The sequence below is a fragment of the Rattus rattus genome, chromosome 2 (assembly GCF_011064425.1).
Source record: "Rattus rattus isolate New Zealand chromosome 2, Rrattus_CSIRO_v1, whole genome shotgun sequence".
NCBI lineage: Eukaryota > Metazoa > Chordata > Mammalia > Rodentia > Muridae > Rattus > Rattus rattus.
This window is the reverse complement of record NC_046155.1, coordinates 133,637,645-133,781,823: the sequence shown is the minus strand read 5'-3', so window position 1 is coordinate 133,781,823 and position 144,179 is coordinate 133,637,645. Positions and strand designations below refer to the sequence as shown.

At 43.9% G+C, this 144,179-nt stretch overlaps 2 protein-coding genes across 5 annotated transcripts; one reads left to right on the top strand and one right to left on the bottom strand.

The window, feature by feature from the left end:
• Positions 1 to 58,712: 58,712 nt before the first annotated feature.
• Asb7 (ankyrin repeat and SOCS box containing 7) lies at positions 58,713 to 103,185 on the bottom strand. 3 transcript variants are annotated; one of them, XM_032893443.1, is made up of 7 exons: positions 102,566 to 103,185; positions 102,285 to 102,382; positions 95,631 to 95,748; positions 94,561 to 94,684; positions 92,972 to 93,233; positions 73,457 to 74,062; positions 58,713 to 62,123 (listed from the first exon to the last, which is right to left on the bottom strand). In XM_032893443.1, exons 5-7 carry the CDS (start codon positions 93,180 to 93,182, stop codon positions 61,984 to 61,986), a joined length of 957 nt encoding a protein of 318 aa, XP_032749334.1. In that variant the 5' UTR covers positions 93,183 to 93,233; positions 94,561 to 94,684; positions 95,631 to 95,748; positions 102,285 to 102,382; positions 102,566 to 103,185; the 3' UTR covers positions 58,713 to 61,983. The 3 variants fall into 3 exon arrangements, with proteins under 3 accessions (XP_032749334.1, XP_032749333.1, XP_032749335.1); XM_032893442.1 differs by lacking the exon at positions 94,561 to 94,684; XM_032893444.1 differs by lacking the exons at positions 94,561 to 94,684; positions 102,285 to 102,382; positions 102,566 to 103,185 and adding an exon at positions 101,346 to 101,776.
• Positions 103,186 to 103,357: 172 nt separating this feature from the next.
• Positions 103,358 to 129,336, top strand: Lins1 (lines homolog 1). Of its 2 annotated transcripts, XM_032893441.1 has the most exons (8): positions 103,358 to 103,484; positions 117,585 to 117,790; positions 123,538 to 124,037; positions 124,125 to 124,214; positions 124,793 to 124,934; positions 125,636 to 126,223; positions 127,294 to 127,465; positions 128,398 to 129,336. In XM_032893441.1, exons 3-8 carry the CDS (start codon positions 123,618 to 123,620, stop codon positions 129,239 to 129,241), a joined length of 2,256 nt encoding a protein of 751 aa, XP_032749332.1. In that variant the 5' UTR covers positions 103,358 to 103,484; positions 117,585 to 117,790; positions 123,538 to 123,617; the 3' UTR covers positions 129,242 to 129,336. The 2 variants fall into 2 exon arrangements, with proteins under 2 accessions (XP_032749332.1, XP_032749331.1); XM_032893440.1 differs by lacking the exons at positions 103,358 to 103,484; positions 117,585 to 117,790; positions 123,538 to 124,037; positions 124,125 to 124,214 and having other exon boundaries at positions 124,799 to 124,934; positions 125,707 to 126,223.
• Positions 129,337 to 144,179: the final 14,843 nt, after the last annotated feature.

Below are 144,179 nucleotides of genomic sequence, written 5' to 3'. Positions count from 1 at the left end.
TGGAGTATATAAAGCGGAAAACGTGAGCTGAGCACTACCATGCACCCAATGTTTTCAGCTCTCTGGTTGGGGCCACACTGTAACGCTGCTTCGAGCTCTCATTGCCTTGACTTCCCCGCCATGATGGACTACAGCTTTGAACTGGCTAGGTTTGAGAGACCATATCAGGACCAACACTCAGCTGTGTGAATCTCATAAAAGACCACAGAGTTCACAGAGTTGTGGAGGGGATTGGAGAAACAAACCCATAGCCACAGTACAGGGAGCCAATACATATCTGATGATGTGTCTAGTAAATACTTTTTGTCAAAGTATTGTATCATGGGACCAAACCCTCATGGCACCAAACCCTGAGGATACATGTTGACAAGACATATATTCCCCCATGAGGCAAGGCAGAGATTTCTGGGATAAAATTAATAGAAACTTGAAAAGTGGATCATTAACTTGGATCCCCATCTTTGTGCAGAAGTAGGATCTGAAGAACTAATGGGATAGAGACCTTTATTTCATATTTCAGGCCTGTGTCTATATTCAGGAACATTCCACAATATCTATAGCCTTTTTCATCAGCCCTGAATCTGCCAGTCTCTGGGGCTGGGTTAGCTACAGGGACAGAAAGGATCTAAAGGAACAGATACACCAAGAGAAGTTGAAATGAAGACTTTGCTACCTAAGACATAAGGGGACAGTGACACCATGATGACAGTTTCCTGGACTAGTTCTTGTGGCTGCAAGATGTTTTAATGTGATGTGACTTTTTTGGATGTCTGTAAGTCCTCAGCCATCTTATAAAGCGCTCTAGTTGACCTTTGCTTTTAAAGGGACATATTGCAGTCTAGGTAGTGGGCATTGTTCTTGATTTTTTAAAAATTATATCCAAGAACAAAATGAGCAGGCACCCTATTTTCTCAGAATACATATGCTAACAAGGGAACAGAGACACAGAACAGTATTAAAGAGGCAATTGCCATAGTCTATAGAAAGTCTATGTGCCGTGAAGAAGAACTAGAGTAAGATGGAGAATTGGAGATGCAAGGAAGCAGAAGGGAGAGAGCAGAAGGCTGCTCAGGCAATATGTGTGGGCAGGCGAATGGAGAACCAGCCTTGCAAGAGGGAAGACACAGGGGACTGCTTACTAGCGTCTCTGTTAACTTGAGATAAGCTGGGGTAATCAAAGAGGAAGGAATCTTAATTGGAAAATGCCTCTACAAAACGGACTGGTGAGAAAGCCTGAGGGGCTCTTTCCTGATTAATGAATCATCGTGACCCAGTAGTGAACAGTGTGGAGGGAATGAAGTTGAATTCAAGATTTGATGGAACCAGGAGACCCCAGGTGATATTGCTGTGTCTTTCTGAAGCTTTTATTCCATGATAGCTCATGGTTCAAGCAGGGATAGACAATGACAAACATACAGAGTAGTTCTCAACACCTCCACCAGATGTGCTCAGGGCACAGAAAGTCTCAGGGTGGGATGAGTCAATGCCTTGACTGGGTTAAGCTAAGGAAAGAAAACATTTTGCCCCCAACATTCCTTGAGTATGCAGAGGGAGCATTCCTCCCAGGAGAGTAAACAAGTAAAGTCTATATCATATAAAGGCTGCAATGGTTGATTCAGGAAGGTTCAGTCCACTGTGGGTGATGCTATTCCTGGTTAGGCTGTCCTGGGTTGTATAAGAAAGCAGACTGAGCAAGCCTTGAAGAACAAACCAGTAAAGAAGCATTCCTCCTGCCTTCAGGTTCCTATTCTGCTTGAGTTCCTGTTCTATCCTGTCCTGTCCTGTCACTGAAGAGTGATGACTGTTTCCTGGAAGTGGAATATAAAATAAACTCCTTCCTTCCCAAGGTGTTTTTTTGTCATAGGGTGTGGTGGTTTGAATGAGAATGGCCCCTATAGGCTTAGATGGTTCAATACTTGGTTCCTAGTTGGTGGAAATGTTTAGAAAGATCTGGAGGTATGGCTTTATGGAAGGATGTGTGTGTTACTGGAGGCAGGCTCTGAGATCTCAAAAATCTACACAATTCACAGCCTGCTTCTTTCTGCCTCCTAGTTGAGTCTTTAAGTTGTAAGGTCTCAGAGACTGTTCCAGTACAGTGCCTGCCTGTCTGCTGCCAGGCTCCCCGTCATGATGGTCATGGACTCTTAGCCTCTGAAACTATAAGCCCCAGTAAAATCTTCCTTCTATAAGTTTCCTTGGTCATGGTGTCTTATCACAGCAGTAGAAGGAAAAAAAACTAAGACCAAAGTAATATCAGAAGTGTGGTATTGCTGTGACAGATCTGAACATGCTGTTTTATGGAAGAATGTGGAAGACTTTGGGACTTCTGACTAGAAAAGTAAGTTGTTGTAAGTGTGGCTTGATGGATGTGGTGATTTTAGTATGCTTGGCCCAGCGGGTGAGTGGCAATTTTAGGAGGTGTGGCCTTGTTGGAGTAGATGCAGCCTTGTTGAAGGAAGTGTGTCACACTGAGGGTTAGTTTTGAGACCCTACTAATTGCCTGGGAGAGTCAGTCTTTACCTAGTGGCCTTCAGATCAAGATATAGAACTCTCAGCTCCTCCCTTGCCGTTCCTGCCTAGATGCTGCCATCCTCCTGCCTTAATAATAATGGACTGAGTCTCTGAATCTGTAAGCCAGTCCAAATCAATTGTTGTCCTTTACAAGAGTTGCCTTGGTCATGGTGTCTGTTCACAAAGTAAAACCCTAACAAGACAATGGACCATCCTAATAGGAGCTTAAAAGACAAATTAATAGTTATATGGATTGTGAAGGACAATGTGGATTATGGAGATCCAACTTATGAGGTTGTAGAGGGGGACAATATTATTAACTGAGCTAGAAGCCATTCTTGTAATATTTTGGCAAAGAATGTAGCTACTTTCTGCCAATATCCCAAGGAACATCTTGAGGATAAACTAAAAAAATAATGGATTAATTTCCCTGATAGAGGAGATTTCAAGGCGGCCTAATCTTGGCTCTGTCATATGATTATTAGCAATCACTCTTATACAGGTCTAGAATGAAAAAGAAAAATGGGGCAAAAAGAAATTTTAAAAATGTACAATGCAAAGAGAAAAATAGCACCAGGAAATTTAATGTTAAAGCTCAGGCTTGTGCTCAAGGAGATGGAATGATTAAAAGAAGGCTTGGTCTGACATTGAAGAGAGGAAGGGGTGCCATGAGGGCAAGACCTCACCAGCCAAACTTCCAACTTGTAAAAGAAATGGGCCAAGGAAATTTCTGTTTCTAAAAAGCAATAGCAAATCAAAACTGCTGGGCTTCAAGGCTGCCAGGGCTCACCCCGAGATGGGAGTCAGACTTATCAATGCCATCCACACGATTCTGGATTTAGAGCCATGATGCATACACAAGTAAAGGGGCTGTGGAATCTTCTTAGTGTGTGTCTAAGAAGAGCAGCAGAAGCCATATGCGAGGCAGGGGAATCCCTACACTGAGCCCTAAGAGGCTATTTGGTGAAGCTGTGAGAGTGAAGCCTGGATTGTGTTGAGACACCAAGATATTTCCATGCTAACCATAAGACTGCTGTCAAGGAAAGTGTGTGTGTGTGTGTGTGTGTGTGTGTGTGTGTGTGTGTGAGAGAGAGAGAGAGAGAGAGAGAGAGAGAGAGAGAGAGAGAGAGAGAGAGAGGCAGAGACAGAGACAGAGACAGAGACAGACAGACACCACAGAGACAGAGATCCTCTGGCATCAGACAAGATAAAGAGTTTTCCCTGATGATTCACTGGGTTTTATTTTGGCTCAGTAATTCTTCACTATGCTGTTTTCCTTCTTTTTGAAATGGCAGTATATATCCTGTGCCATTGTATGTGGAAAATGTGTAATCTCCTTTTTTGATAGTATCTTAGTTAGGTTTTCTATTACTGAGATGAAACACCATGACTAAAAAGCAAATTGGGGAGCAAAGGGTTTATTTGGCTTACATTTCCACATTGTAGCCCACTGAAGGAAGCTAGGACAGCAACTCAAAAGAGGCAGAGAAACCCAGAGTCAGGAGCCAATGCAGAGGCATGGAGGGGTGCTGCTTACTGACCTGTTCAACCTCCTTTCTTATAGATTCCAGGACCACTAGCCCAAAGATGGCATCACCCACAGTAGGATAGGCCCTCCCTAACCCTAATTAATCACTAATTAAGAGAATACCTTGCAGCTAGATCTTATGGAGGCATTTTTCAATTGGGGTTGCCTCCATTCAGGTAACGCTAACTCATGACAAGTTGACAGAAAACTAGCATTCACAGAGAGATTACAGTTGAGAGAGTTCCTTGAGTCTCAGAAGAAGCATTTCTTTACGGGAACATAGACCTGAGACATCTGGCTTTCTGTGTCTACCTTATTTCACTGTCTACAGGCTCACCCATGGTCCCTTCCGGTTATGGTTAAGATGGATTGGGAACCAGAGATAAAGAACTGAGCTCCGATACTCTTACGTAGTCCTGATAGGCAACTCCAGATCCACTTCAAAAACCAACACGCAGAATCAACAAACCTCAAGAGAGAAGTTAAATCAAGTCAGTTTCCACCCCCTACAGCTGACAGCATCCTGACCATGGTCTTTGCTCTCCCCAGCTCAAAGTGGCCTCTCCTGGCCTGACTTTCCACTACACCCAGGGCCTGGTAAGACTCTTCCTCAGAAACCACTGCCCCATGAGGATTCAGCAGTGATGACTAAGTCAAAGGTTCCAATGAGTTGACTGTTTACACACGGAAGCCAGAGTCAGAAAGAACAATGGGTATGAAGGAGAAACCCAGGAAACCCATCATGGACCCAGGTTCAGTGCCTTTTCCCACACATCCTTAGCAGCTGCAAGCCTGGTCCTCTGTGGCTGAAACTTCACAGGGAAAGCATCAGACCACACGCATCAGTCAGAAAGACTGCACAGGTGTGTTGGCAACAGTGCTCACCTACCTACACACTCCTTAAGGTTGGAATACAAATGTCTCTCCAAAAGAGCCCAGGTGTTGAAGACTCAGCCTCCAGCTAGTGGCAATTTTTTGAGAATTGTTGACCATTGGTTAATTCATTGTTCAAGGAGTTCTTAGCACTATGGGCTACTGAGAGAAAGAACTTGATTGGAGAAGTAGAGAGGTAGCATATGGACACTGAAAACACTCCTCTGAAATATACATCTTTCCCCTGGAGCCCTCCTAGCCACTATGAGGGGGAAGCAGCTCTTCTTGGTTAAACCTTTCCACCATAATATTTCTGTCTTGCCACAGACCTAAAAGTAATAGAGCCAGCAAACCTTGGAGCACATCCTCTGAAACCTAAGTCTATCTTTCTTTCTTTAAGAAGACTTCAACTGGGTATTTTGTCACAGAAATGAAAAAATGAGTGACACACCTCTTGAAACTGCTGAGGTTTTCTGGCCCACTTTGCTTTTATGCCAGGTCATATGACCAATTTTGACCAATGGATTCTGTCAGGGATCCATTTCCACAACATGCAATAAAAGGAAGTGAACCTCCTTCATCTCTCTTTCCCCACTGTAGTGAAATGGTTTGAACTTGGATCCATGAAGTCCCAGGAAGAGGAGGACTATGGCCACCTCTCATTAGACCTGTGCGAGCAAAACTAAGCATGTTCATAACCACTACATCCAGTCATAAACATCAGTGACAGTTACAAATAGTCCATGGTTTTGGAATCAGTTTAAATCATGAAGAAGAATGAGTAACATTTCTATGATAGTTTGCAGTTTGAAAGATCTTTTGCCTTATTTCCATTTGACCCTCCCTGACTCCATTAACCACACAGTCTATCTGAACATTTTCAGACAGGGATCTTCAGAAAAGCTTTCAAAACCAATTTGAGAGACACTGGCACTTCCATGTTTGCTATTGTTTTATTATTCACAATGGCTAACACATGGGAGCAGATTAGGTACCAAGCTGTAGATGTATGGATAAAGAAAATGGTCTTCTACACACACACACACACACACACACACACACACACACACACACACACACACACACACTTCACAGACCCTAGTTCTTTGCAATATCAGAATCATTTCAAAAGTATTAGACATAAGGGCCAGTGATTTTCAAGCCCGTAAACTCTAGGGCAACTCCACATTTTCCCAGAGTAGCAGTGGTTCCTGACGGTAAATATTCTCATTGAGAAGGCTTGAGATGGAAATGGAGATTCAAGGAGTGTGTGAGTGTGTGCTCCTATAAGTAGATTGTCAACTTGTTATAAAAAGGATGATAAGCAGGTCTACGTGTAACTTAGTTCTGCAAGAGAAAGAAGAAAACAAGGTGAAAAAGAGACCTCTGAACGTCTCAAAGATTTAATAATGTTCAATTTATTAAGCTGAGTTGTGGGTAGATAAGAATCTCCTGTATTCTTGCTTATTCTACATAAACAATGCACTAGACAGTGTACATATTTTTGTATGCATGAAATACCTCTCGTTACATTAAAGTTTAAAGTTTCTAAAGTATGTTGATATCCTTCCCAGGAAGGCATATTCATCCAATCCCCAGTTATGAGTCACCGAATTAATCTATGAACAATGAAACAATAAGGAAAGCCCGAGGCTTTTAAAATGACTCACCCTGTTTTGTAAAAGCATGGTGATGTAGATGAGGTCTAAGACTTACATAAAACAGTGATGAAATAATTCTTACTGTATCATTTCCTCAATCTTTACCCAACCAAACATAGAGACACAGGCGTCCTTTAAATTGTCAATTCCCGCTTAGAGCTTCAATGGGAGCTGGAGAGACGGCTCAGTAGTTAAGAGCACTAACTGCTCTTGCAGAAGACCGGGGTTCAGTTTACACCCCAGGTCCAAGGGTCTGACGTTCTCTGGCCTCTCCGTGACCTGAGCATGGTGCACATAGCTCATGCAGGCATTCATGCACACACACAATAAACAAAATATGTCCTTAGAGCCGTAATAATAAGGGAGAAATGCTGTCCAAAGAAACAATAAAGTAGTAAACACAACAGTTCACATGGGAGTAAAAATTTCAATTCTTGATAAAAAAACAAAATGTATTGGAGTCTTTTTTTTTTTTAATTTAATCTGGGCAGTGGTGGTGCGTGTTTTTAATCTCAGCACTCAGGAGGCAGAGGCAGGTGGATCTCAGAGGCAGAGTTCAAGGCCAGCCTGGTTTACAGCGTGAGTTCTGGGGCAGCTAGGGCTACACAGAGAAACCTTGTCTTGAAAAAACAAAACCAAAAAATGTTTATTTTTACTTGCTGTGTACGTCTATTTTTATTTCTCTGAATTTGTGTTTATACGCCATGTGGACATGCTGGCCAAGGAGGCCAGCAGAGGCTGTGGAAACCTCTTGGACTGGAGTCACTGACAGTGGTGAGCCGCTAGGGACATACCCTGGGTCTTGTATGAGAGCAGCAAGTGTTCTTAACCACTGAGCCACCTCTCCAGCCCCGGGTGGAGGCTGTTCTGTAAAGCCCCAATACCTCCGTGCTTCCAAAGCGAAACGTCCATTACTATAATGAGGCTTCCTCCTCCCCAAACGATGCACAATTTCATGGAAAGCCAGGCTAAGCTCTTAAGGTTTCCTACAGGACTTGACATGGACTCTCTGTAAAATGTATCTGGCATATATGAGAAATGTTTGAAAATGCAAGATCGTTGACTTAGTATCGAATATTTTATAAAGATATGATAATCAAAGCAGGGTGTTACTGACACCAAAACAGACGAATGGGAAGAAAAGCAGAGCAAATGCTTTAAATGGAGTCATGATTACTCATGACTCTAGCGCATGGCAGACAATTAGTTCAGAGATAGACTCAGGTGTTCAATAAACATAGGTTGGACTATTAACAAGTATTTTAAAAACAGACTTAGATCTCTAAGGCATCCCTATATGCAAGAAATAAAATGCAAATGAAACAATGACATTTAGACAAATAAAATTATGAAATAAACTATGTAGAATATACCTTCACACTTTACATGCAGAGTCCTTCTATGGAAGAAGCCAAATGAATTAGGCATGAAACAACACAGATTTGATATCATATTTGATGATTTGACACATTTGGTATCATTTGTAAAACTTTATAATGAGCAATACTTAGGGAGAAAATATTAGTAATGAGTAGAAAGGGAAATTCCAAGTTACAAATTATAATTTTATTATAAAAAAATAGTAAAAGACAACTTAGAATTACTAAGCAAGGGTATTTTAAAACCATTCACAGAATACTGAGTGTCACACATAGGCACTCACATTCCAGGAATAAAATGACGTTTTAAAAGCTGTTAGATTGGGAAAAGTTAAAAAACAGTTGAGAAGATCCCGTGTGGACTAGAATGTCACGGACCCTTCCTAAGGTAATGCCGGGAGCACTGGACACAGGCCTGTTCTGGGTCCACCTTCAGATTCGGTAATCTCACGGTTCACAATGTGGCCGGTCCAAATCCCCTCACACGCTCCTGGGTTCTGCGTTCCGGCACCTTCACTTGTCATTGCTAGTCAGAGATCAGCCGGGCTAATGTGTTTGTTAGGAAGAAATCGGCAACATAAATGACGATGAAGTGCGCCTACTGTGAAGTGTGTGGCTCTCTGCTGGAAACAGACTTGGGGTTGGGGTTAGGGAGCAGGGAAACAGCCTCAGAGCAACGCACCCATTACAAGTCAGTCCTGCAGGTGCCGGAAACGAAACCGCGCGTCACGAAACAAAAATCAGCATGATCTTCAGCAAACTAGTGTTCTCGTAAGAGAAATGAGATCACAGGTGCAGCAGGGAGATAAGATCTTCAAGGAAGAACTTTCAACTCCTTGCTGTTTGTGTTGTCTTTGTTTTTAAGAAACTCATATTAAAAATGTTCAAGCTGGAGAGCGATAGGTAGAGACGACTCCACTTAAAACCTTTTTGAAGGCAAATTCTTAAATGCATGAACTCTTTCCTTTGCCCTGAAGTGCGAGATCATTAAAAGGATCCCGTAATCTGAGGCCACCGGCTGAAAGTTGAACAATCAGTGGGAGGATCTGTTCTGAATGTTCTCTGGGGAGGGAGCGAGCACTGAACCCTGGAGGCAGACGTGGCTATGGATGCTTCACAGCACACCTTTTTAATTAAAATGGAACGCTTGCTCTCTGGCTCCTGTCTTGCTCTTGCCTTCCCCTCCCTCTCCCCATTCTCCCCTACCCACCACATGCTCATGGCCCGCCATTACTTCTCTCTTTCTGCTTTCTCTGCCTCTACTACCCTCTTGACTCCCCTGCCATGCTCTGAATAAACTCTATTCTATACGAAGGAGGAGGAGGGGGAGGAGGAGGAGGGAGGAGGAGGAGGAGGAGGAGGAGGAGGAAGGGGAGAGAGGGGAGGAGGAGGAGGAGGAGGAGGAGGAGGGGAGGGGGAGGGGGGAAAGAGGGGGAGGGAGGAGGAGCAGGAGGAGGGAGAAGGAGAAGGAGAAGGAGAAGAAGAAAAAGATCATGTACAAGAAGGGGAACATTATTGAACAACAATAAAAGTGTTTTTCTAAGAATATGTTTAAATACATACAAATTAGAATATTTCACTAGACTGTCAATTATTTTTATTGGTTTTTTAAATTATGAAGTAATACATGCCCACGACAAGTGAGACAAGCCAGAGATGATGAAGGAAACATTAGCACTTTTGGCCTCACTGCTGCTCTGACCTGGGAAGGTTTCTATGCCAACACCCTTTTTCTGTGTAGATGTCTTATTAAAACAACCTTAAAGAAGTTTGTAATATTGGCTGGGGCAAACCACTCCCCTAACATCATTATTTCCCCACTTGGAATTACATTTAGAATTTCACTTTTGTCTTTATACAATATATATTTACATATACCTATATATGTAAAGTTTTATGTGTATGGGTGTTTTGTCTGTCTATATGCCTATGTACCATGTATGTACCAGGTGCCCTTAGAGACCAGAAGAGAGTGTCAGATCCCCCAGAACTAGAAACACAGCTGGTTGAGCTGCCATATGGGTGCTGGAACTCTTACTGGGATCCTCTGCAAGGACAGCCCATGCTCTTAAGCCGTCTCTCAAGTCCTCAGATTTGCTTTTGTATGTTCCTTCAGGATGATGTTTTTTAATGTGCTTATTTAATTTTCTTTAATGGGTACTATATAATTTTTGGTGGGTTTACACACATAAATATTGTGGAATTATCTTCATTGACACGAGTAGGACATTTCTGTTTTCACTTCTAAGTTATTATAAAGAAAAGCATTTTAGTTCCATTAGTATAAAGAAAAGCATTTCATTTTTTGGCGTATTTACCTTGTGTCTAAAAAGCTTGCTAAAATTTCTTGATCAATACCAACTAGTATTTAGTTCTGGGAGCTTTTAAAATATGCAATCAACCATGACAACTGAATAACAAGATAATTTTGTGTTTGTTTCAGGTGTTTTCTATTTTTAGGTTTAATTTTTATCTTAATAATAAAAACAAAGCTTTAAAATCAAGCAATACAAAAGACATAATTGATAACAGCAGATCTTTGCTATGGTCACTTGTGTTTCTTTAAGATTTGTTTCTTTTTATACATTTGAATACATTGTGGTTGTCTTCAGACACTCCAGAAGAGGGCATTGGATCCAATTACAGATGGTTGTAAGCCACCATGTAGTTGCTGGGAATTGAACTCAGGACCCTTGTTTTTAATTAAGGATTGAGCCCAGAGCCTGCACCTGCAAGGCAAGCACTCTGCCACTGAGCTCTGAGCTACACTCCAGCCAGACACTCCTGAATTTTGCCACATTCACCTTTGATGAAGCATCCTTAGCTGCAGCCACTTTGACCTCTGCTGACTATTTCTTCTGATCAATTATTTCATAGTGTTATACTTATTACATGTGAGAGAGTGTGCGGTGTATGTGTGTGGCGTATGCACATGTGTATAAGTATGCATGTGTATGTTCCTATGTCTACATGCCGAGGCCAGAGGAGGATGACAGGTCTTCTTCTCTATGACTCTCCAACATATTCCTTTGAAGTACACTGTCCCTGATCTTAGAGCTCATGTTTTTCAGTGCTAGCAAGTCCTCGCCATCCTCCTGTCCCCACTCCCAGCAGCACCAGGCTTACAGGTGTGCAGAACACACCCACATTGTTGTATCTCAGATCCTCAGGGTTGGGCAGCAAGTACTCTAAGCACTGAGCTATACCTCAGCCCTCAAACACTCGGTGCCTGTGTTATATGCTTAGACTGACTCTTTCTAATTTTAAGTGTAAACACTGTGCACTGACCTCCCACAATAAGAATGCAGCTCTCTTAGACTGCCCCTCCCCCTTGTGCACATTCTATTTCCCTTAACATGGTTTTATCATGTTAAAACAATTTTTATAATCACTTAGTCATGCCTGTGTTGTAACCAGTATCTGTAGCCAAATCATCTACATGATGACTAAATGTCTTTCATTTGCTATGTAGATTTTCTTTTTGCTGGAATTGAGAATGGTGTGTAATCTTTTTGTTTGCCTCGTTCTGTCTGTGCGTAAATATATGTCAATGTTATTTGTTGTCTTGTTTGCTTATTCAACAGTATCTCTGAGAATAGTTCATGCTTAAAGAGTTTAAGCCCAGGTTATCAACTATTAGTCTACTCTGTTTTTGTTTTTGGTTTTGGTTGTTGTAGTTGTTGTTGTCATTTTGTTTTGTTTTGGTTTTGGAAGTCCCTTTCCTATGGCCATATATCTTCTCACTCCAAATGGGACCAAGTATTCTGGGAGGCAACAGGGCTGTTATCCTGTGCTTCTGTTCATGGGAATCATTAGAAACATCCCTGGGCCCCTGGGTTGTGTCTTCTTGTTTACTTAGTTCCTATTCCTCCATACCTTTTCTCTTTCCTGGTTTATTCCTTTTGCAGTAAAAGAAAACAGTGAGAAGTTATTCTCCACACTTGTTAGAAAGGTATTCCATTGGGAAAAAAGAAACACGAATGATTATCCCCAGAGAGAAAGGAGAGAGACTGGTCACCCAAGATGATGTGGGGAGGGTCGGGTCGTGAGCAGCAGGGAGAGCTAAGGACAGGCTCCGCCTCTGGAAGTTAACAGTTACATCATTTGGGGCAACTCTTGGTTTACAGAGAGTTGACAATGACAGATAAGACAGAAAACACCCCAAGGCTGTCCGAAGGTTGGATTGATTAGATTTGTCTTTAGATAGAAAACAAAAACAAAAACAGAAAACAGAAAACAGAAAACCAGCCCATCGATAACAATTTAACAACACAAGGATCCAGTAGGCCAAAAATGTAGGAGAAAGAGGGAACCCACTCACCTCAGCCGAGAGGCCAGATCACTGCTCAAGTTGCTTTTGAGGGCACTTAATCATCCAACAGATTTGCATCTTGGTCTCTAATAGGAAGAGAGTGGGCAAAAAGTGAGATGAACACTGAGTGACTGACCCACCTCACATCACGAGCCTTGTTAAAAGTCTCCCCAAGAAGGTTTATGCTGTGAAGACTTGGTCCTTGGCTTCCAACACTTGAGAGGTAAATGGAACATAAGAACTCTGATCTAATATGCGGATTAATTCACGATGGGTTGTTGGATAATATTGGGCGTGTCATTCATTTTCTCTCTGCCTCTACTCTCTGTTGGCAGCCATGAAGTGGCCAAGTCCCAGAAAAATAAATGGAGCCAACCAACTAGACTGTAATCTCTGAAACTATGAGCACAAATAAAGCCTTCCTCTCTTCAGCTGTTCATTCCCATACGTTCTCACCCCATACAGTGATGATCGAGTGACTAACACAGGCCTAGGGAGCTATGCCCTCAGAGTCTGAGTGAGTGAGTAGTCAGTCACCTCCCACCCAAACCAGGAACTTAACTGAAACTGCTGCTGGACAGAGCTCTCAGAGCAAGAGCCAGACCACTGGGCCGTGCTCTCACCCAAAATAGGAATGGTGTGTGAAGCTGAGAGAGAGAGAGAGAGAGAGAGAGAGAGAGAGAGAGAGAGAGAGAGAGAGAGAGCACTTTCAAGAATAGTAAACTATTAAAGCAACATGGAAAACTTGATAGAATCAAATGGAATTGTCAGGAAATAAAAATCAGGATCAAGGGGTTGGGGGTTTAGCTCAGTGGTAGAGCACTTGCCTAGCAAGCGCAAGGCCCTGGGTTCAGTCCCCAGCTCCGAAAAAAAAAAAAATCAGGATCAAACTTTGTAACTCAGTCAACAAGTTGTACAAAAGGCAAGACGAAGTTGAAGAAGTTGGGGAATGGAAAGGTGGGTCCGTAAAAGTCATATAGAATGGAGCAGAGAAAAACAAAACAAAACAAAATAGGACTGGAGAGATGGCTCAGTGGTTAAGAGCACTGGCTGCTCTTCCAGAGGTCCTGAGTTCAATTCCCAGCAACCACATGGTGGCTCACAACCATCTGTAATGGAATCCTGTGCTCTCTTCTGGTGTGTCTGAAGACAGCAACAGTGTACTCATAAAATAAATAAATCTTTTAACGGGCAGGGGGGGGGTTTGGCTGAGAATGAAAACCTTGAAGTCTCCTTATCTGTCGTCAAAGCAAATAAATGTCCTTAAAACATAATCCAGTGTTAAAGAACTGAAGAGCTATGGACGGCAGAGTTTAGATTAGAAGTCCAGCATGCATTAATGAGGGTCAGAGGAGGGGAACGGACTTCGACAATGTCAATATTTGAAGGAACCAAATAATTTTGGTCAAACCTTTTCAGAACTGGCGAAAGTTTGGGATATATCCAGGAATAGCGCTCCTCAATAAATCCTTAACAAGATTTCTTCTGCTGTCATATCATTATGGGTGTTAGAAAGACATGACGAATTTAAAAATTGTATTAAACGAGATCTACCCCACCCCTCCCTGGAGTGTAAATCCAATGCCAATGTGATAAGGCACTTCAGGATTGGCTCCCACTCCGGACCGGGGGTGCGGGGCAGGGGGGAGGCAATAACCTGAAGCCCAGCCGACAGGGTGTGGAGGGCGTTCTTGAATTAGAATTCTTTCCAATCTTCCCCAAAGAGCCATGAACTAACTTACTTTCTTTCTTTCTTTCTTTCTTTCTTTCTTTCTTTCTTTCTTTCTTTCTTTCTTTCTTTCTGTCTGTCTGTCTGTCTGTCTGTCTTCCTTCCTTCCTTTCTTTGTTTCTTTCTTTGTTTCTCTCCCTTTCTTCCTTTCAAGTCAGTATTTTGGTAAAAATGTGTAATTTCCTCAGAGCATGAGAAAGAAAATCCCACACGGTCCTATATCAACAACACGAGCTAAGGCGCCAGAAAAAACTCACATACTCTGTCTTGTCATGAATTACAATCATTGTTCTGGGAATTTTCTCAAGGGTTGGCTTTTCTTCCTTATAAACAAAGCTACATATCATTCTGGAGGCTGTCTGATCACTGGGTGCAAGCAGTCGCAGCATTTTCTTTATTCAGACCAAGGAGCGATGCCCAAGTTGTCCCCAATAGAGCTACCCTCATCTGAGACCCATACGGACAGAGCCTTCTCTCGTCTGTCCCGGACATTTCACAGGGGACAAATGGAGGGTCGCTTTCTCTATCCTCACAGGACTATACTTTTCTCTGTCTAAACATATCACAACAACATAGCTAAGGCTTCACAGAGCTATGAGTGGGGACAAAGCTCCTTGAGATGTCTGGCTCAAGGACCAATAGCTGGTACGGTCTGTTCCCTGTTTGCAAGTGAGTCTTGCAATGAAGTTTACAAGACACAGTTTAATGACCTCTTGGATAAAGAGACGGAGACTCAGAGACAGCTTAAACACACTGGACTGACAAACAAAAGAAATAATTGTTGGCAAGGCTCTGAGTCATCTTTACCCCTGCTTCCCCACCTCCTTCCTTCCTGTTAGTGATAGCCAGGGGACTCGACCTTTTCCATAGGTGGTCTCAATGTCCCACTGCTAAGGTGGGCATATGGTTTAGGTGTGTTCCCCAGGGGCACATATGCTGAGAGCTTCCCTCTCCTCAACATGAGGATGTTAACAGATCAGTAGACAATTCAGACTTGGGGCCTAGTGGGAAGGTCTTAGATCTTCGAAAGCATGCTTTGGGGAAGAGTTAGTGTAGTTACTGTGTGTTCTCAATTCCTTCTGTAGTCTCTGGAACTGACTTCCTTTTTATCTATCTATCCATCTATCTATCTATCTATCTATCTATCTATCTATCTATCTATCTATCTATCCATTCATTTATTTTGCCATGTTTTCTCTTCCTCTCTTATGAGCTCCCACCATGATGCCATCTGTCCTGTTGTAATATAGCCAGAGAGGCCCTGGGCAGAGCTGACCCTATGCTGTTAGGACATTCATCATTCAAAACAAACCAAATAAACTTATTTTCTTTATATACTATCCAGACTCAAGTGTCTTTACTACAGCAACAGAAAACAGACTAATTCTATGACCTGAGTAGAGCCCCTGGTCCCTTTAGGGTGTGGTAAGGGAGTTCTATCCCCTTCTGTGTTATTACCAGTTTTGCTGCTGGTGACACTGGGTTATTTCTCCCATGAACACAAGACTGACCACAGCAGATAAACAGTAGATGACTCACAGGAATTTTCAGCCACCTTGAGAGTCTGCTGTCTACAGTGTCTGGGCTCTCCCCTCTTCTTCCACCCCCAACCCCCCACTCTTCCTTGCTCATCAACCTTCAGTGGCTTCTCATTATTTCCGGTCTCAATGCCAGACTTGTTGGTCTAGTTTTCAAGGCCTTCCTTCATCTAATCCCAGTAACAGTCCAACTGGACTTTCAACACTCATTTTCTCTTCTGGTTCTGAGCCTGGGGTGCCCGAGAGGGTGTTTGGAAGTGCGTGTGAGCATTGAGTTGACACAAGGGTGGAGGTGGCAACTGGTATTGGGTGACAGGGTCCAGGTGTGAGAGTTGCCCTCTGGGGCCCAAGACAATCCCACACACTGATTGCCATCCCAGTGCCAGCCCGAGTCCTGCTGAGGAATGCTGCTTGATACTGGCCAGTCTTGGTCACTTCCCACCCATCAAATCTATTATATCCACTTCTTGTTGCCAACCTACCCCATCTGCGGGCTCCTTCTTCCCATCCCCATTTCTCTTTGTTCTACCAGTTGTAAAGACCTGCTTGCTGGATGTCCATCTGAAACCACTATTTCCTTCAAGCCACAAGCTACTGTTGATATGAGAGGCTAGTGGGCAGACATGAAGGGATGAATGCTGGAATCATACAAACCCGTGTTTTGAGTCTCACGCTACCATCTTACCTAGAGATCGAGCCACTCCCTCTAGCCAATCCTCATGTCTAAAATAGCCATGTGACAATATCTACCCCAGTTGAATGTTATGAGGTCAGGTAAAGTACTCAGCATTACTTAGCATGAGGTCAGAACTCCAGTGAAGCCAATATTAAAAAAGACTCCTTTCAGGCTTGTATTCTATAAGCCCCCATGGAGTTGCTGTTGACACTACTAAGACTTCAAAGTCTCTTTATTCTAGACAGGGAATGTACAAAGGGTTATTTCTGTTGTTATTGTTGCTGTTGTTTTTCTTGTTCTTGTTCTTGTTGTTCTTGTTATTTTGTTTTTTTTTTTTTTGTTTTTAATTCAGCCACAAAAACTGTCGTCAGATATAAGCTACAGAGAAACTACAAAAGAAAAGTGGTCTTCTTTCACATGGGCCCCTGGAATCCTTCTTTTCAAAGTACCTGGGGCTCATGCTTGATTATGCTCTACAGGTGCACAGCTCCAAGGACCAAAGAGGAGAAAGTTGGTTCTCTACGTCTTCTTGAGGGCAGTGACTCCCCCTGAGAAAGGGTCACTGAAGAACAACGTGAGATGCCACCACTGACATGGAACACTCCTGCCGAGTTGCTTCCAGCCTCTCTCTCAACTGTTCTCTTCCTGCTCTGCTTCAGCACGAATGAAGTTCCGTTTCCCTGGAATGATGCATGGCTTCTGTCCATGGTCTTCAGAAAGGCTGTTGTCTCCTTATCTGAGGAATGGTTTCACTGTATGTCTCCAAGGCCGTGCAGGGTCATAGATATGGAGGGCTATATGTGAGTGTGTAGGATAGACTGGCCTGGACTCACTGGCCTGAGCCTAGGCCTCTATTTTCTTTGAGCTGGCTCTTCACCCATATTGAAGGGCTGACTGATGAAAGCTAAGGGTGTGACTTTCTCAGGGATCTTTAATAATGAAAGTTGAGGAAATCCCCTATAAGAGATGAACAAGAATGGTACAGTAAGGCAGAAGGCCCAGTAAACAACACATCCTGAGATCTCCAGGACCTCCTCCTCCAAAACTCAGGTTCAAACGGACAAGCCCCCATGACCACCTCTGGAAGTGTTCAAGTCCCGAGGCTCTTCTGGTAGAGTAGAGCTCTTGTCATAACAGAGCTGGTTCTTAGGGAGTGAGCTGTTATTTTTGTTTTCCATCATATTGTACCTTCTGCCATGAGATGAGGTAGCAAGAAATCCTTCACCAGATGCTGGTGCCTTGATCTTGGACTTCCAAATTTCTAGGAATGCAGAAATAAATTTATTTTCTTTATAAATCACCCACTCTGTAGTATTCTGTTATAGCAACAGAAAACAAAGACAAGGGTATTCTAAATGCCCTAGAGAAACATTCAAGATATTGAATTGTCTGTGTTTCGAGAAAACCTGCAGAATCAATTAATCTGGGCACATAGGGCCTCAGAGAGAGTGGAACCTCTAACAGCAGGAGCAAGGAACTGTCTCTGAGTCAGTTGTTTGCCCTTGGATCTCTTTTCCCTAACTGGATGGCCTTGTCTAGCCTCAATAGAAGAATATGTGTCCATTCCAACTACAGCTTGATATGTGTGTGTGTGGGGGGGTGTGCTATCTATCAGAGGTCTTCCCTTCTCTGAGGAGAAAGGGAGGGGCATAGAGAGAGGGGAGGTGAAAGGAAGGGGTTGGAAGGAGAGGAGGGGGGAGAAGCCCTGATCAGGATGTAAGAGTAATTAGTTAATTAATGGAAGCAAAAGAGAATTTTGGTGTTTGAAGATAAAGAAGTGGTACAACCAGACCCAGGACAATGAACTGGCAGAGTAGCTGGGACCATCGTTGTTGAAGGAACAAAAGATAAACATGAGAAGTCACCTTGAGTCCAGCTTTTGTTCTGCCCCTGAGAGGCCAGGAGATTCTGAGTCTCTCACCCAGTTGCTATGGTCATTCATCTTCTTGCTTATCCATTGACTATTGGTCTGTAAGAGCTAATTCAATGGGTTAGAAACTCAATAGTTTTACTCCACGAACTGATAGGTATTTAAGACGTTCATGCTGTTGTTTTTTTCTGCAAGCCCTTTCTATGGAAGATTTTTCATCCACCATCCACATCCTCTTGAGGATAGCCAGCACTCCAGGCTTCCCCTGATCCACTGAGGGCTTCTATTGGCTCAAATGTTGCTTATGCCCCTGGCCCTAGGCTCTAGGCCCTCCTCCTGACTCCTTGGCATCTCCTCTGGCTTGGCTCCCAAACCCAGGGCAGCTCCATCAGAACTGTGGGTCAGAGGTGCTTGTGTCCAGAAGTCAGCATCAAGCAGCCACGATGCTGTTTGCTTCTCTCGTTCCTCTAGGTTAATGGTCCTCAACCTTTCTAATGCTGCACCCCTTTAATACAATTCCTCATGTTGAAGTAACCCCCAACCATAAAATTATTTTCGTTGCTACCTCCTAACTGGTTTTGCTAGTTATGAGTCATAATGTAAATATCTGTGTTTTCTGATGGTCTGAGGCGCAGCTGAAGGTTGAGAACTGCTGGTCGAAGCAATGCCTGCTGTTCAGATGGAGAAGGAGGGTGAGATTGACCAGGACCACCTGGAGTTTCTCTTCTGTGAGGTGGGTGTAGCTGTGATGGCCTTGAGCCTAAGAGTCACAGAAGAAGATAGCAGTTTCAAGCAGACGGACATGTGAGCCTGAGGTGGGTGGCCCGCCCTGAACGATGCTCATGAACATTTTTGCATCTAGAGAAAAGGGATGACAGGGACTTCCCTCCCAACACCAACCTCGACTCAGGTTCCTAGAAGCTAGAGAAGGCAGGCATGGCCTTCTCTAGCTGCATCCAGCCCAAGTAGACAAGCATCACTGCCAGGGATCAGCTGGGCACTCTTTGCAAGCATCTCTGGTATCTTCCCTCAGAGGTTTTACTCAGGCACGAAAATCTTAACAAACCAGAAAACAGTCAAAAATTGAAATGCATTACCCAGTCATTCTGTAAGACTGTAACCATTAGGAACTTAATGAACCACAGTAATACAACAGCCCCAACCACCACTAATCAATATGGCCTAGATCTCACCATCAACAAAAAAGCAACCTTAGCATGGGAGCCCTAAGGTCACTAATTCACAAAGGAATCGTCCAACCAAAGTGTCAGTTGTGGAGAGGAGCCTACCTTGCCTGCCGAGGGCTGCTGTGGATGAAGTTTCTGGGAACACGTCTCGTGTTGGTCTCTGGATTCACTCAAGTAGATAAGATGACTTAATGCTAACCAGTTCTTGAGCATCTTGGACCTTGCTTAAGTATTTTAGTGAAGTGACATTTGTCCCTTACACAAAGTATTCATGACCCTGCTTCCTGGCCAAAGAAAAGAAAAGAAAGAAAGAAAAACAGATATTTCAAATCCTCTTTAGAACTGTGGTACCAGACAAAATAAAAGGGCACAGGGAGGGGGGAGTACAGAGACTCACTGGCTACCTTTCCAGGAAGACCCTTTGGAGGCTTGGAGCTGGCATGTATAGTCCCGAATCCTGGCCCTGGCAACCTTCCCAAATCTGAGTGGCACCTGAAGACATTTGGAAGAAAACACCAGTTGGCCAAGGGAAAGCGGTAACAAGGATTTGCGGCCAGGCACTCCAAGGAAAGTAACGGTAATGTTAATTGAGTGACTAGAATTGGTTTCCCACAGGCTGTCACAGAGACAATTGGCAAAAATTATCTTTCTGTTTTTAAGCACTGTTAACCAAACTCCATCTTCCCCAGAATTCATTAACTCCTCATCTACTTGCTCTTAAAATCTGGAGGCTTTGGAGCTAAGAAGGCATTATACCCCGTCCCACTAAAAACTCCTGCGGGCACACAGTTTACAATGAATTTGAAAGGAACTGAAGCCAAGCCACAGACCCTGGCTTGGGATGGTCTGTGATGACGCAGGCTTGCTCCATTTGGTTCATAAACTGAGTGGGTTTAAGTCCACATCTTAATACGAGGGGCCCATCCACTGAGGGACTGATCGGAATAGTCTAATCACAGGGAAAGGACACCTTCATGGCTCCTAGGTTTTCCTAGGTGAAACATCTGTTTTGTGGAGACAGCCAATCAGTCTTCTCAAGACCAAGGCTCTCAGGGGCTTTTCAGGCACTGGTGGAACATACCTATACTTCCAGGGTTTGGGAGGTTGAGGCAGGAAAATTTCAGGTTTAAGGTACTATGTTGAAACGTCGTGTCCTGCACTCACTCTCATTCTATCATATCCACTGACATGACCAGTTAGGAGAACCCAGCAGTGTAGAGCTTAGGTACTGTCCCACAGAGGTCCCATCCTACACCCGCTGCTTATGTCTGCAAGCATGCGCTGTGGGACAGGGAATCTCTAGGTTCGCCTGAACCGAATCTCAGATTCCACTGTTTGTTCAAATGAATTGGAGGGGAGATGGGCAAAATCCTAACTAACAAACAGTACAATGACTTCACACAGCAGTGATTCATGTGCTGTGCCTCTTAATAGTTCTAGGGCCTTAACGAAGAAGGCTGGAAAATGCAACCTGGCCTTTGAGCAAAAGAGCAAAGAATTAACGTAGAGGGAACTCTCCTCCACATGCCACTGACATAGGTCTGAGATTGTGACCCTTTAATGCTAGGCTGAAGGCCACAGAACTAGGAAGGGCTATGTAGAGACTCCAGTCTGGGTCTGTGGTACTCGGTATCTTTCTATAGGCCACAGTCAGAATAGAAGAGGGGGAAATAGTCCGTTCCTCCCCCTTGTCATACATTTGGAGATCCAACGGTGCTACCTGCATCCTGAGGACCACCTCCACCAGGGAGTTGTGTCCCATCTCACTCCTGGGGGCTGTACATTCACTACAAAGCCTCATCTGATGTTAACAGTGACAGGTGGATTTCCATTTAATCTCTGACTAGGTAATTAGTCTCAGCCTCCTGATCTACTCAGGTTTCCAGGGCCCCAGTATCACTGGGGCACACAAAATAAGGCATTTCAGCTGCTCTCAAACAGCTCCGGCTGCAGTCTCCTCCCAGCAGGGCCCTCTCCCCACAGGAGTCAGGGAGTCCAAGGAGCTTCCATTCACCTTTCTGTAGCCCAAAGGGGGAAAGCAGTGGGTCATCCTGAGATACCCTGCATATCAGATATTGACATTACAATTCCTAACAGTAGACAAAATTACATTTATGAGATAGCAACCAAAATAACTTTAGGGTTGGGAGTCCCCGCAACACGAGGCCTATGTTAAAGGGTCACAGCATTGACAAGGTTGAGAAGCAAGGCCACAGAGGCTGGCCAGGAGCTGTGGAGAAGACTTGCTGAGGTCTCCTGGTTTCAGACAGGGAACTTACATCCTGACACAGCTCCTTGGCTGGATAATGCTAGGGGCTGTTGGGCTCAGGCCTGTTCAGGCCTCAGACTCTGAGCCAAAGAGCCAAGTGGGAACTGTTCAGGGGGCCTAGGAAGGTCTGTCCTTTCTTTATCTGAGCTACAGTTTGTGTCCACAGCAACAACTGAGTCAGGGCCTGAATACCTGAGGGGACCCCAGAGTACTAGGGGGTCACTAGGAAGGGCTTGGGTCAGGGCTATCCTGAGGGTCATATTCTTTGCCTCTGTTCTGTACATGATCTGCTCCATTTTTTCTCGGGTTACAATAACTTAAAAAGTCCCCAGCCCCTTAGACCCTAGGGGTATCCCTAGCTTCTCTGATAACCCCCATCTCTCCTATATATTCTTCCTCACTGCTAGTGTGAAGTCAGCTGGACAGAGCCAACACTGGTAGGCGGGCATCCTCGCTTGTGGGGAGAGCTGGAAATCTCTGTTGGGAATTGGGCTACTTTCTTTACTGGGAACAGTGAGGTAGCATGTTGGGTAAACACCTTTCCTAGAATTCCCTCTTCCTGCTCTCGAAACCCAGACCTCATGGTATGAGCCTCCCTGCCCATTGTGCCCACTCATGATTTCTTTAGCTGTCTCCATGGAAGTAGTTTCTCATCTGTCACTTCCGGTTCTCCCTTCCCATCGTCCTGTCACTCTATCCCAAGGTGTCTGGGTCCCTGGCTCCAGCAAAATGTCCTCTCTATTTCTTGTGAACTATGGAACTGGAACTCTGCACTGGGTCTGCCTGAGAAACTCCCCTGGATGATTAGAGCGTTGCTAAACTTTTGGCAGAGCACATGTTTGCCCACTTAACTATCATTATTAAGTTTTCCTCCCACTCTGATTTTCAGCCTTACATACTACATTCTCTCTCTCTCTCTCTCTCTCTCTCTCTCTCTCTCTCTCTCTCTTTCTCTCTCTCTCTCTGTGTGTGTGTGTGTGTGTGTGTGTGTGTGTGTAAAGGTATAAAGAAGGACAAAAATGCCATTTTTTCTGTTTAAAAAGTCATACTGTGTACTTAAATGTGAAGTTTTCTTGCTGGAATAAATATCTAAGGGCTATCCATAATATTAAGTAAATATTCCTGTTTTAAAACAAGTTTTCTTGAGGAATTTTTTCCCCTGTTTCTGCCATATCATCTTTCCCACGCCGCCATCACTTCTTCCTTGGGCTTAGATAGTTCTTCGTTAATGAAGAATCCAACATGTCTTTTTGCATCCAAGGAGCTGAATGGACCTCAGAAAGATTAACCCCCTGTTCTTCAAAGTGTCAGTCATTGGCTTTACTCCTAAAATAATGTGAATGGATTGAAATCTAGGTCACAGATTTGGGTTCCCAAACTCTCATCGCTCCACTTGGTTGTGTAGTCTAAGTGTAGAACCATCTTCCCCCACCCCATCTTTCTCAGAGGATCTGTTCGGGCTACTAATGAGGGCAGACAATGCAGCAACAGTGACAGCCACACTGGAAGACTCTAAGATGGATCCGCCCCACCAGAGCCAGGCCCCACTGGATCAGAGGCCCAGCTGTCTCCAGGAGAGAACTGGTCCTCTCTTGAGGACCCTGTGACTTCTGGGGTACCCTGGTCTGAAAAAAATATGTTCCAAGCCCTAGTCTTCCTAAGTAAAATTATACTTAGGTCTTTTGTGACAGCCTGTGTCTCCTTAGGCCAACATTTCTACTCAGGGATCTACAGAATAAATCTGTTCCTGGGACAGAGGTGCCATCCCAGAGGACTGGAGTCAGGAGACAGTGCTAAAGAAGCCATGGTTTTGTCCACCCTAGACTGCTGCTGCAGCTGACACACCTCCCAGTCTAGAGTGTGGCGGTCTCTTTATCCCCCAGAGAATGACCTTGGGTAGCAGCTTTTCTCACAGTCACGTGCTTCCCTCTTTATCCCTTCTCCCCATCTAAAGTGGAGTGCTCCCTGGAAAGAAGTCCACAGGACACCCCCTCCATGGACTACATCTGCCATTTCCCTCACGTCTGGCTAAGTAAGACTATCTCTTGTCAGTAAGCAGACACTCTGTCACTTGGGCTCAGGATCTTAAGAAGCTGATGTGACTGATGTGCCCGTAGTCCGTATCCCGCTCACCAGCTGGAGAAGGAATGTGACAAAGGACCCATGGGATAGCAAAGACGCAATGTGGAAGAGCCAGGTTCCTCAGGGGACACAAGAAAAGCAGCTGCCTGTCGAGCCAGTCCACGGCTTTACGCTTTGCTGCATACCATTGGCATTGTAGAAGCAGAGAACTAGAGTGGGGCCAAGTTACAAACCCCCAAGACACACCTCCAGTGACGTATTTTCTCTAGCAAGATTCTATCTTCTCAAGGTCTAATTACCTCCCCTAAACAAGCCAATGGAGGACATTTTACATTCAAACCACAGTGTAGATCAAATATGAACCAACCTAGCTTCTTTCTAAGGTTGCTTTTTCTCAGGTATTTTGTCACAGGTATGGGGAGAGTAGCCAATGCACAGACAGAACTGGTGTATCCCACTGCTGGGAATCTCCCAAGGCTGCTGGTCTACCTCCCACCATGAGGAAGCACTCTTGAAGGCAAATCAGGTGTTTGAATGCCCTTGAGTCAAACACAAGATTTGCACCTTAGAAACACTCCCAGTGTCTCTTCCATATACAAGCTTTGTACATGTGCGTCCAATTTCTCAATTTGAAAATAACATGTGGGGGGCATTCTGACTGGATACAACATGCAGCTCGTGAAAGAAACTGGCACTGGGGGTAGGGGCATGTGTGTTACATAAGGAATGGTAGCTAGAAAAGTAGGAAACGATTCTTTGTGCCTGGCATTTTCCCCCAGTCCTACTTCCAGGTTACCCTTCTCTTCCCCACTACCCAGTCTGTAATGTGAGGGATTCTAGGCAATTGAACATCTTCTCCAAGTGTCTTAGCACCAGAATTATAATGTTCACCCATCTGTCTATGATGTCTGCATTAAGAACCAGGTGAGGACATGGGGAGAAGCCCTCATTCTGCAAGCATGAAGACCCAAGTTTGAATCCTTAGCACTCATATAAAAAGTCAGACACAGCCACATGTATCCACACCCCAGCACACACACACACACACACACACACACACACACACACACACACACACACACACACTGTGATTAATGAGTTAAGGTCCCTACACTAAGAAACTTGTAGTCCTATAGGAGTAGGTTCACCACAAAAGATCACACAGGGCATGAAGACTTTACCGGCTTTGTCTAGGTAGGGTGGCCAGAGAAAGTTTCTCTGATGACAGATGAGTTTCTCAGCTAAGACCTACGAGATGCCGAGGAATCAACCACTAGGAGAGTGGTGACTCAGGCCACACCCACAGATGACTGGGGCTGGTGGGCCAACAAAGGTGAACTTCAGAGCAGGAGCAATGTCAGGATACAAACTTGGCATGGAAAAACAGGGTAGATCAGTCACCATACATCAGAGACTCAAAGACACTATCAGTTGTAAGCTACTCTACCCACTTCAGAAATGTTAAAATGTGAAAAATCAAATATCAGAATATGAAAGATGAAGCTTCAGCCTGCTGAATTCAAAGTGGGGATCAATTGAAAGCATCATACACACCAGAGAAATGAAGCAGTCCAGTGTGAGGTATGGAGGACGTGTTCATGAAAAATACATCTCAAAAATCTCTAGTTTGATTGTAAAGAAAAATAGCAAAACTTTTAAAGGCAGGACAGAAAACCACATAGTTAGTCTTCAAAGGAATTGGTGTAATCTTGAGTTTCTCCTCTCAAGGAGAGTGAACAACTAAGGCCACACTCAAGACAGAGACCCCGAGAAAGCCCATGTTGCCCTCTAGTAGCAGACATTTTAAGAAGGGAAGTGGTGGGACAGACACAAAGGTTAGATGAAATAGCATCAGGGCAGGAATGACACTAGGAAACCCTCACCTTTGGGAAGATGCCTGGAGCAGCAGTGTCATGTCATCTTAAAGAGACCTCTGATGAGCCATCAGAGAGATGGCCCCAAACCCTTGGTGAACCCAAAACAAGTGTCACAGCACCATACTCTAAAACCTAACCATTGGGGTTCCTCTAGTCTATAGAGAAGACACTTTGCATCAGAGCCCCATAGCATTCAGCCAAGTGGAAACCTGGTCAGACAGCATTAATGGTAGAATACAGACACACGTTCCAAGGGGCATGCCTATCATCTGAAAGGATCATCCATGGGTAGGAGCATCATTTGAAACAGGATTCTGGAGGATCCTCCAGAGGTGTGACTGAATCTCAGAAGGACTACTCAATGTTCAAACCAGCTGATTTCAGCCTTGCAAAGGATAGCCCAGAGATATGAAGGGCATTCACAGGCCAACCTCTACATAACCATCAAGAGGACTCACCAGAATCAGTGAACCAATCCATGAAGAACTACCCATTGACAGGAGCAGTGTCTGTGATCTGACCTCGTAAAAGGATTCCAGAGTGGGATAGGCATTTGTGGGCATGGACAGCAATGCAGGGAGTTGAGACTGGAGCCAGTGACCAGGCAAGACCACTCAAGACCTCTACCCAGCTCTCTCCTTTCCTAGTCATTCCTCTTTTATGTAAGACTCAATGTCAATTGAGTGAACAGTCGGGGTCTTGTTATGTTCTCATTCTTTCTTTCTCTTTTATTTTTCTCTATTCCTTCCCTTTTCATTTTATTTTAGAAGGCTCTCTCAAAGAAAATAGGTTTGTATAGTGTATAGGGTCTCTGTGGCTCGCTTCCTGCAAGCTGTGCCTGTATCTGATTGCATTTCTTTACCTCCCTCCTTTCATTCAACTTCCATCCAAAATGCCTCATTCCCATCTTTGTCCATATTACCCCCCTTCTATTTGCTTCCCTCCCCCTATATTCTCTGTTAACCCAATACAAATTACCCATCTTACTCCATTTTTCCCTTTTTATTCATATTCACAGTAACTAATAGTTTAGCATACATTTACAATCATGTATTTCACCCACTAAAATGGTTGAGTTTAAGGTTGGCTGTGTGTCATCTCTACTTTCAGGGACATAATGAGTCTGATACCCTGAACACAGTCCAGCAGGTAAAACTACTGCTTAACCTTATTGCAAACTCATCCTTCTTAAACACTGAATATGGTTGCACTTTAAGAATAAAGGGGATTTAAAAACCCAACTAACAACTGACCACAGATGTACAAATCCCAGTGCAAAAACAAGTGACACAAAACATAGGAGCAAGACAACTCCTCCCAAATTACTAACTCCACAGCAATGTCTCCCAGATAGCGAGCTGGATGAAATCCCAGACAAAGAATTCAAAAGAGCAATTATTAAGTATGTACAAAGAAATCAAAGGGCACACAAATATTGTTGTGAATGAATTACAAAAGAATACAAAAAGCTAAATGAAACAGGGATACCAATGTGGGATATGGAAGCAGGCTTCAGTAAAGAGAGAGAGAGAGAAACTAAAACAAATGAACTGAAATACTGGAAATGAAAAATTCAACAAGTCAAATACGAACTTTTGTGGAAGGACTTGTCAAAGAATGAACTGTGGAAAGGATACAATATCAAGAACAAAAGATAAAAGATTGGAACATACAATGGCAAAGGTAAATTCTTTTTTTTTTTTTTTTTTCTTCTTTTTTTTTTTTTTTTTCGAGCTGGGGACCAAACCTAGGGCCTTGCGCCATAGGCAAGCACTCTACCACTGAGCTAAATCCCCAACCCCGCAAAGGTAAATTCTTAAGAGGATATCGACAGAACATTTGAGATATGTGGGGATACACACACGCTCACGTGCGTGTGCATGCACACACACACACACACACACACACACACACACACACAACCAAGGATCATGAGCATACACAGTCATAGAAAACATTTTCAATAAAATCATAGTAGAAATATTCTGAATTCAGATTGAGGTACCCATCTAGGTATCAGAGTCATTGAGAACACAAAAATAAGAAGAAAAAAGGAAGGGAGGGAGGAATGGAAGAAAGAAGAAAGGAAGGAAGAAATGATGAAAGGAGAAAAGAAAAATCTATGTATGAAATGTAAAAACACCACCAGAAAACTCTTAGATCTGATACTTTCAGAAAAGTGTCAAGATACAATTTTAACATAAAAATCAGCAGTTTCCTTATATGCGTATAATAATCTTCATGATGAACATAGATGTGAAAATTCTCAGTAAAATACTTGCAAACTGAATTTAAGAGCACATCAAAAAGATTGTCCATTATTTAATTGCAGAGATGCTGGGATGGTTTAACAAATTTAAGTCAACACGTACACGCATAGCATAGAGGACAGAATTTAAGTGATCACTTAAACAGATGCAGAAAAGGGTTTTGACAAAATCCAGCATCTCCTTATTATAAAAGTTCTGAAAAAGCATAGAAAGAACATGTCTCGACATTCTAAACCTATAGCCAGCATTTTACAAAATGGAGGAGACTCAAAACACTAAAACCATGAACATAATAAGGATGTCTACTTTCCAGTCTTATTCAAATAGTGTTAAAGTTTTAGCTAAAACAATAAGAAAAGAAAATGAAAGAGATACAGACAGGAGAAGTCAAAGTGCCCCATGTACAAGTGAAATGGTTCTAAACACAGGAAAACCTAAAGACTTCACCACAAAAACTTTCAAATCTGGTGAACACCTTTGGCAAAAAGGCCAAGTGAAAATTTAACCAATAGTCTTCTTATGTGCCAAAAACAAAAACATTGAGGGAGAAGTGGGAAAACAAGCCCATTTGTAATTGCCTGAAAAATACCTGAGAATAAACTAAGCAAAGAAGTGAGCAGACCTCGTGATGAAAACAAATAAATACCGAATAAAGAAATCCCCCAATTTCCTATGACTCACTCACTCCCTGACTTCTGTGAGTGGTTCTACTCAAGCATACACATTTAAAGATCCAAAGCTGGCATCCACACGAAAACATGCAGTGTTTGTCTTTCTAGGTCTGGGCTACTTCACTGAGAATTACTGTTTCTAGCTCAATCTTTTCCTGCTTTCTTTAGAGCAAAATAATATTCTACTGTGTATATGCACCACATTTTCATTATCCATCATCAGTTGATGAACATCTAAGCTATTTCCTTTTCCTGTTTATTGTTGATAGAGTAGCAATGAGCATGGAGGAGCAGGTCTCTCCATAGTAGAATATAGAATCATTTGGGTATATGTCCAAGAGTGGGACAGAAAGATCCACTTTTAGCTTTTAAAGGAACCTTCGTAGGGAGGTGCATAGTAGCCACACCAGTTTGCTGCTCTACCATCGGTTATAAATGTTTCCCTTTCTTCACATGCACAGCATCATTTGGCCTTTGTTGTTTTGGGCTTTGTCATTCTGACTAGGGTAAGATGAAGTTTCAAAGTCACATTTTCTTGATGAGTAGAAGTTATGAACATCTTACTAAAGATTGTTTATGTGTACAGGTGTCTTTCTTGCATGTATCTGAGTGAATTGTGTGCATGCCTGGTGTCCATGAAGGCCAGAAAAGGGTGTTGGGTTACCTGGAACTGGAGTTATAGGTGACTGAAAGCTGCCATGTGGATGCTGGGAACCAAACCTGGGTCCCCTGTAAAGCAGCAATCATTCTTTTTTTTTTTTTTTTTATTAACTTGAATATTTCTTATATACATTTCGAGTGTTATTCCCTTTCCCGGTTTCCGGCAAACATCCCTCCCCTCCCCTTCCTTATGGGTGTTCCTCCCCACCTCCCCCTATTGCCGCCCTCCCCCAACTGTCTAGTTCACTGGGGTTCAGTCTTAGCAGGACCCAGGGCTTCCTCTTCCACTGGTGCTCTTACTAGGATATTCATTGCTACCTATGAGGTCAGAGTCCAGAGTCAGTCCATGTATAGTCTTTAGGTAGTGGCTTAGTCCCTGGAAGCTCTGGTTGCTTGGCATTGTTGTACATATGGGGTCTCGAGCCCCTTCAAGCTCTTCCAGTTCTTTCTCTGATTCCTTCAACGGGGGTCCTAAGCAGCAATCATTCTTAATCATCGAGACAACTCTCTGGTCCAGATGTTGAACACCTTAAAAAATATTTCTCAGCCATGCACATTTCTTCTTTCAAGAATTCTGTTTAGTTCTCTTCACCGGTTGTTAATTGGTCTATTTGTTTTCTTGGTATTTAATTTTCTAGTTCTTTATATATTCTAAACGCTAATGAGACATCTATATTATATTCCCTCCTCCAACTTAGAAACATCAAGAAGGGGGCGGTGTAAGAGTCAGAGGTAGAGGGCATCTGCAGCAAAATTGCTTTCCAGACATGACAGAGACATTACACACATGATCCCATGGCACTAGGACTGTGTGCACCAGACCTGCAAAATATCAAGCCAGCCAAAATTCCAGTGCGGGCAGGGGAGGGCTCATGAAGTCCCATCCTTAGCTAAGGAGTTACTACTGATGGTTGACGGTGGTTGGGAGATGGAGGTTGATGGTCACTGTGGAGTGGAGAGGCAGTTCTCTACAGGAATGTGGTCCCTGAGAGGCTACCCAGACTCCAGTAGATGATTGTATACCAATGCACAGATGTGCAGCATTAAGTGGACTGGTGGACTCAAAAACAGAACTCATGAAGTTGGAAGGGTAATATGGTGCTGGGGGAAGCATTGTAGAGAAGGGAATAGAAGGATGGATTTGATCAAAATACATTTCATGTGTGATGGCTAATCTTGAAATCTTAAGCTAAACCCCAAGCATATGGGAACTCCTATGAGTGGGCTGTTTGAGGAGGAAAGACCCTTCCTAAATCTAGATCATTTGAAGGGAGAACACCCAACCCAAATATGAGCCACATCTTCTGGTGGCAGCCCACATAAAAGGACATGGAAGAAGGAAACTTTCGCTTTTTGCCTGAATGCCCTCACTCTCACTGGCAAGTTCATCCACACTGTTGCTGAGGTATTCTATTGCTGGTATTATAACCTATTTCTTAGGTATTTGAACCTAGACTGAAGACACCAGCAGCCCTGTAGAACTTCCCTGGGACTGCTGAGATATTCAATCTTGCGAACTGAACAACTGGATCTTTGGCCTTTCTACCAGGAAACGTCCAGCAGGTAGCATCCATTGTTGAACTACTTATAGCCTGTAAGACACTCGAATAAATCCCCCTTTACTATGTCAGTTTTGTTCCTCTAGAGAAACTTGACCATTAAAATCAATGTGTCAATTTCTTAAACAAACAAACAAACAAAACCACTGGTAAAGAAATTGAAGACATGAGAAGATGGAAAGACTTTCCATGTTCACAGATTTAAAGACTTAATGTTACAATATGCCACACTACCAAATGCAATCTATAGATTCAATGCAATATCCACTAAAAGTCAATGCCAACTCTTCACATCAAGGGAAAAGACAATCTTAAAATTAATATAGAAGCACAAAAGACCCAGAGTAGGCAAATTAGAACAACCAAAAAGAAAACTGCTAATGGTATTACCATATATGATGGTTTAGTAACCATAGTAACAAAACCAGAACTTATCAGCACAAGAGCAGTCATTATCTCATTAGAATAGAATAGAGGGCTCAGATATAAACCCACACAACCACAGACACTTGATTCTTTTTTCAAAGATAACACACACACACACACACACACACACACACACACACACACACACGCTGGAGAAAAGATAGACTCTTAAAACATGGCACTGGGAATGCAAATATTCCTATGTAGAAGAATGAACCAAATCCCTGTCTCTTGCCCTGCACAATGCTCAACTCTAAATGGATCAAGATCTTAGTGTAAGGTCTGCAATTCTGAAGCTGACAACGAAGAAAGTAAGACAAACACTTCAAGGTACAGACATAGACAGAGACTGAATAGGACTATGAGTGGCTCAGGAAATAAGCCCACAGGTGGCAAATGGGACACCATAAACTTCAAAAGCTTCTGTACAGAAGAAAAAAGTAGCAACAGAATGAAGAGACAGCCTATAGAATAGAAGAAAATCCTTGTTAGCTGCATATCTGACAGGGGATTAATATCTAGCTGTTGTGAAATTTTTTGTCTTGGAAGGAGGATAACTAAACAACATCCCCACCCCTCCCTGAAGTGGAAGTTTCTGGTTATGTCATGTGACACAGACTCACGTGGTGTTTGCTAAGGCTGACTCGTGTTGTTTTGCTGAGGCCAAGACCCGTGGGAGGATATGTTATGTTTGGAGAGTGTATAAATGGGACTCAATGGACAGTGACAGTATGCTTACATAGCTAGCTTTGCAATGCTTTGTTGATCTTGTGTCTTTGCTTCATTGAGAGAGGCAGGGCAGAGAACTTCTGGCATCCCAGCTGATGGGTGCCAATTTGGTGGAAGCCTGGTGGTTTCTGCTGGATCATGCAGCCACTGCTGTTTTTGTTGTTGCTGTTTTTTTGTTGTTTTTTTGTTTCTGCTGACTGCCAGGAGCACGGGTGGATGTAAAGCAAGCCACCCTGGTAAGACCGTATCCAGCAAGGACGATAACTCCCCTGTAACTTTAATTTTTTCACTGTTTATTTTTAAAGATGGCTCTCAAATGCTTTAATCTCCCTTTTAGCCCACCACCCACCAGAGCTAATGGAAGAGAAAGGATAAAGGGGAAGTGAATCTGTTTAGAAAGGGTTCTTTGGAGCAGCTTCCGTCTGCATTGTCTGGAAATCGGTAGCTCAGTTCATAGGTCAATAGCAGCAGCTCAGTCGACTCGCAAGCACTTCATGGTTACACCAACAGTCCAGTGCCATAGAGTCAGGATAGCAAACGTGAATCAGCAGTGGTAGCATGACCTAGCAGAGTCTGCCAGGCCTCCGCCTCAGCATGAATCAGCAGGAGGGACAAAGGAGGACTGCCAGGAAATGTTCCTGGCTGCACCTTTCTCAGTGAAGTGAAGATGAGTGAAAACTGGAGATAAACAAGTGTTATTCAGCTAGCTCTATAAGCAAGCTAAGCTCAGCCCCCATCACTGTCTGTCGAGTTCTTTTTATACTCCCTCCAAACATCACATGTCCGCCATGGGTCTTGCCTTAGCACATGAGGCTGTCTCAGTTTTTATCACTCTCCCAGTCAGCCCCAGTCCTCAGAAGCGGCAAGAAACTGCAGCACACCACCAGAAGTTTTTCAGTGCATTTCTCTCTAAGGAGTCCTGACTAATGGAGAACAACTACGCAATGTAAGGCGGACCAATACATGAGCGTCATTAGGGCAGAATTCTTCATCCTGTGTTCTTTCACATGCTTGCTTTGGCCGAACCTCCTTTCACCTGCGTTGGCTTCAGTGAAACGTTCCTTCATGTGTTTGCCCTAGTAAAACATCATCCAAGTGACTTTCAAAAAAAAAAAAAAAAAAAAAACCCTTAAGTTTCCTTTTCACTTCCCCATGGCTTTGGGGATGGAACTCTAGTCTTACCCAGCCTATATAGCCTCTTCAGGTGACACTTAGGCCTGTGAAAATGGGAAAGAATCGTATACAGCTGGCTGGGAGCAGCATCTGGACACTCAGGGAAGAGTCTAGTGGGCCTCCCACTCTCCTCTGGGGGGATAGCAACAAGCTCAGCTATAATGACCTCTTGGGAAGCATCTGAGCTGATGTGATGAAGAGGGGAGCAGTTTGGCTTAGAGGATAATCCTGTACAGCACTACATCAGACAAAGACATTTAGAAACTAAATAAAGCAACCCAGGCAACAGCTGGGTTCATGAAATAAACAGACAGTTCTCAAACGTGAAACACAAAGAGTCAACAAACATATGAAAGAATTCCCCACCTCCTGTGCCCCTGGAGAATTAATTACATTTCAAAGATGCATTGAGGGCCCACCTCATTCCAGTCAGGATGGAACTGATAAAGACAATAAATAGGTGGTCAGAACTCGGATCAGAATGAGCTCCTATTCACTGCTGATGTAAAGTAGTCCAGACACGATGGACATCAGTGTGAATGAATCTTAAAAACAAACAAAAACTAGATGTACCAGATGAGGCAACTATACTACTCTGTGACACTCACTCAGTGGACTCCAATGGACACACCGCAGAGATATCTACCCATCAGTGTTTCCTGCAATGCTGTTCACAAAGCTAAACTACAGAGCTAGCCTAGGTGTCCATCAACGGGGGAATGGATAAAAGAGGTGTATACACAATGGCATAGTACTCATCCTTGTTAAAGAGAAATTTTGCCATTCACAAAAATAAGTGTCGAACTAAAGACTATTATGGATGAAGGAAGCCAGGCAGAGAAAGGTGATGCCACACATTCTCACCTTGATAGTATTTGGAAACATACACGTAACAATTAGAACAATTTGAAAGAGAACAGGAGGTACATGGGAGGGTTTGGTGGGAGGAAAGGGAAGAGGAAAGTGATGTAATTATAATCTCAACCAGTGAAAAATACTTTTAAAAACGGAATGTTAATTTGTTTGATTTAATTATTCTACATTGTGTTTGTGTGTTATATTTTGTACCGATAATGATACACAGCTATAATTTAATTTACAATTAAAATGCAGACTTTAAAAATTCAGATATGCATTCTCTAAATAGAGCATGAGATTGAAAGGGGCAGTTGTGTTTTCTCTGGGACAAGGGATACTTGAGCTGATGCTAACTTAATGAATATGAGTCCCCTGCCCCAACCCAGCTGACTTTATAACCTTCAACTCAGCAACAATCCCCAAACTATCGGAGATATGCTAATATGTCTCTGACAGTGGATGTACAAATGAAGTTCTGTAAAGGAACAGAAAGTATTGTTAGAATGAATACATTTCTATATCTATCTGTATGTATGTACATGGGATTTCCATCTATCTATCTATCTATCTATCTATCTATCTATCTATCTATCTATCTATATCTTTCTATCTATCTACCTATCCATAGATAGATAGATGATATATATATATACACATATATATGTATATTGATATGTGAGGTTTATTAGACTGACTTCTAGGGTGTAGTCCAGATAGTCCAAAAATGGCTGTCTCGCAGTGTAAAGGTTGGGAATCTGGTAGTTTTTAGGCAATGAGGCTGGTGTGTTTAGCAGTCCAAATCTGCCATGGAGTCCTGGAGGACTCCAGGAGGTCTGCTTGTCTTCAGTCTACAATGGAATCCTGAAGAAGGTGGATTTAATACCATACACAGAAACAGGATAGATGGACTTGCCAGCTAGCATGAGGACAAAGCTTTCTTTGTCCATGTCCTTTTGTGTGGGCTGCCACCAGAAGGTGTGGCCCCAGTTTTGCTTGGGTCTTCTTGATTTAAAGAATCTGATCGAGAAAATTTCTCACAGGATTACCTGGCGGCTTGGGTTTTAGTTAATTCCAGATGTAGTCAAGCTGACAACCAAGTTTAGCCATCACAGTGTATGTATTTGACATAGTGGCAAATTTTCCTCTTGAAAAGCTAGGAATTGGATCATGGTATCCTGATACCATGTTGCCATTTTGCCATAGACTCTTGGATGGTCAGTAATCCAGCAATCCACATACTCTTGTGACTGTGACTCATTTTAAACACACACACACACACACACACACACACACACACACACACACACACACTGATCTCTTAAATATCCCTCCCTTTTTACAGATGTGTCCAAATAACCACTATGAGCTTCCCCTGGGTAATTTCTGTTAAAAGGGAAACCACTAAGGAGTGTGTGAGTGAGGAAGACTTTCTGTCATGTGATGGAATAGAGTACAGATGCTGAGGGGAAGACAAGGAAGGCCTCAAAGCTGTCACTCACTGGGCTCACCAGCTGTCATTTGATGATGCCTGTGGACATGTCTCATTTCTGTCATCATCACAGGAGACCTGTGACCATAGTCTAATTGTGGAAACTGAGAATTGGGAGGTTAGAGGCCACATATGTAGCCACATGGCATGGCCATCAGAACTGAATGCAGTTGCATTTAAAAGCACAGATCCCCAGAGACTCCCAGAGAAGAGCATGGACAGCACCCACAGATCACAGGCCAACAAACACATCAGCTTTCCTGGAAGTTCTTCCCAGTAGAAGCCATTGTGTGGGATTCACTCTGCTTTAAAAAAAATATTATTGGAAATGAGGGGGAGGAACCATGAAACTGGCTTTCCATTTGGGAGCCAACTCTTCTAGGAAATATCCCCTTTAAGAGTACTGGCTGGTAGGCTCAGTTTCTGATAGAGCTCCCAAAATTATCACTGGAACAATATTAAAATAGTGCAGTCCATATGGACATGACATTTTCCTGCCCTGCTCACCTGGGGGCTCTCAAGACGTCTTGCAAACAGAGATCCCTTTCTAATACAAAAAAAAAAAAAAAAAAAACAAAAACCACCCCTTCTTTCAATGTGGGCCCCATGTGCCAAACCCCAGATGAGCCACTATACAGAATGCAGTCAGATTTAGTCCATTTTCCCACTCTAACAAAATTCCAGAGTAGGTAATTTGTTTTAAAAGGTGATTTCTTGCTCACAGTTACGAAGGCTGAGAGGCCCAGTAACTGGGCACTGATTGCTGGTAAGGACCCCCAGGCAGGGAACCCCATGGGAGAGAACGCTCAAGTAGACGCATTGTGGCGACTTCCATGCTACAGGAAATGCACTGACCCACATATGAGCGTGAAGCCCTCAGCACTGAGCATTTCTCAAGGGTCCCGGGCCCTTGGATTAACATAATAGTAACCTTTAGGCATTCTGGAAGGAATACTCAAACTATAACATGCCCTGAATATCCTACTACCCAGGCCGGGGACGTATGGCTGCTTGGGCATGTCTCCACCCTGTTGGATGCTGTTGGATGCCACTGGATCAAAGGACTAGGTTTTCCTGAGGTGACAAAAGTAGGTGGATGGGTCCCCTGCAGGACGCTTTGACATGGCCTCCTCGCTTCAGTCAGGTCTATCAAGAAGAGCTTGGTTTGTTTCCTTGGCTCGAGTTTCTGGGAGTTAGCTTTCACATTAGTCTTGCCAGCCATTATCTGGCTCTTCCTTGGCACCTCTGGCTGTAACCCAAACACCTCACACAAAACCGGGAATGATGCCAGAGTTGATCAGAAGCCACGCAGTCTGGTCTGAGGCAGATACGGCTTACTTCCCTCAAAGCCAAACCAGGATGGCCGGCACCTTGGAGCCCCACACCTAGATCACAGATGAACGGTTTAGGGATGCTGAGAGACCTTAAACAGTGCTCCTTCTGCAGAAGAGTCCCTGAGAGTAGCCAGGACAGATGGACATGGGCCACCGTCTCACCTCTAATGCTCTACTGCCTCTGTGTGACTCAGAGCCTCTGTGTGCCTAAGTCCAGCGGTGTGAATATTGTTGGCTTCCATAGACGCGTGTGTTTGAATGTTTGGCCCATAGGGAGTGGCACTATTAGGAGGTGTGGCCTTATTGGAGTGGGTGTGGCCTCGTTAGAGGAAGTGTGTCACTGTGGGAGTGGACTTTGAAGTCTCCTAGTGCTAAAACTGGGTGGAATTCCAGCCTCCTCCTGGCTGCCTGTAGAAGATAGCCCCCTTCTGCTGCCTGAGGATCAAGATGAAGAACCCTCGGCTTCTCCAGCACCATGTCTGCCTGCAGGCTGCTAAGAAGATAATGGACTAAACCTCTGAAACTGTAAGGCAGCCCAATGAAAGGTTTGTCCTTTTTAAGAATTGCCTTGGTTATGTTGTCCCTTCACATGAAACCTAACTAAGACACCCAGTTTCCTTTTTAGGATTAGATGAAACAAAATAACAGTAAGCCTGTAATGAGCAAGCACAGCACTGCATTATCCCATAATCAGTTGTGAGAATCAGACAAGGAAACAATGGCCTCCCTGCTAAGAGAAAGGCAGGGTCAAAAGTCATCCTTAGGCCTCACCACTCCCAAATGTGCTCTTGGCTGCCCCATCCCCAAAGTTTTCTTTCAGAGCCCAACAACTCCAAGCTTTGGGGAAAAAAAAAGATTTCCTTCAGTCTTGGAGCCTCTACAACAGTGGTTCTCAGCCTTCCTAATGATGCGACCCTTTAATACAGTTCCTCATGTTGTGTTGACCCCCAACCATAAAATTATTTAGTTGCTACTTCATAACTTTAATTTTGCAATTGGATTACCGTTATGAATTACAATGTAAATATCTGATATGAAACCCCCAAAGGGATGGTAACCCACACAGGTTGAGAACCACAGCTCTACAGGAAGGAAACAGCATTAAAATGGCATCTGGAAATGACCATGTAGGTTAAGGGGAAAACACAGTGCCAAACTGATCATCAGTCCTCCATGTGTCTCGTCCACTTCTTTGTGAGGTGCTCATGTGTGTGTGTGTGTGCGCGCGCGTGTGCGTGCACATGTGCGTGCACATGTGCATCCGCTTAGCATAAACAAAGCTGTGTCACAGTCAAATGAGAGTGAACTGAGGGGAGTTTCAATTTGTGTTGTGAGCTTCCATTTGGTCAACCAGCCAACTTGAGCCATCTCTTTACTTTGTTATTGACTTGTTGGACTGAGGGGAGGGGGGAGGGAGAAGAGAGAGAGAGAAGGAGGAAGGGAGAGGGAGAGGGAGAAAGAAAAAAAGAAATGAACAAAATATTTCATTCTTTGGCCTCTCCTGGAGAGGCCAAAGGTTTCCCCTCCCTTCAAGTGAAGTCCACATCAAAGTAGAAAAAGCCGAGCCAGATAAAGTGCCCCTGTGCTTTGTCCCACCCTGAGTTCCTGGAAAGGACAGAGCGTTTCCCAGCTGCTGCAAACGGGCCAGATGTTTTCCCCATTAGGGCCTTCCTGGGGCAGAACCGATTGTCGCTGTGTAGTGCTCAACTACACTAGGAATCATTTGGGAAGCATGGAGCTGTTTGATTTCGATTGTCTTTGGAGACAGAACTTTTAGTATGTGGTCTTTGACCATGCATCAGCTAGGAAGCACACTTGCCAAGAATTTCACCCAACCAGCCTTGCTGCCACTAACCTCTGGTTCACAGGAAATACCAAAGGAGGATAAGCAAGCGCAGTACCCCAAGAGTAAACACAGACCCAGCATGGGGGACATTCTCCAAGACAACTCTTCTGGACTCTTCAATAGATCCCCTCATCCTAAGTCTTTTTTCTATCTTTCTTTCCTTTTCTCTTTCTTTTTCTTCCTTCCTTCCTTTCTTTCTTCCTTCCTTCCTTCCTTCCTTCCTTTTTTTTGGTGGTGGGGGAGGGATAAGGAGATCTTGTTTTAGGACACAAACTATGCACAATGTATACATCAAAACTAGAACCTAGTTTGATTAATAACATCCAAACCAAAAAGAAATAGTTTTAAGCCAGCTGGAGAAATTTGAATATGGAGAAATTTGATTATGAAATTATCATTATTTTCTCAGTACTAATAGGGGTGCGTTTGCTAGGTCAAAGGATGTCTTCGTTCTTTGAAGTGTCATAGTTTCTATGACTTTTTAAAGTAACACAGAAGAGCTGGGGATGCCGTTTGGTGGTGGAGTGCTTGCCTAGAAAACGCAAGACCTGAGTTTAGTCCCCACATCCCCAGGACTGGAAACAACAGATACAGTTGCTCAGGAAAGGTACACTTGTGTACATGTGGAGATGGAGCAATGATGTGAAAATCTTACGTTATTGGAACTGCATGAAGATATTCACCGTGCGTGGATCTCATATTTAAAAGCAGGGGAAAGAAAAACAAAGAGATAAAATAAAGTGAAAGGTTTGTTTGTTTTTTTTGTTTTTTTTTAAACTAGAAGTAACATCTGAATCTGGGGAAAGTTTGTTTTAAGCAGAGGCCACTTGCTTCATCACACAATGGAGAAAAGGCCACCACCATGTACCTGGGAAGGAAAAAGAGAGCAAGAGTGCAGTAAAGGTAGAGATACTCGGTGTGGCTGGCACCTCGGAGAAGGAGAGGAGTGCGAGGGTCACTGGGAGGCTCTCTCTGTGTTCCAACTTGGGAGTTGGTGGAAGCTTCGTGCGTGTAAAGTATGATTAATGAATGAAAAGGCAGAGTGGAAGAGAGGCACATATGGACCAGTGAGGGGGGACTCACAAGTGAGGTAAAAGAAGGCACAGCCTATTCCCTGTTGTTTGCGTGTCCACATCTATTCACTGAGGGCCTGCTGTGGTTTAGCACGGGAAGGAGAGAGATGAACAGATGCACACAGAGAAGTAGGTGGTAGACTCACACAGGAAAAGAATAGACAATTAATTGTTTGTGCTTAGCTTTATGTCAACTTGACATGAGCTAGAGCCATTTAGGAAGGGGACATTTCAATGAGAAAACGCCTCCCCAAGCTTTGCCTATAGGCAATTCCATGGTACATTTTCTCCATTAATAATTAATGCGGGAGGGTCCAGCTCACCGAGAGCATTGCCACCCCTGGCAAGATGGCCTGGATGGTATAAGAAAGCAAGCCAAGAAAGCTATGAGGAGCAAGCCACTAAGCAGCTCTCCTCCAAGGCTTCTGCTTCAGTTCTTGGTTGGCGTTTATGCCCAGACTTCCCTCAGTAATAGAACGTGGCCTGAGAGAAAGATGAAGTAAACACTTTCCTACCCAAATTTGTTTTGGTTATGGTATTTTTTTCACAGCAATAGAAACTCAACTAAAACAACAACATAGATTAAACAGGTAGCCAGTAAATTCAGACAGAGAAAAATAGATTGTAGATACTGATGGGTGACCGAGAGTAGATACAGATGAAAGGTATAAGTTATTATAGATAGGTAGAAGAGAGATGACAAAGAGACATATTTATCTTCATATAAATATATACAGTGGACACAGAAGGGCACTTATAGCTATCTGGCTATGAGTTGCTCTTTAGATGCATATGTAACATACATGCATGCCATTGTTTTACTTAGGGTTTCTATTTCTGTGATGAAACCAAAAGTAACTTGGGGAGGAAATTTTTATTTCAAGCTTATAGTTCCACACCACAGTCCATCATCAAAGGAAGTCAGGGCAGTAGCTCAAGGCAGGAACCTGGAGGCAAGAAGTGGAGCAGGAGTCATGGAGGAGCGCTGAGATGTTTACTGGCTTGGGTCTTTACAGCTAGCCCGTCCTCCTTTCTTACTATACCCAGAACCACCAGCTCAGAGATGGTACCATAGTGAGCTGAGCCCTCCCACAGCAATCATCAATAAAGAAAACACCCACACATGTTTGCTACAGGCATTCTGATGGAAGCATTTCCTCACTTAAGATGCCCTTTCCCCAGCTTGTGTCAAGTTGACATAAAGGCAGCCAGCACAATTGACTCCTAGCCCAGGGATATGCAAGCCCATCACAGTTAAACTATAACCTCTCTTACCTTCTTATCCCTAAGATGTCCTACTAAAATCAATACCAAATATAAAACATATTCTGAACTTTAAAATTTCCAGTCTTTAAAAATTCAGATTCCTTTAGAAGTTCAGCCTCTTTAAAACATCCCAAAATAGCTCAAATATGCCAATTTTTTTTAATACTCCAAAGTCCCTTTAAAATACACAAGGTTTCTCTAAGATTACGAAGTCTCTTAATTGTGGGTTTCTGTAAAATTAAAAACAAGTTAGATGCGTTCTTACTCGATAGAAAAGAACTAAGGCACAGTCACGTCGGAGCAAAACACCACACGGCTTACTGTCAGACTGCTGGGACTGTCATTTTCCAAGCTTCACAGGGCTTACCTGGGTGACATCATGGGTTCAGACCAGCATCATTCCACAGCTGCTGCTGTTCACGGTGACTGTACATGGTACTGGCGTCTCTGCTGCCACTGGCTTTCCCCCTTCACTATAACCCTTCTCAGGCTCTCTTCAGAGACTTTAGCCCTGTCCCATGGTGTCAAGCCTCAACTTCTCCCCATGAGCCATCAATTGCGAGGCTTCAGCTTTAACGGAGACTGCACATTTGCCAGTGTGCTCCGGTGGCCTCTCACAGGGCCAAGCATCCGTTGCTCTCTGTGACCCCTTCGTGCCTTCGAAACCGGGACCACTGCAATGACTCTTGGGTATTATCAAGCTCTCCTGCCAGCATGAGATGCAGCCTCGGGCCTGTCTGGACCACAGACAGCTCTGTGTGCTGACTCTGAGGAAACACTTGTCAGAAGGACTTCCACTCAGCCCTTCTAGGTGATCAGCATTGGTTTTCCCAGGAAAACAAATGTTTTGCTCTAGTGGTTCTGGTCTCCTCTTCATCACAGATGACTTTTTAGCCCCAGCTGACCAGAACCACAGATTCAAAATTCAGAGTATAGGATGGCCCACATGGAGTCTTTAAGGGACTCTCGAATTTTCCTCAGAAACGTCACAAGCCAGGCCCCCATCGCCTGCGTTGCTCTCAGAGTTATCTTTTTAGTTTCTACAGCAGCTCACTAAGCTCTAGGCACTTCCAGTCCAGAACTCAAATGCCTTCACAGTCCTCCCCAAAATGTATGGTTATATCCTTCACATCTATCTATACTCCCACAAACCTGGTACTGACTTCTGTCTTGGGATTTCTATTTCTGCAATACAACATCATGACTGAAAGCAACTCAGGGAGGAAAAGGTTTACTTCAAGCTTATAGCTTCCTATCACAGTCCTCACGACAGGAAGTCATGGCAGGAACTCAAGGCAGGAACCTGGAGGCAAGAACTGAAGCAGAGACCAAGAAGAGGTGCTGCTGACTGGATTGCTCCCCATGGTTTGCTCAGCCAGCTTTCATATAGCACACAGGAGCACCTACAGAGAGCTGGGCCCTCCCACATCAATCATGAATCAAAACCATGCCATAGGAACTTGCCCACAGGCAATCTGATAAAAGTGTTCTCAAGATTAAGGTTCCTTCTTCCCAGATGACCCTTGTGTCAATTTGACACAGAACTAGCCAGCACAGTATACTCAAGGTAACACACACACACACACACACACACACACACACACACACACACACACACACACACCCTAAATCAAATACTGTGGGGAAATATGTAAAGAATAAGAGAGTTGGAAGCACAGAGTCTGGCTGACAGTGGGCCAGGGGACAAGCTCTCTGGGAAGGTGGCCTTAGGGCTGAGACTCAACAACCAGGCAAGGGTGAATTATTATGCATGGGATATGTGCTCTAGCAGAGAATCAGAATGTGCAGAGGCTTCAAGGAAGGGGTGCACTGTGTCTGTAGGAATTTAAGAGCTCAGAGCACTCTAGTAACCTGCTATGGGTCAGAGTTTTTACACCAATGTCAACACACTGGGTGGGTCAGAAACACTCGATGTGTTTTGAGTGGAGTTGTGTTTTTAATGTCAAAGCTGAATGGTTCTTTAGAAAAGTGGACCAGAACATGATCATGCCCAGGAAGGACAGGCTCAATTCTAAACACTGAGCAATTTGTGGGACAAGGGTTGGACCAGACAGCCTAGGGTGAAAGAGGAGCCCAATCCCAGTTTAAGTAAGGTCTCTAAAGGCCAGGAGGCTGGGGCAGAGGAGACAAGGGGTGCCGGAAGGCTCAGGACATGACACACTTCCTCATGGAAGGCGTCAATCCTGTAACAGAATAGAAGGGTACATACACCTGTGTCAATACACAATGGCCACAGGAGTAAGTCATGTTTCCAGTGAATTGTCCAAAGCAGTTCAGGCTGAGCTAGAAGTTTAAAGAAACACAGCCAAGGATATCAGTGAGGAATTCTACATCTTCCACGGCTGTTTTCATCCACAGAAGGTATCTATTCATTCACCTCTCCACTCACCCATTCCACCTGTCGATTCATCTGTGCATAAAAAAATAAACAGAATTATTGTGTGACTTAAAGTTTTAAAAAATGTTATGTGTGTGAGGGTTTTGCCCACGTGGATGCGTGGTGCCTGTCAAGGTCAAAAGAGGATATGGGATCACTTGGAGCTGGAGTTCCAGAGGGCTGTGAGCTGCCATATAGGTGCTGGGAATTGAACCTCTCTTCAAGAATGGCATATGCACTTCAAGGCTGAGCCATCTGCAGCCCATTACAAAACATTTTTGTTCGCTTTCTAAAAATCCTTTTAGTGTCTTGCTTTTGTTTATTCTCTTTAAAAAGACACAGTCTTGCTCTGTTGTTTAACTGCTTGCAACTTGCAATTTTCCTGCTTTAGCCCCAGTGTCCTGGGATTCTAGGTGGGCGCACCCATAGCTGGCTGGAGAAATGACCCTTGTTTTTTTAAGATCCTTGAGGTTTCCATTTTAGTGCAGATGGATGGTGAGCAAGTGCACAGCAGGCAGATTTCATCCAGACAGAAGAAAAGCCTTCCATCCTTAGGAGTGAAACAGGAGCACTGGGCACGAAAGCTGCCCAAGACAAAGTCCCTTTGCAGATGAGACCTCAAGTGTCCAGGGAGGGACAACTCATTACACACAAGGCTATCACCCAGGCTCCCAGACGTTCCTGAAGCCTCCTGCCTCCAAGGGAACAGCCTTGCCAACCACAGCAGATTCGAATGCATCCATATTTATTTAAGAAACACGAGGCAGAAGGCAGAAGAGAAAATAAAGATCTGCAAGTTTCTAACCTCAGCATCCTGTCAGCATCACGGCAAGAATCTGATAGCATTGTGCAGCCATTTAATAAGCCAGGTCAGTACCTCAGGGGCGTGACTGATGCTGACTTGCGAATACTACCCTAGTGGATTCCATGACCTCTGTACAACAAAAATAATGGGATGGGATGTGACTGGCCTTTGGGCTTCTCACTAGGGACACACTTGCTGCATGCGGAGGCTACTAAAAACCCCGGAAAAGGGCACTTGGCTGTATCCAGAAAGGAAGAAGAAGGCATGTAGGGGAGTGGAGATAACAAGCACATCCTGTATATTTCAAAACGGCTAGAAGAACTTTGAAAGATTTCATCATAAAGACAAACTAAGTGTCTGAGGAGATAAATACGCTAATCCGGTTTAGACTGGTAATATATGTATCATACATGCATGCATGTATGTATCAAAACATGGAACTTCCAAAATATATTTCATGTCAACTTTTAAAAGTTAAGTCCATGGGCATCAAAAATTTGTAAGCTTTTTGAAGCTGGAAACAAAGACATACTAAATAGACTTTTATGTCGGTAGAAAACTAACAAGGCGTGGCATCCCTAAGTGTTCCTGGGCAGCGTTCGTCTAAGGAGCCCCTCTAAGGAAGGTGACACACACGTGCTGGTGGATGGGATGCTGGCCAGTGTCCTGGATGAAGGCTCTGACCCCAGAGGCCAAGCGGGGCAAGTCAGGTGACTTGAACTCCTAAAAGGCCCTGTAATTTTCAGGTGGCTAAAAGGGGGGCAGGGGAGAATCAGTGTGTGAATCACCTCTTAAGTATTTAATTTAATTAGACAAGGAAAATGAGGCTCCTTGGAAATCCATACTCGGCATTAACTCCTGTCACAAAGTGGCCCCAGGTAATTGGTGAAAGTGAAGAGGTGATTTCCAAGGCTGAAGCTCATTTATCACGGCTGCTGCACTTCAACAAAGTGAGGCTTCTGCTGCTAAACCCTGTCCGAGCCACAGGGGCCCGGGAGCATGCATTCCCGGCTTTGCACAAACCACCTCTAATAAGCCATTGTAATAGGGTGAGCACGTGGGGGTTGGGGTGGGGGTGTGTTAACAGATGTGGCTGACCAGATGCTTGCCCCTTGTGCTCTTGTCCTGGGGGCCTGTCCGCTTCCCTTCTGACTTCTTGAAATGTTAGAATCCTACAGTACAAGGTCAATCGCAGAGTCCCTCGCATCTCCTTCTGAACACCAGCCGTCAGCAAAGCTGGATTTTAGCCCCAAGACTTCGATACCTATGTTGTGGACCCTTTCTGTCCTCAGCAAAGGAACCAGAGAATGGGGTGGTTCTGTGAGTGTGGTTGCAGCCTCCCTGGAACTGGTCCTTTCGATTTCTCTTCTTTGCTCTCAGGGTCTGACACTCGGAAGGCTGGCTCCTTCCTGATCACAGTCCTCTTCCAGGACCAGCTGTAGCACATGGGCTGCCACTGTGTGGAGAGTGAGGATCTCTCAGGTAGTTAAGCAGCCTAACAAACAAACCACAGCCAAGGAGACACTTAATAAGGCCTAGATGTTTGCAACACACTGGGCTCTGTGTCGGGACTGAAAACTGAAGGGAAAATAGACCCTGTCCACACAAGTACGATCAAGTAGGTAGGATGACTATGCTGGTGAGTGTAGAGTGTGTCCCCAGGGCTAATGTGTTCAGTGCCCAGTTTCCAAATGACAGAGCCTCTGGAAGGAATAGGAGGCGGGACCTAACTGGAGGAAGTAGGCTGCTCAGGGTGTGTTCTGGGGTCTGCACCTTGTCCGATATTCCAGTCTCTGCTTCCTGTCTGTCATGAAATCAACAGCTGTCTCTGCCACACCCACTCCACCACAAAGGACGAAACGTTAGAAACCGTGAGCAAAATACACAATTCCTCCTTTTTACTGTTGATTTTGGGTATTTTATCACAGCCACATAAGTTTTCATTTCAGGATATTCTGATTCTTTTTCTTTCCCCAGCTTGACACAAACTAAAGTTACTTGGGAAGAGGGACCCCAATTAAAGAATTTGTTTTCTATCAGATTGGCCAGTGGGTATGTTTGTGGGCCATTTTCTTGATTAATGATTGATGTGGGAGGGGATGGCACCACCCCTGGGCAAAAGTGGTCATGAATGGGCAAAAGGGGTCAAGAAAGCAGGCTGAGCAAGCCATGGAGAGCAAGCCAGGAAGCAGCACGCCTCTACGGTTTCTGCTTCAAGCTCCCACCAGCACATCCTTCAGAGATGGACATTCAGTGTAATTTGTAATACTCTGTAAATTGAAACAAGCCCTCTCCTTCCTGAGCTGCTTTGGCTTGAAGTTTTGTTGTGGTTTGTCCTGGAGTTATCTGTATTTTGATGCTAATTCCACTGCCCCAAGGACAGCTGCCTAGTCAGTACTCAGGAATCAGGTGATTTCACCAGAACCACCTCCCCATTGACTTTGTAAAATACAGGTGAGCGGCAGGTACAGGATAGAAGGAGGCCTGTCATTGGAGGAGAGGGAAGGATGGGTGGGAGAGAAGTTTGAAGGAGGAGGAGGAGACTAGGACAGAGAGGAAGGGAGACAGGAGGGCGGTTGAGAAGCCATGGCAGGACAATGGAGGCGGACTTAAAGATCTGCTCTGTGTATTTACAGGTTGTTATCAGTGTTCCTAAGGGATGGATGGTACCGGGCTTTGTATGTTTAAGTGGGCAATTATATCTTATCAATTGGATCTAAGATTATTGTGTTGTGTGTTCTTTCATGTGACAATTTTGAGTGTAGAAAAGTGTGCAGCGGCAGGAGACACTGGGCCGCCGAGGAGTTGGGATGTGTTTCTGCCAAGATATCTAGCAGATATCTTGGGGCACGGCGGTGCGGACCCAGCGAGGTAAAAGACAACCATACCTTTTATATTTTTTATATTTTTACAACCACAATGTTTATCCTAGCATCAGAAGGTGAACTAGGGGACCAGTGGGTAATGTAAAGATGGAAACTTACAGCACAGCACACACAGCTATGACCTTGATTCCCACATACAGTCAACAGTGCAACGGGCCAGGAACTGTCTGTGATCTTCAACTAGCAGGGCAGGGATCTGCCTATATTTCTCTTTAGGAAATTGTCTCATTGTGCATGTTAGTGGATACATATGGACAAGATAAACACACACACACACTATATATATATATATATATATGTATATATATATATTGTGAAAAAAATATATATAGGAAAAATATATATTTTTTGCCAACTGCATCTACTGTATGGGAGGAGCTGGATCTGGTGGGCCAGAAGCCACCCACCCTAACAACAAGGGTTTAGCTGTGTCTAGGCCCTAAGTAGTCTACAATGGATTTTGAAGAAAGACTTTGGGTATCTTTCATTCTAAGTTCTGGTTTTTAAATTTTAAGTAAGAATGATCAACTCATCAACTCGCACACATTAAACACACGATTTTCTCATTTATTTATTCACTGTACACCCTAATCACAGCTCCCCTCCTCATAGCCCCCCAGCCCTTCCCCCTCCTCCCCTTCTCCTCTGAGAAGGGGAGCCCCTCTCACTCCGAGTATCAACCCACCCTGGCACATCACGTCGCTGCAGGACTAGGCTCATCCTCTCCCACTGGGCCAGACGGCCAGACAAGGTAGTCCAGTTCTAGGAATCCACAGGCAGGCAACCGAGTCAGGGACAGCCCTTGCTCCAGTTGTTGGGGGACCTGCATGAGGACCAAGATGAACAGCCACTACATATGTGCAGGGGTTGGCGGTCAGGTCCAGCCTCTGCTGCTCTCAGGTTGGTGGTTCAGTCTCTGGGAGCTCCCAAGGGTCCAGGTTAGTTGACTCTATTAGTCTTCTTGAGGGGTCCCTTCGGGTTCTTCAATCCTTCCCCCAACTCTTCCACATGACTCCCCAAGTTCTATCTAATGTTTGGCTGTGGGTCTCTGCATCCATTTCCGTCGGCTGCTGGGTGGAACCTCTCAGAGGATGTAACCTCTGGAATTGCAGGTAGAGGTGTGGACCAGAGGATGGAGCACAGAGAGGATAAGACAGATGGCCCAGGAAAGAGAATGGAGTGGGATTTTTTTTTTTTTTTCAAAGCATGGCAATTACAGCTGAATAAGGAAATAAGGAAAGGTTCTTCATTTTAACAGGGAGATTTCATGCGAAGGTTTTCCTGAGTTGGTGGTTGTCAGGAAGAGCTTCCTCAAGAATCAGCGGCTGCACACCAGGCTATCCACATGTAGCTGATTTGTGTTTTGAAGCAGGAAACACCAATCTAGTCCCCAAGAAGCCCAGGCTGTATCTATGGGCTGGGCCAGGATGTCAGATGCTACAGTTCCCTCTGACAGCACTGGCTTTAGTCAGGTGACTGCAGCACGGTGCTCTCCATCTGCTGCCAACACTGGGAACAATGTTTGGCTCTTAGGAACACGCCATTGGCAGTCTGCTTCCTGGGAGGAGCCAGGGCCTGTACTGGGTGAAGCAGCAAGAGTTTCCTCCCCTAACTAGACTAGGGCTGTCATTATTGTTTGGCACACATATTTATTTACAAATGACTAAACCAGGCTGAAGAACAATAATATTAGGATAACAGAACTGCATGATACTGGTTTTGTCTGTGTCTGACTTATTAAGTAGTTACAAAAAATAATTGGAGACATAAAGGTGTAGACGTGGGGTCAGCTTGCAATGTGGCAGCAGAGATCTTTGTTAACACAGAGAACTATTCCAGCCTGGCCCACCACGTGCGGGCTCTGGGAATCCCTGAAGTCCCATTGTCCACAGCTCACCCGCAAGTATGTAGATAGTTTCTCTAAGTCTCTTAGAGATGGCTGGACCTGACTCTTCTCCCCTCTTTACTATGCAAGAGTACAGGTATTCTAATGCATGGATTCAAAGTGTGGTGTCTGGTCACTGATACCTACATCACCCTGAGAGCCCAACTGAAACATGTCCTGGGCCATACCCCAGTGTTGGAACACTGGCCTAGCAAGCACAAGGCACCAGGTTTGATCCCCAGCACCGACAAAACAAAACACAACCCAAATCAACAAAGACCTCTATTGGACTTTGCCCTGGGTCTGCTGAAAGTCTAGCAGTTGCTACCAGCAATATTTTAATATTTTGCCAAGGGCTCCGCGGTCTGCGGCTGGCTCACCTGCACTCCCGTGTACAATCTGCACTCCGCTAGGAACTTGGAAGACAGACACTCCTCGGCTGCTTCCCATTCAGGGAACCCAGTTCTTCCCCTGCTCATTAGTTAGGTCCCTCTAAATGCCACCCATCCCTGTTTTGTCCTTTCAAGGCAGTTGCTCAGAAACAAGGTGAAGCTCCCTCTAAGTGTGCCAGGGACTCCTCTGAGGGCCCCGGTTCTATCATTTCCAGGGATATATTCTGATTTGAGTAAAGTGTGAACCTATGAATCCCACAAAGACAGGATTCTGCTCGGCAGGCATTTTTATTACTTCCCGTTAAAACAGAAGGCGATTAAAGCCCTTTTTAATTTAAAACAATTATTAAATGGAGCAGGAAGGAATGGTATCAGCTAATCTCAGGGTAGAGCGCTCTCTCTTTAAGCACCCTAATAGCTTCCTAAACATCAAGAGTTTCATGAAGCTAGCCAAAGTTACTTAATTATAGGCTCTCTGCGTGTTTCTATGAATTCTCAAAGGAATCACGAGGACCCTCGTATAATATAGGGTTTAGAAGTCCCATACCGGAGCCTATATACTAGCCCTTTTATCTTACTGCATAAAGGTATCCAGGAGAGGATGCAATGGGGAATTAATCACCCAGGGGAGCCAGCCTGGCTCAGGGATGAGGCAACCAGCTGACCGTGTGAACTCAGTGTTAACATTCCCACCTTGCCTATCCATGGGCCACAGAAGCTCAAGCCGGCTAGCTATGCGCCTCCCCCCCTCCCCCACCCAGGGGACCTGGTGAGCCCCTCAAATAGCAGCATCAGCTATTGATGATGATCCAGGATACTCTGCCATGCTATTGCATCTCCTCAGAGCTTGAAAGCCCTCTGGAGAGGACAACTGTTATCACACAGGAGTGCAAGAAAACAGACTGAGAAAGGATGGGGTACCGGAGGCAGGTGGTACTGTTGGACAGCAGAATCTGGACAGGTGTCCTCACCAAACCCTGGCAGGGTGTGTATGTGGACAAAGCCCTCCAGCCTCTTCCAATCTCAAGGTCGTCTCCTCCCTACTAGACTGCACTGCAAGATTCTTTGAGGTCTCTTTGAATTTATATACTCTTTCCGTTCCCTAAGACCTCTGTGTCTAAGATGGGACTCGAGGGGAAAATTAACTCGGGAGATGAGAAGAAAGTTGGCCAAGTGTTACAGTTCAAGTCTGAAGCAGTTCCCATCCGCCCCCAGCATGGCGAGCTCTAGGGAGGTAGGGTGGGTGCCTGTAGGAGGTGGAGCCTAGTGGGAGGTCCTCTAGACAAGGGGAATGCACCTTCAAAGGGAATCAAAAGCCCTTGGTTTCTAGTTCTCTATTCTGATTCCCACGCATGGGTGAGTTTTGCTCCCACTGTGATGTACTTTGCCACAGACTCATAACAACAGGATCAACCAATCAGAGACTGGAACCTCTACAATCTGAGCCCAATGAATATAAGTGTGTTTTCAAATTTATGAGTCCATTGTCACAGGGAAAGCTAACACAGGGGGAAATGGGAAGCAAGCATGCTCTGTGTAACACCAAGCCCGAGTGTCAGGGAGATAGGGACATAGAGGCCCCTGTGGCAGGAGGTGATGGTGTGCAGCCCACTTTCATCAGAGTCCTTGAGGAGCACAAGCACACACAAGCACTAGGGAGCAGGGCCATGTGGTGTGGAGCATATCTGTGGGAGCAAGAACCGCTCAGAAGCTTACTGAAGCCTTTCTGGTAAGATGGCAGTTGTCGAGAGGGGACAGGAGTCTTGCCTCACTTCTTCTGTGGAGATGATAAAACTATCTCACAGGGGAGGAGGTGAGAAGCCCAGAGAATGTAAAGCCTCCTTTACAGGGAGGGGGGAAGGAGTCCAGAGAACAAGAGAGAATGAATGCAAAATGGTTTTACATTCATGGGCCCAGTCAAGCTCTGGTTCCCTTTGGCTCCTGACTGGTGTCAGGACTGGTATCAGTAAGTAGAGCCATGCTTACTGATATAATACTAAAAGATATTCACCAAATACCTTTCGCCAGCGACAATAATTAGGGTTGTTTAGTTGTTGGGCAGCAAGGCCCACAGCTGGATAGATCTTGCCTTCCAGAAGCATCTGGATGAGCGATAGAGACAAAACAAATCAGTTTGCTATTTGGAAAGAACTTCAGAGCAATCCTTCCAGCCAGAACTTTCCCAAAGCCACAGCTTGGGCCAAGGCATGGGGCGCTGAAGGCCAAGTGTGGTCTGATTAAAGCAGGAAGGCCTTGGAGAAATGGCCCAGGGTAGCCCTGGCTCCCATCTTGGGTAGAGGCCTGGTGTCTAGCAGGACAGGGAATAAGAACTAGCAGGTTCCTCATGAACGAGGTGTCAGTTCCCTCCACCATCTATCTCCTCTGTCTCCCTTTTCTAAAATGTCGGAGCCCAAATGGCTGCAGACCTGCCTGCCTTCAGATGGCAGCAAATGACGAAGGCTGGGGGTTCATCAGCTTCTTAGCTGCCATGAAGGCCAACAGAAACCAAACCAAGCCAAGCCAAATCAAACCAAACAAACCAAAACAAAAAAACAAGCGCAGACTGCACCACATCAGCCTTTTTGTGCAAGCTCCACCTTGAAAACCAGGTACATGAGGCTATCCGATGACAGTCGGTGATCCCCGCGCAAAGGGCATGCGCAGTTGGTTCCTCCCAGCAACTGGGATGTTTCTCCTTTTGGCACTTTTAGTGCAGCACTGGGGATATATACAACTCCAGCTCAAAATTTTAAATTAAAAGAAAAAAATTTGAGATAGAATCTTACTATGTAACTATAGCTGGCCTACAACTTGCAATGTAAACACACTGGCCTTGACATCACAGCGATCTGTCTGCCTCTATCTCTCAGTTACTAGGGTTAAAGGTGTGTACCAAAATACCTGGCTAAAATAAATCTAAAAAAATTAAAGAGAGCCACGACAAAGGACAAGACTGTCAGAATAGGCATTTTTTATGGGTCTCAATCAAGGAAGTGCACTGATGAGACCTTATACTCTATAAACACTTCCCAATACATATGCCATCCTATCATTCCTCTCTGGACAGTGGCTTGGTCTCTATTCCATGGCAAATTCCTGGCACAGGCAAAATCAGAGCTCAATAATTTGTAGAAAACCGATTAATAAAAGATTGGGAGGCCTGGCTTCCAGATGCTCCATTCTACTGGTGAGTACAGCAGGTGAAGAGCCAGAGGTACAGGACCTTAACTGACAGCTATTCATCTCGCCACCACTGCATGCAGGGTTTAACACACACACACACGCACACATGCACACACGCGTCCATGCACAGCCCACAGCCCACCTATGCAATAACAAGCCAATAGAACTATGGAAAGGACTCAAGAGGTGGTGACGGAGAAGGCTCCACTAAGTTCTCCCTCCAGTGCCTTGACAACTGAGAACACTGGAACCTGTAAGGACATCTCCACCAACCTGAGAGCCCAGAGGGACCTGTGAACTGGCAGTCATAGCGTGTACCCTGCACGCTTCAGAGACCAAAGTGCTAGGAAAGCCCAGAGAGGGAGACGGCCGGGGCCAGTGGGCTCTATGGAGGTTCACAGTCACTAGGAGGCCTATTGCCTGGAACCGTGACGGAGAGAAAGCCAAATAGAAGGGTAGGAGCCAGGAGGACCAAGGCTAACGTTCACAGGAGCCAGGGCTAAATCCACCTGAGGTTTGGAGGAGTGTGGATGCTGTCACCCACCTGGTCCTGTTTTCCTTGTTGAAGAAGTCTAAGAAGCAGTGCATGACCACCACAGCTGAACACAATACAGGAAAATAGTAAAACAGGTAAAGACCCGCCCAGGACACTAAGTGACAAGAAGCTCTTTGATCAGTGACTCAAAGAAATGGTTTCTTATAAGCATCAGTAGTCAACCAGGAAAACATGGTGTCTGTTCTTTTCCGGTCCTATCTAAGATGGAAGCTGGCTGTAGATCCTTTAATAGTTCATTAGGTTGTGGTGACCCCCAGCCATAAAATTACTTTTGTTGCTACTTCATAGCTGTAATTCTGCAACTGTTATGAACCTTCATGTAATTATTTTGGTTGATAAGAGTTTGCCAAAGGGGTCAAGACCCCAGTATGAGAAGCACTGCTCTAGAGGAAGCTGCAAGAGTCCTGCACAGTAAGTCCACAGTCTCCAAGCCCGCTTTAGTCTGAGAAAGAAAAAGGAAACCAAGAAAACTTTGACCCATAACTACCAGCGGAAAGAAGGCAACACCAGGTCAAAGATGAGCATCGGGGCAAAGAGCATTCGGTTTGCCAGATAAAATAGGAAATCTCCAGTCGTATCAAGACTGTGTCAGTTGGAGGTTTGTCTACTCATGACATAACCTAGTTTCTCTATCTAAACGCAATGTACAGCCACACACAGCCACTCCACCTGACCTATAAGGAGCTGACCACCAAGAAGTAATCACTTCACTGTTCTCCACATGACTTAAACTACATTTTTTGCCAATTGAAAAGTTCCCTAAGGAAAAAAAGAACCCACATAAATCCCCAGAGGTGATGGTTTGCATCTAAACCCCAGCCCTGCAGAGGCAGAGACCAGTGGACCCCAGGGGCTTGCTGTCCAGCCAGTCTAGCCAAAACTTCCAAGTCAAGGTTTAATGAGAGAGCCTGTCTCAATAAGTAAGGTGGACAGTGATAGAGGCCATCCCAGCGCCAATTCTGGCCTGCATGGGTGAGCGTGTCTGCACAGACACTTGTACACACACACACACACACACACACACACACACACACACACACACACACACACACCCCTCCCAATGAGATTTTAAAGATCCTAGAACAAGCCAAGATTATACATCTTCTTTTCTTCCTCCTCCTCCTCCTCCTCCTCTTTTCAAATTGAATGGAAGTATTTGGTTTTACCAGCGTCCCTGTGCTGTCTAGTCGCAGGTTCTCGGTCACCCACGCACTGCTGGGGATGGGCTCCATCTTATGGAGAGGGCCTTAAGACAGATCAGATGTTGGTTCATTACTTCCACACTTTGTGCCACCATCGCACTGGCAGATCTTGCAGGCAGAGCACCATTCCTGATCCAGGGATTATGCCTAGCTTGGTGTTTATGTTAACCTTTCGGTAGAACGCAGAGTGCTTTCCTGAGACAGAGATGCCAGAATGTAGCAGTGAGGGTCTAGGTAGGCTCCAGCTCAACTTCGTCACATCCAATCAGCTGTGGAGGTACTGTCTTCACTAACAGGGCCTTGCTGTCAACGTTTGTGGAGAGCAGCGTACAGTCTTGGCAGCAGCCTGGGTTGTTTTAGGATTCCTATGGGACCCTGTCAGCCAGCGACTCAATTAGATGCAATCCAGCCCAGCGACTGGAAGCTTCATTTGGTGACAAGATGGCCCAGTTGAAGCTCTGTCTCCAGAATTATTTGGTGGTTTCAGTTAAATAGCTTTCAATATATGTATATATTTTAGGAAGGTTCTACTGTATTATACTACCCCTAAAATGCCCCTTGATTTTAGCTGTCTCTCCCTATATTCCTTCCTTCATCCTTCCTTCCCTTCCCCTCCCCACTTGATCCCATTCCAGCCCCCATCTCCCCTCTCCTTCTCCCCAAATCCTATTTCCCTTTCCCAGGGAGAGCTGACCGCACCTCCTAGTCCCTTATTCTATCACTAACTTAAGAGCTAACTTCCTCATATAAGCAAATGCATACTACAGCTCTCTTTCTAATATACCTCAGTCAGGATGTTTTTTTTTTCTAGTTCCATGTATTCACCTGTAAATTTCATCATTTCACTTTAAAAAAAAATGGTTTAGCAATAGTCCATTGTGTAGATGCACCACATACTCTCTATCCATTCTTTTGTTGAGGGACATCTAGGTGGTTTCCAGTTTCTGGCTATTATGAATACAGCAACAATGATCGTGGTTGAGCAAGTGCCTCCTTGGTAGCACAAAGCACCCTTTGGGTTTATGCCCGGCAGCGGTATAACAGGATCTTGAGGGAGATCCGATTCCCACCGTCCTGAGGAGCTGCCACACTGATGTCTACAATAGATGTACAAGTCTACACTTCCACCAGAAATGGATGAGTGTTTACTTCACATCCTTGTCAGCATGAGATGAGCTGACACTTGTTTTATTGATTGGTGGGTGTAAGAAAAAAATCTCAGCATATCTTTGATTTGCATTTCCCTGATGGATTAAAAAAACCCACATAGCAATAAAATGACCCTGAATAGCATTCTTCTATACTCACTGATCAGTGCCTTGCTCAGCCATCATCAAAGAGGCTTCCTCCTACAGCAGAAGGAAAAGAGACAGAGACACACAGAGACAGAGAGACAGAGAGAGACCCACAGCCAGACATCACTCAGAGAATGAGACCTGTGAACAGTCAGCCCTAAGAGATGTCTCCATTAAGTCCTTCCCCTCAGGGAACTCTGCAGAAAGAAGGGAAAGCCAGGAGGGATCAAGGGCATGAAGAAAGCAAGGCTTTCTAAATCAACAAAGCGCAAGTGAAGTCACTGAGACCAAGGCAGCAGGTGCGGGGGCTGCACCAGGCTTCCAGTGCTGTGTTGTATGGGATTCTAGGAGAGAACGCGTGGATTTCTGCTTCATATGACTGCTCTAGGGCTCTTTTCCTTCCGTTCTGTCTACTACCAATGTATTAGTCTGCTTAGTGTTATTATATTTCACAATCCCTTACGAGTCAGTTTGTTTTCTGAGAGACAGAAAGGGGGTAGATTCAGATGGGAGGGGAGGTGGGGAGGAATTGAAGTATTAGAGGGAGAGGACACCATTATCAGGAGGTAATATGAGAAAAAAATCTTAGCTTTATGATTGTGGCATACATCTTTAATACCAGCACCCTGGAGGTAGACGCAGCCTGAGTTTGAGGCCAGCCAGATCTACAGAGTAAGTTCCCAGGACAGCCAGGGCTAAACAGAGAAACCTTGTCCCAAACAAACAACCAAACAAAAACAAAAACAAAACAAAAAATAACAACAAACACAAAACAACAACAAAAGCAACCAAACCAAAAAAACAAAACAAAACAAAACCCTTTTAAAATAACTTTCCACAAAAGGAAAACAACCACAGATGCTTACTAGTTGTTTTTAAAGGTCACAACTTACAATAGAAAAATAACTTTTAAAGCTTTAAGGATTAAAAGAAATATTTCATGAGTGCATGCCCGTATGTATGTATGTGCCTGGTATGTGAGGTCAAAAGAGGGCTTCCTATCTTTTTAGAACTGGAGCGACAGATGACTGAGGCACCATGTGGGTGCTGGAAACTGGATCCAGGGTCTCTACACCAAGAAGTACTCTTAACTGCTGAGCCCTTTCTCCGGCCCCCGATTTTAATCACACTTCCTACTTCTAATGTATTAAATGTCTTCAGGGTTCAAAACTGGTTTTGCTTAAAGATGCATAGAGAAAAAAACTCCTCCCCCAAACAAACACGTAGGGACACTTGAATAAACGATGTGCAGGCACTTAGGGAAAGAACTTATTAGAGAGCAAACATGCCTCCGATGTATTGGGGTTCAGGGGTTTACCATCCCACTGACACTTTCTTGTAAGGCACTCATGACCAGCCTCAGTTTTTCCAAATGTGCTGTGGTCTATGAAGACCACAAGGTGTCCCTAGAGAATGAGGACTCTGACAGAAGCACCTACACTATGGCCTTCAACATGGAACCAGGGATATACAGAAAATGGTTTGCTCCGGTTGGCACCCTCTGTTGCCCTTGGATTACCTAACACTTAAATACTGACTACTACCTACCAGGCAGACGGGGAGTGGCAGCAGAGAATAAAGAAGCGTCAGGGTATACCGCAGGAGTTCTCCATCAGTTGCCGTGTTAGCCCAGGGTCTGGCAGAGGATGCTTAACATCTCCATGGGTTTTTAAGGACGATTAGCAATGCTGAAGCCAGGCATGGAAGCTCACTTCTTTAATCAGACACTCAGCAGGCTAAGACGCAAAAACACAAACATGTATAGTGTCATTCCTTCTCGAGTTAAGCTACAGAAAGAGGGGGGTGTGACACAGAGCCTTTCTTTCGTCTTGGACACCCAACTACATGGTGTGTGGAAATACTTCTTTAATCGAGCAGATGCTATGGTCTATCGATAGCCAGTAACCCACTTTTGTACTCTGTCTTTCAGCTGGGAAAACAATACATACATCATATGGGAGAAGGAATGACCCCAAGATTTCCAGGCAATGGAGCTAGTTTACGAACCTAAGTTCCTTTCTTATAAAGGATTCCAACAGTCCCACTCTTGGCCTTGATTTGCAGCAAAGCAAAGCCTGGACAAGCATGCAGCAAAGCAGTTAATTCTGGCATATCACTGTCCCATATGAGGTACTTCAACACTATCCTTCTTTCCTTCCCTTTAGGACACCATCATCCATAGGAACCGGAGGTCTCTCTTAGATCAACCTGCACTTACGCTACTGAGGGAGTGTGGACTCTAGGCAGTGCCGTTATCTCCTGCAGGCTGACACACTACTTCAGCTCTGCTGTGCCTACATTTGCTATTCTGCTTAGTGTGCTGTGGTCTATGCCCATGCCAGGGGTTCAAATGAAGACTTCCTCCATAGTTTATCAATACTTACTTCCCAGATAGTGGTGCTATTTGGGGAAGCCTGGGAGGTGATGTGTGACCTTGTTGGAGGAAGTGTCACTGGAGGTGAGCTCCAAGAGCTTGAAGGACTTGACCTACTCCCAGTTTTCTTCAGCTTCTTGCTTGTAGGTGAAGATGTGAGTTGTCAACTTGTTCTAGCCTCCATACCTGCTGTTCGTCCCCATGGTGGACTTTTATCCCTGTGGAACTGTAAGCCTAAATAAACCGTTCCTTCTGTAAGTCATCCTGGCTACAGAGTTTCATCACAGCTAAGGACCTGTCTTCTTCACTAAGATGTGGCAGACAATGAATCCAACTCATGAAGCCTTTGTGCTGGAGCGATGCACTGAAGACCAAGTCCTCTGCTGGCTGTGTTTACAACGTGTACTCTAAAGGGGGGTAGGTGCAGTGGAAGGCAGGGCAGATTAAAGGCTCTGCCTCATTGCCTAGGCTTGAGCCCTGTGTGGGATGTATAGCAGGAGAGAACAGACTCCTGCAGGTTCCTCTGATCAAAAGTAGGTAGGAAAATAAACAAATGTAATACTAAAAAAGAAAATAAATAAAAAGGAGTTAAAGAAATGGCTTGAGGGGTTGGGGATTTAGCTCAGTGGTAGAGTGCTTGCCTAGCAAGCGCAAGGCCCTGGGTTCTGTCCCCAGCTCTGAAAAAAGAAAAAAAAAAAAAAAAAAAAAAAAAAAAAAAAAGAAAGGAAGAAAGAAATGACTTGAAATGTGCAATTGTTTTTTAAATCATTTTCTCGCCAAGTTACCAGTGACCTAATGTGCTGATGAAAAATACAACTTTATTCCATTTTACCAAACACCTGGAGTTGTTAAGAAGTTAAGGCAGAGGAGAAAGAAAACACAAATTCACTATTTTTTTTAAACCAGATTTAAGATTTTTTTTTTAATTCAAATCGACCCAAAGCAAAACTTACATTACAAAGAAAGAACAGAATATATTATGATACAACACACTGGGAGTTACATGGAAGCTAAATTTGTGGGCAAATGGTCTTGTCCCAACCCCATCCTGGGCTAATGGGTGATTCAGGGGGAAGTTAGAAACTCTTTCGCATGGTCCACTCTGGTGATTAAGCTACGCTTTTCTGGTGTCTTACGAGGGGGGAGTCTGACAGGTCATGCTAGCCTCCCCCATGCTCCAGAAGTGACTCCTGCCACTGCCGGAATGCTGACTTCTCCAGCAGAAACGTCGGTCCAAGCATGACTGATAATGAATTAAAAACAAAACAAAACCAAACAATCAAGTCATCCAAACTAATGAGCAGGGTTATTCTGTAGTAAATAGTTTAGAAATATGGGAATTAAATAATCTAAAAAAACACTCTTAACTCTGCTGTACATTTATAAACACAAATATTTACAAAGAAACACCCTTGTTTTCAAAAGATGAGGTTTGCAGTTCATTAATGATCATATTTTATGAGCTGGTTTCTTTGGTGTATTTGCCAAATGCATTTTATAAAGTTTTAGTAATAGGCTAAATAATAAATTTCAAAACAAGCGCAAAAGAACCAGTGGTGAATTTTGAGTCAAGATTCTGGAAAGGCCAACAGGCTGAGCTTTTGAAAGAGCTGTTTTCTCTCCTCGCGGCCACAGACTGCTCCTCGGATAACCAAATCCAAGTGCAGACCCGCATGCTCATCACAACCACAATAGCAACTGCACGCACTTCAGTTACCGTCAGATACAGTACATGACTGGGGTTCTAGTGACAAACAAAGGACATTCTCTTAAGCTTCCAGATAAATCAAACCACAAACAATAAATAATGGAATTATACACTTCTTCATTAAATAGAATTTTCAATTCCAGGAAGAGCACTCAGGATTTTTTTTTTTTTTTTTTTGAAGTCACAGCAGCAAACAGCACAAAGAATTTGCCTTAATATGATCTTTTTACTTGGGATTCCCTGATTCAATTTCAGTGGCTTAGTTCAGAACCCTCTGACTAGCTGGAAAGTGAATGTCATTTTTAACTTACTAAATACATTAATTTACATGTCCGGGTCCTGTGCAATTGGACACTAACATGGCAGCTCAGAGTCCAGACTCCAGGCTCCCTCCCACCACTTCCCATGCTGGGCTGGGGTTCTAACAGAAGTTACACTCAAGTAATTTCTGGTCATTCTGTGTCCCTAAGGCTGTTAGTGAGTCTCCAGCCTTGACCTGAGCCCTGAATAAAGAATGAGAACACAGCTCTGTAGCTGTCTTAGAAGGGAAATCTCCATGGAGATAACCTTTCAGACAGGGTCACAACACCCGTCCCTATCCTCTGGGTCCCACACACTCCCTGCTGAAGGAGGCTATGGGCCACATCAGCGAGTCCCTGAATCATCCTGCCGACTTTCAGGAATCCTTGTGCCACTGAGGCACATGCAGATCCTATGCTCTGATGTCACAGTTACTCTGTGGCTAAGAGGAAAACTCTGGGCATGAGTGCAGAGCATTGCTGGCCTGAACTTGGAGAAACCTAATTCTGCTTAATTACACTAAGACTTTACACTCTATGCCCTCAAACTAGCAATTCCGACAAGAAAGGAGAAGCCCTTATCTTGCAACCTTTTGATAGCAAATTTATTAACAGTTTATAAATATTTAAAAAATTTGTCACAGCACTAAGAATGGCGTGGGGGACTTAAAAAGGCTCTCCTCAAACTAACATAATGTCAAATGAAGCAGTGAGCATGGGTCCACAGGAACATCCCTGGTGCCTACTGCCTACGGGACCTTCCCCCTTGCTACTAACATTTTACTGCATCTGGGTCTTTCTTGCACATACTTGGCCAATCAACCCAGAAAGTAAAATATTTGTCTTGAAGAGCTTTACTGTACTCACCTTCAAAATAGACAGGAAATATCTCATTAGCATATCAGCAATTTGCCAGTCTTATAAAAGGGTGCCCATTAGAGACTTTCCCCTTAAAATATATACGTATACATATTACTAGAAAGGCGAAAAAATCCACCATGAAACCACCCCAAATTATTTAATCATTAAAATAGAATGGCTTAGCAAGAATGTGGGCTATTTCTAGAGAACACTTATTACCAAGATATGAAATTTGTTCCTTAGGGTGAAATAAAACACCAAGCTTAAAATGGAAACTGAGGTGACACTGGTGGCCTGCTGTGGGATGGAGGTGGTGACACTGGTGGCCCGCTGTGGGATGGAGATGGTGGTTACGGCTCTGAGGGGCATGAGAAGACAGCTGAGGAATGGGAAGAGCAAAACCATCCAGAGACTACACCGAGAGAGTTGCACAAGAGGCACCATTTTTTTTTTAAAAAACAAAATAAAAAACAAAACCAAAAAACAATACACTGGCTTTAAAAAGTTAATTTCTTTTCCCATTGATTTTTTTTAAAAGCACAATTCAATAAGGGAAAGGGGGGGGAGGAAGGAGAGGGGGAGAGAGGTTGAAACACAATGTCTCAGGGTAGTGTCTTACAGTTGTTAAAAAAATAATTTACAAATAAGCGCACAGCAAAGGAAGCAGAGGTACTGGGTTTGCTTTTTCATCAGAAAGCTACATTAATTAGAAGGGAAAAGGATTTTTAAACAGCTCATCTGTACTCATTAAAAATGAATGAGGCGACAGCATCACTGCTAGTTTCTTCACAGAGAATTTTCCAGGTCACCCAGGATCACCAGAGGTGAGCCTGAGACCTCCAAACTTTAAGAGGTGTTCTGTCTACTGGTTCCTAGTACCTTGTTTGCAGTGAAACCAGAGCATCGAAAGGGAAAATTCTCTGCTTCAAGCCTGTCTATGTTGTGCATTTAGGAGAAAAGTTTTCTAAATGCAGCATTGTATAGAAAGGCTTAGACCTCATCGACTTGGACCAAGAAACCAAATTAAGACCTTCAAGCATGAGGTGTGTGTGCGTGTGTATGTGCACACACACATACACACACACACATGCACACACACACACATGTGCACACACACATATATATATAAAGATCCCTCCCCAAAATGAAATCCAAACAAACAAAAACCTAAAAGTGTATACCTGCTTTCTGACTTGAGCACAAATCAGAAATTGCATAGGATATACTCTGTGCGAGGCCCGAGGCCTTTTAAGTGTCTGGAATAACTCTTACTCTCGCTCACAGTCCGGATATATCAGATATCATCAAATTTGTGTTTTAAGTAGTCTTTCATGACCTTGGCAATTGGTAGTTCATCAAGCAGCTTCAGGTTTTGAAGGCCTATACACTGTCGAATTTTAATTCGGCACAGGTCCTGCAGGGTTCTGGGCTGTCCTAAAATGACAGAGAAAAGAAAATGTTACAATGGTACAAAGCATTGGAGAGGGAGGGCCTCTGATGTCAGGGACAGCATGGTCTGAGGAAGGGGCTGCTGTGGGCCTTACAGGCAAAGGGCTGACTGAGACTTGAGTGTCACCTTGCCTTCCTGTGGTGTCTCGCTCACTGGGTCTCTTCCAGAACTCTTTATAAGTCAGTGATGTTATGGATGGCCTGAGTATGTCATGGCCCTGTCAGGTATGTGATGGCTAGAATGCTTCGTGCCTGGATGATAGTACTGTCCTGGTGAGTGCGGTGGAAGGCAGGAGGTGGGACATAGCTAGAGAATGGAAATCAACAGGAGCATTTATTATCCCCAAGTCATTTTCTGTCTCCTCTTTCTATCTACTATGGCAAGGACAGCCATGACCTTCTGTCCAAACACATGGTGCCAGTCAGCCTTCGATGTAAACTTCTGAAACCTTGGGCCCAAAGAATGTTTCTTCCTTGAAGTAGTCTGTGCTGGGTAAGTGGGTCACCATGACAGACAAGCCACTAGTAGGTAACCTCCATCTCTGCTTTGTATATAAGGTCCTGAGGAGGAGAGATTTAGGGATACTGGCGGCTGACAGACAACCAGCTGTAGGCCTCAGTCTCTCCACAAGAAATGCGTGGCCTGGATGAGAGATGCGGAGGCTGGGACACTGGAGCCCTGAGACTTCGCAGCATCTCTATGGAGCCCTTTGCAAATGATGTCTGCTTGCCTGTTCATGGTCACAGGGGCCCAGCGGCAAGGGAGCTTGAAAGCTACCTTAAGCCAGTCTGAATCACTAGCTCACTTCATAATCCACACCCTGATCATCGGCCAGTAACCACCGCTGTCACTGAATCCAAACGAGAAGCGATAAAATCCAAATTCTTTTCTCTCAACAGTACTGAACATTACCAACACAAGGAAACCGTCTTCAACAACGGTTCAGTAGGCGTCTGGAGTCACACAGGACATAACGGTATGAAAAGGCTATCCCATACTGAATACTTGCTGCTCCTTGTACACGACAAGTGTACACTATGTCTGGAGTCCTTTAACCATCTCACAAGGGAGGTAATGCAGCTCTACTCCATTTTACTGGTAGTCTCAGAGAAATTAAGTAACATGCTTCAAAACTCAAGGAGATAGCATAGTTTAGTGGCCAGCAACCATTTAGTCTCAAATCCCATTATGTTTTTAAAAATTACTAGAGGATATGAAAGAACTTTAATGTGAGCCATATCTACGGTGATGACCACATCACAAATTACAACAGAAATTTTATAAATACCTGTAAATTCATTTAAAGGTAATTAAAACAAACCAATTGCATATTTAAATGAACAACATGATAAAAAGTTTTACAAAATGGTCAAAGGGGTGTAGCAGCATCCCCAGTCTTTGGAATGCATGACTTTCTAGAGAAAAGCTGAGCTTTCTTGTGTACATTTGTATTCCAGAGGGAAGGAACATGAAGACAGACGGGCAGATAACACCATACTGCTGCTATGAGATCACTCCAACCTCATAGCCTCCCGGGAGGGCCCCAGGCCATCCAGAGAAGCACTACTCTTCTGACCTTATCTCTTGCTTGCATTGTTTTGATGGTGGTACTGCAAAACTAAGTAATGTTTCCTAAATGGAGAGAACTCCACAAGACTTTCCTGATCCAGCGATGGTGCTCCGCAGAGAGGCACTTCCCTAGTGAGCACAAGGCCTCATCAGATTCGATTCCTAGCGCTCCAAAATAGGAAGGAAAAATAAGGCTCTGGAAGGCCTGGGTGAGGAAGCACACGGCTTTCCACAGTACCTCACATGTGGTCTCCTAGCAGTGCAGTGCAGTGTAGGAGGGCCCAGACCCTCTGTCACGTACTATCAGAGACCGCACCACTAGTGCTCAGCTGAGTTCCCCTAGCATGGAACCACTTCAGACAACATTCCATGATGTTATTTGTTTGCAGTGTTTCAGGAGAGGCTTGACTGGGGATTCTTCTGCAAAATAACTCACTCACCCTGGGGCTGGTGAGTTAGCGCTGTGGCCACTGGGAGCCCAGTTAGGACTGTCCAGGCCTACATGTTCTGGAATGCTTTGTTCAGAAGAAGTCCTAGGCCTAAGCATATAGGAATGCTTTTCTCAGTTTGCAATTTTTCGTTTTCTTCTTCTTTAAGCAACATGACACGAATGGCATCCTCTAATATTTTGGAAGAATGTGCTCTTTTAAAGCTCTTTTTAATCACATATAACTCTTAACACAGAACGGCCTTGAGTGATAAGGGCACACTGTAGTGGTTAAACTCAACAATCCTGGAGGCAGAACGCACACGCTTGGCTCCTGGCCACTCACAACCCACACAGTCCACGCCAAGGTATTTAGCCTGCGCGCCCTAGTTTCTCCATAACAGCATCCACCTCAAAGGTTGTATGAGAAGTAAAAACATTCACTGTGGCAAAGTGTTTAGAGCAGTGTGAAGCAAACCGGAAATAACCAAAAAGCAAATTCTAAAAACATTAGTTGCCAAACACTTAAGTAGGGATAATGCTTCTTCTTGGTTTTCGAAAACTAGGCCATCTTTGGAACACGGTCTCTGTCTTCTGGTGTAAAGATGGACACCAGGAAAGCAAGATGGCTGGGAGAGGTAAGCGGTACCCACTAGCGGAGGGCAGCCACTGCTGTGACTTCCAAGGGCTGACTATGAAGACTTTTCCTGGGTAAAAAGACATACATCAGAGAGCAGGCATAACCGTTCCTCCCTGCTCACACCGAGGAACGAACGGGCCGGCTCGTCAGCGTGCAGTGTCAACAGCAGCTAAGGGCAGTAAGGGTGGCTCAGGGCTACTGTTCCTCCACAGACATCTTGGGAGTCTTTCTTCAGGAACAGGAAGATGATGACTACAGGATGAATATTTATTTCTTGTCTACAGACCATACAAAAGCATTTCCTGCACCTACTGCATGCTTGGCAATGAATGTAGAGGGACAAAGAAGAAAAGGAAGGAGCAGCAGAGGGACAAGGAAGCAAAGGATGAGAGGAGGGACAACTGGCAGAAATGCACACCACCCACTAGGCACTGTAGGAAATGAGTAAGTGGGGCTGTAGCAGGGAGGCTCGAGGCCAGCTCCCTACAGACTGTAATTTACGGAATCATAAACACTGGAGGATACAGCAGGAACTACAAGGTGTTCAGACTAATGAACGCCAATGGGATTACACAATAGTTCAAAGGGTTAATCTTTCCAAGTGTGGAGAAGCCTATCATTACTAATAACCAGGTTGGCACAAAATAGGAAATCTGCTTCTGATGGGTCCAGTTCAGAATAAATACAACGCCTGGGCAAGAGCATAACTTAGAAAACTAACTGTCCCCAAGGCCTCCCCACTCTATACACACACACTTTGTAGCTTTTATAAGGGAGGCCTAATTTATTTCTTGGGGTAAAGATATCTGGACATGGGGACGGGAATGATGACTCAGCTGTGAAAAGGGTGTGAACAGCCCTTCCAGAGGCTCATTCCCAGCATCTGTGTCGGCTGCTCACAACCACTGGTCACTCTGCGGTTCCAGAGGGCCTAATGCCTCCAGGCTGTGTGGACACCTGTACTCGTGTATACAGACACCATACATAATTAACATAAATCTTTAAAGAATACTGATTACTCATAAAAGTAGACAAAGCCCGAACGTTTCAAACAGTCGAGGGTAACCACACAGAAGATGAAGTCCCAGGCTTCATTGTAGAGGTGGACACAGTGATTTGGAAGGGAGAAGACCTCCCCTCCTCTGGACTGCTTCAGGGCCTGCCATTCCCTAAAGAGCCTCTCCATCTCCGCCAGCATCCGGGATGAGCTCCTAGTACTCCTGTTACCTCAGGTGGCATTCTACAGTCCGACCATAGGAATACTGCTTTTGGAGACAGCTATCCTTATGTAGCCCCAGCTGGCCTGAACTTACTATACATACCGGGTTGGCCTACGATTCACAGAGACCACTTGCCTTTGCCTTCTGTATGATAGGATTAAAGGCATGGACTGCCATGTCTGGCCAATGACACATTATTCCTTTTGTTCTTGCTTCTAAAGTCCTCTCACTGGAACTAAGTATAAAGTGGGGTAAACAACTCTTGCTTTGCAGGTTCTAGCTCCCTTAGAATAAAAATAGCAGCATCCACTCACAGTTCAAACATACAGTATCAGCTTTCTGACAGAAATCTATCGGTTACATTTTTCCTCAGGTGACTGAGCACTGGCGGTCTGTATGAGATGTCCTCTATAATCTCGGGCATAGAAATGCTTGGTCTCCAGTCGGTGGCACTCGGGGTAGTTTGGGAGGTGTGACCTTGATGGAGGAAGCACGTCACCGGAGGTGGGCTTTGCGAGTTTAAAGCCATTCCTTTCGCTAGTCCACTCTCTGCCTACTGCTTGTGGCTTGTGCCTCCTGCTTCTGCTGCCATGCCTTTGTCATCACAGCCTCTAATCCTCTGGAACCAAATCAACTCTTTCTTCTATAAATTGCCTTGGTCATGGTGTTTTATCACAGTGGTAGAAAAGTAACAGAGTCAAGCCAAAATGACCCACAGTTTACATTTGAGACAAGGCACCCATAGCAGCAGTAATGGTGGGGATTATAAACACCTCAAGGTGGTGTGGGAGAAGAGCCTTTCTACTCAGTCAGAATAGAAGAACCTAAAATGTGGTGTTATCTGAATGACGACAGTGTTCATGTCTGAAAATGGTTTTTAATATGTTAACAGTAGAAACTCTTGTAAAGGCTCTAATGTAGATGGTCTGGCAAAATTTCCAATTCACTAGGAAAAAAGATATTAAAGATCCTTAGTTAAGATGTGTCACAGGAATTTCTCCACAGGGAAAGTAAACTTATAAAAGGTCATCCCATAAAATGACAACAGAAGCACTAGGGATGAGCATAGTAGGTCAGGGCAGCTGTCACCCAGGCTGTGTGGGGTGAATCCACTCACACACTACTCTGGGCTGGATTTAGCTCAGAAAGCCACAGCCCGTTTGACTTCCTTAAAATTTAAAAAACTGAGAAGTCCTTTTTGTTAGCGTGTTGGTGCTAGAGATTGAACCCAGGGCCTCTCGCATAGTAAGCACATATTCTACTACAGAGACACCATTCCAAGCCCCCATCCCCACCCTCCACACCCAGGCCTCAAAAGTTTTTTCTCCTTTTTTTCTTCATTTTTACTTTTAGTCTCAAATCGTATTTCTGTAAACATAGTACTTTGTGTGTGTCTGTGTGTTTTAATAATATAGTACTTGACTATTACTGAAATCTAAACAAAAACATATTTCTGGTTACTCTAATATTTATAAAACAGTATTTTTAAACATCTGTGATTAATGTTCCAACAAGTGACTATCTTAAGTACTTGACAGATTAAGTCTCCTGTGAAACAGTTTACACAACTCAATTCCCAACCACTTCACTTTTTCCTTTTAGCATTATGAGCTATTTAATTCCTTAAAACACACAAATCAAAATCCACCCCAGGTCTACCTCCACACGGCACTGAAAGCATGTGCTGGTGAGTCAAGTCCGTGCATGATGCTTCTGACACACAGGCAAGTGCCTCAGCTCAGTGTCTTAGGACGTAGAGCATAGACTCGATCAACTCAAGCCCAGCCATGGACCAGGAGGATGCTGTACAGTAGAAGCAGGCCATACCAGCAAGATGGATGGACAGTTTAGTTACCTGGGGATCTGGCAATGTCTGCCATGTTCTGTGCATACTTGTGTCTGCAAACTGCCTCCGGGATCCAAGGTACTAAAATTCCCAACGAATAGAAACCACTTATCCTGAGTCAGCAAAGCCACAATTTTAATAAATGCCAGCCAGGAAGGAGGGGTCTCTCCAGAGCCTAAGCCATAGCATGCAAGCGTAAGGCAAGCTTTCAGCTCATCCAGATTTTAACTTTAATCAAAACTACATTAAGGATTCTTCAAATTCTAAAACACGAGGCTGAGAAGATACCTTGAAAAAACCTGAATGTATTGCTGGGCATGTAGCCTGGTGATGGTGGCCATGGACGGATTACTGACTATGTCCATGGCCCAGGCTTTGATCCTCAGCACTGAAAATGAGGAAATTCCACAGTGCTCCATGCACACTGCTTAGCTGGAAGATGCCTATGTACCTTTACAATAGGCATCTTTCAAGGAACTCGTGCTTGAACTGGTTATATTGGTCTATATTTACCATAATAGTGATCAGTTCATCAGCTGACATAATTTTTATGAAAACAAGCAAAAACCAGAGTCTCTTTCCAGAACAAGATGGCTTCGAAGAGAGTGCTGTTTCTCCTTTCCTGCAAATGTTTGCCTTCCATCTGCTCTGAACTTCAGTGTGCTAGCCTGATGCAGTGTGCTAGCTTCATTCAGATATGTTGCTAGGAAAGCAAGAAATACTTAGAACAGCTTTTTCCAGATAACCTTGAGACAGTGAGCTTTCTTCTTTTTCAATCTGGTGTGTGTATGTTTGTGTGTGTGTGTGTGTGTGTGTGTGTGTGTACGCACGCGTGCGCATATGTGTATTGCATACATATGTAAGTTCATGTGTGTGTAGAGGCCAGCAGTAAATACTGTCTTCCTCAACTGCTCCTTCACCTTAGTTTTTGAGGCAGGGTCTCTCACTAACGCTGGAGAGCAGCAGCTGGCTGGCTGGGAGCTGGCCAGGAAGCCCCAGGGAGCCTCCTGTCTTCACTGGCCTGGCGCTGGGCTACAAGAGCACGCTACCGTGCCCAGCTTTATCTGGGTGCTGCTTATCCAAACTGATGGATGTCTCCATGCTTGCTGGGCAAACACTACAGCTGAGCCGTCTCCCCAGTCCCAACGGTGATACAGAATCTGAAATACATTGATGAACTTTTTGTACTTTTAGATTATAGTCCATTGGTATATCTTAAACTTTTAGTGGGCCTTTTACCCATGCACACAGTAACATAAATTAGTCATCAGAAACACATGACACACTAGGTTTTCAAATTGTTAGCCAATTTCATTATATAATAGCAAAAGAAATCACTTTTCTTAATATTCCCACTGATCTCAGACAATCATTACACAGGCAGACTCTCAGAACGTAAATAAAAGTTTTTAAAACCCCTCTTTTCAAAGCTCACGTCTGACTGGTCATCAATACTGTGGTCATTTTCCTTAATGTGACAAGTGAACTTTGTTCGTTTCTAAGAAAATTCCTGCTAAGTGCCCATGATTAAACGGTATAGTTTGGCTGTCAGTCAATCTTTCAAAGAGAAATGGTTCTCCATGCAAAAGCTGCTAGTCCCACCCAGACAGACCTGCCACTTTCCTACTAAGCCGCCTTCCTCCACAGAGCATTGCTAAGGTATGTGCACAAAGGGACAAGACTCAGTTCAGTTATGTTTACCACTTTGTCCAGGACGTTTGTAGATGGCTGCGATACTCATGACTGAGGTTGCCTGGCAGTGATGAAAACAGTGATTATTATCAGTGCCACACCAGCCAGACTGTCATGCCAACCTGGAAGCAGTTGCCCTCCAAGGTCTAGACCGTATGCCCCTAAAGCCTCCTAGAAGCTCATCCTTTGGAAAAACACAACAAATAAACAAAACCCAGTTCTCAATGCCCCCCCCTTCTCTCTTCTCTCCTCCCTCCCTCCCTTCCTTTCCTTTCTAGTAATAGAAAACCACTGCCTGTAAAAGTGGCTAATGGCAAGAATTTGGTTCAGTTCTCCCATTTTTTCAAGGAGGGCACCAATCACTGTGGGGTGAGTCTAGGGGCTGAAGAGCTTGCCTAGGGTCACAGGCAAGCTTCTTGTGGCACTTTGTAGCACCCCATTCTGCTGGTTTGATGGCATCTCTGATAATGGGCACAGCTGGGAGCCCGTGACGAAGGAGAGACAGGAATCCTCAGCAGCTCACAGAACTGAAGCTAGGATGCTCGCACACTTCAAATTAAAAAAAAAAAGGTAAACCCAGATGGACTACCCATTCCAACTCTCACAGGCATCGAGCTTAGACGCCATCATTCCTGAGTCCATAAGGCAGAGAAATTGCTCAACCTTAAAAACTAAGACTGGGTTGGGGATTTAGCTCAGTGGTAGAGCTTGCCTAGGGCGCAAGGCCCTGGGTTAGGTCCCCCAAAAAAAAAAAAAAAAAAAAAAAAAAACTAAGACTGATTTTGGAGCAAGCAAAAAGGCTGAAGCTGTAGGTGGAGCACCTTCATCGGAAGCCCTGGAGATTAGGATCAGCCCAGTGTGCTTACCTGAGCAAAAGCTCAGGACAGCAACACTGGAGGCTATGAACGGACGCCCTGCCAGGTCATAAGTGAGACCAAGAAAGCCCCTGGTGACTATATGACAGAGGAGGGTGTGTGCAACCAGCCCCCCAATCCTCTCCACAAGTAAGGCAAAGACCCCCAGAGAACGAACATGTCCCCAGCTCGGCCTCCTCAGCTTCCTAGCTCACCTGACAGGACTGAAGGCAGAGCTACCAGACGGTGAAAGCACTGTGAGGGCTGCAGCCTGGGACACGGGCCTGGGACACGGGCCACCTACGATACTGGACATCAGTAACTGTAGCAGCTGCCCTCCGGTGTAATAGCAGAGGGCAAGCCTGAGGAGGAGTCAAGGGGGTGAGGGTGAGAGCGGAGGAGGGAAGAAACACAGACATGGGAGAACTCAGCACACTGGGCCACCTGCAGTCACGTAGAACACAGCCCCATGCCCATCCAGATGAAGAGGAAGCCTCCCATAAGACTATTAGAGGTGAGGGTATGGTGGCTCAAACCTATAATCCCAGCACTAGGGAAGCAGAGGCAGGGATCTGCTGTAGGTCTGCAGATAGCAAGGCACAAGCCAGGCTAGATAGCCAGGACCATCTCAAAAGGACCAAAATAGAAAACATTAAATTAAGTAAGGGTGTGTACATGCACACACTATTAACCTGAATTCTTGCTGCTCTTTACATCATGCTTAGCTTAAAAAAACAACAAAACTACCACACCACACTAGGCAAGATACAAAGAAAAAGAGCCAACCAGACTGAGGCATGAAACGGATGTTGCAATTACCGTAAGCCAGAGAACCTAGAGTAACTGTGACTGAAGGAAGTTCCAACTGCTGCCCTAACGAAGCAGCGGTTCTGAGGAGGTAAGGTTCCCTCCCACACACCGTGCAGAGATGGCCAGGTGAGGACCAGACAACCAAGAAAAGCCCTGACTCTACTCGCCTGGACCCAGCTTTGACTGACTCTGTTTTCTGAGCAAGGCCCTCTCTGACCTAAGGGGAAACATTTACAAGGAGGGAACCCAGGTCCCAGGCTCTTCCATAAAGCAGCCTCACCAACCACACGCAGAGGCCGTCCCTTTCAGGTGCTGTACTCTTGCTGGTTTCCATACTGTAAGCACAAGCAACTGCAGGTCACCAACTCTATTTATTTTGTATTTTAGAGACAGGGACTTGTGACTGTGGTCCATTCCTACACAGCCTGCCTGGCTTTGAACCCCAAATCCTCTTGTCTCAGTGAGGTGTGTACCACCACACTCGGCTAACGGCCCTTTCCAAGAAGTGGCTGAGGCATCAGAGGGGCCGCCTGACCCAGTCATCTGGTCTATACTCCAAGCTGGTGCATTTCTAGATGGGCCATTGTCCCAAACTACAATTTCTCTGTAATAAAATCCCAGGCATGAAGTCATAAAAATCTCATCTTTTAATATCAAAGTTCTTGTCAGTCACTACCTGAGGTTATGCTCTCTCGTAGAATTTCTGTCTTTTGGGAAGATTTTGCATTCCAAGGGCCGGCTCAGCAGCACTGCTCTCACAGAAGACCTGGGTTCCCCCGACATCCAGGAGACAGCTAACAACCCCTGGAGCTCTAGTTCCAGAGGACCCAGTGCCTTCCGGCCTTGTTGGATACTATACACACATGGTACACAGACGTATAGGCAGGCAAAATACCCAAACACACTGAGTAAAATAAATACATTCTAAAAACATCCCATATTCTAATAACTCTTGGGTCTGTACTTAGGTTACCTCCACAGCTTTATACTGTGGTGAAGGAAGACTGAGAACAAAACCCTCAGCTAAATCATAACTAGCTCCTCTCGTGGGCTCCTTTATCAGTTAACCCTAACCTCAGGTTGTGCTACACTTTGAATATTTACAGTTATATAATTGTACTCTTTCAATAATATTTCTTCTGCTCCCCTCCGTCTGTATAAATAAGTTCCTCTTTTGGTTTAGGAAAGCATTTTCAGAATTAGCTTTCCCCATCAGCTATAATGCAACCCCAAAGACCCAAGCACCCCAGACCCTCCCTCCCGGCTCTGTAATTATGTCCATGTGGGCACATAGACAAATTGTCCCACTCTCCCTTGCTCTAGCCTGGCCTAGGGGAGGGGCAGTTCATCTCCTCAGGGCCCAGGGCTGTGTGTCCTCACTGCCATACTACCCGGTCACTTCACAAACCTCCATGTCTTCTGGGACATGGTTACTTGCTCCACTCCGTGGCTTTTTAAAAACTCAAAACTAAAACTGGCCTCTTATAAATGATAATCAGAAGCCAGCCTTCCTTCTGTAATCAAGATCATATGGGGAAAGGCATTGAGACTCTGACCAGCACAGCAGAGTTAATCAAAGGTGCTTACAGACGTCAGCCTCTGGCCTCACACATTTACCTGTGATACATACACTGAGCTGGCAGGGAAGCCAGATAAGAGAAGGCAGCAAAGCCCACGCAAGCTAACACCTCCCTCAGAAAACGATGTGGCCACCAGCTGCTGCTGAGTTAGACGAGTCAGACACTTGAAGGTGCAAATGAAGGGTCTCTCAGAAGCTGGGCAGACGCTGATGTAAGCCGTGTGGCCTGGGGACCTGCGGCCTAGGTCCTAGTGTTTTCACACATCTTCCTTCGCCTCTCTTACTGGGGCCTCTAAACAATCCAGAGTGGCCCTGCTTTCGTGTAGAACTTAGTAAGGAAGTGCAAAATTGTCCCCATAGCTAAGCAATCTGAGACCCCACCCTTCTAATTCTCCATCTGAGCCTGCTGTCTCAGCCAGGATATCAATCAGACCAGAGGGAGCCACCTTATTCTAACATTCAGCGCCATTCACTCTGAAAACAGTGTCTGTCTTGACCCTGAACTTTACCGTCCACTTTTAGTAAACCAACAGGGTTTTGGATAGGTGAGTCTTACTTACCAAGCAGGACTGATAAGAATGGCTAGCTTCTAGTCATCTCATATTACAAAAGTATGTCAAGCAACTCAGAAGGCGCGGGTTAAGGGGAAAGATGCAATAATAGCAGTAGGTGTTACATACTTGTGACGTCTTGTAAGAAATCCAAACACGGCCGACTACTTCCTGAAATACTTATGGAAACGGCCAGTGGGGTCTGACCTTCATAGTTCCTTGTGTTCGTGTCCGCTCCATAGTTATACAGCATCCGTGCGCAGAGCACGTCATCACGGAGGGCAGACAAGTGCAAAGGAGTCTGTCCGTCTTCTAGGCGCCCCAAGTTTGTGTCTGCTCCTCTCTGAAGAAACATGCGGCAGTAAGAATGGTTGCTTTTGATCACAGCATAGCGCAGCAGGAACCCATTCTGGATGTCGATGTTGGCACTGTGGTCCAGAAGGATTCTCACACAGCTCGACCTCTCTCGGATGATAGCAAGCTGAAGTGGCGTTGTTCCTTTATCACTGAGCGGGTCGACCTCGGCCTTGAACTCCAGGAGGAGCCGGACAAATGAGTCCCTACCGTAGTGGGCAGCCACATGGAGGGGAGTCCAGCCATCATTGCTTTTTGCATTAATAATGTCACTCCTGTATTCAGACTCTAGCATCAGGCGTGCGATCCGGGCCCGGCCGTGCATGGCTGCGTAGTGCAGAGCGGTGAAGCCTCCGATTAAATCCTTAACCGTGGGATCAGCTAGAGTTAAACCAAAATGAAAACATCAGTGGCTGTGGAGACAGAGCAACTCTATGAGGGCAGAGTTCTCAGGCTGAGCCAGTTATCACAGACTGTGAAGGGTTAAGTGCAATGAGTGATGCCGAGGCCTCCCCAGGCTTAGCAGAAGTGTCCCGGTGGAAAGCACACTCTAGTAGAAACTATCAGGCCTAAGTCAACGGGAGGAGGAGGGAGAAGACCAACACTGTTTAAAGATAGACCCTGCAGCACCTCACCCTCCTGCTGGCCAGCCTGCGACTGTTCAGCCTCTGATTGGGGCCTGATTCACGACCCCTTTGTCTCCAGCTATTTTCGTGCCTTTCCCTTGTGCTACTTCTTGCCCTAAAGGGAGCGTGCACAGCAACACTGCTGCTCTGAATTTCAGTACCCTGTGTTCAGCTGGACTTGTTCTAAAATTTCATAGGGGTTGGGGTGGGTGAAGGCAAAGAATGAAGGCGCCCTATGCTCCATGAAAGCAGCAGGTGAGACCCATGCTGAGTGGCACGGCATGATGCAGCATGCTCGTGAGTACCACGGAACTGAGCTCAGTTACAGGTGGTCCTGTGGCGTAACAGCAAGAACTTTATTTGAAAAAAAAAAAAAAATGGAAGAAACCTCAGCACAATATAAACATTGCTTTAAAAAGTAAGTTTTAAAGACTCCTAAATTAACAGATCCCTTGGAAAACTTCATAGGAATCATCTGCTCAGTGGCTCTTTGAGCTACAGACCTTTGCCACCTACTCTGGCTTTTCCATGGTGCCAAAGGTCAGCACTTTGTGGCTCACATCCACTGATATCCCTGCGCTGTAGGTGGGGCGGAGACAAGAACTGCCACCCCCACATAGTGGATCCGTGTTCTGGAAGCGCATAGAGCAGTTGAGGGAGAACACCCAGGTGGGCCCAGTGACGAGCATTAAAATTCTCCTTACGCAACTCAGCTCTTATTCACATAACCATGGATGTTTCTCACAGGCACGAAACGACTCCAAAGCTATGTGGTTAAATATTTATGTACTATTTAATAAGATCGTATTATTTAGTTCCAGACTACAACAGCTGGATTCTCTTACGAGAGGCTGTGAGGCAGAAAATGATATGCTGAAATATTAATAACACCGCAGTGGGTGAAAACTGCAGTTAAAGAGTTGTTAGCAAACAGAACCTGTACAAGTAAACTATTACTTTAGCTCCTCGTAATATCTGACACAAAGTGACAGATAACAACCACCCAACAACAACAAAAAAGAAGGCCCCAGCAATGCATGGCTTTAACTAAAGGATATTCCGTACCTAGGGCTATGCAACAGGCAAGCTAGAACCCTGATGCGAAGCACTCTGCTGCCATCTACTGGAAGAGTGTGGTCATGCACTAGTCATCTTTCACTACAAGCCAGAGAGATCTCAGACCAAACTGATGGGTCTTATAGATAGACCCTGCTGTTATCTAGATGAAGTGACTGCTGGAGAGATGGCTCAGTGGTCAAGAGCTGTTGCTGCTCTATCAGAGAACCTGGACCCAGTTCCCAGCACCCATATCAGACAGCTCATAACCACTAGCTTCTTCAGCTTCAGGGGAAGCAACGCCCTCTTCTGGTCTCAGCAGGGATTGCATGCATATACATAAATCCATATCCCCTCCCCCGCCACACACACAACCCACAATGAAAAAACGGTGTCTTTACGCTGTACCTGGCCACATATTTCCAGATAATCCCTCTTGATCCTTCAGCGGATCTTGGGAACCCCTCCCTCCCACCTTTGAAGGTGCAGTACCCTCACCCACACACTGCAGTCATTCTAGTGGACAAGTCAAGCTGCAGAGCTGTAACGAAGTGTTGCACGTTTAATGTTCACTGCATGTGTAAGGCTCCGCTCACATTCTAGTGCTACACTGAAGTAAGAAGACACAGATTCTCACACAGAACAGTAACCTGACTCATCTCTGCACAAATCACTCAAATGAACCAACCAACTGCATCCTGTGAGCAAAGGACAGAAGCAAGAACTAGAGGGTAATAATGCATAAAAACTATAGCTGCTGTCCCCAGGAAAAGGTGACAACATGAAACAGGGCATGTGAGGGTGCAAAGAAAATGCACTTCAGATCAGTCAGTGCGATGTACTGAGCACTCACTTGTAGCACCAACAAAGTCTGCAGGACAGTGGTTAGTGAGAAATGCTTAACGCACGTACAAAAACCACTTAACTGCATTTCCTGAAGTTTATTGCAATTTGTCTTTATCAGTGAGATTTCTGAGTGCTCTGCCTAAAATAATCAACCCCAACAAGCTTCTCCTCCTCCTTGCCAGATACTCCGTCCACCAAAGAGACCCATTTTAACACATTGTAGGTAACATTGTAATGTAAACATGGAAACAGACTGCGTTTAAAAAACAGAGACACATCGCTGCGCTGCCTGCCTGCGCTGTTCTCTAAAAGCTTTAGCAACTGTATCAAGGGCACAGGTTGATGAGCTCCAAGAATTCACACGGCCACATTAACTAAAAGCACTCAACATCCACAACACTTTTGTCCTCTCAAAGTTCCCCCATGCCTTTTACAACCAACTTCCTACCTAGATTCTGGGAACCAGGCAGATCAAGGACAAAACTTTGGGTTTGTAGGCTTTCTCTAGAAAGGGGTCACCTGCGGGAGTGAGACTGGCTAACTCCACTTAGCACATGCTTCTGAGCAGGACTGCCTTATTTGCGATGGGAGGCTCTGGGAGCAATGCTATCAGCCATGTCTCTTCTTCGTAACAGAAGGGAACGGTGGACTCTGATGTCAAGAAGCCGCTGTGCAGCCTGCTGTCGGTGGCTACCCTGCCACTGTCCTCGCCAGCGAGGCTCCATGGCATCAGGACCACTTTTAAGTTTGCCCATTAAAAGGGTAAATGATGAGCTCTGTGCTGTCAATTCACATTTCAGGGAACTAGAGAGCTGGCCTACTTGTACGCTTTCCTGTGGATTATCTGTCAGTGTTTACTCATTTCCGCTGGGACGTCCTTCTATGGAGTTGTAAAGGTTTGCATATTCTGCACATGGGCCAAGTAAAGGATGCTTATTCATGGATTTATCTTTGCAATGCTGGAGGCTGAACACAGACAAGCACCCTACCACTGATCTACACTTGGCTCTCCTTGATTTCATCAAATTCACTTTCTTTTTTTAAGCATTTCCTAGATTTCTGCTTTGCTAAAGAAAACTTTGCCCAACACAATACTACAAGTTTTCGTTTCTTCTAGATATTCTGTACTTTAAACCCATAAACATAGGTCAATGATCTACTAGTAGTTAATACTTGTATATGGTATAAAGTAAGATCAAGGTTCATCATTTGCCATATGGCTATCTACCTGTTTGCTAAAATACTTTCTTTACAAAATAGGGAGCATGGGGACAATGGACAGGTAAACGTGCTTACCAAGAGAATACGATAACCTGAGTTCTAGTCCTAGATTTCAGTGAGAAAGAAGAAAATGGACACCTAAGGAACTAAGGTGTCTGCTGATCACTACGTGCACACACACACACACACACACACACACACACACACACACACACACACACTCTATCCCCTCTGCTTAGTCAAACACAAAGAAATATTTTTCCAATGATTTATCCTGTCTTTGCTGAAACTCATTTTATCATATTTCTGAACTATTCCATTTATCTAAAAATACTTCCTAGTTGGGTATGGTAGCACAAACTCAAAGGTGGTGGCAGAAGGACGGTGAGTTTGAGGCCAGCCTGGGAACAGGTTCAAGGTCAGAATAAGCTAAGTATCAAAGCCCATGTCAGTGGAGCTCCAGGGATGAAGCTCAGTGGCATCAGGCTTACCCAGCATACACACGGCCCTTCGTCCAACCCCAGCATACAGAAGAAGATGCAACTGAACAAGAGTTTTGACCATGCCAATTCCAGACTGCTAACTATTGTAGCTTTGCAGCATGTCTGATATCAGGTAGTATTAACTCCTCCAACTGTTCTAAAACTTGTTTCAGCTAATACATTTTCAAGGTACATTTTTAGTTTCTTCATACAAGCCTGGCCTAATTTTTACTGTTCTAATTCCACCAACTTTACAGATGGCAAACTTCCCCAAATGATCTAAATAATACTAATTTCCCATGTAATGAACACAAAGACTTCTCTACTTTTTTACAACTTCTTTAATCCACCCCAGCAATGTTTCAGTATAGACAATATATTTAATTAAAATTACCATTAAAAACCTTAAATTGTTGCTATTATGGGCTGCTACTTCATCCTCCAGATGTTAACTGATGGCAGAACTTGAGTTCTGTAATACTGGTCTACAATCTAGTTCAATACATACTTTTAGTTTTCATACATTATGTGTGTGTGTGTGTAGATTAGATAGATAGATAGATAGATAGATAGATAGATAGATAGATAGATAGATAGATAGATAGGTGTGTATACATATATACATATAAATGTACACACACATACACATCAAGACAGTTTTACTTACACTTTTGATTTGCTATTACTAGTGTATGATACTGCGGAGACACATGCCAAGGACTGCCTATGAAGGTCAACTTCCAGGAGTCAGTTCTTTCCTTCCAGGGATCAAATTCAGAGCATCAGGTTTGTACAGCAAGTGCTTTGAGCCATCTCGCTGGCCGGTAATGCTTTCACTTGTTCCTCTGTAATTGGTGTATTGTTCTTTTACTAAGAACATGCTGCATACAAACAGTGAAAGCACACAAACTGTTCAACACTGAGTGTGAAGCCAGCTGTGGCTTCTCCTGGGTCCCTTCTGAGCTGCAGTCTTGCTTGCATCTTGAACAGGTAGTGTTGTCACAGGCTGTTAAGTGATCCTTTGGCACTTATCTTTGATTTAGCAAATGGCTCAAGGGTTGTGGATATTAAACAAACCTTGAATTTCTGATAAATGCTACCTAGCCATGTTGTAACACCCTTTGGAATGTTACTGGCCTTGCTACCAGATAGATGCTACCTAGCCACGCTGTAAGGCCCCTTAGCTAGTGTCTACTGGGAACGTGTGTTTGCTGCCCTAAGGCTGCTGCTCTGCGGCTTGTTTTCTGCCTGTAGCTTTGGTTTTACAGCAGGACATCACACTGCACAATGAATTAGGTAGCGCCCCTTCCTCTAAAGAACGTATGTGGGATTACTGTTTGTGCCAGCAATATACAGAGCAAGCAAAGCGACTGGGCCTGGAGCTTTCTTAGTAGACGTTTTAATGAGGAAATCAAATTTTCAACTGTATAAACACTGACTAAGTCATTCTTTTTCTGTGGGTCACATAAAATTTTGGCAATTTGTATTTTCCAAGGAATGGAATTCTCCATGACATGAAGCTCACCACATTCCTAGATTTTGTTTAACATCTATAGCATCTGGGCCAGAGTCTGTTCCCAGCCCCGAAATTGGTTATGGCTTTCCTCATTTTCAGTCTAGCTACAGTTTTCAATTTTATTGACCTTTTCAAAGAATTAATTTTTCTTTTATCTCCCATCAATTTTGCTCCCTTTCTATTTGACTGGGTTTTGTTTTTCCCTAATCAAAAATACTTTCTTATATTTTTAATATCATCACAATTACATTATTTTCCCTTTCCTTATGGTTCCTCTAAACTCTCCCATACACCCTCCTCAGTCTTTTTCAAATTTATGAGCTCTCTTTATTAATGGTTGTTACACGCATGTGTGCACATGTATATTCCTATATCTAACCTGCCAGTATGTTACTTGTATGTCTGTACTCGGGCTGTCCACTTGGCATTAGATAAGTTGGTGTGTTCCTCCTGGGGAAGACGGTCCTCCTGACCTCAGCCTTCCTTGGTTGCCTGTAGCTCTGGTGTCGGGTTGAGGCCTCGTGGTTTCCGTCTACTTTGGCATGTCTGTTCTTATTAAGCTCATGCTTAGAGTCATGTTAGTGAGGGTCTTAAGGATGTGACTTCTGCTAATACCAGGAGACACAATCTTAGAGCCAATTCCTGATCCTCTGGCTTCTACAATCTTTTCAGATCCTCTTCCTCGAGATTCACAGACCCTTGGGTGGGGGAAGTCATCCTGGAGATGTATGCAGTGGGACCTACAGCTTCTCTGTTGCAAAGGGAAGGTTCCTCGATGAGGGTGAGGACTATACTTATCTGTGGGCATAAGGACTATGCTGGCCTAGTAAAGTGGCAGTTGCATGCTCTCCTCTGAGATCCATAACTTCACTAGGTCTTGGTAGTTGGCTAGGTTTCCAGTACCGGGCATGGTTTCCCTCTTGTTGAGTGAGCCTTAAGTCCAATTGGAGAGCTGCTGGTTACCAAGGTGTGTGTGCCACTACTGCAGCCTTAGGGTTATCAATCCACGCTGGGCACTGGGGTGCATAGGCATCATAGCTGGGTAGGACTGTGGGTTGCTTCCTTTCTTTAGAGGCTTATATGACACCTGGTACCACGAGAGAGAGCTAGTTGGAGGAAGGAAGGCTGTTGGGTCAGTTCCAGATGGGGCTTCTGGGCCCTGGTGTCTTCAGCAGTTAGACTTACCTTACCCCTGAGGAAGAGCAATAGCTTATGGTGTTTGGGAATCTTAGACAGCCCTGAAAAACAACTGAAGACATTTCTCATGCCTGGTGTCAGGCTCTTTGTTAGATTAGCTCTTGGAAGGAGTACGGTTAGTTTGGAAGAGAAAATGTCATTTAAAATATCTATGCATATTAATACAGACATTATAGTTTTATAGTATTATAGCTTTAGGTAGACAATTAATAGCATGATTCATCATGTCTTTTATGGACATCTGTCATTATAATCTCCTCTCTCCTCCTTCTGTATTTCTCTCTCCCCCCTTCCCTATTTAAACCATCCGTACCCTGCTAATTACAGCCTCCCTCAATATTGAAACCATTTGTACCCTGCTCTTAATTAGAGCCTCACCTTCACCTATTCAAATCATTACACCCCACTAATCACCTCTCTAATTCTCGTCCACCCCCAACTCCCCAGGAATGGTCGGTCCCCTCTTACTTCTTGGTTTCTGCATTTACTACAGGATCCATATTCACATATGAAGATTTGGGGGAGGAGCCTCCAATAAGAGAGAACATGTAACATTTGTCTGTCTGAGTTTGGGTTATCTTTTATAGTTTCATTTACTTGCAGTGTTCATGACTGCATTTCTTACATATGACTGATGCTAGGTAGGGCATCTTTATTACCATACTCTCACTCTCCATTCACGGACACATTTCCTGGCTTTGTGAATAAAACAGCAGTGAATATGACCACACAAGTCTTTCTAGATATAGTCTTTGGGGCATATGCCAAGGAATGGAATGGCTGGGTCATAAGGTAGGTTTCTTTTTAGCTTTTAAAGAATTGTCCATACTGATTTCCATAATGGCCAGTCTAGTTTGCAGTCCCACCAGTGGTGAAGGAGGACTCTCTTCCCTTATATCCCCTCCAGCATTTGCTGTCTATTGTTCTGTTGATTTTTGCCACTCTGACTGGGCTATGATGAAACTTCTAAGTCATTTGCTTAGTACTTCCCTAATTGCTAGGGACAGTGAACACTTTTTGGAGATAGTTCTTAGTTATTTTCCTTGAGAACTCTCTGTTCTAGCCTCGGGAACATTTTTTAAATAGGTCATTTGATTTTTTTGCAAATTCATTGTATATTCTGGGTAGTAACACTCGGTCAGATGTATAGCTGGATGAGATTCTTTCCCACTCTGCCGGCTTCTTGCTCACCTTTATTTTGGGTTTTCAAGACAGGGTTTGTCAGTATACCAGTCCTAGAACTGGTTCTGTAGACCAGGTTGGCCTCAAACAGAAATCCGCCTGCCTCTACTTCCTGGTCCCAGAACTGAAGACATGTACCAGCACCATCTGGACACTTGTTTCTTCAGCTATACAGAGCTTTTTTGTTTTATTTGTTTTTGTTGGCAGTCACTCTTGGGAAATGGACTCCTATTAGGAAAACCCTTTCCCACACATCTATCACGCAGGGTACTGCCTGTTTTCTTCTAGTTGTTCAGTTTCTGGATCTTTATTCCATTTGGAGTTATTATTTGTTGAGGGTCTAAACTGAATTCTGCATGTGGACGTCCAGTTTCTCCAATGTTGTTTGTTGAAGATTCCTTCTTCAGTTTGTTTTTGACATCTTTTTCAAACATTAAATGGCTGAAGTTATGATGATTTTGTTCTGTTTGTTCAGTGTGGTGAGCTAGTACCACACTGTTTTTATTACTATGGCTCTGTAATATAGCCTTAAGATCTGGCATGGTAATGACTTATACTTTCCCCCCTCCCCAGGATTGTTTTGGCTATATGGTTCCATATAAATTTTAGGGTAGTTTTTTCACTTTCTGTGAATAAAATGGGTATTTTGATTGGGGTTGCTTGAATCTGAAAATGGCTTTTCATAAAACTCATTTTCACAATATTAATTTTACTAATCCATGAACATGGGATATCTGTCATTTTCTAGTCTATTTCTTCAGAGGTGTACAGTTTTCAATGTTAGAGGTCCTTCATGTCCTTGTATAAGTTTATTCCTAGATATTTTATTTTCTTTGATTGTTGTGAATGGAAGTACTTCCACAATCTCATTATATTTGCTGGTGGTCTGTGGAAAGCTATTAATTTGTGCAATTTGATTCTGTATCCTGCCACACTGCTAAATTTGTTCATCTTTTCTGGAAGTTTTCTGGGAGAATTTTGGGGATCTCTAATGTAGACTATCATGTCAAGCGCAAATAGTGATAGTTTGACTTTCTCTCCTTTCTTGTATCCCTTTAATTTTCTTTGCTTGCCTTGGTGCTCCAGCTAGAACTTAAAGCATGATGTTGAAAAGGAGTGTGGGTAGGGAACCTCCATGTCTCAATTGCTTCAAGCTCCTCTCAATTTAGGATGTTGGTTTTCTCTGGGTTTCTCATATACAGATCTATTATGTTGAAGGGGTGTTCCCTCTAGCCCTGCAGTCTCTAGAACTTTAATCCAAAAAACATGTTAGATTTTGTCAAAGACATTTCTGTGTCTATTAAGATGCTCATGTGAATTGTCTTTAAGTCTGTTTATGTCATTTATTATATTGACCTGGCTTAGGATGAGCCATTTCCTATGAAATCAGCTTATGAAGAGCCATCCCGCATTTCAGAATAAAGCCAGCCTGCTCATGGCAGATAATCTTTGATGTGTGTCTGTACTGTTTTCAAGTACTTGATTGAGTTTCATCAAGTCTCTGTTGTCAGGGATGGGGTCTCTAGTTCTATTTTGTTGTTACTATGATTCTGGCTTCAGAGAAGGCTCCTATTATTTTAAATAGTTTTAAAAGGATTGGCTGTAGACCTTTGAATCTCTGGTAGAATTCTGCTGTGAATCCATCTGGCCCCAGAAGACGGCGACGACGACGACTTAGAGCTGGAAGGCTTTTTATTACATTCAATCTCCTTATTTACTGGCTTTTATAGGTTGTCTTCATGGCTTCATGGTGGTTAGGTTGAATCTAGAAATCCATCCATTTCTTACAGATTTTCCAGCTCAATGGAGTATAAGTTTTAAAAAATACTCTCTGGTAATATTTGTAATTTCTTTTGGTTAAGTGTTATGTTTGTTTCCCTGTTCATTTCTGATTCTGTTAATATGGGTTAATTGGACCAAAGGTCTGTTAATCTCATTTATCTTCTCTAAGAACCAACTCTTAGATTAGTTTGTTATTTCTCTTTCACTGATTTCTATTACTTCTTGCCATTAACTGGGTTTGGATTTGGTTTATTGTTTACCAAACTTTCGATTTGGATCATTAATCGTTTATTTGTGCTCAGACTATTTTGAGGTGGGCACACAATGGTATATACTTCCCTCTTCCCTCGGAGGGCAGCTTTATAGAAGTTTGGCTGTGTTGTGCTTTCACTTAGTTCCAGATACTTTTCAATTGTTCTTGATTCTTCTTTGGCACAATAATCATTCTGCAATAAGTGGTTTGATCTCCATGAGTTTGTGTACTTACAAGAGATTTGTTTGCTGTCAACTTTAAGTTCTATTGCAATGCAATCAGAATACAAGGAGGTACTTCAGTCTTTTTGAATTTGTTAAGATTTGTTTTGTGTTCCAGGATGGGTCTACTTCAGGAAAGCTCCCACAGGCTGCTGAGCAGAGTGTGTATTCATTCTCTGGTGTTTAGGTGGACTGTCCTGTGGTATCTGCTAAGCTCTCTTGAGATATGTCAATTAAGTCTGATGTTTCTGTTTATTTTTAATTCAGATGACCCTCCCATTTATTGGAGAAAATGACATTAAAATCACTTATTATTAGTAGGTTGATGCTAACTTTTGAAAATGTTTGTCTATGAATCTAGTAGTACAACTTTAAAAATCCAATTGTGTGCACCAGAGTTTGATGCATGTATGTTTAGGATAATACTGTCATCTTGGTTAACTGTTCCCTTGATCAGAATGAAGCATGCCTCTTTATCTCTTCGTATCTGTTTTGGTTTGAAGTCTACTTTGTCAGATATTAGGATAACACTGTTCGCTTCCTGGTCCCAACTGACTGGAGTCCTTTTGTCTATCCTTTTACTGTAAGGTGATGCCTTTCTTCAAAGCTAAGGTGTGGTTTTGTAGAGAATAAATTGATGGGTTTTGTTTTTTGATGCATTTACTAAGTCTGTGTCTTTTGATTGGAGATTTGAGGCCATTCATATTTAAAGCTATTATTAAAATGTGTGTTAATTGAGGCCATGATGTTGTTGCTTTTTTGGCATTGTGTTCTCAGTGGTAGTTTGTGGGGTTTTGCATTTCTTTCTACAGTCTCTCTATTAGTGCTCATTCCTCTCTTTGGTCTAAATATCGTTTCCTGTACTTTCTTTAGGTTTGGTTTGTTGGATATAAATTGTTTTTAGGCTTTTTATACTGTGGAAAGTTTTTCTTCCTCCCTCATTTGTGGTGGATATCTGCTGTCTATCCCTCTAGACTGGCAGACAAAGTCTTTAAGGATTTAGAATGCTTAATGCTCTCTTGGCTCTTTGGGCTTGAAAAATTTCCATTGAGAAATCAGCTGTTATTTTGAGCTTTCCTTTATGTGACTTGAATTTCCTCTTGAAGCTTTCAGTACACGTCCTGGGTTGTGTGTGCTTAGCTGGTGTATTAACTGTGATAAGTTGTGGAATTTTCTTCTCTGTTTTTGTCTATTTGGTCTTCTGTTTGCTTCTTGTATTGGTATAGCTGTGTCTTCTCCTTAGTTTGGGGAGGTTTTCTTTTATGATCTTGTTGAACGTTTTTCCCCCTCACCTATGCCTATATTTCAAAGGCTTAGGTTATTTAATCCCATCATCAGTTTCAGCCCTAGTTCTCTCTGTCTCCTTAGTGTATTCCATTCCCAATCCCTGGGTTGCACTTGCCATCCCATCAGCCTTCTACTGTGGTTTCTTTGGGTATCACTCAGATATTTATTTTCCTTGAGCTGTTCTTGTCTTCTGTGTTGTTTGTGGTTCTTAAAATCCTTGAATTCCCTGATGAAGTGTACAACTCTTAAGTTCTGTGTCTTGGTGTTCTCACTGGCAAACATTTCTACAGTACTGTTGGGTTTAGGAGAGAAAATACTGGCTCCATTTTTCAATGTTGGTATTTTTGAGATGAGTCTGGGCACATAGACTTCTAAGTTTGATACAACAGGCTAGGGAAGACGCGAGGATGGACAGGCAGGTTGGGCCTAGAGGCTGGAAATGGCTTAGGTGAAAAGTGTAGAACAGAAGGCACTGAGATGGTGTTCAGGATGGATCTCCTGGTCCATGAAGTGGTGTTCAGGATGGACATCCTAGTCCAACCTGTCATATGGAAGTAGATCACGATGAGTGGAGAGGTCGGACATGGTGTGGGAGGAGCCTGTGATCTGGGGGTTAGGTAAGTCCTGGCAGATGACTAGAGACTGCATATGGCATAGACAAGGGTGGCATAGACTAGGCTGTGGCTCTAGATGAAGAACACAAGCTAGATCAGACAGGTTGGGGACATGATGGCATGATGGGAAGGTGGCATGGATAAAAGATGGTCTGATGGGAAGGTGGCATGGATAAAAGATGGTCTGATGGGAAGGTGGCATGGTGGGAAGGTCAGGGAGACTTAACAGTCTAGACCCTGGAGAAGGATATGGCTGGGTGGAGAGATTCTGGGTTTTTGTTTTGTTTTTTTTCATCCTACTGTCACTCTGAGTTTAATTCTAATAGCTTAAAAACTATTTTAATATAAACTCCTTCCCATGTGCTGTGTTGTCAGACACAGACACACACAAACAGATGGATGGACAGATGGACACAGACCGGGACACACACACACACACACACACACACACACACACACACACACACACACCCTACAGAGAGAGGTATAGCATTTTTATGTAGAAAATATTTCTTGCTTTTAAGACTCTATCCTTTGAATAAATTAATAAAAGCTAGTTATTATACAATCAAGTTTAAACTAAAAGATTAACTGGGCAAAAGCATCTCCCACTTTTGAGGCCTTAGTACATATTACCAAGTTGCTTTCCACAATTGTTCCCCTTGATTCCAATCACAGTTACTTTGACTATGCCTGGAACTGTTTGCAAACCTTTGCATTCTACAGCTACACTGCGGCTACAGACAGCTCTCCCACTGTACCCTGGGTATCTTAGAATGGCCTCTTTCTTCTTATTTCCATGTGTTTATCAAGGGGAGCTGATTGCTTTCCTAAGGGGACCTGGCAGTGTCCTCTACATACTTAACTTCTATTATGTCAGTCAAAGGCTTCCGGATCAGTTCACAAGCTCACTGAAGGCAAAGATGAGCAAATACACAACGGCAGGCTCTTCGTCGTACTGTTTTGAAATGTGCAACATGGTCTTGGAACTTTTAGAAACATTCGATAGGATATAAAAAGTGTAATAAGGCCTTTCTTTTAACTTCTGCCTTTTCAAGACGCTCTTAATCCCTGAGTGGCCCCTGATATCAGAAAGAGTACCACGATTTTTGATTATTAATGCGGTGGCTATGTACACATCCCTGACACACAGGGTGAGAGGACAACTGTGTGGAGTTACTGCTCTCCTCCCACATTTACACAGGTTCTGAAGGATAAGCTTAGGCTGGCAGGTTTGCACAGCCAGTGCCCTGACTGCTGAGCTAGGCCAACTAGCAGATTTGTCCAGAGGTATGATAGTAATATACAGCCATCTGTGTTGGCATTCTCAAGTTTTTAGACTTCTGAAAACCCAATTTTCATTATTTTGAAACAGTACACAAGGGAACACAATGTCACTTAGCATGCAGTGACACTCTGCATGTGACTGCTAAGCATCTAAGGCGTGGTCACTTCTTAAACTAGGGATGGAATCTGTCTAGTTCACCAAAAGGGAAAAGCCTCTCACACTACAGATCACAGCTTAGTTAAACTAGCCAGTGGGCTCACCCCCACCCCGCTTTTGTGTTCTACAACTCAAACACAGTTTTGTTATTTTAAGCAAACTTGGATTCCTCCTTAGATAGCTGTTTCCCAGCAGGTTCCTCCCAGGGTTACATCATTCCCCTGATTCTGTCATACATGAGCAGCCTCTTGGTCCTGAGTTTACTAGCTCTGGGTGATCAGTGTTGGTTGGTATTACCATGTGGCTATGTGGATTTGATAGATAAAACTGTATTTTCTTTTAACTGTGTCCTTTCATGTATGAATATTTAGATAAACAATTTCTGGTTGTGCCAGTGGCTTAGGTTTCTACTCCTTGCTGGCTTCCTGGTGTAGCTTTGCCTTTTCAGTAAGTGGTGACAGTTCTCCCTTATTGTCAGACCTAAACCTTTAGTTGCTTTTGATTTTGTTTGCAGCATAGCTCACCTGCCATTCTTGCCTTAGGTCTTGGGCCCTTCTGATGAGCTCTGTAACCAGAGCATCCTATAGCCCAGTCCACTCTTCTTTCTTCCCCACCAAGCCCCAACATCCCTAGAATAAGCTGCTGGACAAGCTCTCATCGCTGACACTGTCATTGTCCCACACAAGTAGAATATCCCACACCATCATGTTTCCAGCCCCCCTTCCTGCTTCACAACTTTCAAGGACTCCACTCCAGCCCTGCATTCTGGAAAGCTCCTGGACACACTCACCACACCTCACACAAAGGAGGCCTTGCTGCTCATGGCACTTAACTCTGCCAGGAATGCCTTTCTTCTTTTTTAGGCACTAGAGAACCATAGTTTGGATGATGGTTTGGAGCCTAGCTCCACACTCATCAAGGTGGAAGACGATGGGGTATGAGTTACATTAGCTTCTATGGTTTGTTTTCCAAGGGAAAAATGGAGTGTTGCCCTCTTAAGAGCTGTGAAGCAAGGTACACTCTCAGTCATCAGGGGGCACTGCTACCCACCTAGCCACCTGCTAGGCTGTGACTTGCTGAAGCCTTTTACTACTGTGGCTGTCTGAAAGCAGGGCCTGGCATACATTCAGTGCTTAGCAGCATCTTCTGAGTATGAGTGAATGCTTTACCAGGAGCCAAATGGCCACCTTACACACCTTGGCGTCCTGTCACACACGGAGAAAGAACACACAGAGGGAGAGAGTACAGAGTGCACAGTGAGCAAATCCACTTCTTCCAATTCTTTTCCTCATCTCCTCTATTGGATGATTTGGAAAAGCAGCTATCACTAATTTAGGCAGCTTCTAATCCTATATCAGCTTTTAAATTGTTTTTAAGGAAACGATGAGTCTTGTCTTACGAGGTCAGGAAAAACCATTTTCCTGCTATCTGTTCTCTTCCTCACTGGGAGCAATCATGGCCATGGTTCTTCCTTCGGGGAACTTCATGTGAACAGCAGCTACAGACCCTGACCAGGATGCTAAAATCCCTCCCCATGCTTATGGCTGGCACTGCACTAAGGTCCAGGGAACAATATTACACAGGGGGAAGAGAGCATCATACAGGGCCCAGCAGCAGCATCTAACAGGAATGAAAATAAAGTTCTCACCTGACCTGCTCTAGCAGAAGCAGGTGGTTTCTCTGAGAAAGTGCCAAAGACTTAAAGGGGAAGCAGGCATATGCAAGGAAAAGTGGACCACGATGGAAGGGGCTTCACGATGACCTCTGGGGTTAAGCTTCTAAGCTCAGAGAGCCCAACCAAGAAGGGAGAGGGGCTGCTGCATAGAGCTGTGGCTGCAGGGCTCAAAGGACCAGCTGCTGTGATGAGTATGGGACAGACTGAGAATATTCTTTGCAGAGAAATAAGAAGTCCCTACTGGATTTAATTTCCATTTCTACTTAGAAGTGTCACATTATTTGGAGACCAGGTGGGGACAGGGCAATATAATGTGAAGAAGATCAATCCAGACTTGGTGAGGAAAGAGGTTTCCCCCCAAGGAGTGGGAAAAAGAAGAATGCAGAAGCTCAAGCAATAGGCCACATCTCAGGAGAGGACAAAAGTGGGTACACAGTCTGGAGACTCCTGCACGGCACTCGTAGACTACAGGGCCACTGGCAGATGTGCCTGGACATTACGTGGAGGATGTGCTATGCGCTGACGCCTCAGCCTTACAGTGATGACCACGGCAGGAGTTTCCTTCTTACTTAACCTTTCCAAACTTGCTTTACAATTTGCCGTGAGAGGGATGAGGAGGCGCATTCTCCGAATCTCGTTTCAGTAGGGTAATGTTCTCACAGAACAACACAAACAGCACCACACTGGTCCTGCAGCACTGAATGAGAACTCAGAAGTGGAAGCACAACGTAAAAGCTGTGTATGTGACCCAGCAGTGCCCAGCCATGAGGAAAGAAGGGAAGTTTGGGCAACCTTTGTGGGGAAGAGCAATGATATTGTACATTCTCATGCACAAACACTAATTCTGGACAGATTGATGATCCAAGTACCACAAAATCTTGAGAAGAAGATGCAGGTGAGTAATGACCCTACACCATGAAGTGTTTACTAACCAAGATCCAACAGACACAAACCAGAAGGTAAAAGCAAGATAGAATGTGTCCAGTGTATGGTGAGAGCAATAGGAGGAACGTGGAAACGCTACAAGCTAGAAGAAAGGTTTCCACCCGGAGCTAACAAAGGTAGGCACCTGAGCAAGCCTCACCTGGGCAAGGGAGGAAGACAAGGACAGGCTCAGGCTTGCCACAGTTTGATATTCGGATGTCTTCTTGGGAGGGGCAAGCACATCACACAAGGACGAGCCAGCCAGCTGGCAATACCCTGCTGAGAAGTGGGGGGAGGGCACTGTCCCATCTAGGCCCAGGAGGGCACAAGAAGGAACTGTAGGTCTTGGAGGACAATGTATCGGCATCCGTAAGTGCTGTTTGACTTGGCAGTGCTTCTAGGGGTTAAAGGAGAAACTCTGACAAGGGTGGGCTTTGCTTTTTTTTTTTTTTTTTTTTTTTAAAGAAAAGACCAGTCAAGGACTCTCCCTGCTATACTGGCCCTAGCAAAAAATGTAACAATTTCAAATGCCTCACAATGGAAGCTAAGTGCAAATCAATTGCACCCAAACAGTAGAATCTCAGGCTTAACTATGTCCTGATAAGGAATTATCTCAAGGAAGCTGTTGGGTGACAGAAGTCAGGACACTGACATAACATTAAACAGAGGAGTGGGCCGGCTAGAAAGAAGGGCTAGAAACCACTTAGGCCTTGGTGCACAAAAGTCAACAAAAGCCAGTTTCTGGAAGGAGAATCTGGTACTGAAGAACAGCTAGTGGCCACCTCCAGGCACTGACAATAGAATATTTACTCTGGGTTTTAAGCAGGTAGATTATGCACCACCTTCTCAAAAGTCTGCTGAGAAAATTTTATGCTTTCTAAAATACTAAAATGAGCAAAGTTGAAAGAATGTCCAAATGGTAACATATTTATTTGAGCAGCTACTCTACTGAAGATAACAGGGTAAGACTGAACGTACTTCTAACAAAACTCACTGCGGTTGCTTTCTGTAGTAGTAACGATTACTTTAGATATTACCTGTGGGACTGGGCACCCAACTCTACAAATGCACGAAATTGTGCAGTGTGGACTCAGGAATGGCAGAGTTCCCTGAGTGCATGTGCGTATACACACACACACACACACACACACACACACAGACACACACACACACACACACACACAGACACACACACAGACAGACAGGCATACACACATACACAGACAGACACACACACACACACACACAGACACACACACACACACAGACACACACACACACACACACACACACAGACACGTATGTGCACACACACACACACACACACACACACACACACACACACACACAGAGGCACAGAAGACGACGTACTTTTCTTAAAAGTTTTAAGGCTTGAACCTTAGGCTTCACGCAGGCTGGATACACAGTCTGCCCCACAGCCGCCTTCTGCCCTTTAGGATGTAAATGATCATCACGGGGTGGGGGAGAGAGCGCTGCTTAGGACCTGTAGCCCGTAGGTCAACTGTGACTCTGCAGTGGATTGTCCCTCTCCCTTATCACTCACTAACATATACATAGACGTGGGACTGGAGCATAGCCACAGCTGTGACATGTTTTCTATGACTGCTCACACACTACCACTGATAGGACAAAAATATGTCATAAAGTTGAGGGAAAAACAGCTGTGGCAGAACAGTTGTGTCACATGTAGACTAAAAACTGCATGAAGCACAATTCCTACAAGTGTGCTACAAGTATCCAGAGGACTAAGCACCCAGGATCACTCAGGCCCAGGGACCCTTCTGAGTAGGGGCAGGCAAGAGTTGTGCAGGTCCAACGGGATGTGATGTCGGTCGGGAACTTATCTAAAGATGTGCTTTGTTTTAAGGAGATAATACTCATGTGTCTGGACTCTGTCCATAGCCAATGACTTAGGGCACATTAGTCCTATTTGAGGCCACTGGGACACATGATTACTCTTGGGCTTGGATTTAGCCTTATCTTGGAGTCAGACTCTGATGGTAGCCTTAGCATTCATACAGTCCCATAACTCACACAGCCTTTCTGAGGGCTGTGGAATTGCTAATGCCTTCTGTACTTTAGAAGGCAAGCAAGTCTTGTAACAAAGTATACTCCTAGAATGAAACAAATAACTGCTGATGAGCAATCCAGGGCCTAGAGTGGCCCAGACAAGCTGTTCTACACCCTACTATAATGTAGACAGAAGGGATATCTATACACACACACATACACACATACACACACACACACACACACACACACCTCATAGGAACACGCACAATCCCCCTCCCATCTTCAGGGCAAGAATGAAATTGAAATTCACTGGCAAGAGGAGTCAATTGAGAAGATTAGTGTCAAAGTCTTATAGAAATGTCTAGTTTTCTGAAGCAGACACATAAAATGGCAAATGCAGTCACCAACCAAGTCTGTCTACAGAATCAGAGCTCAGATAAGAGCAGCCTTTTTGCATATGTAGACACACTGTAGGATATCGAAAAGAACAACAAGAAGAAAAGGAAGTAAGAAGGAAAGGTTAGGAAGATATGAAGGATAGGAAAAGTCAAAAATGTTTAAAGGGACCTATGCTAGGCTCCTCTGCTTGAGCAATTTCCAAAAAGGGAAACCTGGGCAGCTCCCCCACGGCAGGCACCACAACTACTTCTGCTTCTGACACCCAAGGGCAACTGGCCCCAATAAGGGCTCTCAGTTGAAGTAACCTGGGGTGGCCTGACCATCTGCAGGAACTACATGTGCCAGAGTAAAACCCACTCAACAACTCAAAAAACTCAGTGTTTTGTTGTCAAACACCTTTGCAAAGAGGAGCAGATAAGACACTGAACAGCAATGCAAGCCAACTATTAAAATCCACGTGCAAACAAACGTGCACAAGTGCGCTTTCCACAAACGCCATTACAATTTTCTCCTCGCATCCAGTGAACTCACCTCCGTGTTCCAGAAACACTCGAACACACCTCTCCTTTCCTCTTGCTGCAGAGAAATGGAGCAAGGTCCAGCCATTGGCATCTCGGCCATTTGGGGAATAGCCTTGTTCCAACATCTTTCGTACTGTGTGAACATCCCCGGCCGCCACTGCAGCCTGAATCTGCAGTTCTTCCTGGAGCTCAGGGTTCCTCCGGCAGTGGTGGTGTAACATCCTAGCAGAGTCTGCTTTTCACCAACCAGACATTAGGTCACGGGAGGCAGCCTTTCGGGAAGGGAGAGCACATGCAATTTAGAATCTGTGGATCTTCATGCTGTGCTCACTGACCACCACACAACTGTTCGCTCCTAAATCAGTATAGACATGGAGAGCAGCTCAACAAGACTGGCTAGCAGGCATCTGCTTAGACCTAAATTTCCCATAGCTGCATTAAGGCTATAAATTAATTGAAAGAGAAAGCGGGGCAGAAAACACCCACTTAACAGAAAAATCTTTTCTGCAGTCTTTTTGAAAACTTGAAACTCCATTGGTCACGACAGCTCTCTCCTGGTAAAGTGGACGGTGGTCTCAGGACGCTAAGATGGCTGCAGTAGGACCAGTCTTAGGAAGTCTGACTTACACGATGCACCACCCCGACGGAAGTCACAAACTACTCAAGGATTTTATCACAGTCTGAGTCAATAAATATGGAATAGCAAAAAACAGCCCATGAAAGCCTGGAGGAGGAACTGAAAAGGAGGGGCTGTCTCTAGGCCAAGTCTCTCACCCAATCCACATCAGCATCTTATTTTTAATACAAGGTAACAAAGCTGGGGTAGCAGCTGAGCGAAGGAACTGGATAAAAGAGATTATATTTACACATGTGCGTGTGTTTCTCAGTTTTCCTACTTCGGCTATCTGATCACGATGTTTGTCTTCTCTTCCGCTGTCATATTCTTTTAAAACATTTTTTTTCTAATTTCAGTACCAGAAGTTTTATTTCATAAATACACAAAATAGCATGCTAAGCAACCTGTGGATTGACCACATGAAATGATGTCAATGAACACTAGTGCTAAGGACCCCACACCTTCTGCAAGTCATGGAGAAGTGTGTCCTCAAACCCAGCAGACAAGAAGCTTGTCCATGCACACAGGGAAGCCCAAAGTAACATGGCTACTTCTCATGTGGGGGTACAAGCCTGTCTGCATACTTTGAAGCATTTGAGATAGACAGAGAAAGCCAGACTGACAAGATCTTAGAAGACATTCCAAATGGGCTGCTTTGTCAGAAGCAATTAGACTAATCTCCTGGTTGGTAACCTCCATTTCTATAAGTAAATTTGCTTGAAAGAAAAAAAAAGTGATAAAGTCCTTTGAAGATATTCTGTTCTCATATGTAGGTTAGACATCCGAGGATAATTTCGAAACTAATACTTTTTCTTACAAAATTTCTCATCATGAACTACACACAAGAAAAGTAAGCCTACCTTGGTGGAGCCAAAACAGGCTGGGAACACAAACATCTGATGTGCTTTTACATATAATAATGACATCATTATAGTCTCAGCGATATCGCCCAGTGATATAATTTAAAAGTATCAAGCTATTACCTCAAATAGCTGTTTCCTCAGAGAAAATTGGGAAATGAGAAATTTCTTGATAATTTGTTCTCTTAATAAGCAAGTTTCCTTTTGATTCTTCACTTAATTACTTCCTTGAAATTCAGTCTCTTGGCTTAGAAATTTAACATAAAAAAAATACCTTTCAGAATGGGTTTCATGTTAGTTTCAGTGCTATAAGAGACTATAACAAAACTTACCAGCACACATTAATGGAACCCCTTTCTGTCCACTCAGACCATCATCTTTAGCAGAACGATTCTGAAGCTCTGATTTATTTTACTATTCTTTTTGAGTCAGTCTTATTTAGCTCTGCCTGGCCTCCCAACTTCCTATGTAGCCCAGGTTGGCCTTGAGCTCTTGATCCTCCCATCTCTAGCTACCAAGTGTTGAGTCACAGATACGTGTCGCCATGTTGGCTCAGAGTGAGTTCTGTGGGTGGTGTAAGTGTGGAGATACACTAAGGCGCCCTCCTCTGTAGCTCTCCCTTACTCTTTTAGAGAGAGTACCTCACTGAACCTCGGCTTTACCATTTCTGCTAGACAGGCTAGATAAGCCGTCATGATCCTCCTTGTCTCTGCACTCTGGTGCTGGGGTGACAAGTGTATATCCCATGGAATCCCATGGAAGTGTCCATCCCTGACTTTTCCCTGAGTAGATGGGGATCTAAACTCAATCTTCATGCCTGTGCTAAAGCACTTTACCCACTAAGCCTTTCCCAGGCCCCACAGGTGTGTTTAATAGGAAATTATCTTGGCATTTATAAATAGGTCTCCTCTATAGGAAAAAGACTGAAACAACATCAAAAGAAACCCAGGTTTTTCTTTCAGTACCTGCTACATTAGTTTATTCTTTAAATCACTATTTTGCCCATTCATTTCTGTGCAAGTCTATTCTATTAGACTAGGGCCTGAACTCAGAGCCTTAAGCCTGCTAAATGCACTCTATTACTAAGCTATAGCCCCAACCAACTCATTAACAGATTTCAAGAAGAAAAATAAAAGTTAAACAGGAATTTCCTCAAAATAGCCTAGGAGGCTGATGATCCTGGGTCATCTTACCTTATAGAAGAATGTCTCTTCTCTCGGTGGACAGGTTGTCTAATAACCATGGCGTGCATGCAGCATGGTAGGAAGGGTTCCCAGTGTACCCCGGCCTCAGGGGAGTAGTCTTCTTCACCTAAAAACAAACCAATCACAATCATGGGCTTTCCTAAAGTAAGAGAGAAAGCACTGCTATCTGCAGTCTACTCTCTGATTATACTTTCTGACTTTATGTTTCAGGAGTTTACAACAAACTCACAGAAGGACTCAGAGAAGGTTTTGGAGCACATGATCTTGTTGCTTACAACAATCTCTAAGACACAATCAAATATGATTTTTTGAGAGTCTGTGCTGCCCCCACCCCAAGCTTCTTAAAAAACAGTAAATAAAGAAAATAACAAATCCCACATTTGGAATTTGGCTACAAGCTAAGAATCTTGTCTTTTCTGCTGAGAATATCTCTCAGGCCTGCTTCCTTTACTTTTTAAGGATACCATCAGTCACCTGCTCTTTTTAAAGAGAACTAAAAGGGGAAAAAATGTGTGCATTCAACACAGCAGCTGCCCGGGGCCAAGTGTAAAGTAGGTGAGTAAATGGGGCTTATGCCTTTGAATGGTGGCTCTTCCTATGCCTTCCAGGCACCCAGTAAAAACATTTACATACACACAACAAGCTAGTTAAAACATTAACTAGCCAGAGGTTTTACTACCTTCTCTACTGAATTCTTAAAGAACAAAACAATAAAAACCCCACAATATCAAAAGGAAATCACTCTAGCAATTAACCTACTGGGAGATCCGACACCCTTTCTGGAGGTGGGGGGCTGAGCCTTTAGAAGTTAAAGGTTCAGACATGGAAATGGACAGGCCATCTGATGAGCTGACCTGTGCAGGGCAAGAGGGGCAACAGGGGCTGATGGCTGTGCAAGGGGACATTAGAACAGTTCCCATCTGCCTTTTCTGCACTTGATGTTTTATTTTCCCCTTTCTGAGGCCTTTAAGACAGGCAAAGATGTTGGCCTGCACACAGAACTGAAGTCTGAGTGCAAACTGTGCCTATTATTTTCAAATAAATGGAGTAGACACGGTCAGAACAACTCCTTCAAAGCCAAGTACAAATACCACAGAAGAAACCTTGCAGAAACTAAGACTGAGGCAGGAAGTCTACAGCATGAACCTGGAGCATCTTACAGTGCCCGAAGGCAAGGAAGTGCTCAAAGAAAGCCACAGCCACAGGCACAAAGGAGCCAACTTCAGAGCTCTCAAGGACCAGAGACCACTGATCACTTCTCTCCATAATGGCATGCGTCTACATGCAAGAGCAAACAGCATCATGTGGTACCCAGCACTAAGCCCACCAGGTTCCTGGCTGGGGTCACACAGACCATCCTGGGTAAAACCATTGTGGGGAAGAACCTGGCGGGCAGGAGCAGGGAGGGCAGTGAGAGTTAAACAGAAGACAAAATATACAGGTATGAAGTTGTCAAAAACAAATTTAGTTTCTAAAAATGAAAACCAAATCAAACACCTTACTTCTAAGTGTGTCTTCAGTATTCTCTGCCTCCCTAGGGTCATGAAAATGTCCCAATGTGGCTTCAAGCCATTAAGAGTCCTTGCAGACTTCCAGTGGTCTCCAAATGCCTATCACCACACTTCCACAGAGACTGCTGGGCATGACAGAGAGGAGACACGAGAGGTGGGACTGAAGAAAGGATGAAAATATGTGTACTAATTATACTAGGCAGTGTGTTAAGAGATAAAAGGATCAAATTAATTCTCCATGCAAGAAAGGTAATAATGTAACAGTTCCCCCATAAGTGACTTTAATAGAACAAGGAGATAGCCCCTAAGTGCCTAATGTGTGTGCAGCACAGCTCACAGCTTCCTAGAAGACAGTCCTGTACATTTAAAATAACATTTAAAAATATTTCTAATTTTTTTAAAAAAAATTTTGTTTATATCTGAGTGCCTACATTGTAAGTAGGTGCACACATGAGTGTGGTGCTAGAGGACACCAGAAGGTGGTTTCAGATCCTCTGGTACTGGAGTTACAGACAGTTGTGTGTAACCCTGTGGGTGCTGAGAACTGAACTAGGTCCTCTGCAAGAGAAAGACATTTCTCTGACAGCTTCTTAAAATGACACTTTTAAGGATATGAGATATTTTAGGATTTTTTTTCCTCTTCTGATAATACCAAGGACTTATAGATAATCATAGATTTTTTTTTAAGTGCACAGTCACTCTTTGCATGCATGTGCTACAACAGCATCATTGAGGAAACACACGTGTATGCCCTGTACACTTAATCTCTGTTGTCTGCACCATTGTAAATTATACAGGGCAATGATTAAAGTGCCCCAAAGTCCAAGGTATCAGACTAGAAGTGAATTTCCTCTTGGTGTTACTTAGAGACATATAAAATAAAGAGAAAAAAAGGCACCATGGTCCTTAAGGACAAACACAACCTCAGCAGCCAAGATACCTATTAAGAAAAAAACAAGAAAAGCCACTGATGGGAAAGAAAGAGCCTGGTTTCCTGCAGGGAATGCAAGTTCAAAGGACTCTTGACAAAGGAGAAATGTCCTAAACAATACACAATTGATGGAAGCTTCTCTTAAATTAATGATGGGTGGAGAATCTAGCAATTACTGATACCAGACCCACTAGAAATTACATTCTGGGTTTTAGTCAGAAAAAAAGTAAATAATAAACAAAGATGGAAGACTTTAGAGGTGTAAAAATGACTCATTTCCCAAATGTGTCTCGTTTTCTTAAGTGGTCTTAGTTCTTAATACAATGCTTACATTTTGCCAAAATTATTTTCTCCACTGTACTAAAGTCAAAAGATAACAACAACCCAGGTCTCCAAAATACAGTTGACCACATTGGATAGCATTGCCTAATTTCTTTTCAAATGAAATCCATTCAGTTAAGCCCCAAATTTCCTTAATATAGTTAAAAAAAAAAAAAAACTATATTGAGATAATAGACTGAAGTAGAAGGTACCCATAAATGAAGGTATGCTTAAAATTTGCCCAAGAATACATAGCCTTCAACAAGTCTGACCCCTTTTCAATTTCCTTTAGCACAAGAATAGCTATTATTGACTTCTGTATATTATTTTCTTCCCTGTAGGTTTTGTTTCGTTGGGCCTTTGAAGCAGTGCAAGCTGGCGGGCAACCAGAGATCCTCCTGCCTCAGCCTCCCAAGTGTTAAGATTGCAGGCCTGTGCCTAATTCTGCAACTTTTCCCAAGTAACACAAATGAGAATTGTTTCCTGGTCTCAAACCAACAAGAAACAAGGTAACGGTTCCACAAGAAACAAGGAAACGATTTCTGGCTCAAGACAAGAGCATTTGTTTGCAGAGGAGACCAGGAAAGGAAAAGAAAATCGCAACTTTGAAGACATTTCCTCCGAAGAAAAAAAAACTAAAAATTTACCAATGGCTCACAAGCCCCCAGGGTGAAGCCAGATACAGAAAAATATAGTGCCCAATCACAATATATAACATGGCCAACAGGCCTGCTGGGCTCCACTTACACAATCAAGAGCCTTACACCCTAAATAAGGAGGGTATTATTTTAGTATCACCCAACTTACCATAGTGTCCATGTCCCTAAGGAAGGATATCATATTTCCTCCAAATGACTGGACCTCTATGTGACACAAAGATTTATTATCATGTAAAACTATGAATCACATAAATTCTAGCAGAAAACCCAGTGATTTTCCCAAAATGTGGATGAGGTGAGGTGAGTTGAGGTGAGGTGAGTTGAGGTGAGTTGAGGTGAGGTGAGGTGACCAAGAAAAGTTTAGAATCATTTATGTAGCCCCAACTCCAAGTTTAAACCACAGGTATTAGAAAAGCTTTGTCAATAATGTCCTGTTAACGCAGGCATGCCAAGTCAAAGTTAGCAGCCTCAGGCTAGTGCCTCAGAAGTTTCCAAGAATGTATTGAGGGAATGTATTGAGGTGAAAATGAAAAGACAGAAGGTCAGGTTTCAGATAGGCAAACTGTATCTGACTCTATTTACCCATCTCAAGAATGGTATTACTAAGGCTAAATGTTGACACATTAAAGACTACACATACATACTCAAGTCTGTGCACGTGCATACACACACAGGAACAAATAAGACATTATATATTTAGTTTATATACAATGTATACATATAACTAACAGAATTAACTGAATCGCACATCATTTTCAGTATAAAGGACAGAGTAGTCATAATATACTAAAGACCTAGCTAGCACTGACTAGCACCAATTATTCTCCCTTTGTGATATGAATTTGGTTTTGGTTACTAAATAATCAGGTAAACGCCCTCCCATGTCACTCACAATAAAGTTAAGCTGACTGCCAGATATAGAAATACAAACTATTGAGCTGGTCCTGATTAAGTAAATGTAAAAACTAAAGAAAACGTTAAATGTTAAATAACATTCTCAACTATGTTAATTATTACAACTTCCCCACTCCACCTCTCTCTGGGGGGTGGGGTGGAGGGTGGGCATACATCTCTCACTATCTTAGGAAACCCACTGTCAGCTGAGCAGATCCATGTACTCTGACTTAAACGGCAACAATAACCTGGCTGGGAACCAAGACAGAGCAATGTTCTGTCTTTACAAGTCTGACTAGCGATCCTCATTTACAACCTCAGGTAAAAAGAGCCCTCACTTAGGAACACTAGCAAATTAGGTTCACTCTAGAGAAAAATACTCTCTACCCTACCGAGAAGATACAAGATATATACTGCATTCTATCTCTGAAATACAATCCAAATATTTTATTACCAATTTTTTAAAAGTTATACAGTAACCAGAAGGCATCATATTGCTGAGTTCCATATTTAACCACTGAGTCACCTCTCTAGCCCTGAGTTCTGTATTTAAATAATAACAACCACTCTTCAACTTGAGATTTTGCCTTGATATATAAAATTATATATATATATTTTTTTTTCCTCCATAGTACTGTCACTGGTAAATATTAGGAGTTTTTTTCTTTTCTTTTCATTTTGTTTTTTAAAACTGTGTCTTCCTCTGTAGCCAGCCCAGGTTGGCTTCAAATTCTCCATCTTCCTGCCTCAGGGTCCCCATTCCTCAGGCTAGAAAGTATAGCAATTACATACAGTAAGGCATAGTGGCGCAGGCCTTTGATCCCAGCACTGAGGAGGCAGAGGCAGGCAGATCTGAGTTCAAGGCTATCCTGGTCTACAGAGAGTTTCTGTACACAGAGAAACCCTGTCTTAAAGCACCAGAAATTTAAAAAAAAAAGAAGAAAGAAAAAGAAAGTACAACGATTACAGAGAAAACAGAGAGCTAATACGTACTATTTTAAAATTCCATTCATAGCATACTCCTTCTTTGGCGTGTAGTCTCAAGTCTTAAAAATGTGCAAGCCCTCAGAGCCCCTTAAAAATTATCTTTATGTCTTAAGAATCAGTAGAATCAAAGGGGCTTGTGTGTGTTTGTGTGTGTATGTGTGTATGTACACAAACATGCAAAAGACAGGAAATATAAAGGAATAAAAAGTCTACCATTTTGAATATTCTTTGTACTAAAGTTCCAAAAACCATTTGAGATACTAAAATAAATTAGTAACATTTTATGTGATAACAAACGTTATAGATTTGCCCATTAGGCAATCTCTCGGTTGTCCTTTATAATCTCTCCCTCTCGTTTATTTGTATACATGTTCTCTTCATATTAATGTTCTAAACTTACCTTTAGGGCATTTTCGGAGGCAGCAACAAAATAGGCAGCAGAAATCTGAGCACATGACCTAGGTGCTTACATTTCAATCTAGTAAATTCTCTGTAAGGGTTTTAAAATGAGAAAACAAGAATGACCACTGCCAAAAACCAAGCAGCAGATAGCTAAACATACCCAAGCAATACTTTGTTCTAAAATTCCTGACTGTGCCACTATTGTCAAGGGGATACATTGTACAGTTTTATAAGTTCACCTAGAACACCAGAGACGTAGCAAATACTATGTATCACTTTATAACAACTCCAGTGTCCATCCATTTTGTCACAAACACACACACACAAAACCCCATAGGAAACTATATACTTTGTTTCAGGGGCTAATATTGCTTTTATACAGTTTCTGCACTGTTCCCAGTCACTTTTTCCAGTAAAACCAAACCCAATTAGTTTCTTTAAAACCCCTAAGTTTCAGTCCTCCAGTTCACCTTCTGCTACTAAGCCATTATCAGTTAGGTAACTCTTGAAGCTTTCCTGATGGAGGAATAGAGAAAAAAAAATGTACATGGGCAAACCAGTAAATTGTGGTTTAATTAAAAGCAGCATCATTCAGAATTAACAAGCAATTAACATGGAATTGAAGAATTCCTATGAGAGTAAGGAAGGCAAGGAACTACAAAAAGGTCTCCAAGCCTCAGAGCAGAGTAAGTGATACAGTATACCAAAAGATAATGCAAAACACGGAAACACTCTGACCGGGTTCCAGAAGGCAATTCTGGAGTACGGAAGTTATTGAGGTGTTAAGGATCAGGCACGGGCAATGCTTCTGTTTTTGCTAGGAAACTAGGACCTAAGAAAGCTTACATTCCCAGGCAACCACCCTGAAAATAAAGCATTACTTAATGAGGTAGGGGCCAGGAGTAAACAATGGGGGAAGGGAGGTCTGGCTCTTTACCTTTGGAGGGGATGCTGGTCCAAAGCACTCTGCTTATTGCTCCTCTGGTGGGTGGCCAGACCCCTTCTGCTCGGGAGTGTCTTCCAACCAGCTCAAACCTGGAAAACAGAAACCAATCAGTGGTGCAGTGATCCAGGGGTGAGGAGAGGGCTCTGAGGATGGGGGAGCTAAGAAAGGGCTGGAGGGAAGCAAGGGCAGGCAGGCTGGAGCAGGGCTTCTCCCCCAACCCCCACCCACCCAGCCAGCCCCTTCCCCTCGAAGGAGGAAGAAACTGACTTTACCTGTCTCCTCAGCTGCAGCTCCTCTCTCTCCTTTCAGCCTCCTCCACATTCACCAACTTCTCCATTGAAGAAACACCCCAGGCAGGGCCGGACACCGTGTTCCTGATCCTCCTCAGTGCTTCACGGCCCCAGCCCGGTGAGCATCCAGATAGTCGATCAGGCTGGGGGTGGCGGTCTTGGCCTCGGAGCAGCCTCCGGGAAGGGGTGCTGGGAGGAAGTGCCGGCTCGGAGGGGTGGGGGGGCAGTCCCGGTCCAGGGGCTCAGACCAAGGGTCTGCTGCGCGCCGGGCCGGAGGCTTTCAGCTACCGAGGGACTCAAGAGGTCTGGGGACAGAGAGACACCAATCGTACCAGGTCCGAAGTGTCAGCAGCGGGGTGTCCCGACAGGGGGCTTTCGGGATGCACTTTGCACTGGGCCACCCCCGCCCCCTCCTTCCAGCACTTTGGGGTCACTGGGATGGGACCAAGCCTTCGACAACCAATCAGCTGCCGCACTGGAGCCTGCGCTCCAAGCCGTAAACCAGATCCGCGGTGGGTGGGGGTTGGGGTAGGGGGTGGGGGCGACTTGGTTGGTTGGTTGCTTCCTTCTCCTCACCCAGGGGCCCCCACCCCCTGGCTGTCGTAAAGCTGCCCGCGGATTCGCGACAGTTAGAGGAGGCGGGCTGGTAGAAGCTAGGACTCATCTCCGATTGGTCGCTCTCACTTCGTCCCTCCGCTTCCCCGCGGCGGTTTTCGAGGCTCCACCCCCAGCCTGGAGACTCGAAGCGGTTGCTAAGAGACACTGTACTACGAGTGGGGCTTCTACGCCTGCTGAGGGAGGGGCCGGAGAGGCCTTCCGTGGAGTACGGTGGCCCGGAGTGGGCAGCTATGGGCGCGAGTGGCCGGGCGATGGCTGAGTGGCCGGGCCGGATGGCAGCCAGGTAACCCTGAGCCCAGGTTGAGCTGGGTAGCTGGAGAGACGTGTGGGTGGCAGGTTGAGCAGTGGGCAAAGCGACAGGGCCGAGGGCAGGCGAGGAGAGCCCCTACTGGCCGCTGCTCCTTGGCGCTTCTTGGAAGCGTGTGGTGCATCTGTCGGTCTCTGAGACCCGGTTAGCTTCCAGGCTGCCTGCGCCTCGCCCAACTTGCGAGAGAGCACGCTCTATGGGATCGCCAGGCGGGTTCTAGGGCTTTCCTGCCAGGATAGCGACCCTCGCGGTTTCTTGTGAATGAAAAGAACCGGGAAAAATGCAAAACATTGATACATTGTTTAAATACATTGATTAGTTTAGCAAGTGTTTACTGGGTTGACACTACTCTAGTTGTTGGAGAGACTTTGTGAACTTTTTTGTTGTTGTTTTTGCTTTTATCATAACAAGAGAAGACGAAACTGCAAAATGATTAGGGGAGAAAAACACAAAGTAATGGAATACGGTTTGACTAGGATGTAGTGGACTCAGATTGTTAGCGAGGTCTGTCAGAGAATGACATTTGCACATTGTGAATGACAAAAAACTAGCCCAACAAAGATCTGAGGGAAGACCTTACACAGAGTTAGTCAGAAGTGACTTTTCCACAGGAGTCACCTCTTATGTGGACAGACATAAGTTCACTAATCCCTAGGAAAGGTCAGTCAGGAATGGGGGTGTGGGACCAAAATTGAAATATCTTGAAGAGGATAGTTTTGTCAGGGACTACTGGGCCAAGCTGTCTAGTGCTGAATATATACAATGTTTCTAGGGGCTAGTAAATTCCCAGTAAAAAGGTAAAACTAGGTGAAAAAGAACTGAATTGATTTCATTAGAAAAGAGGTTAGTGAAAGCCTGGGTATCTTCTAATTGCAGAGTCTTTAGAGGCCTCAGAGAAAGCATAATTATTAGCTTGTGGGTATGAAGTAAAGAGACAGATCTTAAAGGCCCTACTAGACCATGTGTTTTTGGAGCTTGGGACATCATCCTAAGAAAACTAGAAAGATTTTTCGGAATGTGGATAGATGTATTGTGAGCCACAATACAACTACCTAGGAAGGGATCTGTTGTCTACGTCAAGGGTAGAAATGGTTCACTGTAGCTGACATGGACTCTATTCACTGAGCTGGAGGAGGGAGGGGTACAGGAAAAAGTGAGTTTGAAGGCATGAAGTGAGTTGAGTTTATGCTCAGGGATAAACGTTTATGAGTATTCCGTCTGCAGGTGGAGTTCTGGAGGAGCCATTCGGGTTCTCCCTTACAGACTCACTGTTAGTATTCAGTGGAAGCCAAACACCACATTTTGAAATGTAAATTTTTCCTGGCGTGATGAGTCCCATCACCTCTTTCTCAGAGATGCTTGGCAGTGGCAGCCAGTGCTCTGGGGTGTGCTGTTTTTCCAGTCTTTGTTGGTCTGTTGTGTTTTTACATCCCCTCATGTCTGTAGAAAGCCTCACTATGTCTCAACACATACAGCTCTGGAGTCTCACAGCATTTAATAATGGACATGAGAGATTCTGTACTTTTATAAAATAGACTTGTATTAAATGAAGTTTGCCCATCTGTAAGCTATTGTGAGTGTTGTAGACATGGTCAGTAAGTTAGATCATAATAAGTAGGTTTTCTGCTTATGGTGTGCTTATTGGAATGTAGCCCCATAAAAAAGTCAAGGAGTATCTGTACATAGCCCAGAAAGGAGCTAAACCCTAACTTACACAGAAGTAAAATGGAGGCATAAAAGTTCATGGAATTATTCTGCGAAGGGGGGTGGGGAGGGCTGAACTCTGAAAGGTCTGGACAGTGAGAGACCAGGAGAGAAAGAGGACCCAGAGAGGGTGATGGAGAAGGACTTTCTGGGCATGGAGAGGCCTTGCCAAGAGTCAGTGTGCTTTTAGAAAAGGCAGATTTGTTTTAATGGAAAAGCTGCAGACACTGCTTATATGAATCAGGCCTACATTCTCTTTAGAGAATCTGTCCCTTTGGCCAGAGGCCAACTGATAACATTTTAAGTGGGAAGAAAATATGGAACTTATAGGGAAGAGTAGGGTTGTTTTAACATGTGCATCCCAGGCATGAGGGCATCTGACCAGTATGGGTAAAGGATTAAGTTACCGTTGTCTTCAGTGAGCCCACAGGTTTCTTCCCTCTGTCAATATAAAGGTCTTCAGAAAATGCATGTTCTTAGAACATCTTTAAGCGTTTTGCACTTATTTATTTAATGTGTGTGTGTGTGGCGGGTGTGTGTGTGCATGCACCACTGTGCGTGTATGAAGGCCAGAAGATGGTGTGCATGATGTTCTCTCCTTCCACCATGGCTCCCAGGGATTGAACTCAGCCATCAAGCTCGGCAGCAGGCATCTTTCCCCACGGAGCCATCTTGCCAGCCTAGGGGAACTTCTTTAATAACTGTTTACTTAGATTAGAAAATGTGTAAGTTTAGTTTCCCTAAGAAGCACGTTGCCGTACAAGAAGTTTTCAAACACTTCTGGCTATTAATTTAGATCAAATATACGTAGAACCTAGAGCTGTGTAACTGTGTATTCAGAGGAATAGGTGTGACTTTGCAAGCAGGTTCAGAATTCTAACAACAAGTAATCAAAAACAATAAAAATCTTGCAACAAACTATTTTGAAGGATTCTACATACTTTCCAAAGCTTTTTAATCATCAGTTTTATCGTTGGTGCATCCTACCAGTTATCCTTTTATAAAATCTCGACGTTTCTCTTTAAAATGGGTGCCTGACTTATAATAAGAACCAAGTTATATCAGGGACTGGTCAATGGTATGTTTTGGTAACTTTTGATCTTTTCACTCATCAGTGATTTACTGTAAAAACAAAGGATTGTCCCAGACAGTTTGCAGAACAGAGAATTTTGCCTTTCAGTGCTTTTAAAACACCAACACACTTATGTTGGTGTGCAATTTTTGCCTAAAGTGATTATAACTGAAGTAATTTCCCATAAGGTCCTGCACAAGGTCTCCAGTGCTCTCAGGTTTTGAGGATTTCCTTGCCGTGGTGTACCACTATTTCATAATAGTGTGAGAGAAACGCGTCAGAGGCCTTTGCTTTACATCAGACCCATTCGACCAACCAGGCTAAACCACAGCAGCCATTTGTACTAAGTACTAGTTGTCAGAGTGAGCTCCATCAGGGCCCACTGTGCTCGAGCCATCCTGGAAGGATGCCTTGTCGTTCCTGGAAGGACACTGAATCAGAAGTGAGCATCCCTTTACATTCCGCTTTGGCTTTTCTGCCTGTAGAGCATAGCTCCACTATAAACTCCTTACTGTCTTTTTAAATGTCTTTATATGATGTCTGGAGTTTGGGTCAGGGATAGAGTACTTGCCTAGCATGGACAACACATTGGGCTTAATCCTGTGCACCATAGGAAAAAGAAAAAGGGAAAAGAGAATTAAATGAGGTGTTGCCTAATTTACAAGTCACTGGTTTAAAAAAATTTTGTAGATCTTTACATACCTTAAAGTGTCATGTTTTAACCATTCAGATGTAATTTATGAGTTAGTTTTAGAACATTTGTTGAGTACAAAATCAGGCAATTTCAAAGTCCACAAAGAAGGAACGGAAGAGAGAGAGGAGGAATGGAATCAGTGTATGAGGTAGGGAGAGCACAGCTTCAGAGCACACACAGCTCAGGCCAGATGCCGCCTCTGCTTCTGAGACTGGAAGGTCTGGCAGCAACTTTGTGAGGGTCACCGTGCTCTCTCCGCATGGCCAGCTCGGCCATCTTCCAGTTAAAACTCCACATCTGAGCTCCAACCATGTAGAGATAACAGGAAGAACATCAGATAGCCAGAGTTTCACAGGGTGTGCTAGTGGAGCTCCCTGGCTTGCTTTATTGACTTGGCTATCAGATTTTATTTCTTAAATTGGAATTCTCTGACTTGAAAGCAGTTTAGATTGTGGGGCTCTGGAGCAGTTGGAGGTCGAGTTGTCTTTGGTCTGCTTTTGTTGTGTTGGGGAGCAAACCCTTGGACTCATACTTGTTAGGTATGAATTGTGTCACCAAGCTACACCCCAGCCTTAGACCAGAGAACATTACTTATTTATTTTAGAAATATTTTTTAAAAAATTGCTTAAATGACTAAAGGCTAAATGTTACAAAGGGGAAAAATATTAGTGCTCTATTACAAAGAGTAAATTTGAATTAACCAATCCCATGCTTATTCTCAGCTAAGCATCTATACAAATATCTGTATGTGAGGATAAGGGCAGTGTTTGCATACAAATGCAAAGATTCTGACCCCAAACATCAGACTATGAATAATTTAAAAATTTAAAAATAGTAAATCTATTTCAACCAAACACTGATTTATTTTCATGATTTTTTTTTATTTTACCATAGTATGGTTGTTTTTAGTTAAAAAAAAAACAAAACTTTTTTATATTTATTTACTTTGTGTATGCATGCATATGGAGGTCAGAGGCCAACTTTAAACAGCTGGGTCCCTCTTTCCCCCTGGTATGTCTCGGGGATAAACTCAGGTATTAGCCTTTGGAGGAAAGTACCTTCACCTACTCAGCTCTCTTGCCAGCCCGTTTTAATTTCTTTTAATACAAGAGATGCTGTTACTGTAATACATTAGCTTATTACAACACTTTATAGCATCAGTGAGGGCAAAATATTTTAATATTGATTATTTTCTGCATTTTAAACTTTCAAGATTCTTTTAAACAAAATAGCCACATATATTTAAGTTTTATTTGAGAAATAAAATGAATGTCCTTTCTAGTTCCTAGTAGTAAGCCCTATTATTTTTTAATGTGTGATATTCTTGCACAGGATCATATTGGACCCAGTTCTTAAATAACTGGATGGGTCCCTCGTACAAGGTAAACAGCCTTCCTGGGAGCACCTTTACCTCACCGATGTGGAAGTCACACCTTTGAGATGTTTTCTTACTTTGATGGAAAAAGTAGGTAGTCAGGGTTTCAGCACAGTACTTTTTCTTCTAAGATCTGTTTTCTGTCTTGTGGGAATGAGTGTCTGCATGTATGTCTGTGCACCACATGTGTGCTGGTGCCTGAGGAGGTCACAGTTCCCAGTCACGGCTCCAGTTACCCGGGAACTGGAGTTACAGAGAGCTGTGAGCTGCCACATGGGTACTGAATTTAGGTTGTCCACAAGAGCATCAAGTGTGCTTAACCCCTGCGCCATCTCTTCAGCCTGGACCACTAAATGGCTTTAGTAAGAGGAACTCGGTTCCTCCTTTCATCATTCACAGTCTTCAGAAGAGACTTTCTTCTGAGAAGCGGACAGTCCAGGGACATGGGAGGACCACAGTGCTCTTCAGGAGGCAACGTCTCCTATGCAGGTGTGTAAAGAGTTCCTTAGCTGTGTTGACAGTAAGCTGGCTTTCCTATTTCTGTAGCCAATCTAGCTGTTGCTTTGAAATCTTGTTTCTGTGACTGTTCAGACCACCACCTGTCGTGTATTACTCAAAGTCAATTTAAAGGAGATCACATATTTTTAAAGTTGTTTGTAATCAATGACTTCACTGGGGATAGCATGTCTACATAGCAACCAAGTCAGGCATGTTGTTCTCCCTGCAAACTGTTAGCTGAAGTAGGGAGGCAACCCCAGGATTTTCCTTTAGCAGATAAGACACAAGTCCACTGCACTGATCTCCAGTTCCTGCTGAACAAAACCTGGGCTGTTGTTTCTTGGTCCTGAGAAATCTCATCATGATATATATCTTAATGATGGGCTTTCTGTCCTTGAAGCAGTGGTCACAGGAACCAACAGCTTTGTTTGACTATCGTGGTGTATTCTGTCAGGTGGCCTGCAGAAGCCAGTTTGGGGGTGTGTGTGTGTGTGTGTGTGTGTGTGTGTGTGTGTGTGTGTGTGTGTGTGTATGTATGTATGTATGTGTGTGTGTACATGGGCGCATGTGCACATGCACGCATGTGAGCAACATACTATTTGGTTTACTCATTTAAGAAAATGAGTCCTAAAGTAACATTTTCCCCACTGGTTAAATTCACACGTAAATCTTAATATGGAAATCCCAACCCCAAATGTAGCAACTATGATTTGGTTGGTCTCTATAGAATCTGGGTCTTGGGAATTTTTCCTAGTAATTTGTGGTGTCTTCTCTGTATGACCACTGCTCTGTAAGCCATTATCTGTCCTCTGAAGCAGTTAATAGTAAACACTAGCTTGTGCTCTGGGTGATAAAAGGTACTGTTCTAGATGGGACTGTGTAGAAACCTGGGACTGATGAATCAGGCCACATTAGACACAGATGTCTCTCAGTGACATCCTTGTAGCCATAGTCCAGCTGGCAGAAAGAGGGATCAGGATGAGTAGACAAACCGCGTTGTAGATGCTGGTCTCACTGGCCCAGCGAACAGGATGCTGAGGTAAGGGACCCTTATAGGACATAGGGTGTTAAAGAGCAGGGAATCTTTCCCATAAAGATTGATTTCTGGAGGGCTGCTTAATCACTTCAGCAACTAAGAGTAGAAGACCTCCACTTTTAATATTAATAAAATGTTCCACTTCTAGAAAATGCTTAGCTCAGTGTGATATGAAGCCAGAGAACTCAGCTTTCTCACAGTAAAATCAAATAGGTTGCCCAGAAAGTTTTAGTGTCATCTTTGATCTAAGTCTTTGATCTAAGAATCAGAACCTGTGGCGAAGGAGTGAGCATGTTGCTCACATTCTAGCAAGCCTTCCAGGGAATTCTGATGCTAGGATCTGAGAACATTGTCTAGATCATATTCAAGATTCTTCTGGCCTTAAGATGAGGGGTGGTGGTCCTGGGGCTAGAATCCTGGATCTCACATGGGGTTGCAGCTCAGGGTCTCATGCACACCAGACAAATGCTCTCTCTCTCTGAGCTATGTTCTGGCTCAAAAACTGTTCCGATGCCCATTTTAAATCTGTGAGGTGCATTAGAAAAGTTTGGCTTTGGAGAGGTCCAACGATGGCTCTCCAGGAAAGCTAAAGTAGTAAATGCTGCAGGCCTCCTGACTCAGCTCTTAAGAACCACACAGCCATCCGGGGCTCTCGCATAGGGACGGGAATCCTGAGAGTCAGTGTAGCCTCTGGACCTTGTCAGTCCAACTCACGAGGGCTCCTTTCCACAGTGGGCTTAAAATAAAGGAACAGTCAGGAGCTAACTGTCAGTCCCCCTGGCCATACTACCTATGGACTTCAGTTTTTGAAATGACTGTCCTCCAGATCAAGAGAGCAGTAGTTCTGTTTTCAGTGTCCCCCAAGTCCAGTTATAGGCAGTGTGGTGGGCACACAGATTTTTGACAGTTTTGAATGATATGTTCTACTTGGCAAGAGTTGTAACAGACCAGTGAAGTTCTTGTGAGTTGGGAGAAAGTTTTAATCAACGTGGGCTTTAGCATTTTAGCATGCAGGATCAGCTGTAACAGGAGGGTACTGGGGCTGCCCTGGCATAGGCATGGTCTATGACTGCTCTCGGGTACTAGTTCTATTTGTCACATTATCTGTCCTTGGTCCCTGAGGCCTCACCCTAATGGTAAATATCATAAAGGAAAGGCTATACCTAATAAGTGGGACAAAGGGATTGGGGTCTGTCTGGTTTATGAAGTTTTTGTCATATATTCAAGGAAGCTTGGCTGGCAAAATGGACTTTGAGAATGGCAAGGCCTTTGAGACTCTCTCCATCCAATGTACTCATGGCCTATCGGGAATGAAGAAAGGCTGAGTTCTTGGTGGGCCTGTTTTACTTCTTTCTACTCGGTGTACTTAATAGGCTTCTTTGTGGCCAGCTTCTTCATACCTTCTATTAAGCATGGACACAGGTAATTAGGATAATTATCTTATCTTGATAAGTTCAGTTAGGGTCTGTTTGGAATCTACATCTTCCCTGGGAATGGCTTCCATGGTGTCTTAGTTTGGTTTCTATTGCTGTGAAAGCACCACAACCAAAAGCAACTTGGGGAGGAAAGGGTTTATTTCAGACTCTTATACCTCGCAGTCTATCATGACAGGATGGCAGGACAGGAACCTGGAGGTGGGAATTAAAGCAGAGACCACAAGGAATGCTGCTTCCTGGCTTGCTTCCCATGGACAGCTCAACCTGCTTCCTTTTACACTCCAGGACCACCTTCCCAGGGTGGCCTCGTCCATACTGAGCTGAGCTCTCCCCTATCAATCAATCACAATAGTACTCCACAGACTTGCCTACAGGCCACCCTTATAGAGGTAATTTCTTAATTGAAACTCCCTTTTTCCCTGATGACTCTAGCTTATGCTGAGTTGGCAGAGAATCTAACCAGTGCAAGGGTTATAGGTATGAGCCTCAGGAGCAAATTCCTCATGTAGAGGAGGCAGTTTATATATTACACGAAATTCTTTAATGAAGTATAGAGGTCTTGATTAAAAGAATTGTTTAGTTCCTGTGTGGGTAAGGTCAGGCATGGAAATGGGAACACGGGCTCTGATGGTTCCCAGTTCTCTGTTGGCTACCTCACAGAAAGGATATAGGCCTTCTCTGCCCAGTATTATCTAAAGGGATTCCTCAAGTAGGAGGGAGACCTAAGGATGTAGGGAGAGCCTCTTGTGAAGGTGGTTTTGGAGAGTGATCAGTAGGGTGAGGTGTGACATCTCCTGGTCTTCTGAGAACCCCAAACCTGGTCAGACGTCCACAGTAGGTTTTTCACATGCGTGAAGCTGGGGAAGGGTGGCCATGGGGACATGAAATCATTTCCAAAGACTATAAGAGAACAGGGCAAACTAGAGAGCAGTACTGCAGTCAGGGTACTGATTAGGAAAGGGCCTTGCCTTTCTGACTCCAGACCAAGCCATGAGACAAAAGGACACAGATATTTTCAGAGTCTAGGGATCAAAATTTTCTCCAGCTTTTTTCAAATGAACCTTACTCCCCACACATGAGGGTAAGTCTGAAGGGAAAGGAGGTGACTGTCTCATGCTGAAACTGGAGATCAGTTCTCCAGTCTCTAACAAACATCCTTTTAGGAGACAAAGGACCCTAGGTTCAAGGCACTTGATGCATGACTTTCAAAAAGGGATTGCTCACCAAAGTGACCACAAAAGCCATTAAAGCAGCTGCAGTCTCCTCCTTCCCTTGGCTACCACAGTAGAATGTCCCACAGAGCTGTCAAAAATGGTGACTCCTATCAAAAATGGCCACACCACAGAATCTCCTCAGCCTGCAACCCTCACAAGAGTTGCAAGTGCACCGCCTTTCCTGCCCTTCAAGAGCTGTCCATGGTGTCAGCACCTATCCTGCCTCAGCCTACAGCTTTCCTGAGACACCATTGCAGGAGCTGTCCCTACAGAGTCTGTCCACAGTGGCAGCACCTCCGTTCCAGCCTCTCCCCCCTCCCCCATCACCAATAGCCTCACAGAGATGGCTCCTCAGCAAAAGCTGGCTGCAGCTGGGAAGGGCTTCCCCTCTTAACCCATGGGCCTAATGCAGGGAAAAGGGGGTTTAAAAAAGAACACCAATCCTTGAGCCTCCCCAAGGTCAGGACTTGAAATCCCACCAATCCTAACTCTGGAAATCTCTGCCCTGAGAGACTCCACCCACTCAGAAATTCTATATAAGCACTGCCTTTCGGGCTCCCTGGTATCTGATCCCAGGAGCAGAGGGCAGCCAACCCTGGGTTCACCCCTATACATCCTGGACCTTCCAATAAAACGTTCATGAGATTTCCCACCTGGCGTGACTCATGGAAAGAAGAAGAGAAGCAATGGAGAGAAGACGAGAAGGAGCAGGCTGAGGCCCCTGAGCTCAGCTCAGCTGGGGATACCCTGTGCTGAGGAGGCTTCTTCTCAGAGCTTTGTGGTTCCTGTGCTCCAGTGTCTAGGGAATGCCTTCCACAGGGACACTGTCCCACCTCAGAGCTATGTAGTTCCTGGGCCTCATGTCTCAGGATGCCCTTCCACTAGGACACCTCCCTTCCAAGCTGTTTGGTTCCTGGGCTTCCGAGTCCCAGGTATGCTTCCATATAGACAGAAATACTTAGTGTCCACAAGAGACCTAAGGTGCAGATGTCAAAGAGAGCACTTAACTTAGTAAAAGGATGTCTTGACACTAGAACCAACAACAGCTATAGGTCAGAAGCCCAGGAATCTGAGGTCTGATGTCAGGGAGAATCCTCAGATGAATGCAGTCATTCTCAGGGGAGGATATAGTCAGAAAAGATGGGAAGAAACTGCAGGGCCTTGAGAGGTAGTCACCACAATGTGTACAGAGAACTGGGAGTGAGGAGAGGCAGGAAATAGCCCTCTCTTCCTCACAAACTAAGCAGCCGGCCACCGTCCCAGCCCTTGGATCCCACCAGAGTTTTCCTTAGTTGGAGACGAACTCTGGCTCCCCACCACTGTAGGGCTATGGAGTTTGAGAGAAGGGGGGCCTTTGTTCCACTAGGAACTGGTTCCAGCCAGGAATCTTTACCTCTCCTCATTCTTCAGTGGAGTAGTTCAAAGGCCCTGGGTCAGAGACAGAACTCCCAGAGGAAGTCTAGCCTCTCACCCCCAAGGACAGAGGTGAGCATGTCCTGAAGCAAGGAGACCTGGCCCTACTGGGGAGTTGTCCCAAGTAGAGGCTTCCAGTTGTCTCCAAGCTCTTACGTAACATGCCAAGGGTCATTAGAGATGGAGACTGGGAGTTGATGTGCCCCAGAGTCCATGCAGACAGATGTGGTGTGGGTCAATTCAATGGTGGTAAAAAGAATTCACCACTTAGTATCAGAATAAAAAAGATAACAAACACTTGAAGGGAGCAGTGGGCTGGGCAAGGACAGAACTGTGCAGAAAGAGGATGAAATATGGTATATAAATGAAGGCAGTTCTGATTCGTTGGCCGGACCTGCCTAATTCTGATAAGCCATTCCTCCTTGCTTAGGCCCCACAGTTTATGATGTGCAGTGGGTTAGGAACCAGAATCCTGGAGGACAACCTTTGTTTGGAGTGCTTCAGGTTCTGCATTGAGTGTCACTGACAGCATCCGAACTGTGTAGCTGCTTGGGCTGTAATTAAAGTTGAACCATTGTTGACTTAAGCTGAGGCTCAGCCCTGAATCTCTTGGCAAACTCTAGCAGCCAGTTTGTATAAAGAAAGTCGGTCTTTTATTTTTAATAGTATTCCTGTGGAAATAGACATGGGGCCGTTCTTTGATAATTCTGAGACTAAGTTGTGGTTAAAAAAAGGTGGCGCAACCAGGTCCCGTGCATACTGCTCCTCGCTTCTCTCTGACCCGTGGTCACTCTCTTGCTAGTTCTGGCTCTGTCGGGCCTTAGGAACTAGTGCTAATTTATCTCAGTGGCTCACGCTGGCCCCCATGGCACTCTCTAACCTGGGCGGTCTGAGACTTCGCTTTCACTCACAGTTCCCTTGGTGGGTTGTTACTACGCCAGGCATACGCATCCCAATTCTGTGGCAGGCTTGGTGCATCCTGCCACTGCACCTTCCCTTGAACTCAATTAAATCGCCACATGAATGGACACACCACACAATAACCCCTGATTCAATTGATAAGATATAATTTGCCCATCTAGACAGCACAAAGTCCCGTACACATTTACCCCTTAAAAATAGTCATAACAACCTGTATCTATGTGCAGAGAAGAATCCTAACATCTGCCGCCATGTTCTCCCAGCTCCTCCTCCACGCTCCGGCTCCTTCTCCTCTTTCTAAAACTTTTCTCCCGCCCAGCCTTCCTTCTCATCCAATGACAGGCCTCATTCTATCCTGTACCTGCCTTCCTGCATAAAGACATCGACCTACACTAAGTGAACGATCACATTTTCTAACAAAGGCTTCAGAGTTCTGTCATGCCCTAGGAAAACTTGGGTTTTGGCATCAGAGTCGTCTATAGCCAAGGCTGACCTCAAACTCACAGCGTACCAAAGATGATCCTTGTGTAATTGTTATTATTAAAATATTTATTTGAGACAAGGTCTGACTGTGTAAAAAGCCCAGGCTGACCTTGAACAATTTTTTACAAATTCATTTGCTGTGTGTACACTCTTGCACATGTGCTAATCAAAGGAAACTGATAGGAGTTGGGTCTTTTTCACTGTGTGGGCTCCAGGGTCAGACTCAAGCCATTGGGCCTTGATTGGCTAAACCATCATCTTACTCCTCTCCCTCCTGTGCCTGTCTATGCCTTCACCAGGCCCCAAGCACTAGGATTGCAAGCATGAACCACCATGCTCATTTTCTTGGTTCATTTTATTTATTGATTTATTTACTTTTGAGAGAGGGTTGCACTATGTAGCCCTAGCTGGTCTAAAACTCACTTGTGTAGAGAGCCTAGGCAGGCCTCAAACTCACAGAGATCTGTCTTCTTCTTCCCTCCAAATTCTAGGAAAAAAGCATGCACTGCTATGCCCAGCTAGTTTCTAGAAATATTTTAATTGTGCGTTCTCATACAGCTCTGTCCAGTTTTTGGTGTAGAGACTTTAAGAATCAGGGTTTTGGTGTAATTGGGCATGATAATGTAATCTTCTACCCCAGCATCAGGAGCTTTAACAAGAGAACCATGAGTTCAAGGCTGTCCTGAGCTATAAAATGAAATTCTACCGACCCCAAAGATGTGGATGAAAGGTGTGTGTGTGTGTGTGTGTGTGTGTGTGTGTGTGTGGACTGAAGGACTATAACCCCTCACAAAATTGAGACGCTTTGTTTTGTTTATTTTTGTAGTTCTGAAAGTCGATACCAGGCAAGAATTCTACCATTGAGCTTCATCTCCAATCTTCCTCCCCTCCTGCTTTTGATGCAGGGCCACCCTAAGTTTCCCAGATAGGCCTTGAACTCCACCTTCCTGCCTCAGCCTTCTCAGTAGCTGGGACTATAGACATGTCTGTTTAATTCAGCTAAAACTACTGTTTTTTGTTTTTTTTTTAACATATATTTTTCTTTGAGTCACAAGCAGTTTAAGGAGAGACGTAGCAAGACACTGTGTAGCTTTTTTCTGATTTCTCCCAAGCGCAGAATCTTGCTTATTAACACAGCATAGGATCTTAATTGATACAACTTACCTGCCGCCCTCAAGATTTCTCTTTTTGTCTGTATGCATTTATCTGAATGTCTAGTTCTGTGGGATTTTTGTTAGCACTGGCCTGCCTCCTGTTTTCCTTCATAGCCCTACCCACTGAGGAGGTGGAGCCCTCAGCCAGAGGCTGTCTCCATCTGTAGCACATTGCCTTTGCTCCTCAGGAACAGAAACAGTACACAGCTCCTAGCATATCCCTTGGAGAGCCATCTAAGGCAGCTCAGGTAGGGACAGGGGGTTTGTTAATGATGAAAAGTATTTCATGGTGTGACTCCACCACTTTGTTTCCACACACCCAGTGAAGGACATCTTGTGCAAGTTTTTGTGTGAGCAACTTTATTTTTCTGGCGTGAACACCAGTTTCCCAGTGGCTGGGTCATCTGGTAACTAGATGTTCAGCTTTTAAGGAACTGCCAGATCAACCTTCAGAAGAGTTGTCTAACAGGATCTAGTGTCTGCACGTCTTTCCCACCATTCGGTGCCTCTGGTTGTTACTGCAGCTATTCTGAGAGTGGTTTCTTTATAGTTATTTTTGTTGTTCTTTTCATGTTTGTTTCCTGATATGGTGGAATAGTCACTTGCCAATGATCGCTGAGTATAAAGGATACTGAAAAATGATAGCCTCATTTTTATGAGCTATAGAGGCCTCAACTGTTTTGGAACACTATCTTACCTTGGATGGCATTTTCCTGTAATTGCTGACCTAAATGCAGTTGGGCGCTTTGTCCCAAAGCAAAGGTTTCTCTCTTCAGTGAACACACTCTCAGAGACTCAGGTTAAAAGGTCAGGTAAAATCGCTATGGGTGACAACCATGCTGACCCAAAAAGAGGCATTGGTGGGCACTGTGTTCTCCAAGGGAGCCTTTCCAATGCTACCGGAAGCTTCTTGCTCAGGGATAATCCTCTTTCTGGTCAGCTTGCAACCTTAGTTTGTAAATAAGCAAAACCAGTCTCTCTGCCATATGCATGGGATTCCTCAGGACTGTCTTCCACTTCTGTCTGGCTCTTCTCAGTCTGCGTCACAACCGTATTTTTTCTTCTCTGTTCTGCAGAAAGAGCCCAGTGCGGGTCAGTCAATGAGAGGGTCGAGGAAGCAAATGATTGCAGAGGACAGACATACACTGCAGTTCACAGTGATCCTAATGCAGCAAATCCCAGCTCTATACACATGACTTGGTGACACCTTGGGGACCATGGGCAGCAACCCCAATATGACACCGTTCTGTGACTCACAACAGTTCTGTGAGGTGTTCTTCAGGTACAAAGTCAGCTCCTTTCTGCACCCTCCTTCCTGTATCCAAACTGACTTGTTCCTTTGGCCTCACAGATCCCAAGATAGGTGAGCTCCAGTGAATTTCTGATTCCCATTTGCTGGGTAAGGTAAGGCTGCTAGGGACCACCTTCTGTTTCTGGGTAACTGGTAACACCCAATGCCAGTTTCTTTGAGGACAGTTAGTTATGAACTGACATCAGAAAGTCAGCTCTCGGATCATCAGAGCCATCTGGTTGCATTTGAAGAATGGACATTCCAAGTAGAATGTTATCGAATTATAATCAGTCCTGATTTTTGTGTTTTTATGGTATAACTCTTTGGACCTGTGGTGGTTTGAATATGCTTGGCCCAGGGAGTGGCACTATTAGGAGGCATAGCCTTGTTTGGAGGAAGTGTGTCTCTGTGGGCATGGACTCGTAGCTGCCTGGAGGTCAGTCTTCTTTTGGCTGCCTTCGGATCAAGATGTAGAACTCTCAGTTCCTCCTGCACCAGGCCTGCCTGCACACTGTCGTGCTTCCCACCATGATGATAGTGGACTGAACCTCTGAAACTGTAAGCCAGCCCCAATTGAAGTTGTCCTTTATAAGAGTTTCCTTGGTCAGGGTGTCTCTTCACAGCAATGGAGCCCTAACTAAGACAAGTACCTTTGCTTATTCTCTTTCTTTCTTTCCTCCTCTACCAGGGATTGAATCTAGAACCTCATGCATTGTTGGTCATGGTCTCTACCACAGAGCAGTCTTCTCAGCTTCTTCATATGATTTTTTAGAAAGCGAATATTTTAATTCTGTTTGAGTCTAGTGTTTCAAATTTTGCTTTATGCACCATGTTTCTTTCTATAAGAGGTTGTTGGAAGGTGCTTTTATGTACTATGTATTCTTTTACAAGAGGTCAAGGCTTTGAATTACATTTTTTTTTCTAAAAGGATAATTTTTTACACCAGAAAAAGTGTAAGAATGTCAGTGCACATCATGTAACGATTAATTTCAGGTTTTATGCCCATGTCCTGATTACACATCTCCAATATTCTTTTTCCAGAGTGGGTGGCCTCCCTTGTGGACCTGTATAGGTGTTTCACAGCCTCACATACAGAGGCTGCCATACTAGACAGCTAGCTTTGACCACATTTTGACAGGCATGGCTTTGGAATGAACATCTCTTTCCAGGCCAGCATGGTATTTCAGTTTTCAGTGAACAAACCCAGGAGCAACCACTTGGGCAGCACATTGTGATTCCCTAGTCTGCGTTTTCACGACTTCTTTTCCTGGGGCAAGGCAGGAAATTTTTCTTCACTAGTTTTCAGTTTCAATGCAGTGGTTTTTGTTTGTTTTGATCACAATGAATCATGTTTGAAATGCAAGTAAAGTTTTATGCTAGGCCCCAGTAGAGGCACCCCAGCACTCACTGTCCCTTGGTCAGTTCTTTCCTGCTGGGCCCTGAGTATTTGTTATATCTTCCTTTTGTTTTGCTATTTCCTGTTTGTAAAAGGCCCATCTGAATATGCTGGGGAGAGAACCTAGGAAGACCCCATTCATACGTAGCAAACACTTTATTCCTGAGCTCCATGTTTCACCCAGATATGTATTGTTGCTATCTGTATGTACTTGTATGTGTTCATGTACATTCATACTACACATGGGTCTCAGAGAACAACCTGTGGGAGTCACTCTCTTTCTACCTGGAGGACCAGAGACTGAAGTCTACCATGAGGCTTGGCAGTAGACACCTGTGACAAATGACACCAGTGCGTTGAACGAATGTGCCCACCATTCTAACAGATGCTTAAATACTTCATTTAAACTGTACAACATTTTAGTATGATTTCTTAGAACCATTTCTACCAAAGAGGCTGGGTCCTACCATGAGAAGGAAATATGCTGCCTCCCACCCACCCCCTTTCTGATATTCACTGGCATTGACTGACCTAGTCACCGAGAGGATAGTTGTAAAGAATGACCAAGGGCCCAGTAGAGGTTTCCTTCTCACTTAGTAAAGTTTGATGTGATAGGAAACAGGTTCGAAGTATTTCTATTGCTATAAATAACATTGAAATAAAAATGCATTTGTTGTTTAAGGTTTCTAATGATAAAAGATGAGCATATGATAATAGTTAAAGCCTAAAATAGTCTAAGTATCAGTACTACTAAGAGAAAAGAGCTATGAAAAGGGATTTCAACTTTGAAATATAATATGAAGGGCAATTTCTGACATATAACTGGAGAAATATGCCAACAGCTTATTTTACACAGGCCATTGCAGTAAAGAATGTTCTTTAATGGGAACCTCTCAAAGAGGTTGGCCAAGAAAGAAGGGGTGATGGGACCCTGTGGTCCTGGCTGATTTTGAGACCGAGGAATGAAGATAAAAATCAAAGCCAGCCTGTGCGACGTAACAAAGATTCCATCTCCAAAGGAGGGAGAAGGACATAGATGGTGGAGGTCAGTCCACCTGGACACACAGACACAAGAGAGCCCCTCTCGTTAGTTATGAGTTAACTTTACACAGAGGGTTACAGAGCTTCTCAGCCATTGCCGCCTTTGTGGGTACAGAAAAGTTCAGCCGTGTCAAATGGAACTCAGCTACCACACTCTAGCTTATTAAATTCTGTGGAATACACACCACCGCTTGAAGATAGTGTGCAGAGGTTGGAACGATTGGTTAGTAATTAAGAATGCTTGCTCCTCTTTCAGTGGCAGTTACAACTGGTTGTGACTTCACCTCCAGGGAATCCGATGCCCTCTTCTGGCATCTGCTGTTACTATATAATATATAATCTGCAATTATATAGTATAAAAACACAAACACTCACATACACATAAATAATGATAAAAATGATCTTAAAATAGCATTCAGAGAAGTCAACCAAAAGTTTAATTTAAATTTAATTGCTTGTAAATTTAAAATAGATAATATTGTTAACACTTAGCTGCCCTATCTTAGTTCTCTTCTGTAAAACAGTGTCTGGTGAAGTGTCCACAGTTGAAATTCCTTAAGTGCTAACTGGGAAGAAGCAAGCCATGATAGTCTGAGCTAGGGGGTTATAGCACACACCTCTAACCCCAGAACTCCGAGGAAATGGCAGGTGTGTCTCTGTGAGTTGAGACCAGCCTGGTCTACATAGTCGAACTCTGCGGCAGAAAAAATAAAGCAAGCAAGCAAACTAAAAACAAAAGAAAAACAATCAAACTAACAAAAGAATGAGAAAGGTATGCTTACGGTCCACAACATACATGCAGGCAAAGCGCCCATACACATAAATGTTATAAAGAGGATAACAAAGTCAGGACCCGTGAATAAGCCACACTGTAGTGGGAGACCCAGTGTGAATGCTAGCCTCATAACCTTTCCTCTGAGGAGGAGAGTTAGGAGCTAGGTATGAGCAGAAGAGACGGAGAAGAGGAGTCTATGGGTTTGTTTTTAAGGAGTGTATTTTAAGAAGATAGAATTGGGGGCTTTGGAGATGGCTCAGCAGGGACTGGAGAGATGACCCAGCACTGGCTGCACTTCCAGAGAATCTGGGTTTGATTCCCAGCACCCACCTGGCAACTGTCTACTTACTTTTCTATTGTTATAAAAAGACACTATGACCAAGGCAGCTTATAAAAACACATTTAATTTGGGAACTCATGATTCCAAAAGGTTAGAGTCATGACTGTCATGCTAGGGAACATGGCGGCAGGCAGGAGCAGTAGCTGAGACCTCGAGGCAGAGAGAGAAGGCTAACTGACAGTGGCATGGACTTCTGAAACCTCAAAGCCCACCCCCAGTGACATGCCTCCTTTAAGTCCACTCCTCCCAATCCTTCCCATACAGTTCCACCAGCTGCTGACCAAGCATGCAAATATATGAGTCTTTGGGTGCCTTTCTCATTCAAAGCACCATGGCATATAGCATCCATTTGTAACTTCAGTTTCAGGGGATCTGATACTCTTTTCTGACCTCTATGAGCACGAAGCATGCAAATGGTACATGAGCATACATACAAAAAAGCACCCATACACATAAAATAACATTTATTAAAGAAGAAGACGGAGCGAGGACTGTATAAAATGCATATTGGTTGTTTTTTGGCTTTTTACAAACAACTCATGAACTGTTGAGGGAATCAGGCAGCTGTCACAACCCATTTAAAGTGAGAGAACTAAGAACTTCTGTGGAAAATGGGAGTGTTAAAACAAGTTTACAAAAAGAAGCAAAAACCAAAAAAACAAAAATACTCTTTTCCCCACTGGGGAGAGGATCCTTTGCTTGTCTATACATAAGGTGTATGTGTGAGTGTGTGTGAGTGTGTGTGAGTGTGTGTGTGTGTGAGAGAGAGAGAGAGTGTATATGTGTGTGTGTGTGTGTGTGTGTGTGTGTGTGTGTGTGTGTGTATGTGTGTGTGAGTGTGTGTGTGTGTGTGTGAGTATGTGTATGTGTGTGTGTGTGTGTGTGTGTGTGTGTGTGAGAGAGAGAGAGAGAGAGAGAGAGAGAGAGAGAGAGAGAGAGAGAGAGAGTATGTGTATGTGTGTGAGTGTGTGGGGGGTTTAAGGTAGCCCAGTAGATTCCCAGAGGCCCCATATTCCTTTGGAAGAATTTCTGTCCGTGCTTTTGCTTATACCAGTGCCAGCATGCTTCCTCTGGCATCGACTGATTGCTCATCTTCTCTGTTTTAAAAGCCGTGTGTGACTAAATGTGTCATGTGCATCTCACCCCTGGTCTTGATATGGCAGAGAATTCTGGAACAGCCTGAATGTCTAAATTTATATCCAGCTACAAGTACAACCTGCTCATTTAGGGTTGCTTTCCTCTCCCTTCTTAACTTTCTTGTGATAGCACCAAAAATTTACCTAGTTACAGAGGTGGTGACCAAGGATTGTAACCTTATATGTTATATAAGATTATATTATATAATTTTAAGTTGGAACCTTATAGTCAGTATCTGTATAGCAATATACCTTCAGGTTTTAATCTATAAATGGGAGGTGAAAGTTAAAATATTTCATGTACCCCAATGGATTTAAACTGGGACATCTAACAATGTCTGCAGACATTTCTAGTCAGCAGAATCTGGTGGGTAATGCTGGGGAGACTGGGTAATGACTGGGAAAGAGTAAAGGTTTGAGAGGAGATGGGTGAGGGCAGGGGCTGCTTACCAGCCTGGAGGGTGCTTGCAGCTCCCCCTAGGAAGGATCTGGCTCCACTTTGAACAGTAGCAAGGCCAAGGACTTGGGCAGCCCACAGAGTGGAGTGTTACAGGAAAGCTGGTGTTTCTAACCTGGGCCTGCTGTTGTCAGCCCATGATCACAGATACCTGGTTGTCTGACCAAGGAGGATCACAGGTTCAAGGGCTTCCTGAACTACAGAGTAAGATCAAGGCTAGCCTACAACTGTAGGCAGCTTACAGAGTTCCCATCTCCAAATAGAACTTAAAAGACAAGTCTAAGGATAAAGCTCAGAAGTAGAGTGCTTGCCTAGTATTCCTAAGCACACTCATGCACGAACACAAACACACTCACACACTTGCACACACACACACACACCCCAAACAAAAGTGAAATAACACTATAGTTTTATGTTCTTATATTTGCATATAAAACATACATTTCATCATTGCTATTTTAAAGTGTTATAATTTTCATTTGAAGAGTCCAGCAACTAATGTTATCTCTAATTTGAGACTACCTAAGTGAACACAGTTTTGTTTCACTTGTACAACTTTAACATTCATAATTATAAATAACCTTTTGTTTCAGGCTTCACTGAGGAAACAGATTAAAGATTCATTGTATTTCTAAGCCTTCAATATTTATACCTTGTGACTGTTGACCCTCTTATGAGATACATTGTGGAAATCAAAATGGAAAGTGTCCAAGAAATTTTGGATCAATTATACAGGAAAGTACTTCTTGGAGCCACGCTTGAAGATGACCTCCATGGTTACATCTTTTACCTCAACCCAGATCTCTCAGAGCAAGCTGGCTGTACAGCCTCCTCTGTAGCTCGGTCTGATGTCAGTGATGTGCTGGACGGCATGGCAGGCCAGCACGGGGTGACCATCCTTCCTGAAGCACAGGAGTGTTCCAGGAGACAGCTTCAGATGAGCAGGGCCTGGGAAGTGAAGCTCCTTCAGTTAACAGTGATTGACATGATACTGAGCCGCGTGCTGTCTGCTGAAACCAAGAGCCATGCAAAGGCTGGATACAAAGAGCTCACTGAAGTCCTTTTGCAGTCCATTGAACTGGATTCCAAATTGGTAAGCTACTTTTTAAAAAGGTTTAGATACTAAGTAAAGTTGTTAAGGCTTCAGCAGTGTGACGAACTGTGATTGTTTTTACTGTAGATCCACGTACTCCAGAATTCCGATAAGTTGTTGTCCTACCTGGCTGCCAAGTGCCTGGCCTCGCTCCTGTATTTCCAGCTGAGAGAGAAGGTCAGAGAAGCCAGCGCCTTAATTATCTCTCTTAGTGTTTTAAAGCTCGAACATTTGGCTTAATAAGATACTCGCACCCATAATAACATGTAAATCTAAAAATATACGAATGAAATAAGATCCTACCCCCCAAAAAATAAAGAAGAAAATGCTTACAGAGGTCACCTGAGACCACTTCATGCACTTGCACACACACGTATACCTGTGCTTACAAACACACACAGATCCAAGCTTCTATTGTCTTTCTGCTACAATTGCTTCTTTCTTTAAGTAATAATTTTGAATATGCAAGATTTTTATGGTAGAATATTTAGACAGTAGAATTGAATATAAAGAAAAGAAAGACATATTATTATATTATTAATAAATGATGCGTGGATATTTTCATAGTTCTTTTCGATCCTTCACTTCTATCCTGTGTAGCCTTTCCTGCCTTAAAGAATATTAGAATATTTTCCTTCTTTGTTTTGCCAAATATTAGCATACTTTTTTCAAGCAAACAGACATTTTGTATATTGTGTGATCGTTTTTTATTACGAACAAGATAATCATAACTACACTTTTTTCCTTGTTTGTAGAAAATGTTAAGTAATTCCTGGGTCACGTTTTGCCAGAAGCATCTCTCTGAGTCCTCTGAGGGTGGTGAAGCAGCGCATTGCCTCTGTGTCCTTGCAGCTGTGATGAAGGAGATCTTTAAAGATGCACATTCACAGAGAGCAGGTAGAGATGACCTCCACAAACGATCCTGCCTCTCAGGGGCTTGCCTTTATAATGTATGTTGTACCTCATCTCTCTTGGAGTATGACGAAATCCACGGTCCTGCCCCTGATGTTATTATTGACCATAACCTTGGAGTGGTGTGTAGTATATGTGTTGGGTGTGTGAACATATGCTCGAGAACATGTGTGTGCTTGTAGAGGCCAGAAGTCAGTCTTGGGTGTCTTCCTCAGTCACTTTCCAGCTTACCTGTTGAGCTAAGATCTCTAACTGAGCCTAGAGCTCATGAGCTGGCCTAGGATGCCTGCCGGTGAGCTCCATTACCTCCCAGCACGGCGCTACAGCCGTACATCACCACACCTGGCTTTTACATGGCTGCTAGCGAGCCTAATTCAGTACTTCATGCTTATGCAGCAAGCACTCTACCAAGCAAACTCTCCTTCGAGCACTGAAGATAACCTTTGTAAAAGAAGTTAAAACGTAGTCATTCACTAGCTCTTGTCTAGTCTGACCACATTCATAGAGCATGCATTAACTTTACATAATTAGCTGTTAATCTGTGTATCTTCACTTGGTCTTATTAGAGTAACTGTTCTTAAACCTATTGTCTTATCTTATAAAATGATACATATACAAATTATTGTAAAATTTTAAGAAAACTTTTATTTTTCCTGTTGCTTATAACTCCTGTTTCATAATTACAGAAAGTCTAAAGCAGCTCTTGACTCCTTTTGACAATACTTTTGAAGCGTTCTACAATTCCTTATTTTCTCAGCATTTTGGAAACTTCAAGAACCCCTCTAACATAATCAGCAGCCTGATGTGCTTTCTGGAGTTGCTCGAGCTTCTCGTAGCCTCCAGAATCCACCTGAAACTGCACCTTAGGAGCCAGAGGATGTTATTTTTGAAACCCCATGCTCTAGATATTCTTGCCTGGCCTATTCCGGCTTTTATAAAAAGGAAATTGGTTATACTCATCAAAAAGTGCCTTCTCTGTAAAGTGGGTGAAGACTTCTGCCGTGAATCTGTGCCCACCCTGATGTCACCAGACCATCTTCTGGACAGTGACATGCTCGCTTTAGCTGATGCAATTCTGCACGCTATACATTTGGGGTTGTGGAAGGCACTGACTGTTCCCGGAAAGCCTTCCTGCTTTGGAGGGGATGAAGTGCAACCTGGATGCAGACTCAGGGCTGGTCCTGATCACGTGACCCTGAGAGCAGCAAGCTTAATTACAGTGAAATCCTTAGAAATCAAGTTCCAGAATTGTACCTCAGCAACTGAAATGAAAGGTAATTCTCTAGACTTATTTTTTATTCAAAATTCTATACAATTAATTTTTCACCAAAGAAGAGTGACTCCTGACTATTGAGTACTAGGCCAGTATCATTTCAGTAATTTAGCTGTGTTGTCCTGATTAAACTTAGTAAAGTGGACTGGAATTTTAAGAAGCATGTCACCTTTTTTATACAATTAATATGCATTAGATAATGAATACAAAAATAGTTGCTTTTTGAAGCACTACTGAGCAAATAAATGGAAGTCAGTTCATATAGAATTATATTTATTCATCAAAGCAGACTGACTCTTCATGTGCATTACTAATAATCAAGTTATGCTGACAGTATCTTGGAAGTTCTTTTAATAAAGGAATTGTCGCACAAACAATTCCTTGAAGGTGACAGGCCAGGTTGAGAGTACCCGGAAGAGCGATTTTCAGTGTGGTGTTGTAGAGGACTTGTCTTCCACTGCACAGGGAAAATGAAAGTGGTGGCTGGAGGTTACCCTGGAGAGATTCCTCAGTTGGGGTGACCTCTCTGGATGATCCAGGAGTCTGTTTTAATTAGCGCAATTACAGTTTATAACACTAGGTGGCATCTGTTACATAATTCAGAGGTTTGAGCTGCAGTTAAACACCCAGAAGTCTAGTTTTTGCCTTACTTGTACTTTCTTTTGGTTCTTTAAAAAGCAAAAGGAACGAAGATTTTTAGCTTATTTTGAAGCTATTTCTTTTTATGACTTAGCAGTCTATAGTTAAGAGAGCTGTGGTCACCAAGAAAGAGGCCATTGTGCACTCTTGTGCACAATGTTTCATAACGTGCTGTCATCATGAGATCACATAGTTGTCTCTTAGACAAACTGTAACTAGATTTTGGCCGGTAGATGTCCCGACCATACACTTTAAACTGGTGCCCTTCCGTAAGTCACCTCTCCTGCCCTCAGTTCTTCATTTGTGGAACAGATGATCCTGTGTCTGGGGCCCTCTGGGGGTGCGGATTACAGTGATGCAGCACAGGTTTGCATACAGACAAGTGGTGTTTGTGTGTTTATACGCTTGACCTGAAATGCCTGTCACTCATAGCTGACCTGCAGAAGTTCCTGCCCGAGTTCCTGGCCTTCTTAAAGCCTCAGCTTCAGCCCTCTCTTCAGTTACACAACCCGTGTGAGTGGCTGTCCAGGGTCTTCATAGAGCAGGACGATGACATGCTGGAGGCCGCCAAAGCATCCCTGAGCATCTACCTCCACTTGACCAGGTTTGTGTGTTTCTAGTAACCTGGACTGCCTAGATAGAAGCTGAATTAAGCTTCTCTCTGGTGTGCTCTGCCTTGCCAAAGGGAATGCAGATATAAAGAAGCAAAGGAGCCTCTCCAGACTTACACTGCATGCAGGGACAGCCAGGCTGCTCCCCCTGGAGGCACAGCTGGACACTTCCACCCAGCTGTGCTTCTGCTCTACCCTTGCGGCCCTGTGGGATGCTTCTGAAGCTGACAGCCCTGACCCTCCCATTGTTCCTGCTCTGCTTCATTAAAACCCTCAAGTACCAGCTCCATTTCCCTCTCCCTTGGCCTGGGAGAAGGGCTTTCTCACTAATGATGGTAATGCAGCCTGTGCTTGCTATGTTAGGACCAGCTGCAATGGTTCTCTGTCTATCCGTGACAGTCCTCTCTCTCTCTCTCTCTCTCTCTCTCTCTCTCTCTCTCTCTCTCTCTCTCTCTCTCTCTCTCTCTTCTCTTCTAGAAGCATATCAACCATTATTTTCCCTGTTATGCTCAGGCCTAGCCACCAGCAGCTAGCTTCGGGCTTCCTTTTTATCAGTCATGGAATTGTCATCTTTCTTAGCTGTAGAGATGTCTCTGGGAGGATCTGATTAACTGTGGATCATGAGGCCATGTTTTCATTGGTCAGTCTGAGCTCTCATATCTGCCCCAATGAGATAGTTTGGTGTTCCATTTTAAGCATGGACTAAATCACCGTGGAGGGGGGTTTCTGATGTACAAGAAAGGACAGAAAGCTTATGTGCAGATAGAAACTAAAACTGGTCAGTGGGGAGCAGATTCAATTTTGATTTGATGGATTTGGTGGTAAGCAGATTCAGTTTTGATTTTGCCTTTTAAAGTGATATGCAAGTGTGAGAACATATTTGTAAAAACCTGTCAGCCTCATCCCCCCTTGTCTGCCTTTTCAGAGAATGGGACACTTCTGCAAGTCTGACCCCAGAAAAGGAAGCATGGTTCCACTCCACACATGGACATGGCTACAACCCTCACTGTATTTTCTTATTCTTCTTAAAGAATATAGCGTTTGATTCTACAGTTCTTCTTGACTTCTTGATATCCTCAGAAACCTGTTTCCTTGAATACTTTGTTAAATATTTAAAACTACTGCAGAAAGACTGGGGCCACTTTCTGTCCACCTGCCAGTTCTTTGCTGCAGCGGAATCACAGTGCGGAGTAAGTGTTCATGATCCTTTCCCCTTACCTGCCCATGGCACAAGCACCAGCTACACAGCACCTCATGCTCCTGTTGGAGAAAATGCTTGCCCCTGGATCCCCTGGGCTGCTGATGCCTCCTCTGAACCCCAGAGCCAGCCCAAGGAAACTCACCCAGTGCCAACTAATGGCCCACCTTCCCGGACACCACAGAGTCTGGTAGATTATGACAGCTCTGAACCCTCTGATGAGGAAGCCACAGATGAGCCTTTAGCAGACAGCAAACAGACATCTTTATGTCAAGAAATGCCTGGGGAAATCCAGGGTCTGCCTAGGACGTGCAATGGAAAGGAACGTAGCTGGGAGCCTCAGGCGAGGCCTCTGCTCGCTGCAGAGCCCAGCTCTCCCTTCTCTGACGACGGTGGAGTTGCTCCAGATGGGACTGTCTGGGAGGCAGGATTGTTTCTTCGTACAGTGAGATGCCTTGAGGAGCTACAGGGAGCTATTTACCGTTTGCAGGAGAAAAATCTCTTTCCGTATAACCCAGCGGCACTTCTGAAGTTGTTGAAAGGCGTGGAGGCCAAGTGTGATAACATGTGAGCCCTGGGTAACATAGCAACATTTGTCCTCAGGTTTGTTTCTCTTTATATAAATTGCCTATCTAAGATAAATAAAAACAAAATCTGCAAAAATGGTTTTCTGAGTCTTTACTTTATGGAGCAGCCTACTGTCTAAGAAAGGTGCATCCTGTGACAGATCAGCTGGCCCAGCTGTGCTACAGCTGAGCATTTATGCTAAGTCAGGCTACATGGAATTCGCCGTGATAAATGACTGTAATTCTGTAGCCTAAACTAAGTAAGACTTATCTGAGCTCAAGGGGCCAGAAGCTTAAAATCAAGATGTGTAATGTCCTGGGACACCGCCCACCCTACCCACTAGGCCACCTCCATTTCCACATGCGGTGCACCATTTGCTACAGTGGTTACTTCTCTTTTGTTTTTGAGTGTAACTTTCCAGCTGGAGTAACATTGTCTCATTGTAGTTTTTATTTGCCTTGCCTGATCCAAGGCATCTGATACTCATCCCTCTGAGTTGTCTGACTGCCCAAAGGACCAGCTTCAAGTTGAGGAAGAAACCCTGTCTTAAGGCAGAAAATGGAAGAGTGATGGAGGAAGCTGCCCGATGGCCTGCTCTGCCTCCACATGCTCGCACTCTCTCTTTCTCCCCCCTCCCCCAAACACACACGAGAAGCAAGCATGGGATTGCCTGTAGTAATCAAAACACCTTGATACTTCGGGAGAAAAGTTAGTATTAGAAACCAGAAGGGTAGTAGTCAAATAGAAGTGTGCAAGTCAGAAAGTTTGGGAGACATGTTGGTAAGGATATGCACTGGAGGTGTGTACTTGAATGTTTAAGAACTTTAATTTTATTTTATTTTTTTGTCTTAGTTCTAGGCCTTGAAATGTTGAGGAAAGCTTTGCGTTGCTGGGCTTGGTGTCCATTCCTGCCTCCTTTATCTTTGCCATTTGTTTGTCTTCAAACGCCTGTGTGCAGCCCTCTTGCCTCAGCTTCTCTAGGAGCTGGGGCTACAGACAAGTACTACTCTGCTTAACCCTTTTGTAATTAATAAAGCATATCAAAGAATGTATAATTAATGTGGGGCTGGAGAGATGGCTCAGTGATTAAAAGCACTGGCCTCTCTTGCAGAGGACCTGGGTTCAGTTCTCAGTACCCACATGGCCACTAACTGCTATCTGCAACTCCAATTTCAGGGGAGTTGACACCTCACCCAGATGTTCATGCAGGTGAAACACCGATGTACTGAAATAAAAGCAAATGAAATTTTAAACCAAGGATTATACATTGCAAAAGACTAGACATATTTCATTGGAATATTACAGACCCATAAAAAAGAATGCATTGGGTTGGGGATTTAGCTCAGTGGTAGCTTGCCTAGCAAGCACAAGGCCCTGGGTTCAGTCCCCAGCTCGAAAAAAAAAAAAAAAAAAAAAAAAAAAAAATGCATTGTATCCATGTAGATATGAAGCTTCCCCGTCAAAACCTGAAAAGAATATACTGGGCCTCCATTTGTTTAAGGAAAGTATTAGGGCAGGAGCAACAGACATTTACATCCTCATGTATTTAAATATATGATTGCCTTTTGGTATCCAAAGGCATGATCTCCAGGACCCTCTGCTCCCCCAACCATGAAACCAAAATCCATTAGCAGTCCCTTCATAAAGCAGCATGCTATCTTTGTACAATCTACATACAGCCACCTAGATTTACTTACACTCACACAAGACAAGTTCTTGTTGCACTGTGACATTTAAATTTTCTTACTCACTTTATATCCCAATCATAGCCTCTCCCTCCTCTCCTCCCAGTGGCACCCTAACAAGTCCCTCCCCGATTCCCCCCTCACCTCCTCAGGGAAGGGAGCCTCCCTGGGTACCACCACACCCTGGGACATCTAGTCCCAGCAGGACTGGGTACATCCTCTCCCACTGAGGCCCAACCAGGCAGTCCAGTTAGGGGAAGGAGATCTGATGGCAGGGAACAGACCAAGACAGGCCCTGCTCCAGTTGTTAAGGGATCCACATGAAATCCAAGAGGCAGGCACACTTGCTACAAATGTGTAAGGGTCTTAGGTCCAGGCCCTGAAAGCTTTCTGGTTGGTGGCCCAGGCTCCATAACCCCCATGGTCCCAGGTTAGTTGACTCTAGGTCCTCTGGTGTCTTGACCCCTCTGACTTGCTCACTTCTATCTTTAACTCTTCCACAGGAATTCCTGATCGATACCTGATGATTGGCAATGGGTCTCTGCATCTGCCTCCCTCCACTGCTGGATGAGGCCTCTCTGGAGACAGTTATGCTAAGTTCCTGTCTGCAAGCATAGCAGAGTTTCATTAATAGTGTCAGGGGTTATCCCTTCACATGGAATAGGTCTCAACCAATGAGGCAGTCATTGGTTGACTGTTCTCTCAGTCTCTACTCCATCTTTATCCTTGCATGTCTTGTAAACAGAACAAATTTTGTGTTGAAGATTTTGTAGGTGGACTGATACCCCCCTCCCTCCTCTGGAAGTCCTACCTGACTACAGGAGGTGGCTACTTCAGTCTCTATACCTCCCTTCTGGTAGGAATTTTAGCTAGGGTCATCCTCACAGACACCCAGTATTCTCCCCTGTCGCAGACCTCCAACTAGTTACTAGAGATGCACCCCACCATTTCCATTCACACTTCCAACCTTCTCCAGCCCCTCCTCAGCCCTCTCCTACCCAGTTGCCTCTTTTCATCCACCTTCAATTGCTATTAAGTTTCCTCTTCTGAGTGAGATTTGCTCATCCTCACTTGGGACCTACTTTATTACCCCGTATCTTTGGGTCTATGAATTGAAGCATGGATATTCTTCAGTTTGTGGCTAATGTCTACTTATAAATGAGTATATATCATATGTCTTTCTGGCTCCAGGGTACCTCACTCAGGATGATATTCTCAAGATCCACCCATTTGCTTGAAAATTTCATATTTTTGTTTTTAATAGCTGAATAGTATTCCATTGTGTAGATATAACACATTTTTTTATTTTTCAGTTAAGGGACATTTAGATTATTTCCAGTTTCTGACTATTATGGATAAAGCTGTTATGAGCATAGTTGAACAAGTGTCCTTATAGTATAGTGGGGCATCTTTGGGGTATAATTGGGTTTTGAGGTAGAACTATTTCTGATTTTCTTAGAAAGTGACAAAGTGATTTCCAAAGTGGTTGTGGACTTTTAATTATTGGTTCTATTTCCTTAGAGATTATAGTTAACCTGACCTTTATTTAACTTTAGTAAGTGGTATCTGTCTAGAAATTCATCCATTTCATTTAGATGTTCCAGTTTTGTGGAGTACAGGCTTTTAAAGTAAGGCCTAATGATTCTTTGAATTTCCTCAGTGTCTGTTGCTATATCTCCCTTTTCATTTCTGATCTTGTTAATTTTGGTCTCTGCCTTTAGTTGGTTGGCTAAAGGGTTGTCTATCTTGTTAATTTTCTTGGTTTTGTTGAATCTTCTTCCTAACTGATTTTAGCCCTAATTTTCCTTTTTCTCCTCTTGGGTGTATTTGCTGCTGTTGTTTAGTTTCCATGAATTTTTTAGGTTTTCTGTTGTTGTTGAAGTCCAGCTTTAATCCATGGTGATCTGATAAGATATGAGGCATTATTCCAATTTTCTTGTGTCTGTTGAGGCTTGCTTTGTGACTGACTATATCATCAGTTTTGGAGAAGGTTCTATGAGGTCCTGAGAAGAGGGTGTATTCTTTTGTGTTTGGGTGAAATGTTCTTTATATATCTGTTAGGTCCATCTAATTTACAATGTCAGTTTCATCCTCTCTCTCTCTCTCTCTCTCTCTCTCTCTCTCTCTCTCTCTCTCTCTCTCTGGATGACGTGTTTATTGGTGAGAGTAGAGTATTGAAGTCTCACACTATTAATATTTGGGGTTCAATGTGCGATTTAAACTTTAGCAGTGTTTCTTGCCAAGGACCAGCTTCGGCTTGGAGAGAGGGTTCTGAAAAAGGGGTGTTCAGGAGTGGTGACTCAAAATCAGATCATGGGTGTAAGCAGACAGCCTGTTTTCTGCTCAAAACAGCTTTCTCTACAGATCTCCAGACAGCTCATCCAGTTAGCTCAGCTCTCACAAATCAAAGCCCAGTCTTTTATTTACATATCAGTTCAGTAGTCTACCCCAGTTTCCCTTTTGATTATCCCACCAATCAGCATTTTTTACCTTAGCCCTTTGACTCCTGGGAAAAGACAGCAAGCGTATCACATCTTTCTTAACATAAAATGAATTCAGAGATCTGTCTGCCTTTGTAAGCACAGAAGTAAGCTAGCCAGGTGAGATCCTATCCTGAAATTACCATTCCCACCACTCCTGGCCCTGGACCAACTGCCTGTGTCCCAGGCTGACCTTGAGCTCAGGAATCTGCTTGCCTTTGTAAGCACAAACAATAAACTTAGTTGGGTGGGATCTTGCCCTGCAATCACCATTCCCCAAATCTCTATCTCCTTTCTTAATACCTTTCTGCAAAGCTGCCTCATTAGTACAGCTGTCTCTGTTCTTTTAGGACCATGAAGCTCCTCATACAATGTATAATGCATCCTTATATTTACATGGTTGAAAAACCCTGTAAAGGACAGCTCTTACACTGATTTATGTATTCTGAAACTCATGTTTTCAGAGTTCTTTCCCACAGCCTTAAGGGCTATCCTGAAGGTCACCATGTTTACCATTTGTCTGAGACCCTAGAGACACTATCAACTTTGTGCTGTCTCTGATTATCATAAAGTCATTAACCATACCAGAGAAGACATTCCCCAATAATCTTGGCATGTAGAATGTGTGTGTGTGTGTGTGTGTGTGTGTGTGTGTGTGTGTGTGTGTGTGTGTACAAGCCTTATGTCCAGCAACCATAAACACTAGTAGAGCCCCATATCCTGCTGGCTCTGTTCCAGGGTCAGGAGCCATGTCACACTGTCCCTTCTAATGTGGGTGCCCTTACAAATGTGGGTGACTTTGTGTTTGGGGCATAGATGTTCAAAATTGACATGTTATCTTGGTGAATTTTTTCTTTAATAACTATGAAGTGTCCTTTCCCATCTCTTGATTAATTTTAATTGAAAATCTATTTCATTAGATATTAGAATGGATACCCCAGCTTGCTTTTTAGGTCTGTTTGCTTGGAGAACTTTTTTCTAGTCCTTTGCTCTGAGGTAATGTCTATCTTTATTTCTGAGGTATGTTTCTTGTGTGCAACAGAATGATGTATCCTGTTTTTTAATCCATTCTGTTAGCCCTTGTCTTTTTATTGGGGAACTGAGTTCATTGATATTGAGAGATATTAATGACCAATGATTGTTAATTTCCATTACTTTGATGTTGATGCTTGTGTTTGTGTGTGTGTGTGTGTGTGTGTGTGTGTGTGTGTGTGTGTGTGTGTGTGTGTGTAGGCTTCCCTTGATTTGTTTATGCTGGTATGTAATTACTTATTTCCTATGTTTTCTTTTCTGTAGTTAACCTCCTCAAGTTGTTTTTCTTCTAGTTTTTTTTTTCTGTAGAGCTGGATTTATGGATTTATTGTTTACATTTGGATTTGTTTTGGAATATCTTGTTTTCTCCATCTACGGTGATTGAGAGTTTTGCTGGATATAGTAGTGTAGGTTGGTATCTGTTTTTTTTTTTTTTCAAAGGCTGCAAGGTATCTATCCAATCTTTTAGAGTTTCTGTTGAGAAGTTGGGTATAATTCTGATAGGTCCCTCTTTGTATATTACTTGGCCTTTTTCCCTTGAAGCTTTTAATACTCTTTTGTTGTTGTTGTTGTTGTTGTTGTTGCTGTTGTTGTTCTGTAGATTTAATGTTTTGATTATTATGTGGCAGGAGGATTTTCTTTTCTGGTTCAATCTCGTTGCTGTTTTGTAAGCATCTTTTCTTTAGGTTGGGAAGGTTTTCTTCTATGATTTTGTTGAAAATATTTTTTGATTCTTGGTGCTGTTCACCTTCTATTATTCCTATTATTCTCAGGTTAGATCTTTTCATAGTATCCAGATTTCCTGGATGACTTATATCAGGAATTTTTTAGATTTAACATTTTCTTTGACTGGTGTACCAATTTCTTCTATCATATCTTTTATGTCTGAGATTGTCTCTTCCACCTCTTGTATTCTGTTGGTGATGATCATGTCTTTTTTCCTGTTGTCTTCCCTAGGTTTTACATCTCCAGGATTCCCTCAGTTCATGTTGTCTTTATTGTTTCTATTTCTATTTTCAGGTCTTGAAAGGTTTTATTTATTTCCTTCACCTGTTTAATTTTATTTTCCTGTATTTCTTTAAGGGATTTGTTTCTACTTTAAAGGCCTCTACCTGTTCAATTGTATTTTCCTGTATTTCTTCAAAGAATTTATTCACTTCCTCTTTATAGGCATCTATCATCATTATAAGATTGGATTTAAGATCATGTTCTTGTCCTTTGGTTGTGTTAGGATATCCAGGACTTACTGTGGTAGGATAGCTGTGCTCTGAAGATGTCATATTGCCCTGACTTTTGTTGATTGTGTTAATGCTGGCCTTTAGTCATCTGGTTGCCCCTGGATGTTCCTCATGTAACAAGTATTGGGAGGGGAAACCTAACCTTGATGTTCCTTATACCACAGGGCCTCTGGTGGGTATCCTTGGGCTGGACAATGGAATTCAGTGGGCAATACAAGTCTCTCAGCAGTTGGGTGTGCCCCTGAGGACATGTGGATGGTAGGGGTGGGACAGGCATAGAGGTGGCAGGACTATGGAGAGGGGAACAGTACACTTATCAGTGCAGCTGGGAGGTATCCTAAGAACTCATCAGCCAGAGTACAGGGTACTGTGGGTACAGGAAGGAATCTAAACTGTTGGCTTTCTGCTCAGCAGGCCTGATGAAAGTAGGTAGAGAGGTGGCCAGACCACATTAATTTTTTAAAATATACATGGGACTAGATGGTGGCTCAATGGGTAAAGTTATTTCCTGTCAGGAAAGTATATGAGTTCACTGAGAAGGTTGCCTTCTCCATCCCCCAAACCAAAATGTCTTTATCTCAAAGTGTCTTTTGTCTGAAGGTGGGCGGGTTCTATGACAGAGAGGGCAAAACAGCCCAGGAATGGAAACAGCCAGAAGGTGAACCATTTCCAACAGAGGTTACTGTTGTATCTTCCATGGTATGGAGTTCCCCCGGTCTCTGGTGGATGTTTTGAGTCCCAGGTTTGCTGTTGGTGTCTTCTGTACTGATGTTATTTGCTTTTTTACTTCTCTAGCTTCACTAGAGAAGACATTCTGCCTGGGCTCTCAATCAGGAACTCCAACTCATGCTCAGCTTTCCCGGGCTGTTTCTCCTGGATGTTGATGGGCTCTGATTTGATGGCATTACCGTTTGTTTGCTCTCTCAGTTGGGCAGTTCAGGTTTTAGGTGTCTGATTAATGTTTTGCTGTGTGTTGCATCTCTCTGTCTGTGAATCACTATTTATTCTTTTGCTTGCTCTACACTTAACAAACTCATTCAAATCCAAAAGCATGGCTATTGTAGATTATTCTCTGGACCATGCAGAACCAATAGGCATGTTGTTTCTGCTGCATTTTCCCCAACACTGGAAGTGTATTCTTATTTGTTTTTAAAATACCAAGTAGCCACACTTCAGCCATTTTTAGTAACAGTTGCATTGATGCCTCATAATTATCTAGTACACCTAGCATGCTAGATTAATTAGCTTGATAAATAAATACTAGTCACACAACAAGGCATGGAGTCCAAGCAGGTTACTCAGGGCCTTGTGCAAAGGTCCCAGTCTCATTGCAGCCTCTTTCAACCATTGTTACCCATTCAGATGCTTGCCCTTAACATGTTTTTCTGGCAAAGGCCTCTCAGATTTCTGGTGTGGGAAGCTGCTTCAGTTGGTTCCAGACCATTAATTCTGAGTGGCCCTGTGCTCTCTGCACTTGACCCCCCTAGCAGCATCTGTCGCAGAGTACTTGAGTCAACAGCCTTTCCATTTGTCAGGTTCTTTTTCCATTGTCCCTAGTGTATCCACAGCACTATCACTTCATAGATATCACAAACAGGAGAGATTGCTCTCAGGAGCTGGAGAATGTGGAAGACAGGTGTGTAGACAATCAGAACATGGAGCTTATGTGGGTTCTCGAGATGTCACCTCCTAGTCAAGGTGCTCTTTAGCTCCCAGAGGTGATGGTAAATGGTGGGTGCCATGACAAGGCCTTACAAGAGGAAGCCACTTGCATCATCACCAGCTGGGAAAGTGGTTGGCCGAGCCAAGTAGAGGCTTCTAGGTAGTCTGGTCTCAACATTCTCTCATAAGCATCATTGTAATTGTTTCCTATCATGGGGACACAGGGTCTTGGATGTGAGCAAAAATGAAAATTGTTGCAGCTGTGAGTATGGGTGGCAGTGGTGTCATAAGGTCTGGAAAGGTGTATTCAGGTCAGGTGACCCAGCATGCTGAACTGAGGGATTTGAATAGTTTCTCTAAGCAGTGGAGAGCTGGCAACGCCTTTGACTAAATGCAAGTAAATTCTGAGGCAGCCATTCCATGACTCTCAGACCCTGTTCTGCCCAATGCTAGCAGAGTGGAGGGGTGTCTCTGAACTAGAGGACACCAGGGGTGACCAAAGTCAGAACAGCACTTGCATTGAATATCTGAGTGTTGAAAACCACCCCCTTCCCAGCTTTTTTTTCCCCACATCAGCTCCCAGGGCACCTATAACTCCAAGTAGGAAACTAGAATAAACTTTTCTGGAAGAATTTAAGGCAAGAGGAACATCTGAAGAGATGGACACTGAAGCTTTGCCGGAAGAAATGCCTCAACCAAGTCCATGCTAAGTGGAGCCCACAGTGGCAAACCTCCCCGTGTGCAAATGCCAGTGGGCATAAGAGCACACAGTCTTAGTTAGGGTTTCACTCCTTTGAAGGGAAACCATCACCAAAGCAACTCTTAGAAGTGACTGCATTTAATTGGAGCTGGCTTACAGGTTCAGAGGTTCAGTCCATTATCATCATGGCAGGAAGCATGGCAGTGACTGGGCAGACATGGTGCTGGAGAGGAGCTGTGAGTTCTATATCTTGATCCCAAGGCAGCCAGGAGGAGACTGACTCTTCCACATTGGGTGGGGCTTAAGCATAAGAGGAGACCGCCAAAGCCCACCCCTACAGTGACGCACTTCCTCCAACAAGGCCACACCTCCTAATAGTGCCACTCCCTATGGGCCAAGTATATTCAAACCACCACACACACCAAGGCATGGACGACCAAATCACTGGGCCCTTGGGAAGAGTACCAGGGAAAGCTGAAGCCAAGACAAACACAACATACTAAGAGGAGGAAAGAGTTGATGTAGTAACCTCAGAGATGAGACCAAAAGGGTAGCAAGTGAAAAGCAAACCCTTTTAAAACAATGACAGAAACCAAAAAGATTTCAGGAGAAATGTGTAAGATTTTTATTCTGAAATCTAAAGAGCTTAGCACAGAGACAAATAGGGAATCAGGACAGAGACACTATCACATCTGAAAACCAGTTTGCAGGGTTTGGTACTAAATGAGACCTCTGGGCATAGAAGAAAGGGGAATAGAAAGAATTAGGGTGGGGCAGGGAAGTGCTAAAGAATTCAGGAAAGTGTTAGGACTGAGTTAGAGTCTTAAACAGTGGTCAAGTGTAATTGAAGGGAGGATCTCCTGCAACAAAGAGACTTCTATTCATACACAGGGCTGCTGCTGCTGCTGCTGCTGCTGCTGCTGCTGCACTGAGGGTGGTGGTGTGATGAAAATGACTTAAATGAAGAACAAGTCCTGAGAAGAAAATAATGAGCTACATTTTCACCTAGTGCTTTTTAGCACTGATGTCAGCACAAGATGGTGGCCAGCAGACAGAAAACCTCTGCTGCAAATCAGAAGGACATCATTAGAGCAAGGTATAGGAGCTATTTACGTGCAGATGTGACATTCGCTGAAGATATGCTGACCTGAGGACCCAAGTACACAGGGAAAGAGAGAGGACAGACTACACAGGGACAATGTTTTTCAACCTATTTGAGTTTTCTGTGCCATCTGAATACTGGAATTTTGAGTGGCAACCTTGACATAACAGGCTCCGAGCATGCCATCCAATCAGAAACAGTTGAACTCCATCGTTGAAAAGGGCATTCCAGATCATTGACATCACCCTGAATTTACCTGCCACCCATCTTCTCTCCTCTTCCTCTGGTATGCAGGGCCCATGTCCACACTGTGTGACACAACCTAGTAGGACTCCAATCGGCAGACCTGCGAGGCATAGGTGTTTGGAAATGTGACCTACATATTGAGCTACAAGTGGACTCATTCACAACATGCAAAGGCACTTTGCTGGGCTGAAATAGCCATGTGCAAATCGTAGCTATGAAAATGTCTTTTAAAGACTCTATTGTCATAGATCAATAGCAAACTAATTCTTAATGTTCTGATTATTCTTAGGCTGATGGAGGTGAACTCAGACCAAGCCCTTTATGGATAAAGCCATGTATCCTCCCACGGTGCATATACTGTTGAAGTACAATAAAGACAATAGTGGCCCCTGCTAAAATTTGCAGTTGATGTTGAGCTTTATGAAGTCATTGGACTTAACTGTTGCCCAGTTTCTGTATGGGGTGAAGTGGATGTTTGTAAAGACCCTGATTGCATATGTTTCTCCTTTTCTGGAATTTAGTTTTACTTTCAAGCACTGGGTCTCTGATATTAAGACAGAAGTATAAACAGTATAAGGTGTGCTCTGTCCTTGGCTTCCTTCCCATCATGAAAAGCTCAGGTGGTAGGTCTTCTTTTAAGGTAGGTGTGTGTGTGTGTGTGTGTGTGTGTGTGTGTGTGTGTGTGTGTGTATCATGTAAGTGCTCTGTCCCAGAGACCAGAAGAGGGCATCAGATCCCTTGGAGCTGGATCTAATGGATCTTGTGAGCCACCAAGGATTATGAGCCACCCGCATGGCTACCGGCAACTGAACTCCGGTCTTCTTTGTCCCTGAGTCATTCCTAAGCTCAGTATTTAAGCTAAGATCTGCTTGATCGCTGAAGGTGGTAGGGTTCTAAGGATGAGTTACATGAGAGACATTAGGTAAGAATGCCTATAGGCTTGCCTGTGTTTTTTTTTTTTTTTTTTTTTTTTTTTTTGAAACGGTCTTGCCTCACTGTTTAGCTAGGCTGACCTCAAGCTCATTGTTTTCTCATCAGTGACTCATAAGTGCTAGGATTCTATGCATCTATCACCAAGTCAAACAAAAGTTTGTCATATATATGCATGCATCTGTCTGTCTGTCTATCTCTATCTATCTATCTATCTATCTATCTATCTATCTATCTATGTGCAATGAAGCCCAGCACATTTGTGATTGCTAGCGACATTAAAAAAAAAAATCCAATAAATTACAAGAAAGGGCAGGATTCTCTATCTCTGAGTCTGGATATTTTTGTGTGTTCTTGCATGTAATGATCAATCCGCGCTATCTCCAGCTACGTTCTGGCCCTGGTGGTCTCCCGGCCCCCATGGCTAACCCCATGTGGTGTCTGCCCAAATCGTGTCCGCCCAACTTCTCGAGGTTTGCTTGCCTGTGGAACCCACTCACATCTCCAGTCATCTAACCCAGCAGCTGGCAATTGCCAATCCTATCAGCAAGCCCAAATTCCCTCGGCTAGCTGGGGGCGCGCCCTCACAAACCCTCCTCCGCTGTGGTTACCTTTCCCTGGGGCTCAGTTTGAATCACAGCGAAATGGAAAATACCAGACAATCTTAGTTCAGGATCAACAGATAACACAATTGCTGGGCTCAGAATCTATCGTCCTAAACTCACCAATTATTCTATGTTAGAAATCTTCCGGTGGCAGAAATCCACCAGAACAGTCAGTCCCCAGCCTACATCTCCACTCTGCTCCTGCTGTCAAAAAGGAAGTCCCCTCCTCTCACCTTCCCTCTTCCTTTCTCTGACCTGGAAGGCCGTCTCCCCCTTGCACAGTGATTGGTTTCTTGTCTTTATTATTTAATCAACTAGGAGAAAATCAGCTGCAGTTTGTTTAATTGCTTGTATAATCAGAATCAATGCTTATATAATTTTATTCATTTTGCTATTTTCTAAATAATAAAAATAAAATTTTCTTAGTAGATTGCTGGCAGGTTTTGTTTCTGTTGTCAAGCAGTAGTCTTTGCTTGGATGTGACATGCATTATTTTTTCTTGGGGTGGTCATAGTAGGTATTGAACCCCAGGATTTGCACCTTGCAGAGAAGTGTCTCACCTTTATATGTGCTGTGTATATGGAGAGGAAATGAGCAGTAGGCTGGAACAGAACCAATCCACAACAGCTTCTTCCCCTCATCAATGACTTTTCTTAAAGATTAGTAATTAAGTCAGGGGGTGTGTGGAAGTGGTCACAAACAGCTCGAGTCTCTGAAGAGTCTGTGTGAGCCAAAGAGGCTACCTTTGGGTTTTGGGTTAGGAAACAGATCTGAAAAGAGTACTGAGTTCCTGGCTGGGTTACCAGGATGCCTTGTCCAAAGCAAATACATGATACTGCTTGTTTCCATCTTTAATTGTATGCTATGTCGGCCAAGGGCTGCTTCCAAAGACAATGGGTCATGACAGATTTCCAGATGTGTGGGATGGCACGCCTGATGTGGGCGGCTGGCTTCCTAAGCTCACCAGCCTGCATGCCATTTGGGATAGTGACATGCAAGGCAGGTGGTTCTGGAAACCCAGCCTGACATAATGGATGGATACAGGCTGTACCATTTGGGCTGTGAATCATTGTTGGGGGTGGGGGTGGTGTGGAACACCGTGATATCTATAGAAGGTTTTAAGATAATCCAGGGCACGGTGGCTTTGAGGCTTTAATTCTGCAATGTATTGTATCAGTTATCTATTTAATGAATTCGTCTACTATGAATTGAATTTACAACCCTATGCATGCTAGGCAGACACACAACCACCGAACTACATCCCTAGTTTCACTCTCAGTCTAAATGTCTTGGTATGTTTTCTTTGCTCTGATCAGTTAAAGAGAAGCAGATGATAAGCCCATCTTATATAATAATCCAATTTTGTATTGTAAACACAATCAGAAAATATTTCACTGAATTATTATCTACCTACATATATTTTGACTGCTTTTTTTCTTGGTATAGATTCCATACTTGCTGCTGAAGAGGGGAACTACTGAAATGAGGCACTTTGCAAACACACGCTGACACAGGGTACACTGAGTGACTCTTAAGCCAAGGCTGATCTGTTAGTTGAAATGAGCTGAGGGTGAATCTTCCATACTCCCCACCACTTAGTCCCACTGCCTTTACACCCGTGGGGCTACAGAAGCTGGCCTAGGACAGTTATTTGGAAAAATATATTTAACCATTTTGAACTGTATACATTATGACTTTTCTTGAGGCAGGTGGATTATCTCAGTGGTGGAATACTTATCAAGCATCTACAAAGCCTAGCTTCAATCCCCAGCAGTCAAACAATAGAAACAAAGGAAGCCTAAAAGTCTTTCTCGAACTCCAAGGGTTCTTAAACTTCTTAAGCTTTTTCTATTCGCAAGCCCTCTATCCACCCAAGAAATGTTTTTGCAATTCTGAATATATAGGTATATAAAATAGCTATACGAATCAAATATTTACCAATAATAAATAAATCATAAATTTAAAGAATTCTTTTGTGTGAATATTTTTTACCACTTACTAAAGACAGAAGTAAATGAGATGAGTGTGTGTATTTATTTTGATATAAATTATTAATTACTAGGTGCTGGGGAGATGGCTCAACTAGTAAAGTGTTGGACATGCAGCATGAGAAGCCCTCTGGACTCCCCTAAGCACCCATGGAAAAGCCAGGCATGATAACACATGCCTAGAATCCCAGAGCTGAGGAGGTGGAGACAGGGGGATCCCAGGAGCTTGCCGACCACAGAGTCTTGACAAACTTGGGACCTTCATGTTCAAAGAGAAGCCCTGGGCCCTAGCTTGAGAAATAAGACAGCAAGTGATTGAGGAAGCTACCCAACATCCAACATCTACCTGTCCTCTTGTGTGCATACATGCATGTGTACACACACACACACACACACACACACACACACCTTGGCTGAATAATGCTTCCGGATGCATATCAGCTTCAACGTTTTCATGTTGGTCAGTATTTTGCTTTTATCCTCTCCAGTGCTAAGGATGCCACCTCATGAAGCACACAGAACAAAATAGTAGACCCATTTCAGAAATCAAACTAAAGCCAAAACTCATTTAGCAATTTTTAAGTGAAAGTTGTGTATGCAATCCAAACTGCGATTTTGGAAAGCAAACATTCTAACATGATACAATTCAGAGTTATACACACTTGCTACATATTAGAAAATGACAGGGCTGCAAGCATGGTGGTGCACACCTTGAATCCCAGCACTTAGGAGGCAGAGGTAGGCAGCTCTCGGAGTTCAAGGCCAGCCTGGTCTACAGAGCGAGTTCCAGAACAGCCAAGGCCATTATACAGAAAAATCATGTGTTGAAAACCAAACAACCAACAAACAAAACAAAACAAAACAACAATAACAAAAGAAATGATAGTAGGAAATTATTTAAAAGTACGTGTTTTCTGTAGTTTACACCACACAAGATTTTGAACCTGAGCCAAGGGTGTTTCCGGTAGCGAATGTTAGCACTACACGGTGAGTGTACGTGCGTTCCCGGTGTATGGTGTGTGTTGTGTAATCAGAGCAAGGCTGCAGTGGGGTCTCACAATGCAACACAGGCACACACTGTCAGCAACACCTTGGATTCCTTTCTTTTGAAGTAGCTTCTCATTCAGAAACCTAATCCCTCATTCAGTGACACAACCTTGCATGACACCCAGCCCTGGGGTCAGTTTTTATTCGTTCTTCTCCAGTAGCTGCCATTTTCCTGTGTTGTTTCTGAACTTCCCTGTCCTTAACTAAAGAAGAGAGGGAGAGAAGTC

Excerpts from the sequence above, each read along its gene's own strand:
- Asb7 (XM_032893443.1), bottom strand. The coding sequence starts at position 93,182 with ATGTTACACCACCACTGCCGGAGGAACCCTGAGCTCCAGGAAGAACTG. Across the intron at positions 74,063-92,971 it reads AGTGTTTCTGGAACACGGAG|CTGATCCCACGGTTAAGGAT; the intron begins GTGAGTTCACTG and ends GTTTAACTCTAG. Across the intron at positions 62,124-73,456 it reads TTTCTTACAAGACGTCACAA|GACAGCCCAGAACCCTGCAG; the intron begins GTATGTAACACC and ends CTGTCATTTTAG.
- Lins1 (XM_032893441.1), top strand. The coding sequence starts at position 123,618 with ATGAGATACATTGTGGAAATCAAAATGGAAAGTGTCCAAGAAATTTTG. Across the intron at positions 124,935-125,635 it reads TGCACATTCACAGAGAGCAG|AAAGTCTAAAGCAGCTCTTG; the intron begins GTAGAGATGACC and ends TCATAATTACAG. Across the intron at positions 126,224-127,293 it reads CTCAGCAACTGAAATGAAAG|CTGACCTGCAGAAGTTCCTG; the intron begins GTAATTCTCTAG and ends TGTCACTCATAG.